The sequence below is a fragment of the Protomyctophum bolini genome, assembly GCF_963924005.1.
Source record: "Protomyctophum bolini genome assembly, chromosome: 15".
Lineage (NCBI taxonomy): Eukaryota > Metazoa > Chordata > Actinopteri > Myctophiformes > Myctophidae > Protomyctophum > Protomyctophum bolini.
In genome coordinates, this window is record NC_137876.1 from 34,594,996 (window position 1) to 34,723,484 (window position 128,489).

The 128,489-nt window shown below is 41.4% G+C and overlaps 7 protein-coding genes across 14 annotated transcripts; 5 read left to right on the top strand and 2 right to left on the bottom strand.

The window, feature by feature from the left end:
* Window positions 1-6,696: 6,696 nt before the first annotated feature.
* On the top strand, window positions 6,697-13,470 carry LOC308329490 (glycogenin-1-like). Its single transcript, XM_080783810.1, has 7 exons — window positions 6,697-6,835; window positions 8,004-8,142; window positions 8,371-8,545; window positions 9,370-9,532; window positions 10,419-10,545; window positions 11,214-11,430; window positions 12,081-13,470. The coding sequence occupies exons 1-7, from the start codon at window positions 6,829-6,831 to the stop codon at window positions 12,246-12,248; spliced, it is 996 nt and encodes a 331-aa protein (XP_080639936.1). The 5' UTR covers window positions 6,697-6,828; the 3' UTR covers window positions 12,249-13,470.
* A 465-nt stretch (window positions 13,471-13,935) lies between these two features.
* Window positions 13,936-40,337, bottom strand: hltf (helicase-like transcription factor). Of its 2 annotated transcripts, XM_080784006.1 has the most exons (26): window positions 40,262-40,337; window positions 38,627-38,829; window positions 38,279-38,445; window positions 38,005-38,147; window positions 37,533-37,615; window positions 36,195-36,266; window positions 35,612-35,803; window positions 35,260-35,334; window positions 35,059-35,101; window positions 34,612-34,678; window positions 33,880-34,019; window positions 32,912-32,953; window positions 32,351-32,461; window positions 32,155-32,246; window positions 30,497-30,640; window positions 29,467-29,487; window positions 26,322-26,454; window positions 25,317-25,452; window positions 22,068-22,247; window positions 21,856-21,971; window positions 21,168-21,349; window positions 20,531-20,653; window positions 20,062-20,174; window positions 19,066-19,246; window positions 16,340-16,420; window positions 13,936-15,608 (listed from the first exon to the last, which is right to left on the bottom strand). In XM_080784006.1, the coding sequence occupies exons 2-26, from the start codon at window positions 38,822-38,824 to the stop codon at window positions 15,465-15,467; spliced, it is 2,979 nt and encodes a 992-aa protein (XP_080640132.1). In that variant the 5' UTR covers window positions 38,825-38,829; window positions 40,262-40,337; the 3' UTR covers window positions 13,936-15,464. The 2 variants fall into 2 exon arrangements, with proteins under 2 accessions (XP_080640132.1, XP_080640133.1); XM_080784007.1 differs by lacking the exon at window positions 29,467-29,487.
* A 2,081-nt stretch (window positions 40,338-42,418) lies between these two features.
* LOC308329577 (serine/threonine-protein kinase PAK 2-like) lies at window positions 42,419-59,781 on the top strand. 3 transcript variants are annotated; one of them, XM_080783952.1, is made up of 16 exons: window positions 42,419-42,679; window positions 47,680-47,927; window positions 50,463-50,638; window positions 50,735-50,841; window positions 51,249-51,396; window positions 51,586-51,602; window positions 51,789-51,902; window positions 52,659-52,782; window positions 53,116-53,179; window positions 53,301-53,349; window positions 53,762-53,874; window positions 54,061-54,178; window positions 55,494-55,593; window positions 56,091-56,287; window positions 58,594-58,731; window positions 58,964-59,781. In XM_080783952.1, exons 3-16 carry the CDS (start codon window positions 50,479-50,481, stop codon window positions 59,048-59,050), a joined length of 1,536 nt encoding a protein of 511 aa, XP_080640078.1. In that variant the 5' UTR covers window positions 42,419-42,679; window positions 47,680-47,927; window positions 50,463-50,478; the 3' UTR covers window positions 59,051-59,781. The 3 variants fall into 3 exon arrangements, with proteins under 3 accessions (XP_080640078.1, XP_080640079.1, XP_080640080.1); XM_080783953.1 differs by lacking the exon at window positions 47,680-47,927; XM_080783954.1 differs by lacking the exons at window positions 42,419-42,679; window positions 47,680-47,927 and adding an exon at window positions 50,044-50,092.
* Window positions 59,782-64,427: 4,646 nt separating this feature from the next.
* slc1a8b (solute carrier family 1 member 8b) lies at window positions 64,428-78,300 on the top strand (the record flags this gene model as incomplete). The annotated part of the gene is made up of 11 exons (XM_080784343.1): window positions 64,428-64,592; window positions 66,868-66,947; window positions 67,290-67,505; window positions 69,959-70,001; window positions 70,279-70,492; window positions 71,459-71,558; window positions 73,381-73,614; window positions 74,883-75,077; window positions 75,221-75,355; window positions 77,920-78,052; window positions 78,193-78,300. 11 exons carry the CDS (start codon window positions 64,428-64,430, stop codon window positions 78,298-78,300), a joined length of 1,623 nt encoding a protein of 540 aa, XP_080640469.1.
* Window positions 78,301-81,048: 2,748 nt separating this feature from the next.
* Window positions 81,049-90,785, bottom strand: elavl1a (ELAV like RNA binding protein 1a). Of its 4 annotated transcripts, none has more exons than XM_080784435.1 (7): window positions 90,687-90,785; window positions 89,277-89,336; window positions 87,037-87,217; window positions 86,281-86,384; window positions 85,490-85,643; window positions 84,878-85,103; window positions 81,049-84,603 (listed from the first exon to the last, which is right to left on the bottom strand). In XM_080784435.1, the coding sequence occupies exons 2-7, from the start codon at window positions 89,310-89,312 to the stop codon at window positions 84,279-84,281; spliced, it is 1,026 nt and encodes a 341-aa protein (XP_080640561.1). In that variant the 5' UTR covers window positions 89,313-89,336; window positions 90,687-90,785; the 3' UTR covers window positions 81,049-84,278. The 4 variants fall into 4 exon arrangements, with proteins under 4 accessions (XP_080640561.1, XP_080640558.1, XP_080640560.1 ...); XM_080784432.1 differs by having other exon boundaries at window positions 85,460-85,643; XM_080784434.1 differs by lacking the exon at window positions 90,687-90,785 and adding an exon at window positions 90,173-90,245 and having other exon boundaries at window positions 85,460-85,643.
* A 4,299-nt stretch (window positions 90,786-95,084) lies between these two features.
* Window positions 95,085-104,905, top strand: LOC308329257 (receptor expression-enhancing protein 6). 2 transcript variants are annotated; one of them, XM_080783470.1, is made up of 6 exons: window positions 95,085-95,197; window positions 95,306-95,441; window positions 100,921-101,014; window positions 102,061-102,199; window positions 103,244-103,412; window positions 104,182-104,905. In XM_080783470.1, exons 2-6 carry the CDS (start codon window positions 95,324-95,326, stop codon window positions 104,217-104,219), a joined length of 558 nt encoding a protein of 185 aa, XP_080639596.1. In that variant the 5' UTR covers window positions 95,085-95,197; window positions 95,306-95,323; the 3' UTR covers window positions 104,220-104,905. The 2 variants fall into 2 exon arrangements, with proteins under 2 accessions (XP_080639596.1, XP_080639595.1); XM_080783469.1 differs by having other exon boundaries at window positions 95,127-95,197; window positions 95,297-95,441.
* A 14,272-nt stretch (window positions 104,906-119,177) lies between these two features.
* diras1b (DIRAS family, GTP-binding RAS-like 1b) lies at window positions 119,178-120,076 on the top strand (the record flags this gene model as incomplete). The annotated part of the gene is made up of 2 exons (XM_080783126.1): window positions 119,178-119,486; window positions 119,789-120,076. 2 exons carry the CDS (start codon window positions 119,178-119,180, stop codon window positions 120,074-120,076), a joined length of 597 nt encoding a protein of 198 aa, XP_080639252.1.
* Between the last annotated feature and the right edge of the window lie 8,413 nt (window positions 120,077-128,489).

The window sequence follows — 128,489 nt, forward strand, 5'->3', positions numbered from 1 at the left end:
TTAATTATTATAGATTTATAGATTATAGATTTCTTCTATAATAATTGGGACTGGATCCCCACATTCCATAGTGTGCTGAAACCCAGCCAGAATTGTAGCTGCATGGGCATTAATGTATTATTGGGAGGGAAAAAAAGCGTCAAACAATTATCTTGGAGCAATCTGGGGTGCAAGCCGCTAGGCACTTCCAACTCCAAGTTCCCCTCTCCTGCTTCTCTGGAAGACATTCACAAAGCGATCCCACCTATGACGCAGCCATGGTTTGCCTTTGTGACCATACCATAGGTCTCCTCCACCATGACTTTCACTCTCAACTGAAGGGGGCAACAGGGGCAACAGTGGCGACTCCTCCTCCTCCTCCTCCTCAGCTTTAAGTTTCTGCTTTGCAGAGAAGACCTTTTCCTCAGCCTCCATCATATGTTTATTATTCATGGTTGCTTTGGGGGCTAAGTGATGTTCCTGAAGTTTGGTGATGGATTCAGCTGTGGGTTCCCGGTGTGAAACACCTAGGCCTACTGGACACTTACTGTTGTCCTCTACTTTGACAACTATGGCACTTTCATTCACAACGGAAGCGGGCATCAGTGCAGACTCCCAATAGAACGAATGTGTTTTTACATGTACATCTCTATGTGGCTCTATCTCGATCTCCAGTAGGTCATTGAGGTCAACAATAGAGCTGTCACGGATCAAGGTGATCAGTGTTCGCAGTGACACAAGTTCTTCTTGCTTCATCTGTTCCAAAGTTTTCCACAGTTCTTCCATTTGTTCACTTTGCTTTTTCCAGGCTTTCTCCTTATCATTCAGCTTCCTGTTGTACCTCTCAGTCTGAGTGCAGAGTCTCTCTTGAAGGCCAGTGATCTCCTCCTCCTTCTTCTCCAACGTCTTTTGAAGTTGTAGGATGGTTTCTACCCTTGTCTGCTCTTCCAGAAGGTCCTCTGTAATAGTATTCATGTTTGCTTTGGGTGTTGGCTGATGTTTCTGAAGCTTGGTGATGAAGACAGCTGTGGTATGGTGTAGAATATCTAGGCCTAAATGACACCTACCTTTGTCCTCTCTTTTTTTCTCCACCACAGCACTGTCATTCTCATCTGAAAGGGGCAACAGTGACAATTCCCCTGATAAAGACTTGTCTCTTCCATGTGCTTGATCTCTATTTAAATCTTCCTCAATCTTGTTCTGGTCATTCAGGTCAACAATAGAGCTGTCACTAAACAAGTTGATCAGTGTTCTTATTGACACAATCTCTTCTTTCTTCATCTGTTCCCAGGTTTTCCACAGCTCTTCCATTTGTTCACTTTGCTTTTTCCAGGCTTTCTCTTTCTCATTCACAATCCTGTTGTACTCCTTTGTCTGAATGCAGAGTTTCTCTTGAAGGTCAGTGATCTCTTCCTCCTTCTTCTCCAAAGTCTGTTGGAGTTTAACAATGGTTTCCTCACTTGGAGCTGGTTGATGCTTGGTGATGATGTAGGTTGTGGTCTCCTGGTGTGAAACACCTAGGCCTAGATGACGCCTACTGTTGACCTTTCCTTTCTCCAGCGCCATGGCACGTTCATGCTTTACTGATGGGGGTAACAGCGCCAACTCAAGAGCAGAGAAAAACTCCTCATCTCTATATAGCTCTACCTCACTCTCTAGCTGGTTCCTCAGGTCGAAAGGGCTGTCACCCATCAAGGCGTTCAGTGTTCTTCGTGACATGTGTTCTAGCCTCATCTGTTCACGGGTTTTCATCAGGCCTTCAATTTGCTGGCGTTGCTCTTTACAGGCCTTCTTTTTCTCATTCAGACTCCTGTCATACTCATTTTTCTGAATGTAGAGTTGCTCTTGGTGGCCAACGATCTCTTCGACATCATCCTTCTCCAGCCTCTTTTGGAGGATGGTTTCATTCCTTCCCTGCAACTGTTTTATTGATTTTTTCAGCTCTTCTGTGGCTTTAAGCTTCTGCTGCTCTGCAGCAGAGATTAATTCCTCAGACTCCAGAACAACCCCTTCTTGTTTAAGATCAACTATTGGGGCTAATTGTTGTTCATGAAGTTTGGTGATGGAGGCTCCTGTTGTCTCTGCTTGCTGTAGATACATGTCCTCATCTGTTGGAGGTTGTACCTGCTCTGAAGTCTGTCTGTTGAATCTGACAGAAAGACTAGACAACGAACGTTTCTTGCCCAACAACCTGTTGAGATACATTGTAAATGAACCTCCTTCAAAATCTAAATTAAACTGGACAAATCACTACTCAAGGCCTAAATAACTTATTTTCTTTTTGAAAATTCGCCTTAAATGGACTGAGGAGAGCTTTGGTCTGACATAACACAAGACAAACTGTTGCCATGCCAGCCAATTTGGCAGTCCCCCTTGCAAGTGTGTCCATGCGTGCCCTGCATTCAAAATGTGGCTCAGTAGGAGGCATACTGTCAGAGAAGTCTGTATGTGTGTTTGAAGTACCTCCATTTTGAAATATTTAAATATTTATTTTGTTGCTCACTAAGTTATCGTACATTACTAGGACGAATCTCAAAAGATTCATTATTTTAATAAATACTGACAACTATAAAGGCTGTTAATTTCAGTCATACTGAATAGTGATGGGGAACTATTTGTATTATGGAATATGATATAGGAAATAGTGAGTGTAAGGGAGTCGATATCAGACACATATAGCCTATGTGTGCCCTAATTAATAAAAAGTAACTTTTAATGTTTTTTACTTTTACTTTTAAAATCCTTAACCTGTGATTAAAATCCATTAAACTGTGATTAAAACTTTAAACTGTGATTAATTCATGGATTAAACTTTGTTGTGTGTCCGCCATCTTGGATTTGTGCTGTAAATAAACAGCAGTCTTGAGCCTAAAATCATTAGCGTTACTATTTCATTCACATTTTGAGAATGTGGCTTAGGTTTAAATATTGTGCCTGCAGCAAAAGATATATAATAATAATAAACCCGGCTCGCTCGCTAAATCTGTATACCGCCTTTTAAATTCATTATAATCATAAAACTCAACTGCGTTTAGACGGTCCCTTATTTTTCTTTGAGGTGCTCTTTTGTTTACTCTTTTGTTTTCATGAAGCCATCTGAATTATACTGCATTTAAACCACCTCTCCTGCTAGTTTAGATATTTAAATCAAAGTTTAAAATAGTGGTGCAACAGGATTGACATTAATCCAGGTAGGCCTACTGTGGAAATTCAAACCAAGACTAAAAAACAAAACCAAGATTGAAAGGATGGTTTAAAAGTAACTAAACTGATCAGTGAAAAGTAGATGCAAGTTTGGTGCAACTGTATTAATAGATAAACCTTGATTTAAACCAGATAAGGTCTCATCCCTCTAGCTTGTTTCTGAGAATTATAGAGTGTTACATTTGCCCCCTGTTGCTTTTGCCCCATGCAGCACGTAATGAAGAGGTGTTGTAATCTTTGATCATAAAGCACAAAAGACAAATAGTGTGGGGGTTGTGATGTTTTGGATGGGTGCCCCTCCAAGGCACACCTGGACAGAGTTTGAAGTCCATCAGTCATAATGGTTGTTTCTAGAGATATGCAAAGGAGAGAAATGTCATCTTAATTAAATGTCAACTTAATAGGAGCTGGCAGATAGATGACAGCTACACTACACAAAAGCATGTTTTTAATTATAATATGAATGATTGGCATTAGCTTTGGATTGTTACCTTACAAGTTCATTGACACATCTATTTTTGTTTTTAAAAGAACATTTTCTAGCAAAAATAATGGAGATACTGGGTTATTTCTCAAGAAGTTGTATAACTCTTCCTCTATGTCAGGCTTTGTCCACTAGAGGGCAGAGGTTTTCTATAATTCAAAGATCTTGCCTGTTGCAATGAATGGCTGGAGCCATTGCTTCAATGATTCTATGTTCAAGCTTCCAGGGTCTTCCTTGGAGAAAGAGCATACACATGACATGAATACTACGGTAATTTCTACTTGTAGACAAAACACTGACTTATAAGGAAGACGCTCCTTCATGGATCTAGGATCAAATATTTGAATTTCCAATCAATAGTCTGATCTTCAACTATGACAGGTAGTAGTACTGAAAACAGATCTGATCCTGTATCAATGATAATGTGAAACCTATGCCCAGTGACTTATGGTCATTATCAAGTTATTCACTCACTTGAACTTCTTATTGTGAAGCTGATGAAATAAATCGCCTATAGCCTGAGTGTGATTAATCCTACTGTGTACAAACATCTACTGATGCCTAGTCTGGAGACTCTGGACACATCTTCAGTGATGTTCCTGGAATCATTGGGGTGTTTCAGGTCACCGGTGATCAGACTGCAGCTTGTGTCTATGATTTTGTATTTTTCATTGTATTTGCTGAATCTGAAATCACTACATTATTCCAGACATAAAGAATATAAACCCTGTGCCAGGGCTTGACATTAAGGCTTGTCCTGTTGTCCGGGACTGTCAGGACAACTAATAAATCTTTCCGGACAAGTGCATAAAATATTTACTTGTCCGTTGGACAAGTGACTTTGGTTTCACTTTTTCTGCGACACTAGTCTGGCTTTCCTAATAATCATCTTTCCAATATTTTTGACTGCCATTGGAAAACAGAACCTTGTGTTATTCTGTGGCTTGTTTCTTTACTTTCAATGGGGGAAATAATACACGGTCACTTATTTATTGAGGGGCACTCAATAAAGGTTTAATGTTTATCTTTAGTTCAATGTTTGTTTTGTAAACGCCATTGACAATGAAGGGAAACTTTACGTCATAATGTGTCATTTATGTCATATTGTCTCTTTATTGTTAATGGCGTTTAATGTTTGTGTTGGCACCGTTTATTTTACATCACCATTACATGACCTAATCAACATGAGTTAGACTTTAATATATTAGCACCCCTCACTTCACACGGGTGTGATTTTTTAGTTCAAATGAAGCATTTAAAACATGATTTAAAATAAAATCAAGAATATGAATTAACGATACGCTATTCAGCAAATAGACGGCCCTGGTCTATTGAGAAAGTATGCATGCCGATCAATGGACTTCTGTTAACTTGTTAGCCCTAGAATGTATGTGATTTTACCTACATTTCATATATTCCAAATATAAATCTGTCCTATCTGTGCACAGTTAGCAGACTGACCTCGTCAGCATTTAAACTTATAGCACTGTGTGTGCACTCACCCAATAATTAATTCCTAAGACTTGGCGTTGTTTTGGAGACTAATTTCATATCCATTTGAAAGTTCTGGCAGAAAACGTGTATTGAGTAAAATATAGCTACTTTTCCATGAGGAAAAGCAGGACTGAACATATCAATACTTCCTTTAGGAAGAATAAATGTATGGGGCACAGTTGGCAGGTGTTGTGATCAATTACCCCACAAAAATTGCAACGCACGTTAGTGCTTCCCAAACATCTACTATTCCCAAAGGAAGTTTTCATATTTTCAGTCCAGCTTTTCCTCGCTGAAAAGTGGCGATATTTTACTCGCCATTCAGGCGGAGGACACACGTTATCTGCCTTTCAAACAGATATGAAACTAGAGGACAATATCTGACTCCAATTAAGTCTTAGGAATTAGTTATTAGTGTTAGTAGCCTACACACGTAGTACTACAAGTTCAGACGAGTTCAGTCTGCTAACCATGTGTGGATAGGACCGATCTATGGCTGTGTATTTGGAATACATGAACTGAAAATATTCATCTAATATTCAAACATGTATTCACCAAAACCAACTTACTTATTTAAAATGTATTTGTGTGTGCTAGTGCTCCGGACATGTGACGTTTGTGCCCAGACAGGTCGATGGGAAATGTAGTCTACTTGTCCAAAGGATTTGTCCAAAGTGCCTCAAAAAGTGAATGTCAAGGCCTGCACTTTGCTCTCAAATGTATTATCACAGTTATCATCGTAAGCTAAATCTACAGACCAACCCAGGTTCAGCCTTCCCTGAAGTGCTATGAAACCTTTCTCCTATCTCGCCCTAGGCCTATATTCTTTGCACCTTGGACACACTCAGGGGAGGACTAGCTCTGGTCCATAGCCTTACTGCTCTTGCTGCCGTTGCATTAAGGCATTAGAGCTATGGACCAGAGCTAGGGGAGGACATGCTAATCCAAGAGTTGCACCTATAGGACAGGACTGGTGATGTGTACTACCTTGTGCAGCAAAATAATGTTGTTTAGACAGATGTTTGATGTTTATACCTGGTTTAGAGAAAGGGTTAAGATGACCCATTGGGTAAGTTGACCCGCCCAGTGAATACATTATTTTACTTTTTTCTTTTACATTTCATTTCAGATCATCCAGAAATGCAATGTGATTTCAAGGATAACTTGGGAACAAACTCAACAAAGTGAAAACCGAGCGCCTATAGCCCTTAAATGTTTTCTTGTCGACTATAGTTTCCAATCCATTCTTATGTTGCACTTGTGAAATCTGGATAAATTAAACTGGTGGTGTGCTGCTGCTGCCAGACAGCCATCCCTCCATCCAGGCAGCCAGCCAGACAGGAGAGAGAGAGAGAGAGATAGAGAGAGAGAGAGAGAGAGAGAGAGAGAGAGAGAGAGAGAGAGAGAGAGAGAGAGAGAGAGAGAGAGAGAGAGAGAGAGAGAGAGAGAGAGAGAGAGAGAGCAGACAGGCAGGAGAAGCGGAACACAGCAAGGGGCGTGTTCGTCGCTGCCAGTGGTCACGTGACCCGGAATATGAGGGACTCGATCATTATTCCTGACTGTTTCCATCTGCTGACGGCTGAACCTCTGGCCGTAGTCCTGCACAGCACCAAACGACCCTTCAGGAGCATCCCAAATCGGGGCCAAACCAGCTCCAAACTAAGACCATGGCGGGTAAGAAACCGTGGCAGCACTCGATGACAGTAGACATGGTGGGAGAGATGATGCTACTACAAACGCGACTAACCGCTTTATCGCACACAACGTTTATTTCATCACCATTTAACACTACCAAAACACCAGGGCTCTTAGATAGGCTAGCTTTCGCGAGTGTTAAAATGGCAAAGTGGTTTAAATGATGTATGATGATGATAGTGGCCTGGCCTGTTTGAACACTGTGTGCTTTTTAATGACAGTTGCTGCAGCAGGACAGTGCGTACGTGCGCTGTAGAGTGCGCTACCGTGTGGCCTTGCGGATGAGATTCCACTCTCTCTCCATCGTTTAGAGGCAGATGCGTTTCTCGCCTTGCAGCTCAACTCAGCTGACACACCTTTGCATGTAGATGTGGTCCGTCGTAATATCCGTTAGCGTTAAGTAATATTAAACCTCAAAGACCACAACGAGGCACGTTTGGAAAGTCTTTGTTGTAATGTGGCTTAAATGCTATTGCTTCACATTTTGTAACAACCCCCTAGCAACCTTACGAGTTACGACACGGCGTGTGTTTGATTAAGTTTCCGGGAGCAACTGCATCACACATCAGCGCGCATTTTACTTTTAGTGGGCCGAGCGCAAGGAAACGCGGTGGAGCCTCGTCTGTTGGCTATATATAGAAAATAATCATTAGACTCACATGGGTTCACACTTCACAATCTGGCTGTACTGCTGTAGCCTACAATTTAAAGTAAAACATTCAAACTCACAATCATTGATGGGTGATTGATTCCAGATATTGTAGGCAGAATTGTAGCCTTGCTTTCCATCTGAGAATATGGAGTTCCTACTTCCTAGACCTAGACAATTGCAGGAAAGCATGTTCAGCTGTGAAAGGAGCGCGCTCGCACACGCGCGCGCACAAACAATCATACAGAGAAAGGTTGCTGATTTAGCCCTGTTTTTGAACTGATAATTAATTTAAGTTACATTCATAAGCTGATACAAATCATTAATTCATAGTATACTAAAGATGACCATATTATACCATAAAAGTACAAAAGCTATAATGAGCAAATTGCCCATACAGAAAAGGGCCAGGCTTTGAAAAGTGAGTGACAACATTCACATGATGACAATCGTGTGTGTGTGTGTGTGTGTGTGTGTGTGTGTGTGTGTGTGTTCAAGCTGACCAAGCATTTGTGACGTTGGCCACTAACGACCGCTATGCCAAGGGAGCGATGGTCCTCGGCCAGTCATTACGCAACCATAAGACAACCAAGAGACTGGTCGTTCTCATTGGACCACATGTCGCAGATCAATGCCGGTAACAACTTTCATTCTCTTCACTAATCTCTCACCTTTTTCCTCTACCTTTCTCTCTGACACACACACACACACACACACACACACACACACACACACACACACACACTTGAGTCACACATGCACAACACTATACTGTACTAATCTTTCCATGTAAAGTAAATCATGCTGTGTGTGTGTGTGTGTGTGTGTGTGTGTGTGCTTTTTCTGGTATGTCTGTGTGTTTCAGGAGTGTGTTGGATTCCATCTTTGACGAGGTGTGTGTGGTAGATGTGAGGGACTCGGGCGACACAGCACACCTTGCGCTGATGAAGCGTCCAGACCTGGGAGTGACCTTCACCAAGCTGCACTGCTGGACGCTCACACAATACAGCAAGTGTGTGTTCATGGATGCTGACACACTGGTGAGGAACCTACGCTGTAGCATTGCCACTGCCTCTTCTGTCTTACAAGCAGCAGTAAAGGATATGCTGTTTCATAGCAGTGTTAACGTAATCAAAGTTAATTATTTTTCTGCCATCTACGAACATATTCGGACCCCCCCACTAGGGTACAGCAGGTGCCAACTGCCACTCCGTACATGTTCATACCCGTATACTCCATATATGCTTTGCATTGCAGTAATGGGAAATCTCCTTCCTTGCTCAAACTCTGGGTTCCTCCTTTGACCTCAGCTTTTATACTGTGCTCAACACACAAGCCACTTCTGTCTATATCCATCTGTATTGACAAGAACACATGGTAGCAGGTTTTGGTGGTCTAGGTCACAGGTCCAGGTCACAGGTCACTAGGTACAAGTTCACATGCGACATGTGACATCAAGTGCCATTCATAAGTGCCATTTTTGTGTAGACTCGCGTCTACCGGGCATTTTCCTGCAGTGCCTGTACAGCACTACTGATTTGACTATAGCTGCCTCTTGAGTTCATCTTCCATCTCAGATTTCTTTCCACATCCCGTACAATGCATTCTAGGCAAGTGTCCTCCTCCGGACCTTCAGTCCTGTTCCATCAAGGCAGTCTAGGCACTGAGATTACCTTGATCACCGTCCTGCCGGCACTGTCTGTAGCAATGGTTCTCTCCTCTGTGTTGAATGCCATTACTTAAGTTTTCTTAAAACCAAGGTTATTTATTTGCAAAGTGATACACGGAACCAGTGAATTATGTCTAAAATAATGGTCAGTATATTTGCATTACATTTAAGGATATCTTTATCAATCTTGAACAGGTTCTATCAAACATAGACGAGCTGTTTGAGAGAGAGGAGCTATCTGCAGCACCGGATCCTGGTTGGCCAGACTGTTTCAACTCTGGTGTGTTCGTCTTCAGGCCATCCAATGAGACGTATCAGAAGTTGCTCACATTCAGCAGCGAGAACGGCAGCTTTGACGGTGAGATAACTAGTTTTGTGTGGGTGTCTCATACTAAAAATATTCTATTCTACAGTACAAGCTCACAACTTTCACACTGCTTTATTGTTTGCTGCTCTGGTAAAAACATGGCAGATCTACAAGCATTGGTGTAGTCTACCTTAAAAAAACGTTTTGTCCCAACACAACCCTTTGGTGTGGTTTGGGCTTAAGGGTATATATACACACTGATGTCAATATGACCCATTTTCATCACATAAGCCCTATGTAAATACTGTTTTCCATTTCTCAGTATTCTAGTAGGCATGATAACAGACAGACATAGGTCAACTGAACTGGAACCCCCCCCCCACACACACACACTTGTGTCCTCTCTCTCACCCTGTTGCTTTTATCGTCTGATATGACCCAACCTTGGCCTGCATCTGTCACCACTGGTTCACCCCTACCCATCATGTTTCTTTCTTTTTCTCCGATCCGATTTGTTTTTGCTCCCTATCCGAATCCTATCACAGACCTGTGTGAAAAAGAAACACTTGGTACTAGCGATGCATTGTGAGTGTGTAAATATGCTATTTTTGATGCACGACACCAGTGGTAAATGACCCTCGACTCTTATTGCATTTCAGTCTGTGTATTATCCAGTTTTTGTGGTTCCTCAAATAAAGGGGAAGAGGGATGTAATATTTGTTTGCCGGTCAGATCGCTATCATTGCCAGTAATAATGAATTAGACACACTTGACATTGTTGACACACCTGACCACGTCAGTAATACTGTAATGTACCACAGCGACGGTTACAGCTCACAATACTTAAGAAATGTGTGCATCTTCCAGTTCAGCCGACTTGACTGTGTGTCTGTCTGTCTGTCTGTCTGTCTGTCTGTCCATCCATCCATATGTGCAGGTGGAGACCAGGGCGTTCTTAACAGTTTCTTCAACACCTGGGCGACGGAAGATATTTCCAAGCACCTCCCCTTCATCTACAACCTCAGCAGTATCGCCATCTACACCTACTTACCAGCCTTCAAACAGTTAGTGCATACACGTGACGCTTGCACGTGCACACAGTTCACAGTTCGCTCGAATAAATTGTAACCAGAAGCATTGTCGCCCCTAAAATTCTCTGCACGTCCAAAATAAACACGCCTCATTGAAAATTCACTTTAGCATTGCTCCGGTTACTATGGAGAGCCTCCGTCCCCACCAGCTATGGGATTTTTAAATCCAGCTCCATTGAGCCTCCATTATAACAGGATTTTCAAAGCGCTGTATCTCTAAAGCTTTGAGCTCTGTCCGTGGTGAGCCGTCACGTATCCCGACGATCGTAAATCATTTGTGAGTTTTTATCGCATCGCTGAGCACATGTAACTGTTTGTAAAGAGGACTAAGGGGTCTGAGCTAAAGCGAACGACCACTGTGCTCACAACAGCCCCCACCTCACTGAATAACCCGGAAATGAAACGAGGAGAGTTGGAGTGGACGGGTGGCATTCGTTAGGTGTGCTTATGCTACCACTTAGCGGCAGTAATAAAGTTAAGATGGGGTGTGCCGGGAGCTGACATCCCTGGCACAGTTCAGGCAGGAGAAAGTTATTGAATGTCCTTAGCCCTCTCTGCCTCAAATATACTATTCCTTCTGTCTCTCTCACAGTCACACTCCTTATCTTCATATTCAACTGCATTTGATATTTTTCCCGCAGGTACGGGCATGAGGCCAAGGTGGTGCACTTCTTGGGCAAAGTGAAGCCATGGGACTACTCCTATGACCCACAGACTGGGGAGGTCCGAGGTCACTCCATGCCCCCTGAGCGGCACAGTGACTTCCTGGTCTTGTGGTGGAAGCTCTACTCCACCTCAGTTCTGCCTTCATTACGTCTGGCATATGGAGACACTCCCTTCGACACTGGCTGCACAGAGGTATGAGTGTGTCATTGGGTGATGTGACAATGAAGAGGGTTTCTCTGAGATGGTCCTTGTGTATGTGAACATGTGACATGCATGTCGTGTGGTAAAGACAGAGACTGCATGGTAGCATTTACTTGTTTTCTTGGCTGATTTTGCACTCTGGATAATAGCATCTGCTAAATTGTACTTTTGTTAATAGTCGTCATGGACCTGCTATGCTATGTTGAATCCTTGGAATGGCAGGTCATTGATCCTGTCAATTGGCTCATGTTAAGGAAACTCTTGATAGTCACAGGGATTACAGCGTGTTGTTCATGACCAATGGATATTGACATCCTGAGAGCCCTTCTGTTAGTTTTGCTAAAAATGGAACTATCCCTTTAATCTTGCCATGGCCTTTTACACTTACCAGCACTGTCCAACCAACACCTTGGAAAAGAGTGCTGCTGATTGCTGACCCCTTCAGGTGAAATGCATGCTTGCATGTATCTCGGGGCAATATACAAACTGCAACTTACTAATTTAACTTGGACCATTCCAGAGGAAGTCGAGGCTCAGTGTGTCTGTAAATGAAGGCACAAAATACTCAATTAAAAAATTAGCACTTTAATACCAGCAGTTACAGTAATGTGCTTATTCTCCCTTTCCTGTGTGTCATACAGAATACAGCTAACGCGGGCATGAAGGATGCGTCAGACCCCACGACTCCCCCTGCCCGGCAGATGTCATCAGAGGAGAGGAAAGAGAGGTGGGAGGCCGGTCAGGCAGACTACATGGGTGACGACTCCTTCACTCACATTGAACGCAAACTTGATTCCTTCCTCAAGTAAGGGGCCAGGCGTGGGAGACAGAGAGAGGAAACAAATTGTAGGCCACGGTCAGCTTTGTGATGGTGGGGGATCAACTGCCAGTTCAACCAATCAGAAAATCTTGCTGTGACCAATGGCCGATCGAATGCCTCTGAGCATCTTGAACCTCGCTCTCTGCTTTGTGTCAGAATGTTCAGTGAATGAGTGTAAGAGTGAAAATGGCAACTCCTGCTCTCCCCTCACCTCCATTTCTCTCTGAAGTGTTTCTTGTCAGTGTCTGAGGGAATCTGATGTCTGTGGTGTACATTCATGGTCCCAAGCAACTAGTCTTCCAATAGACAATCCGAGCTGTGTTAAATAAGAGTTTGAAGCAGCTCACCTCATTCCACATTGCAGTGCCGATTATATTATTCTCCGCAAAACAATCATAGGCCATTTCGCAAAATCACGATCTCCCAACAGTGTTCACCTCCTCAACCAGAATGCAGATTTGGAGCAGTAACTGCGGCTTAGAGACTTTTGACCAGCTCCCTGTGACTCTAGCCTCGTAAACCTGCCTCAATGTTGTAACGGATGTAGTTTTTTTGCATGGCGCACATATAGAAGTGATCACACGGTCAGTGGTCAGTAACTCAAGGATTTCAAATCTTACATGAAAGGTGTTCTTTTCCATCAGTGTCGTGATACTGTAGTTGTGTAAATCCATGGATGTACGAATACATCTAAGAATTCTGTATTTAAAATGTATTCAGGTTGTGCATGTACATTTCAGTTTGTGAATGTCCAAAGGCATTTTTGCAGCGTCCCACACGTTTTTACATTTGTGTGCCATGATCTTTATGTAATCACCTCCTGTCCCAGTCTATAATGCAACCAGCTGCCTTACCGTTCTTCACTGTTTACAAAACCTCACTTCCTGTAACTGCAGTTATAGCACAACTAAAGTATCCCAGCCTGACAGCTCTTCTGTTTTGACATGAACAAAACTCCACAGTACCACTAGCTCTGTACTCCCAACAGTCAGTCCTAATTTGTATCACTCCTAACTGCTCTTAACACACCCCCAGATGCTGGCAACATAGGGGGTCAGGGAAATGTATGTATTTTTTGTAGTGTGGTCAGACTACTGAAAACTGAGTAGGCATGAAGTGTTGAAAAGTGGAACATTGTTGATATTCCTGCACTATTGTTCCCCTTTGCTGTATAGTTCTGTTGAAACGCTAATAAAGAATTGGTGAAGCCATTTCATGACTCGATATCATACTTTATAGTCAAATATCCAATCTACTTTACATACACCGTTGAGCATTTGTACAACGCAAGGCCACTTGTCCTTTGCTGTTGTCTATATTTTGAGGGCAGGAAGTCCCCAGCCAGGGCCACACCAGACCAATCGTCAAAAAATAAGGAAAAACAGGGCCCTCTTTTTTCTTGACTTGATGTGAGTCAGTCTTGAGAGACTACCAGACTCAGAAAAATGGGACCCAATGCCTCCCTGCTTGGATTGGGGGTAAGACCCTGCGACATACTAGTGCAGGGATACTCAAATAGATTTACCTGTGGGCCACATTACAAAAATGGCAAGGGGCCAGGGGCCAGTAGATAAAATTACGACATTAATGATACTTGATAACTTCTCTTTCAATTGCTTTATTTTCGCAAAATGTATCGAAGTACAATGTGCATGCACACAATATGTAAATAAATAAATGTGTTACATTTTCTTGCATAAACACAAAGAGCTGTTTCCATAACTGCACAAATTATTGCACATAACATGAGTAGCTGTTATAACATAATAACATAACATGAGTAGCTCTTTGCCTGCCTGTCTGTCTGTCCATGAGCAGTTGTCTGTCTGTCAATGAGTAGCTGTCTTACTGTCTGCCTGTCTATGAGTAGCTGTCTGTCTGCCTGCCTGTCCAATTGTCCATGAGTAGCTGTCTGTCTGCCTGTCTGAGTAGCTGTCTGCCTGCCTAATTGTCCATGAGTAGCTGTCTGTCTGCCTGTCTGAGTAGCTGTCTGCCTGCCTGCCTAATTGTCCATGAGTAGCTGTCTGTCTGTCTATGAGTAGCTGTCTGCCTGCCTGCCCAATTGTCTATGAGTAGCTGTCTGCCTTCCTGCCTGTCCAATTGTCCATGAGTAGCTCTCTGTCTGTCTATGAGTAGCTGTCTGCCTTCCTGCCTGTCCAATTGTCCATGAGTAGCTGTCTGCCTGCCTGTCTATGAGTAGCTGTCTGACTGCCTGCCTGTCCAATTCTCCATGAGTAGCTGTCTGTCTGTCTGTCTATGAGTAGCTGTCTGCCTGCCTGCCAGCCAGCAAGTTGGTTAACAGAAAATAAATTGTTATGGCTGAGTAAAATAAAATACAATAAACACAATTTGCCCAGCTATGACCTTTTTCATGAAAAAAAATGAGTAGTGATATGGCTGACTGAGTAAAATAAAACAATCTACCTGAAAATAGATAGCTATAAGTGAAGAGCATTTTCCGCAATTTCCGCAATTTCCATTTCCGCAATTTCCATTTCCACAATTACCATTTTCGCAATTTCCATTTCCGCAATTTCCATTTCCACCATTTCCACAATTACCATTTTCGCAATTTCCATTTCCGCAATTTCCATCAATTCCGCAATTTCCGTTTCCGCAATTTCCATTTCCAACTATTAATGGCAGCTGGGTTTCATCATTCAAATAAAATTTGAGTAATAGTACAACTCTAATAGTATTACTTATAATAATGTAATTAAAGATAACTTCATTCAGATTTATTTATTTTTATTTCATTTTCCAGATTTTCTTTTCCTTTTTTTTAGACTTTCATTGGTGGGCCAGTCATAATGGTCCCGCGGGCCTGATGTGGCCTGCGGGCCTGAGGTTGAGTATCACTTAGTGTCATGTCCAGGGGGTGTACTTGTACAATATGCTGCCTCACGGCTCGGCAAGGCTTCCTTATGTATACTTATCTGCAGTGAAATAAATGGTGGTATGGTCAGCCCTGCACCGGGGACTGAGTTGTATTCAGAATCTCAAGACTGACAGTAGAAAGTGGTAGTCAGCTGGGGCAAACACCACTGTGGCAACGATGGCTGTGTCCTCCCTGAAATTCCTGCCATGATTGAAGACTACCTATTTTATTTACATTAGTAATACAAAGACACAACTTCTGTGTCTGTAAATCCTTCAATGTAAAAGTGAATCTGTGTGAATTCAATTAAGTGTGCGCAGCATCCTTTTACAGCTCCATCAAAGCTATGATGTCATCAATGCGTGATGTCTTCTTCTCTGCATTCTTCTTACCGAAGGCCTTCTCCACCAGGTCCTGCTTTTGCCTCTGGATCTGCACCATCTTCTCCTCCACCGAGTCCTTCACAATGAACTGGACACACAAAATCTAATTAGTCTCCAATCTTGATATTGGGCATTACAATTATACAGTTTAACCACCTAGTTAACTCTGGCCCAGACAGAAGGAGCAACAGGCCACATGGATTAAAGCAAAATAAAATATCACGAGTGAAAATGACCTGTCCTAAGTGAGATTTTTGTGAAAGGAGCCCCCTCCCCCCACACGACACTATGTAAAATTATGTTTTACTAATATCGTTCTTGCTGTTCTACATACTGCCAACCAGGTGAAGAAATCACAGATTGGGGCTTTACCCTTTGCTTTTATGAAATATCCCAGACTTAAATAATACCGAAAATATAGCTTGGGTGGCACAGTGGAAAAGCAGCTGCCCACCACCACCATGCAATCGGCTTTGTCGAACATGATTGGCCTGTGTTGGGGGAGGGAAGCCGGGGATAATTGGCACTGCCTGTAATCCTATAGGCTGGGGTGGGAGCGGAGACAACAGAAATGTATATTGTGGGGAGAAATTAATTGGCATAGCGAATAAATTGTGGAGCAAATTGGGTAAAATAATTATAATAAAAAAGATGAAAATAGCCAATCTACAATTGAGAGCTTGTAGATATTTTCGCTGGGCAACATGCTGGCTTCTATGGAATCCAAATGACAAATCAGTCGTGGCAACTGAACAACTTTAATCCATGAGGTCACAGTGCTCAGACAAAAGTTGTAATCTTCATCTACTAGTTTCTGACCTTGGTGACCACCACTTTCCTCTTCTGGCCCAGGCGGTGGCAGCGGTCAATACACTGTTCCTCAGCTGCAGGATTCCATGCCTAGCGCACGCAAGCACACGCACACACATTAAAACAAAAAGGCACAGCAGTGGTATGGCCATTTTATTCCTTTAGTGTTCAAGTCTGAAAACAAAGCGATTACAAGGAGATCAACTTTAATCCTCGGCTACCTGTACAGTATGTGATGCAATGCATTGTTAGCTTGTAAATCAGTTTTCTTTGCAAGCGACACCCTCATTTATCAACCGTGCGTACGACAACATATGGGTGCACGCCGAAATTACCGACATTTACCATTTCCGCCAAAGCTTGAAATTGAACTTAGCTAGGACAAAAAGTCACGTCTGGTCGGGAGCTGTCGTACGCTTTGTCCTCACCTGTATTTCTGTCGTAGAACGGCAGAGCAGCATTGTTTGACCATCTGAGAGGCTGCCACAGGCATCGAAACATATGTATTCACTCCTAAAATGTTAATATAAAACTATGTATGTATGTATATGGGCTACATGTAAAAAAGAAAAAAAGGCCTACATCAACAATGTGTCTTTGTGTCATATGAAATTAGGAGGAGATTTCCAACTTTACAATAAAAATTGCGCTTGATGCTTAAGCCATTTAAACAGTGTTTTGCATGAGCGCATACATGCAAGGATTTGGGCTATCTGTGCTGGAATATTTCCATGACGGGACGTTGGAAAGTAGCCTATAGTGCAGTCAGTGCTGCAGCTGCGGAGACTCCCAACATGCATGGGTAGCCTATACTGTAGCCTAATCTACAGCAGGCCGATGTCTTTCAGGAGTTACGGTAGGCTATGTGCAATCTCATTCTCGTTTAATAAACCCGACGCGTCGCTGGAATGCCAAATGTGCCGTGCCAGCGCAAGTGGGAACCGCATCGGAGATAGGTATAGCGGCTAACCCAGCCAGGCAGTCAGCCCACCACCACAGTACCACATATGACGCTACGGTTTTCGCTGCACAGCCCAGCCACTGCAGCGACTGCGAGTCTGCGAGGCAATCTAAATAGACTGTCGAACGTGCATGGCCAGTTGGTCACGGACGGTGTCACGGACGGACCACAGTGATAGAGAGAGACAGACAGACAGGACAGGAGGAGCACCTATGCAAAACAGCAGCATGTGTGTGCCTGTTTGTTATTTAATTCATGGTTCACAGGTTCAGGTTTTCGTTCACTAATATATCTTGTTGTATATGGGGGGGGGGGGGGGGGGGGGGTGAGGCAGGCAGGAAGGGAAGTGAAGCGAGAGGAGAAACAGACAGCTTTATTTAATTCATGCAGGTTTATTTAAGATACAAGTTGCGTGTGCGTGCAACGTGCGTGCGTGTGTCTGTGTGTGTGTGTATGAGAAAGGGGGCAGCAAGGCAAGCCAGTGAAACTTTTTTTCCTGTAACCATGGTTTCAGGATCGTATTGCAGAACGTTCATGTTGCAAAAACGAGGGCGAGGCTTGATTTCATAGGGCGTGCCAGATAGATTTCAGCCATCACATTTATTAACGTCGGAACGAAATCAAGGAAGGATCAGCTGTTTGCGATCACTTTATAAATGGCGTGGCGACGTGGGTGTACTACGAAACCTACACTCGATTCTGTGGCAGATTTTACACTCAATTGATAAATGAGGGCCATACACTGTACAACAGAGTATAGATTTGGTTTCAGGGAGTACCTATCCTACTGAAGGAGTTGGGATTAGTGCCAGTCAAAGAAGTGTTGCCTGAGAGGTTCCACTTAGGGGAAAAAGTTACTTCTGAAGCCTTGCAATCTTATAAGATTTTGGCCTCACAGCACAACATGTACATGTACATTGTCTGTACAAATTAAATAGGTTATCAATGTAATGGGTCCCGGCCCCCGGGTGGTCTTTTATATGGGTCCCAGCCTCCCAGGAACATTTTATGAGTCCTACATCAATGACGTTAGAGTACAGTATTGCATCCCAGGACCCACGGAGGGTGACATGATTGTGTCCTTTCTCAATTTAAGGTTGCATTCACACCTAATACTTTGGTAGACTGCGGTTTGCCTTCACACGGCGCTGTCATCCGCAGCAATTGGAAACTCAGCAGGGAACTTTATCAATGTGTTCCATTCATAAACTACACAGTGCAATCTAATAATCTATGGTGTTAAAATAATACTTTGAGTAATAGTTAGGACGTAAAATTAGGGTAACGTGTGTCGGGGACTAGACGTCTCTCTCTCTCACTGTGCTAAACAGTGCACGCACTGTTTAGCACAAAATGAATCTCCGTTTACAAGTTTATCGACATGAAGAAAAGTTCCCACTCCCTCCCCACACAGTGACAGCAGTGACAACACTCCATGTTTACGCACAGACGGACTGAATATTCTGTACACTCACTACAGTGTTTTTATTTCCTTAAGCAATTGATTAATGTACTCGTCCTCATATTTCAATGAGGGGTTCAGTTTCCTACTCTCCTTATTTGGCCACGTCTATCCACGGTTAAACGGGACATCTTTGCAGTGCGTAAAATTAATATCCCTTCTCCATCTCCAACTGTGCTTAGCTTCATTTCCTGATCACTGATTATCCATAGCTCAACAAATCATTTTAGAATTCACTTGGAACAATTTAATTTGAAACATAAATGCCATTACCACCCATCCAATTATCCGGCATCTTCTCAAAGAACTCACCGGATCCATGAGAAAGACGTGAGATGCGGCAGTCAAGTTAAGCCCCACCCCTCCGGCTTTGAGAGACAGCAGCATGATGACAGGGCTGTCGGGAGCGGGGTTCTGAAAATCCTGGATGACCTGGGCGCGTTTCTTCTGGGTCATGCTGCCATCCAGACGAACAAAGCTGAAGCCTTGCTCCCTGGGAAAGAGAAAAGAGTCACGTATACAGTCATAGTGTAATAGTGTGTAGGTTAGTGTGCTCGCCTCAAACATGCCTCTGGTCTAAGTTTAAGTCATGCCACAAGAGTCAAGACTTTCCAGTCAGATTCCCTTCTATCGCAGAATCCATTGGCAAATACTTGACTTGTTCAATATTTTTTGCTTCTGGGGGCTAGGGGCACTTCCTCTTCCCATGTCATCATTTACAACTTGAAATACGAGGTGTATGAAATTAATACTAAGCAAGAATGGTGTCACAACAATTTGAGGAAGAGGAAGTGGCAGTAACTATAAACTATCCCACAAAATTGGCCATTACTCCAAGAGACAAATCTAGAAAATTAAATGATTAGCTGATGGGTTCTGAGATTGGCCTCCTTTCAGTCTGTATCAAAGAAAAAGGGACCCTTCTTAAAAATAACGTAATTATCTGAAAATTCAAAAACCGAAAATCTAGAAATGATCATTACTATAGTCAAATATAGTCATTACAGTCAGGGATCACTCGCATTATTAACACAATCCAGGCCAGTACACTACAATAGAAACGCAGACCAGTGGCCAGCGTTTCTATTGTATTTTCTTTTAAGGCGTCCTGGCACAGGGGGACGGGGGTTATAGTGCTTAAAACGTAACCTGTCGTTCCTTGGCTTGGATTGGGTTAATAATTTAAGGGAGAGGAGGCTCCCTTTAATCATTGTTTACTTTTTGGCTCCGGCACATCACCCAAGTCTATGTGTAGATGACACAAATGCTTTCCCAGTTTTAATGAGTTGTTAAATGTGTCTGTGTTACCTGAGTGGGATCTCCAGTATGTTGAGGAAGCGTGTGAACTGAGAGACAACCAGACATTTGATGGTGCAGTCCTCATTCCGCAGACGGAGTAGATTATTCATCAGAGCATCTACCTGTACACACACCCACGGAACAACAAGGAGGAAGGATATATTAACACTTAAACCCTCTAGGCTTAGTAAACTGGACCTGAGTTGGCGCTCAACACATTACAATGCAATGCATTGTGAGCTTGTAGGTCAGCTAAATTATCCACCCAAGTTGTTCAAAAAATATGCAGACCATACTTTTAAGTAGATGGAATGCATTTCTCTGGCTTGGACTTTTCTTATCTCTTCTTTCTTAGACTTTATTAATGACCAAACTATTGATTAGAATTCAAATCGATTACATTTGAGATCATTTTAATAATTTGAATTAAAATAGGATTTTATTACTCTAGCTCTCACAGAGGTGTGTTTGTGTGTACCTTTGAACTGGTCCTCCACTTTTCAGATTGCATCACGTCTTTCTCCTCCAACTCCTCTGGTATCACCTCCACCAGTTGGCTGGTCTTAATGTCACTTCGACAGAGAGGACAACGTGCCCTGTCCTATATCCACATGCACATGGACACGCATGACAATAGAAAACAGTGTTACACTTGTCCTATACCCACATGCACATGGACACGCATGACAATAGAAAACAGTGTTACACTTGTCCTATACCCACATGCACATGGACACGCATGACAATAGAAAACAAAGAGGGAAATATTCAATTAAAGAAGGCCTGACTACAACCACATGTCACATAGACTGACCTACAATACAAAAACAAAATAGTATTTTGTAAAGTGCTTTACATGATTGTGATGCATTGGCTTTTAGGGTATTTTGAAAATACCCTAAAAGCCAATGCATCACAATCATATAAAGCACTTTATCCATATTTTATACGTTTCACTATTCAAAAATAGCAAATCCAAGCTCACAGTGCGACACAAATCTCTTCTGGGGGTCCCTGGCACAAAACATTTTCAAATGGGGGTACGTGGCTAATAATTTATGGGGTGCATAGCATGAAAACGTTTGAGAACGACTGGTTTAAGCGTGCCCATGTACCTGTTCGGCGCTGATGACCCGGGCGATGCAGGCGCGGCAGTAGACGTGGGCGCAGTGTGTGATGACGGGCAGATGCACTGACTCCAGACACACAGAACACTCCTCGTCACAGCCAGTGGCGAGCACCAACCGCAGCTTCTGTATCAGACGCTCTCGTAGCTCAGACGGCGTAGCAGACGAACCTGGAAGGAGGGAGGGAACGTATGGTTCACGTTGAATAACTGAATTATTTACACCACAACTTCCTTTTTAAGTTCCCGCCAGGACAACTATTCATTACAACAATGTTAAAAAAAACCCCACAACAGCCAATCTGGGCACTCAGGGGAACAGCCATTGTTTAATTAAAAGGCAACTGCAAAAATGTTTTTAGACCTTGGGAGGTCTTTATCAGGACGAAATGAATTCATGGACTAATTTCTCCCTGATAAAGACCTCCCAAGGTCGAAACATCTTAATTAAACATCTTAATTAAATAAAGGCTGTTCCGCTTTTTTTTTACTCCTGAGTGCGCCTGTTTTTACTCCTGAATGCGTCTGTTGTTTTTTCAAATGGCTCTGATGTTACAGTTGTTTGTTTTTTAGCAGGGCAGCTCTGTTCGCAAGGCCTACGTGCTTTTTACAGCATTGTTTACAAGAAAGCAGGAAGCTATCCAATGATAAAACAAAAATATATATATAGCCTTTACTCAGTTCTTTGAGTATTTTGGCCACCAGAGCAGGGTGGCAGCAGTGCTGTCGAAGCCTCATCAGGATGGCCAGCACATCAGCATAGTTCCTCGTCATGGTCCCCTCAGCCACGTATCTGCACAAGCACACGCACACCATTAACACACTCTGCAGAAAATAACCATTTTTGCAACGTTGACACACATTCAGCACACCCGTAGGTACAACGTACCTGTTAAGGGTGGTCTTTCCCTCATTGCGCGCCATCTCGTACTCGTTTCTCTCCTGAGGGGTCATTTCAACCTGCTCCACACACACCGTCTTTTCAGGCAGAGACACCAGGGGGTGCCCATTCACCGTGCTGGACTTGGTTCTCCTCAGGGTGATGCACTTCACCAGAGTCTGGAGGTTCCTGCACAGAGCATCCAGGTTAAAGGCATTCATATAATTCAAGATGTCTCTGTATCATCATCTCATTTTCAATATCCTCCAACTTCTCTTCTCTTGTACTTGCACAACAGTGCCTTATTGTCAAAATGTCTGTGACTGTAGTACTGCAGTAGGTAACAAGAACACTCGGCGGATTTACCCTTTTTGCCGACTTCTCAAGACAAGTCGGCAAACCGTGGAGAATATTCGGCAGAATGTGAAGAAGATTCGCCGCGCGACGACTCTTCTTCAGATTCTGCCGAGATTTCTTCCCCTTTCGCCGACTCTTCGTCACTTTCCGGTCCGAGTTCTGTCTGAGAACTCGGACGGAAAGTGACGAAGAGTCGCCGAAACGGGAAGAAATCTCGGCACTGGAGCGCGCATCTAGCTACTGACTAATGATCATGCACGCTGATCAGACAGCAGATCAATAATAGCATGCAAAAGCATTCAGCTTTCACAAGTGTGCCCATATAGAGAAGGAAAATAATTAAGAATTCGGTGGCATTTCTTTCACATTGCAAAAGAGCAATTTTTGCTCTTTGTCCTAGATAGAAATGTGATGATTTTTGTATAGTTGTGGATTAACAAATTATAAAGCACAGGGCCTCGCATTTTTCAATGAATAGCTAGCCCAGTGTTTTGATATGTCCAGGTGTGCCGCCTGATTTGTCAGAAAGTAGCCTAACACTAAGTTAGTGTTACTTTCTGTCAAAATCCTACTGGGCTGCAGGCTTCCTATTGTTGCGTTGTCACATGTCTAACCGTCTAACCATTAGACGTGCGATAACAACAACACGGAACAATAGACTCTAACGACCCTCGGCCATTGAAATGTTAATGCTTAGACGCTAACACTGAGGAGCTAAAGTAAACGTGACGAATGTCACGTTGTTGTGATGAAACATAATGTGCCACGAAAAATAGCTGTCCAAAATAGCTGTCCATAGATGTCCAAACATGATCGCCTCGTTCGGCCAGAAAAGGAAAGCATAAATCACAAGCAATGATCCTGTGGTGATCACAAGGATCGAAACGTCTGCTCTCTGCATTGACAACTTGTAAACTGACAGCGGAGCATATTGGTCCCAACTTTTGACCCAATACACCATCTAGTGGCTGAACGACGGAAGACATAAAGGCATCATCATTGTTAGCGTTGCTATTCAGATGTAATTCAGTCAGGAAGTAGAGTAGTGATGTCTGATTTGATGATGATGGCTACTGCTAATGACATATTTGGCATATTTGGCAACAATGATGATGATCAACAATTGATTATTCTAAATTATATTGATGTAAATAGTAAAAACTATTATTCTCTATGTCTGCATATCTTATCAGAATACTTCACAGTCACATCAGAATATTTCACAAGAATATAACACAAGAGTCACGTTGTATGGACGTCACATGGACGTCTTTTTTGCAACGGACTGAGTCTGCATGTCGTCTCCTGAGTTTGACTGTCAGGTCGTCTCGACGACGTTGTACGGACGTCGTATGGACGTCTGGCTGGGACGTCGACCTGGACGTACGTTTTGGGGTTGGGTTTACACTTTACAGAGAGGTCTGTTTGACGTCGTATGGACGTTGTATGGACGTCCCGTTGGTTATGCGCTTAGAACGTTTTGGGGTTGGCGTTTATAGAGAGGTCTGTCTATTAGAACAAATATGTGTAGCCATCATCATCATCATCGTTGCTATTCAGATGTAATTCAGTCAGGAAGTAGAGTAGGTCTATTAGAACAAATATGTGTAGCCATCATCATCATCATCGTTGCTATTCAGATGTAATTCAGTCAGGAAGTAGAGTAGGTCTATTAGAACAGTGATTGATCATTTGCATTTTCAGAACTACAACAGAACTACAACAACAACATGAACTCTGTGTGGTAGATCACTCGACTTAGCATACCAAGTGATGATCAATTGCATTCGAGGCTGCGGGCTATATAATTTTGCATATTTGCATCTCGTTACTACAACAACAACATGAACTCTGTGTGGTAGATCACTCGACTTAGCATACCAAGTGATGATCAATTGCATTCGAGGCTGCGGGCTATATAATTTTGCATATTTGCATCTCGTTAGTTAGCCTATTCTGTACTGTTGTAGTAGGCTAGACATTTACATTACATTTATCTGCCACTGCACTGTTTTATACAGTATCACAACAACGTCACGTTTACTTTAGCTCCTCAGCAGTGTTAGCGTCTGTTTGTTTACTTTAGCTCCTCAGTGTTAGCGTCTGTTTTGGTTGTGTTGCTTTAGCATCGTTAGCACATTAGCTAACATTCAGAAACTTGCAGCTGCAGAAAACCCCGAATATTCTCCCCGAAACGTGGAGAATATTCGGCAGAATGTGAAGAAGATTCGCCGCGCGACGACTCTTCTTCAGATTCTGCCGAATATTCTCCACGGTTTGCCGACTTGTCTTGAGAAGTCCGTCCGAGTTCTCAGACAGAACTCGGACCGGAAAGTGACGAAGAGTCGGCGAAAGGGGAAGAAATCTCGGCAAAGATGAAGAAGAGTCGGCGACCCGAGTTCTCCAGTATTCCTGCAGTATATACTGCACATTGTGTGTGGTAGGGTTGGGTCGTTAAAAAGTATTTATAATGCTGATGGTATTCATATCCATCCGTATAACTGTCATTATAATGCAAAGCAAATATAGAGACAGCAAATCTAGGCTTCTGTGAAAGTTTTTTTTCTTTTCTGTGAAAGTTGATGAGTTATGTTTTTCCTCTTAGTAAGTTCTTTACTCTACAAACTGTAGTGGGGTGAGATCAATAAAGTTCTGTCTATCTATTCATATATACGTCAACAAGGACAGTTGAAAGTACCAAAGTTGGATTGGTATATTAAGAATCACACCTGTGTGAAGTGAGGGGCGCTAATATATTAAAGTCTAACTCATGTTGATTAGGTGATGTAATGCTACTCTGTGTACAGATGTGCACAGAGTACAGACTCACAGAGTGGGATATCAACAAAGTCATGAAGTAGAATGTAACTGTTATGTAGTGTACTAGGGACATCCACTCACTTGAGGCCATTCCTGTCTCCCTGTGCAACAGGTCTCTGGATGACCCTGTCCCACCACTCCTTCACGTCAAAGGGCTTCAGACATAGGAAGGCCAGCAGCATCCACAGGTCTTTCACACTGTTCTGGATGGGTGTTCCTAGACGGAGGGACACAAACAGCTATGTTTAAAATGCTGTGTGTGTGTATATAAAATCCTCAGTGTTAAAGCTGCAATCTGTACATTTGATATCCAACCTGGGATTTGACCCAGGATCTCCTGCGTGAGACCAAATACCTACAGTACCTCAGTCTAGATGGAATCCCACCTTGGCCAGGGGAGATATTGCGCTTAAGAAGAGCTTGAACAACACCAGTGTCTAATATATCTCAGTGTTAGAGCAGGGAGACCACATTCAAGTCCAACTACTGCAGGTGTGCTAGTTAAATTGTTGTGACCGATTACTATGAAAACCTGAAAAGCCTGTCTGTCCGTCTGTCAGTTAGGTCACGCCACCATATATGGATGTCAGTCCATCACACCTCGTGACACGCTCCATATATGGCTGTCTCCATATAAGAAGATCACGACGCCTCGTGACACGCTCGCTCCATATACAACCCTCTCCATATGTTGATCTGACAAACCCTCTACACTCAAGACATGCTATACATGTATATGGACATGAACCCAAACAAGTGGACACCACAGTAATGGAAGTCCTACCAGTAGGCAAAAAATAGAGTATGGCCTGTTTCTACACATGTTACAACCTGCCAGTGCTCCCAGCCGCTCATGGGAAGCGATCAAGAAGAAATAAGTGTTTGTCCACCCAGAGATTTGTCCTTCAGGTCTTATCTTGCTTGACAACTGACAAACTTGTTTCATTGCAGGAATTCATGAGGGCTGGGTAAGGTTTATTTTCATTTCATGTAGGGCAGTGGTTGGGAATGAATTACCATAACTAACATTGACACTTTCACTCTGACTTATTACGAGACCACTACAGTGTCTGTGTGTGATTGTACCAGAGAGTATCCAGCGGCGATGTGCTTTCAGCGCCAGTACAGCCTTGCTCATCTGTGCATTGGGGTTCCGTATCACATGTCCCTCATCCAACACCACCCTCAGCCAATTGACACCATGGAGGGGACTGTTATTCTAAAAAAGGCAGAAAGACATAATAAAATCATTCAAAAAACATATATAACAAACAAACAAGAAGAGACCTTAATAACCACCTTTCTGAAAAGATCGAGGGAAACCTTAGATTCACTAATCAAAAGTACTATGAGTTTGGAAACAGAGCTAGTAGGCTACTGGCTCTGAGACTCAAAAAACAACAATCTTCTAATATTGTACAGAAATTGAAGTCAGATAGTTTAACACTTACAAGGCCAGACGAGATCTCAGAGTCATTTGCAGAATTTTATAAAACATTATATAAAAATACAGACACATGCACAGACAATGAAGAACTGAAACATTTTTTGGAGAACATAAAACTGACAGAGTTATCAGAAACTGCTTCAAAAGAATTAGACCGTCCAATTACTGCAGAGGAAGTGCTAGAAGTAATCTCCACACTAAAAAACAATAAGAGTCCAGGGCCGGATGGGTACATTAATGAGTTCTATAAAACCTTTAAGGCAATCGTCTCTCCTTTATTATTAAAAGCCTATCATCACGCACTAAAGTGCGGCAATATGGCTCCTTCATGGAGAGAAGCGACGATAATTGTAATACACAAAGAGGGTAAGGACCCTACTAAATGCCAGTCTTACAGACCCATCTCATTATTGAATACGGATATGCGCATATTAACAGCCATTCTGGCCAGAAGAGTAAACAAAATTATCATCAACATCATCCACCCCGACCAGACTGGGTTTATTACAGGAAGATATTATGGAGATAACATACGAGACTACTGAACATAATGACTCACCCTATAGTGAAAGAACAGGAAGTGATGTTGTTATCTCTGGATGCGCAGAAAGCATTTGATAGGGTCTCTTGGCAATACTTACTTCAAACGTTAAAGAAATTCAAATTCGGCCCCAACTTCATAAAGTGGATACAAACTCTATATTCTGGCCCACAGGCGGCGGTCAAGGTCAACGGCTTCCTCTCTGATAGATTCACACTGGAACGTGGTTGCAGACAAGGATGCTCGCTATCACCCCTGCTGTTTGCGATCAGTATTGAACCGCTCGCGCAGTTGATTAGAGATGATAACAATATAAAGGGAGTAACAATCGACGGGGAACAGCACAAACTATCGTTATACGCTGATGATGTGCTACTGTATCTGTTAGAACCGGCAACAACAATCCCATATCTAAAATCGTTAATTTCCGAATATGGGTATTACTCGGGCTACAAAATAAATGTGGACAAAACAATGGCTATGGACATAAGCAGTAAAATACCACAAACAGTTAAAATCCAGAGTGAGTTTAGATGGCCTGAGGAGGGTATTAAATACCTAGGGATTTTTATTCCCCTATCTTTAGACAAATTATATGAGACCAACTACGAAAAATTAATTCTGACTATTAGTGAAGACTTAAACCGATGGTCGGCACTTCCCCTCTCTCTATTGGGTCGAATTGAGAGTATACGTATGAATGTTCTCCCCAGGCTACTCTATTCTTTCCAGATGCTACCTAGATATTCCTAAAATCATATTTGACAAATTGGACAGACTTATTTCTAAATTTATATGGCAGGGGAAACGACCGAGAGTGAGGCTAAAAACGTTACAGTTATCTAAGGAGGTTGGAGGACTAAAACTCCCAAATCTGAGACACTATTTTTGGGCGGCACAGCTGAAACCATTAACAATTTGGCTCCAGGAAACTGAGGATACTAGATGGTTAAATATTGAAAAAAGCCTCTGTTCGCAACCACTCCACGTTGTACCCTTCCTAGATACCTCACTGAAAGAGATCCAAATGAGCGAGTGGACTAGAGTTACTTTAAAAATATGGAGAAAAATAAAAACTTCATTTGGACTACCTAAACAGATCTCCTCGCTAACACATATTGGTTACATAAAGGAGTTCATACCAGCTCAACTGGATGTAGGATTCAGGAATTGGACAGAATTCGGCCTAACCAGCATACACCAATTAGTTAATAAGGATGGTCTTAAATCATTCGAACAGATACGGACTGAATTCGGGCTCCCAAGGACAAATTTTTTCAGATATTTGCAACTGAGAGACTTTCTAACAAAACATAAGGACTGGGAGAGGGCCATGAAACCCACTCCTATTGAGGAGCTGTTGCTCAAATTTGAATTTGGCGATGGCAAGGTAATCAAGGAATTCTACCAAGTCTTCTTGGACCTTTGCCCAAATAATACACTGTATATAAAAGAGAAATGGGAGGCTGAATTAGGTATAGAAGTAACAACGGATACGTGGGAAGAGGTATGTAGTGAAGCGCACCTGGTAACCAACTCGAATACTTGGAGAGAATTTAAATGGAAAGTAATATCTAGAATTTTCAGGACGCCTCATATAGTGGCCAAAATGGGTCCAGATCATTCAAATAGATGCTGGAGGGACTGTGGAGCACATATCGGGAATCACACTCATATATTTTGGACATGCCCCAAATTGAGACCATTCTGGAGAGAGGTGTCTGAAGCACTAGAAGAAGTTTTTGGTCAAAACATCCCAGAGGATCCCACAGTAATGTTGTTGGGAGTGGTACCGGAAGGTCTGGAGAGTAGAGCCAAAATATATTTATTGCATGTGCTGCTTACAGCGGCCATCAAATGTATTACAATTAAATGGCTGAAACCAGCCCCACCAACATACAGTATGTGGGTGGAAAAAATATGGGACATCTACCAGATGGAACAAATTACTTATGCCCTGAGGCTTCAACCAAACATATTTAGTAAAAGATGGAGTCCTGTTCTGCCTCTACTGTCGAGGTAGCAGGCTTTCGGAATCTTGAGTAACCCATACACTTCTCTTCAGACCTTCTGGTGTACCCATACACCTTCCTCCATCTCCAGTATGTCTGTTCCCAGTATTGTTTACCTCCCATTGTTGCCGTCGCTCTGTCGTTTTTGTCTCGCTGTATACCTGTATTTTTTGTTTGTGAGTACTTGTAAATGTATGTGAAGTTGTTTGTGTGTATGAGTGTATCACTTACATATCCTGTGAAAGTAGGCAGCTGAGGTTGTGAAAAAAAAAAAAGATCAGTTGTAAGAAAAATGTATACTTGTAATTCTGTGAAGTTGCCTAAACTGAAATAAAAGGTTCAAAAAAAAAAAACATATATAATAATACTGGACATCGGTTGCCCCTGTCCAGAAGTCAAGTCAATATAATTGTCAGTTGAATGCTCTCCCCAGGTTGGCAGAAAGACAGTAGTGCCCAGGATTACAGTTTAGGCAATTGGCACCGGGTGAAAAGAAATTGGTTACCAAATCGTGGGATAAATAAGATTTGTGTGGTGTATAACCGCTGCAACCGCATACTGATATATAAAAGCTTGTGTAGTCATTATGTACAGGCCACATCCTTGAATGTTGCATTTAGAGGACATTTAGTTAATTAAAAAAAATAACATTTTATCTGGAGACAGAGTTATACTCCCTTTCTGTCAGAGATAAACAAGAGTTAATTTCATAGAACAAGAGCTCAAGGTCTCTTCTTAGATACAGAGAGAGCATGTGAAACAGCTGCCTGTCATTGCCACTCATATAAAAGCATATATGCTGTGTGCAACGAATGCAATGAATAACAGATCTGTAGTTAGTTACACATAGCTTGGGAGACAGTACAGGAGGAGACAGTACAGGAGGAACTGAAAACATCTGCAGAAAACAAAGTCGGCTCTACGGTGCTACAGCGCCGAAACAGTGGTAAAATAAGAGTATGAATCGGCCCTAAGACTAAATACTAAATACTAAAGACCTCATCTTTTCTGGCAAAATTAACATTGCTTTAAGACTAAGACTAAAAGACTAAGATTGTATAGTCGACTATGATTAAACAATTTCAGAAAACTAAGTAGGACCAAGACTAAATGGTGTGTTATTCAAAAGACTAAACCAAAATATGTGGAAAAATTAACACTGCTACAGCGTCATATTTGTCAAAGGATCATGTGACCAAGCCATACATATCCCATAACATAATGTTCCTACGTACATACATGTACCCTGGCTTCCACTCACCCCGAAGTCAGCAGAGAGGACATTGTAGGTGGTCAGCACGATGTCCTGAGAGGACAGAAACGTTTTGTTTCTGTTGCGGTCCGACCCGTAATACATATACACATTGAGCTTCACGTCAGGAGCAACATGCTGCTCAAATTGGTCCTGAACACAAAGAGGGAAGGGGATGAAAAGACCTAGTGTAGTGATTCTCAAGGACCCCCCAAGCATTAGGCCACGGACCCCAATTTGATACAATTTTGTATCTAACAAATGAATACATGAGTACAAATTAATTTGGTACCATATGTACACTCTCCGAGTTAGAGTTAAAGACCCGTAAGGGTACACTTGCTTCCAAACTATTAATTATTTATTTTAAATCATTCAATCATTCTAAGTATATTGCCAAACTGCCAAAAATGATCTTCTTGTGTAGACACTTTTGTTCGGACACATCACTGCCACCATCATTCATCAACAGCTTTTTTTCATGCGACAAAACACACCACAGTACTTGTGCAGTACGTCCAGTGTATTTTGGGCTGCAAAAGGTAATTGCACAACCGCCTAGCCCACTGCCAAATGTCACTGATGTTTCATTTCTTGGCCATTGACCATGATGATGATGTACATATGAACTTATTTACATTGAACGACCCTCCGTGGGACTCAAAACAAGAATGGGCATTTTCTATTGGCATAGATTCATAGAACATCATCATATCGTATTGTACAATATATCAGGACCAAGTTCTGTTTCCGGGAGATCAACTTACTGAATACAGGAAAAAGCTTGCTGGTTTGCTGGCCTATTCAATTCATGTTAATCATGAAGATAACATTTTAAAGCACATCAACATTATATGCCTGATTTAGCTAAATGGGAGGCATGAAACTCTAGGCTGGGACTGAGATAGAAGTGAGTTAGTCAAGCGTGCTTAGCATGAACAATTGTACATTGACCCCCAGGGTCCCCGGACCCCTTGAGGGAGTTCCAGGGGGTCCCCAGCTAAATGATAGTTTGGAACCAAATGGACCCTCATGGGCCTGCAACTCTGAGTGTACAAATCGAACCCAATGGTTCCATTTGTACACTCTCAGAGTTAAATTAACATGGATTTTTACAATATAAATTGGGGGTCATTAATGCCATTAAATGGGGATCTGTAGCCTAATGCATGTCACACTGGCGGTCCTTGAAATACAAATGGTTGAGAATCACTGCTAGAGCCATGCAAATGTTCTCTTATGGGGGTCCTGTCAAATCTTTTCAAATGGGGGTCCGTGGGCTAATAAGTGTAAATTTGGTGGTCCTTGACATGAAAAAGTTTGGGAACCACTGGTCCAAGTGATTTAATCAACATTTATATCATCAATAACACTTACAGTAAAACATTACCAGCCAGTTACTAAGCACAGACAGAGGACAGTAAAACATTAGGGTAAGCATACTTACCAGCCAGTTACTAAGCACAGATCAATAACACTTACAGTAAAACATTAGGGTAAGCATACTTACCAGCCAGTTACTAACAGTAAAACATTAGGGTAAGCATACTTACCAGCCAGTTAATAAGCACCGACAGAGGACAGTAAAACATTAGGGTAAGCATACTTACCAGCCAGTTACTAAGCACCGACAGAGGACAGTAAAACATTAGGGTAAGCATACTTACCAGCCAGTTACTAAGCACCGACAGAGGGCAGATGATAAGAGTGGCTCTGGCCGACAGGTCCTCTTCAGTGTCAGTGGTGGAAGGTTGCACACCTACACACGCACAAAGATTTACATTATTAATATTACTCTTTTTCAATTTGAAACAAAGTGCAAATAAACTGACAGAATGTTACAAAGAGAATGTCAGAACCCACCAGAATTTGGAGCAGGCCTCTTAACAGCCGTCTTAGTCTTTGAGCGTCCATCTGATGTTAATCCACTCAACACTTGCAAAAATTCTACATCCTCGTGCAATGCTGGAGCCTCTGCAAGGCAGACATGCAGTGTTCATCAGTAAGACAATGGAAATCAGGCGGATGGTCATATTTTGGCACACTATTAAAAGCTTAAACATACGTAGATAAGTGCCACTGCAGCAAAACTGTTATCACACTTATTTTTATTAAAAGCTCTGTAGTATGCTAATTTGAATATCTGGCCTGATGTTTGGGCTACAACAATGTCCAAAATCAATAGATGTATTCCTCTATTCTCTAAGCAAGAATGTGCACAGGCAGTCTTCTACTGTCCAAAGCATGCCGACAGTACTTGGAGACGTGTTCAGACAACAATCCGCTCATTAAATAAACAATCTTCAGTCACAGAATAGTTTCTAATGTGCATGTGGCAGGGGCCCTGTGTCATTTCAATGACGGCTGCTGCCACACATTAAAAGCTGGGGTGTCCTCTTCCTTTGAAGAGTCATTTTACTTTACCTTTCCTGGCCTTTGGCTTGGTGGCTTTACCCTTTTTCTTTTCTAGAACAGGAAAGGACAGGTTAAGTATTCAGATGTAAGAAGCATTCATGGAGCATGAACACAAAATGTATCAGTGGCTACGTTTACATGAAGGGTGATCATTCCGAATAAATACTTCCGAATAAAATACATCCGATGTAATGTTTTTTGCCGCGAGTTTACATGGGAAATGGTCATTCCGAATGAGTGTTTATATGGAGAAGTGATAGAAGACATGATACATGTTAATTAACGTGAAACTACGCCATCTGTTGGACACATAAAATATAGGCAGTTCATTCATTGTGACTGTCTCAACAATAAGTTACCTGTCTCAAGGTGATCATCTCGTTTTTATTTGTAGGCCTACTACTATACTTTGTATCTACAGCACGGCCAGGGCACGCAACGCAACACTGATGATTATTATTGTATCGGGTCGCTCGTTATTTTTGAGAGAGAGAGAGAGACCGTTGAACACACACACACACACACACACACACACACACAGATCACACACACACACACACAGATCAGGGGTATCTCATCTGCTGCTGCTCCACGTTTTTTTTTGTGGATTTCGGATCTGAAAAAAGGAACGAAATAACGCGCTCTATGTGCAAACTCCTCGGCGCCGACGGCGCGCCTTGGATATGAGCGCCTTAGCATGCTCAGAAAGACCAGAATGAATTTACATCCGAAGCAGTGTATACATGAGTCAAATTTCTTTCAATCGCATTGAAAATCGGAGTAATCCGGCAAGTGACATCGGAATGGTTTTTAGATCGCATCGAGCGTTTTCATTCGGATGTAAGTTTTTGTAGGTGTTTACATAACAACGTTTAATAGGATTGAACTTCTATTCGGAATGAAAAGGGTATTTAACTGCTCATGTAAACGTAGCCAGTGTCAGACAGTGATAATTCATTGGTTACATGAATCCTTACTTTTCTGTGGCTTGCCGGATTCTTCAACTACCTCTGATGAATCGACGAACACCACATCAGCTACCTCTGATGAATCGACGAACACCACATCAGCTACCTCTGAAGAATCGACGAACACCACATCATCCTGGGAACTGGCACTGACACACACATTGGTTTTCATTTAGTTAAGTATAAATTGTTTGTTTTTTTGCAATGGTCAGAAATAACCAAAATGCATAGATTTCTGTAAAATAAGGTACCACAGACTCATTGCCTTTACTGTTTCACATCATGCATTTACTGTCATACATACAGTAGTCACTCCCAAAGGCCCATCCTGAGCCAGGAAAAACGCTGCCAAGTACTACACATTTGAGTAGCTTAACCAACCCCCACAAGACACACTATTGCTGGTTTCAATTCAACCTCTATAATAATAATAATAATAATAATAATAATAACTAACGCTAAAAAAACGAAAAGTAACGTAGAAACCTGTGGCCTGTAGAATGAATGAATAGAAAAGGGGTCTAAAATGTGCCTGAATAATGCATTTTATTAACTGTACAATATGTGAAGACATTGAGGGCAGGATAATAAGCCTAGACAGAGGCAAGTAAGAATAGTAGACACCATGTCTACCCTATTCTGATTCTTGTAAAGGGATGATAATAATAATAATAATAACAAAATAGGCAACACCCAATGAATAATCTTCCTGCCATATTAGAAATAACATACAGTACTTACTGGTCTGCACAGACAGAGCCTGCTGCTGCCTCTTTCACTTCAGTGTTGTCCTGTTTATCACTGCCTCCTGCAACAGAAAACATCATTAACCACATCTGTTATTGCTTCTATACAATCACAGACAAACTGACACGTGTGACAGATAAACTCTACAATATGTGACTGCTCACTCACACACATGATCATTTTGAATTATTTGTTCATTACAAATCCAATCTTTAAAGCAGTGGATATTTGTATTACTGTACAAAGCATATAAATATCGTAGTGATTTTGGTAAATTTCGATACAATAGGAAAATAAACTTAAACTTGATTTAACTAGGTAATCAATATCATTTTGCAAACAAAAAGTAAAAAAAATAAACAGTAAAATAAATGTATGTATGTAATAGTATGTGAATAGACAATTGCATTGTTGACAGTATGGTCCTTTAATGTTGCCTACCATCTGGTTTGTGCGCCTTCTGTGGGTTGGAAGATTGTGCCTCCTATATTGAAAAAACAAATCCACAGAGTCCAAACACTCAGATTAAAATCAATAATGATTTTACATACTGTAGTTTACCACTAGTCCCATGAATTAATCCTGGTGATATCAACGCAGCCATATACAATACATTCATAAAATCCTACTCAGCATACTTACACACTTCCCTAGAGGCAGGGGCTTTCCCTTGTGGAAGTTAGTGAGGATAAGAGCAATGGTTGTCAGAGTTTTACCCTGAAACACAAAGGTTGTCAGATAGGTTGTCATATATGGAGATCTCTGTATCTAGCCTCCCAAGTACTATGATATGGATACGGCATACTCTGACAAGGGGTACATGTACAACTGGAATTGCTTAACCAGAGCGACATGCATTCCCAATGAGCATCGTTCCCAGCAGGCATTGGCCTGGTTATTCAAACATAAAAAACAATTATTAGAGCATCTTGGTGGAAATTGTACAACATATCTAAAGCTATGCTTTTGTGCATGCATATGTTGTTTGTCATACCAGTCCCATGTCATCAGCCAGTATACCCCCGCGGACCCTCTGTGGCCTTTCTTTGGTATTGAAGCATGTGATGCTGTTGTAGTAGAGTTCTCCCTTCATGGACCAGAAGGGTGGCAGACCAGTGTTGTTCTCACATGCACACATCCAGGACAACGCCTGCTTCTGGTGGTCCATCAAGGGAGTGCACACCGACTACAGATAGATAGCAGGGTAGGAAATGGAAGTGACCGACATGCAGAAAGACAGAGATAAAGGTGGACAGAGACAGATAGTCAGAAAGATGAGACAGAGAGCACGGCAAATTATAAACAGGAATGAATCAAGTGGGTTTTATTCGTCTCTAACTCATACAAGTACAAGCAGCAAGTCTGTTGTCGGGTGGAAACCTCCAAAACTGTCATTCTTCTTCACGCTGTAGTATGATTTATCAATAGAGCATTTATTTATGAAAAACAATATGTTAAAATCTGGAGTGTCTGCTCGACAGCAACGATATACAATACAGATCCTAATTAATTAGGATCATGCTTTTGACTGCTGCTTACCACACAGGTTGTACACCTACTGGCTAATTGACTCTCACCTCTGCAGCATCTTTCTCTCCATCTTTACTCTCCATCAGACCTTCAAATAGATTGTCAAAGGCATTCTTTAACTGTAAAAAGGTAGAGTACATTATGTCAGTGCATTGTCCATGCAATGATAAGGCATGCTAGTCGAGTATCTGAGTTATAAGTCTGTTACAATTGACCCACAAGGACACATTTGTTGCACCAAATAAGTTGCAATTTCAAGCTAAATAAATACTTCAAAGAATAGGCCAAGCTGAGTTAAAGGTCATACTGTTTACACTTGTATACAAAGTCCTGAGATTATTATTATTATTATTAAGTTTTGTACATTTATTCTCATTAATGTTTTCCATTAACTATATATATTCAAAAATGTTCTTGTATTACATCCATTTGAATAAAGTGAAGCAGTTCAATAAAATAAAGCAATTAAAGGATTGATGCAATCTAAAAATAAAAACGTATCTGTATGATCTGTATAAGCAATGAGCTCGGGGGCTTTCATTGAGTTAATTAAAAAGTAAAAAAGAACAGAAAAGAACAAGAGCTCTTTCATTGTTCAAGGTCTCATCTTAGATATGGAGAGAAATATGTAATTGTTTCATGGCAGGTGAAACCTTTCTTCCTTTACACAGGGTGACAGGACATTTTCATTCACAAATCTAAAGAGTCTAAAGAGGAACGAGAACACATACAAATGGAGCAAGAAATAAAGCATTGAGTTCAGACAAGCACAAAAGTCAAGCAGGGCCCACACTCAGACATTCTCCAAACACATACGGCCACAATCATATTATAGTTCAATCTGTCTATACAGATTACACTATTGATTGGGAAAGTATTTTATATCATTAGTTACTCTATCCCAGAACTTTCACATAAAACATATTGGAAATTGGTCACTTTTTTGTTCCTGCATTTACCGGTATTACATAGTCATCGATATTGCACTTACTCACATATTTTTAGAGTAAGTAACTTTATTTTTACACTTCACTGACATGGATAAGAAATTAGATCACAATTGAAATACAAACAAAACCATCACAAGTCTTGAGTAAGACTTTTAGACCTGGTGGAAATTAAAGAAGCATTGAATAAAATGTCTCCGTTTTATCTCTCCGGGACAAACACTTGCCTATAAACTATGGCTCAAGCACATCCAGTAGAAATACCCATCACCTTAAAAGTACAGTACACAACCTCTATTGTGTTTTACAGTACAGTACACAACCTCACTGTGAATGCACAGCACTATAATGTCTAGTCCTAAAATAGCATTTGAATAGTCAGTTGAAACCTGTATTATGAAAGGGTTATTCACCCGTATATTTCTGCTACTGTCTTACCTCCTCTGCAGACAGTGGGATGATTACACGCGGGGGGGCAAGCCCACCCCGAGCATCGCGACTAGTCATCATTAACTTATGTCCTAAAAAAAAAGAAAAAGAAAAGCCATATACAGCCAGTGAGGGATATGTATGTTAAAGCGCAAATAACATGCATTTTAATATTTAATATATTTAATGTCCCTCAAAGTTATTTTTATCCATGACATTTTCAGGTCTTGGAAAGCAGTTTTAGCAGTTTTGTCCTGAGGTGGTGGGGGTGCTGATATGCAGTTTATTTAATATTTGAGTCATTATAATACTGATGCTAGATAAAAAACCAGGCTTGTTTATCTTTTTTTAAATAAAATAATTCATTCACCAAAACGAAAAACAGCGTATGCAATACATATTGAATAGACAGATCTGCTAAGGGAGGCTATGTAAAAGTGTGATTGTGTGTGTGTGTGTGTGTGTGTGCGTGCGTGTGTACCTGTTGGTTTAGTTCCAGGTAGGTTTAGTTTGAATCCATGCCGTGCCATTTTTTCAATCACAGCATCTTTGTGCTCTTCTTTCCCCCAGAAAGTCAACATCAATGGCATATTGAAAGCATTGGTTTTCCCCATGTGCACCAACCTGGAAGAGCAATCACACATACGCTCACAGCTCCTAAATACAGTGTCCTAATATACTTAGGAAAACTAAAAGGTTTGGGTCCAAAAACAAACCCAAATAGAGACTACAAATACAAGACTCAACTGGCTTACCCCTCTATTTTTGCCAAGTTTTTGTCCATGACGTAAGCCATGGGTGCTGCCAACTCTCGTTTGATATGTCCCACCTGGCTGCCGTACATGTTAGCCACCATCACAGCATTACGGTCATATGGGTTCTGGGGTTCCCGTACAAGAGCAACCATTTCCTCTGGGTTTACCTGTCAGAGTGAGACATGAAGAACAAACTATGAATGCAGAGGTTTTAAAAGGGAACCAAAATGAACTAGGTAAGGTTTACTGCAGACTTAGTGGGCTACAGTCAGCTGACTGTTGTCTATCAACTGGCTGACCTGAATTCAATTCTGAGCACAGACAAAATGTCCACTCAGTAGTACTCACCACTCCAGTGTAATATCTGATGCCAACCACGGTGCCCTGCATCTGACCAAACTTCACACTGCCATCTGTATCTGGCTCCTCAGACAGCGCAGCAGTTATAGCCTGGGAGAGCGTCTCTGTAACGGTATGCCGGTCGGTGTAGATGTCCACATTATATAAACTGTCCCTGTCAAACTGCCATCTGCTTTGATAAGGCATTATGTCTGGTACACACACAAAGAGAGAGACAAAGACAGAAAGGAAGGCAAAAACAGCAATCAGAGCTGTGCAGTAAAGTAAACAACTGGTATGAAACCATGTAAACTATTAATTATCAAGGGGGGGGGGGTACTGTAGGCTTTAGCTTTAAAAAAACATGTCACTGAATCACAACTTTCACAAACAGCTTCTTTGTCCATCACAGTGTTTGCTGGGAAAAGGGTAATTGCAGCAGAAGAGCAGTAACCTAACTGACAAAACACAGTCAACTACAGTACTGTACTAGTAATAACTAATAAACTATTAGTATCAATCTCAAACTTTGTTATTAGTCAGATAACCCAAATATAATAGGTCAACTATGTGCTTTTACGTTCCCTTTTCAAATTACTAAGCTATGTTTAATTCTACCCAAGTATTGCATCACTGTATTGTATTATTAATACATACTCTCTGAAATGGAAATAAGCCCTGGATGTTTTGCAGATCGTTTTGATAATGGTGTGATACTCTATGTAAGTTTACATGTTTGTATTATTGTCAAATCAAATCAATTACCATTTTAACATAGTAGTCGGTCTACTCTATACCTGCCTTATGGAAATCTGAAAAGCTTGCCTCTGCTTCCCTGTACAACTGTGTCACTTAATCAAAGCAACTGATCTAGTAATAATAATAAATTATATTTATGAGGCGCCTTTCAGGGCACTCAAGGTCGACGTACAACAGGTTAAAAACAGTTAATACAAAAACACAGTAAAAAGCTAAACTAGGGTACAGCTTGCAGCAGAAGACAACAGAGGTCTACACAGGCAGGTTTTGAGGCGAGTTTGGAATATGGTGATAGATAGTCCATGTTATCAGGGGGGAGGGAGTTCCACTGTTCCAGAGAGGTGATGGGCAAAGCGGCTGAAGGCTCTTTCTTGACCCCATGGTGTGGACAGACTGGCTGGGAGAACTTTCAGAGTGATGGATAGTATTGTAATTTGTTATTTCAGTCAAGCGACATCCTAATGTGATGGAGCAGAGCCTTATATGAAATGGCTTATTACACAGCTGCAGTTAGTTTGAGTTGAACCATAACTACATTTTTAGTCAACCACGACGCCCCCTTGGACGCCTCCACGCTAAAACATAACAAACTTACTTTAGAAAACTCATTTTAATTGCTTGCATTTTATACTTAATTGCTTACCCGATAACAATGTCTGTCTCAGATGCGCCAGGCCAGCAGGTGCTGTTTACTACTACCTTCATTAACCGTTTTATATTAAAATAAATAGTAGGCTATTCATTAGAAAATTCAGTAGAAAACTGTCATAAACGTAAACGTTATGTACCCCTTTATAATTGAGGCAGTACATTTGTTTCTATCACAGTAACGCTATTTCCCTCGGTTTTTTGTAAATATTAGTTAGTTAGTATAGGCTCACTTACGGTATATTAGTAGCCAGCTATGGTTGTTTTGACTCCGCTGCTCTAATCTACTCCCCACCGTAGGTACCTCCGTCGTCCAGAATACTAGTTAGCTGTTTTGCTATTAGCCAAGTTTACCCGCCCTCTCCACCCAGCTGAGTTCTGACCAATGAATGCAAAGGGAAACTCAGTTTCCTTCACGTTCATTGGTCAGAGATCTTACAATGACTTTTCAACGTTGTCTCTCACAACTAATATGTCCAACAAAAGCAGAGAAGAAACGAAGCAAAAAAAGCATATAGAACCACAGAGGAACTCCTTTGATACAAGACAGTTTAGTATCAACTCAAGTGTGGAATTCTGTGGAATGTGTAGTGAATGAATAGTGATGATGGTTGATGGGCAAAACCAGAGCCTTAGATATTACATGGCAAAACGACTCTCTGAATCCTTGAAAATGAGAATGAGTTCATCACTTGCATGGCTTTGACATCTACTGGTGAGATGGAAGTAGTGCAGTCAAATGCTGCAGATGGGAGATTCTCAATGAATGTGTGATGGTGACATAATGTAAAGACAATTAATAATATTACATTTAAGAAACATGCTCTCAGCAGTGTCAAACAGGTGATTTCCCACACTAGACCTCTAGATCTCTTTCATCCACTCCTTCCACTAATTTGATCCACTCCATTATGATTAAAATACAAAACAACCCTTGCGTAATACTAATACATCGTCAGTGATAGCCAAAGAACTCAGAAGGATACTTGAATCAGTCCGTTAGTTAGTCACCCCACGCCTCCATATATGGTGACGCCTGGTGACATCACCTCTCCAAATATGGTGATGCCTGGTGACATCACGTCTGCATATATGGTCACGCCTCGTGACATCACGCCTCCATATGGTCACATTTCGTGACATCACATGTCACACCACCATATATGGCCACCATATATGGTGGTGTGACGAAATGGAAGCCATCGCTCTCACGATAATACAAATCTAAACATTTTTGTAAATAAGTCTTGTTTAAAAATAAATCTGCCTAACAATGATGTCACTGGTGGACAGTTTCTGAACTGCCCACTGCCCTCCTATGAGACACAGACCTAGTAGTAGAAACAAATGGTGCCATTTTATCATGATTTTTAGTGAGGACCTATTATATGAAGATGGGTTGAACTTGAAAAGTGGTGAAAAATGTATCTATTTATGTTGCATTTACTGCAGTGATGGTACACAAAGTTCTCGCACTCCATCCATAAAACGACAGACGGGAGTGATCAGTGATGTGTCTCTCACTCTCTCTCTCTGCATCTGTCTCTGAAAACAAGTGCTTCCAAACGTCACCTGCACAGAATTTCTTGACAGAAAAATACTAGCTCATAACATTTTTATGAAACAAACGCTTTGCAGATTGAAAGTGGATAATTCAAGCTTTCCTTACAGCTGCAATGTTGGCGAGTTTACCCTCGTGTAATACAAGCATATGCTGCATATCAGACTTTTCTGATTTGATGAATGGGCTGTCAATGGCTTGTACGTGTTGCAACCGGTTGCTTGCAACTCTATATTCAAGTTCCATCCATTATTTAAAAAACTTGAGTTTTGTTTGCACCGCACCATAAAATGGTTTGTTGTACTAGTAGTAATTAGTAAACTAGCTTAGCTTGGCTCAAGCTTAGAGTATATATTAACTCTATGGGCTCAAGTCACAAATGCTCACCATGCACGCGCTGCAGCCAGCATCCACGTTTGAGTAGCGACGTCCTCACGTAAAACCACGCCCCCTGGTACATGAAGAATTACAAATTAACTGAGTCTGAGGTCCAAGTTGAAGATTTACAAATTAACTGGGGTCCGAGGAGGTCAAGAGATAACTTTTAAATTAACAGATTATAGAGATAAAAAAGGGGTTCATGTCATTTGATTTGATATATGATATGATTTTTGTTTTAAGCCTATTATTTAAAAATAATTGCCTATAATAACGCATGATCAAACTGGTCATTGGTGTTACAATGATGAGAGAACTGCTTTAAATATGAAATAGTACAGCGCCAAATGTTTAAAGCTCCAACACAGACACAGACACGTGACCAACCGAAGCAGCGTCAAGCAGCGTTGGCTTCAAACGTCATCATTCACCCATGGTTATTTCCGCCATGATTTCCGCAGCGGAGCCAAGGAAGATTAGAGCCAAGCCAAGCTTTAGCACTAGCAGTAGCACTGCAGACTGTTGAGAATTTGGTGATTAGTGATTTTTCGGCGCATGTGTCGCCGCTTCAGTGTTCGACTGCCTAACTGCTACTAGAAATCTGCACCACCAAACCAGAGGGGTGTTTTTCGACAAGAATCGAGCGTGCGTGGCTGGGGCGGGGTTTCAAAAGTTTGCCTTTTTCCCCCCTTCTTTTTTGCATCTGACAGCAACTAGTCTGTCGGCAAGCAGTAGAAAGAAACGTATCACTGGCCTACAAGTATGGACGCTGTAGTTCAGGAAGTCAGCCGCGCAATCACCCAATCACATTTAGTGGGCGGGATTTACATGTGTGTGCAGCGAGGAAATTTTGTCCCACTGGAAGCAAACCTACACGCTTCCATTATTATTGAACATGGCTTCCTCTGGTCAACAAACAACACCAAAGATTAAGAAACCTATTACGAATGTATGTAGAGTTTGTGGAGATTATTTAAAGTATGGAGTAAAAGGACAAGTATTTAATTTATTCACAAATCAGGGATTGGAGACTATAGTCTCCAATCCCTGATTTGTGAACCGAAGAACCTGTTGTTGCAGACGATCCACTGTTGAACAAATAAGTGTAAACTCCGTCAAACTAAATGTAATGTAAACTGTGTACAGTACAAAGTATGAATAAAAGCGTTGGTTATGATTAAGTGTAACTTCAATCAAATGCGTTAATTGTGTTGTGTGCTAATATTTACGTTTCCCAACAAATGACCCCTTTATTTAAGCAACTTCAGAACAGTCCGTGACGTACAAATATAACGGACGTAAAACAAATGTATTTTGCAGTACAAATTAAAGTTATAAAAGCTTTGGTTTAGTGTTCAATCTGAAAGTGAATTGATTTGGAAACCGCGGGGGCTCCTTTTCACACTGTTTCACAAATCACATTAGGATACAAAGCCTTTCAGACGTGGTATTATCTATATTTTTGCTTTAAACTTTGAGAAGGGGTCCATTACGTTTTACAGGTCAACAAGGACCCATTATCTAGTGTAATCAATGAATATAAATCCTCTTACATTAGCTACATTTATTGTCTAAATTTCAAATTGTGTTGCATATTTATAATAAACTTGATTTAATGGATGGTTGGGTCCATATGATCGTTTGACAGTACTAAAAGTACATTCAGTGTATTTTATTTTAGACACTAATCCCTTAAATACTCAGCACTTGATCAAAATGGGTGATCTATAAGGTCACAATACTATAGCACTGAGATGCATTGTGACTCGTGAGTTTAAAGCTGGCTGTTTTTCTGCATGCCATGATGCAACATGCATAAGTAGTAGTACACATGGTTAAATTTTATTTTCTAGCATTATTATGATTAAATGTTAATAAACGGCATGTTTTCAGAGTCTGTAGATGCATTCTGCCCAGCATATGCTGCAGAAATGCCTCGCTCCGTCAACATTTTCACTTGCTCTTCCATTATAGAAATGAGTGGGCATATAACTAAAAGGATAGCGTCCTTTAGCCATCTCTCTGGAAAGGCTTCGGAAAGTAGGGAACACACCGTTGGCCAAGCTTGATATACGAGGCTTTTTCCAAAACCAGTAGGTAAACATAATAAAACATCTCGTCGATCGATTAAATATTTCAAACAAATGTGCTGAAGCGGTTTGATATGTTCAACATTGTGTAGAACAGCAACTCTCCTTAGCACACTAGCAAAATTTTCCTCCTCCGTTACATCCATGTTTTGTTCCGCAAAGGAATGGTTGAAAGTAGGAATGAAAACTGTGCGACACAGCGGTAGTAGTGGAACTCGGCGGAAAAGCAAGGGCCTTTTCCGGTTGATCGAAATTCTAAACAGACGTTGCCCCCAGAGTCTAATTTCGAGGAACAACAGCGGAGGCGCTGTTTTCCCGAATATTTGACGATGGGATTCTCAGATTGGACAGCAACTGGTGAGTTTTGGCTTTGTGAATCAAATTCAATGAAGAAGGGATAGCTCTCAATAGCAGGGGTTACACATAATGGTGAGTGAGTCATGTTCCTCATTCGTTTTCTAAATCAGACTGGCTTAAACTTGATTACTTGATGTGATTGATCTCTTTGTATAATTGATATCAATATAACTGATCACAGACACATTTGACGTTTTGCTCCGACTGTACATTTTAGTAAAAGCGTGGAAAAAAGGGCCCTAACGGTGGGCCCTATTGTAAACAAGTGTAATGCTTTATGGTGTCGTCCACTCACAGTTAACAGTTTTTGTATTGAGTTGTACTTGAAATGTACTGTAATTCTGTAAGCTGTTAATAAATAAATCAATGCAATCAATAAATCAAAGTTATACAGACTAGAGACAGATACTAACGATCTTATCTACTCCTTGGTCTTGCAGTGTTGTGAGTTCAGAGAGGAGGCATGTTTTCAAAGTTAATGACAGGCAGAGGATGGTGGTAGCCTGTAGCCCATAGTAAGCTATTAATATAGTAATAACAACCCTTCTCTTCTGCAGATTGTATGTCATAGTTGCATGACGCTAATGGAGCGACCTGGCTGGTATTCATTGGCATAGAACAAACAAGTACAAGAGCAGGAAAGTGAAATTAGGCCTAGTAATATTTACTACAGAATAACTCTGCTCTGCTGAATGTAGCCTACCTCCTGTAAGAACAAGACCAGTCTGTTACGAAAATGTATACCGGTATACTATGGTCATTGCTATGTGAAAGTTCATGTCATTCAACCAGCATTGGTTTAGGAAATGTGTATAAAATACATAAATAATATTTATGTGTCCCTTTCATGTGTGAGGAAACTACACGCATTGAATTGGTATACTACTCATTACTTTAAAATGAGCCCACCTGCATGGGTCTGAATCTTGCCAGGCTAGTAGGCAGGTCGCTTTGGTCACCCCAGGTTGGTAGTTTTATCAATCAAGATGTTGACATAGGGGAGTGGCAGCTGTTTGAATAACAGGATAAGGTGTTTAGTGTATCTGGCCTGTGCTTTTGTTGCTGCAGGTGTTGCCAGGGCCGTGTGTGTGTGCGTCTTACGTTTCTGTTAGTGAATGAAGGGGGGGGGGGGGGGGGGGGATAGAGGGCAGGCCTACATCACTCTTAACAGGAAGTCCTGTGCAGAATTTCCTTTTATAGAAGCCAAATACAAAAGCCTGCTGTTCAGTTCACTTCCTGTAAACAGCTCGACGTCTGTGTTTGCTCTCGTCTGGTTGGTCAGCATGGCCGTGTGACCCTCTGGTGGTCAGGGAGTTCCAGGATGAGGAAGTGGGCTTCCCTTAGAGATCGCCATGCACAGGGAATAGAAAGTGCAGCAAGACAGAGTGAGCAGAGGACTAGAAATCAGAAAGAATATAATTTTAGTATTGGTCAAGGGAAGAAGGTTAGAATGTTGAGGTGTTTTTCAGCAGCATGTTGGTATTATGGCATCAGTACTATGTACTGATCTCCATATTTGGACAAAGTTTCAGCCCAGTAGTCTAACCCAGAGCCATCTAATAGAAGAGTTGCGATATTGAGGGGGCAGAAAACAGCCCGGTCACATACTCGCGCGAGCCCATAGACTCCAATGCATTCCGTAAACTTCACGTTGTACCCATGTTCAATAGTAGTCTACAGCAGTGGTTCCCAAAGTGGGGTCCGGGGACCCCCAGGGGTACCTGAGGGAGTTCCAGGGGGGACCCATCTATTTTGTTCATGTTCATAAAGTGCTAAAGTGTTTAAAGCAGTGGTTCCCAAACTTTTTCATGTCAAGGACCCCCAAATTGACACTACTTAGCCCGTGGACCCCCATTTGAAAAGATATGCCAGGGACCCCCATAAGAGAAGACGTACACATTTAGACGTACACATTTAGACGTACACATTTAGCGTCTACATTTAGACGTACACATTTAGACGTCTACATTTAGACGTCTGTATACATTTAGACGTCTACATTTAAACGTCTACATTTAGACGTATACATTTATTTGTTATCCGTGTTGCGAGGATGAGGGGGTACCTGGAAAAATATCTACCCCAAAAGGGTTACCTGGTCCAAAAAAGTTTGGGAACCCCTGGTCTACAGTATGTAGGAGAGCTGCCATTGGACTGGCCCCATGAAGTGAACGCAGTTTGCGTAGCTCTGTCTATATCTAAGGCTCTGGTCTAACCCAGCGTTCCCCAAACCTTTTGGCCGTGCACTCCCTTTTTTTCCTGACCTAGCTGACGCACCCTCAACACTATGGTCTATGGTGTTGGGGTGTGTATTTGTATTTGGCAAATAATCGTAGATATCGCTGCACTGAGACATGCAGCTGCTGTATACTCCCGCAGCTACTCTATACATCTCCTTAAAACAGTATTTTACCGGATTTAGCCTTTTGTGTTAAATAACACCATAAAATCGCCATTACCCTTTTCATGTCACGCACCCCCTAGAGGGCGTTTGCGCACCACAAGGGGTGCACGGCTGCACGCACCATAGTTTGGGAATATGGAGTGTGTTGTCGAACTTCAATGTGTCGTCATGGCATCATGTGCAAACAAATCAGTCAGCTCTGTATATGGGCACAAAAGGGGGCATCCCCATATGGTATACGTATGTAGGCATATACTGATGACATCAGCAATCTCCATATATGGGCATTAACCGGACAAGGACTTACGGATACAGAGATCTCCATATTGGGAATTTTGGTCAGCTTGGCGGTGCAACATAGTTGTGACTGAGGGCTGCATAGTGGCCCAAACCTATAGTTATTGAGGCGTGCTAGCCCCTTTTTTAAAGTAAAAACAGACAGACTTCAAAAGGAAACCTGCAAAAGATGTGCAACCACGCTGTTCACCTGCTTGCTCACCTGGAGCATGTGCTTCGGCATTCACTAAGCCAAGCTTAAATCAACAGAATCATGAAACACGATCACACTGAACTAAGCTAGCCCCCCGGTTTCTGAGCCCTTGTAGCAAGTGAATGCGCTTGAGAGCAGGGGCTTGCCTTGACATACGCATTGATGGCCTGGGAGGCTGGGAGGACACACCCACCCTTCCCCTGCAGCTATGGAATTCCTCCCGAGACAACAAGTCTCAGCCTGGCCCACCAGCACCCATTAGTCAGTCTAGCATGCACACACACACACACACAGACGCGCACACACACAGACGCATGCACACGCACACAATTTGAAGATGCACATTAAGGGCTGGGCTTTAATTTTACTCTGCAGGGACAAGACAGTACTTGTTGTCTCCTGGACCACTGAGGAATGAGCCAGCCTGCTATAACCTGCCCTGAGAAGAGGGAGGAAGAGGGAGAGAGACCTAGAAGGAAAAGGCAATAGTAAAAGAGATTGCTAGATAAAGGGGCGAATGAGAAGACCGCATACACTACATTCGACCAGGGAATACGGAATATAACAAGAGCTGTTATTGTTTTTACTGGTCTTCTGTAAGGCACAGAAGAGGGAACAAAGGGGTGAGTATCCATTAGCTCAACTAATGCCCTTCCTCCTTGAAAAGAATGGTGACCAATAAGTACAGAGCGGTACATTAGGAGAGCATGTATGTAAGTTGACTTGAGTGCTTTCTTTACCATGTCATGGCTTGGTATAATTTTGCTGTTCAAGATTTGACAGTGATAATTAATGTAATTTTGCTGTTCAAGATTTGACACTGACAATTAATGTAATTTTGCTGTTCAAGATTTGACAGTGATAATTAATGTAATTTTGCTGTTCAAGATTTGACACTGACAATTAATGTAATTTTGCTGTTCAAGATTTGACACTGACAATTAATGCTACTGTCATGTCATAACGTGTTTCAGATGCAGTCACATACTTTATCCTGATCTGATTCTGAACTGTAGCAAATCACTGTTGGTTGGGTACTAATTCGTCTACCTAGTTTAGGTTTACAGCATCAGTTTATAAGCTTAGCTTACATGAAATAGTGGTTAGTAGACGCATGTCTTTGAGGAACTTTGCATTCTGCTCATAGGCTGAGGAGTATATTATTAAATCAGCCAAAAGTTCCAACATGTCATGAATCAACTCAAGTGACATTTTCATAAGATTAGACCGTTCGTCACTGTTCGTTTTCAAGGTTATCTTATATCTTTCGTTCCCCCAAGGGTCAATTTGTATTTTGTAGTACGTTGTAGTGTAATATACATTGTTGAACAATTACAAACATATTAAGCAAGGCCTGTAGCATGGCGATCACCTCCTCAGTGGAATGTGCCATGATTGGCTTGCTGAATTGATTTGCACTGCTTCAGAATGTGCAGATACAAGGCTGCCTACATGCCAACATGTTTTCTGCATGCAATGCTTGCTGCTGCTTTCCTAGTACCGGGCCAGCCCACCTGACTCAGAAATGAAGCCACATTTGTTAGCCATGTTAACTCTGACTGTCAGCGGGATCAGACACAGGAAGTGAGGAAACCTTTGTTTGCTTCCGTGTGTGTGTGTGTGTGTGTGTGTGTGTGTGTGTGTGTGTGTGTGTATGTGTGTGTCTGTCGTCGCCTGTCTTTTGAACTGGATGCCGGCAGCAACATCCAAATGGACGCATGTACATGCATGTGTATATGAACTATGGAGGTGTGTGTATGTATTATGTGTTTGAAGGAGGTTATAAAGTTGTCATAAGCTCCTTTTGAACTATTAGCACTCAGAGACTCCACCTTGAGTGCAAGACAACCCTGAGTGTTTTCCTTTTGCCCTCACATTGTATGTTTCATGTAAGACATGACGGACTTGTGGCCGTGGGCCACGTGGCCCACAAGGAGCACACGGTCCGTGCACTGCACCAACCAGGCGCCCAATAGTCGAGTTAAATCAACATTTGTCTTATGTAGGTCACATGTAAACACAGTCCTTCTCTTCCCCACACTGCTCTGTATTGCATCCCTGTCCTTCCCTCCTTAATCTTTCTATCTTGTACTCCTCTCATAATGTACTCGGTCTCTCACTCAAGAGTTCAGTGATATTCTTTGCTCTGATTCACTCTCTTCCTTCCTCATTCATTTGCAAAGCCATGAACGAGACCCAGCACGTCATACCACCCTGTCAGCTTTACTTCCTGCTCACTCTTTCTGTTCCCCCCTTTCAAACGCATACGGTAGTGAGACCAGGACAGACACCAATGCGGCTGGCAGACATAGTAGGTGTGTGTCTGAGTGTGTCTTGTCTCTGTACGCAAGTGTGGCTGGCTGGTTCAGTTTGTTTTGATAATGGTATAGTGCTGCTGAATTTGATGCTTCACCGGCGTGCTTCACCGTTTTAGTGCTCCTTCATATTCTTTGCTTAAAAATTTCGGCGCTCTTGCAGCGATGGTTGAGTCTTTTTTCACTTTCTCCCCACTGTTTGGTGCCACCCAATGTTGGTGCCCTGTGCTGCAATACCCTTCCATTAAGCCGGCCCTGCTTTTAGGAGGCTATGGTTCATGTGGTTAACTTACGTATTTGTATTTGATTGACTAGGCCGATACCGCTGGGAACGATGCCCCTCGTGTACAATGTTGTACACGTTGTCAGGCTAGCTGTTGTACCCGTCAGTGTCCCTTTTTATGCCCAGGGAGATCTCTGATGCCTGCCTTGAGACCCGCCGGTACTGCAGCATCCGTGTACTGCTGTGCACGGTAAATAAAGATCATCAAAGAGACCTTGCTGCTCGCCTCCTGATTCCTCGCGCGTTTAGTGTGTGTAAAACTGCCACATCAATATGGAGATACCAAGAGCTGATTCGACCATAGATGCGTATTTGCAGGTTTATCAATATTCTATGGGGAACGACCAAAGACAGACCAACCTCTCGGGGCTGGGCGACCGCAAACCGGTCGGTCGGTTCTTGAGATACCCATAGTGATGTAGAAAGGCAGAGCTTTTGTGCATTTACAGTATCTAGAGATTGACCGTCTCTTTTGCGTGCGTCTATTGACATAATGGGTGGCGTGAGTCTGTGTGATATCATGCATTTACGTCATGTGTCTGAATCTCTTTATCTCACAGGTGTACATGTGTGTAGATGTGTGACAGCGGAGTGTGTGAGGACAAGCCCCCCGCCCCCCCTGTCAGGATGAGCAGCCAAGGAGGAGGAGCCAAGGACAGCTCACGGCCGCTGCCCTCCGTACCAGAAGAAAAGAAGTCCAGAAACAAGATCATCTCAATCTTTGCCTCAGAGAAGGGTGAGAGAGACTGTAAACGCAGAGACAAGACAAGAACGCAGTATGAGAAGCCAAAGAACCTAGAACCAGATCTTAACCCGTGACCTTTGTCCACAGGAGGCAGAAAGAAAGACCGCGACAAGGACAGACCGGAGATCTCTTCCCCCTCAGACTTTGAACACACCATCCATGTTGGCTTTGATGCTGTCACTGGAGAGTTCACTGTAAGTGGGTGTGTCTGCGCTCGCCAATATATCCATGTATGCGTGTTTTCTGTGTGTACCTGTAGGATTCCTGCTCTCTTTTGTTTCTGTATTTCTTTTAGAACTGGTTAAAGTGGGGTCGAGGTCACAGTTATACCGGTATCATTATTCGAAAGTAGCTGATGTAGCTCATAACATGTCCCAATGCGACACGTTGTGAGTTTGTAGATCTGTTATCTGGAACAGTTTAAACACTTGTTTAGGTTTTCTAGTACTGTAGATCCGCTAAAAAAAAGCTGACATCTGTTATGGGGGTCCTCAACCTTTTGAAATGGATCCACAGCAGAATAAATTGACATGAAAATGTTGTTGAGAAACAAGAATTATCCACTTAATTTGATGAGGTGTGTGTGTCTGTCTGTGTCCAGGGCATGCCAGATCAGTGGGCCCGTCTCCTTCAGACTTCCAACATCAGTAAACAAGAACAGAAGCAGAATCCTCAGGCTGTCCTCGACATTCTCAAGTTCTATGACGCAACAAGCAACAAACAGAAATACCTCAGCTTTTCTGCCTCAGGTCCGTGCCCCTGATGTCTGCCCAATACAAACGTTGTGAGCATGTAGATTGCCAATTTATGGTCCATGCCATGGAACTGTCATACTCTAAAGTATAAATTGGGCTTAAGTGTTCGCAAATCTTGGGTCTGAACTAGGCTTTACAGAGAAACCTGACCCTTGATATTTCGCCTCTCTCTCTCCCCTACAGATAAAGATGCACAGTTGGTGAGTAATTTCACATCATCCATTCTTGCAAAAATGTATGAAGTTGACTGTACACGGCCTGTCTTTTTAAGTGATTCTGTCTCTATTTAGCACCAATGTATTCTGAGAGACACTGTCACGAAAATGTGGCATACTATTGCGACCTGCATGTACAGTGTTTCACACTGTCTGTCCTCGCTGTTGCAGCCAGGTATACAGGGTACAGACACCTCGCCGTTGATCGGTAAGGATGGGGTCGATGACGATGACGATGAAGCTCCGCCTCCGGTGGTGGCACCAAGGCCGGAGCACACAAAATCGGTGAGTCTTCATGCTGACCGACAACTGGAGCACTTAGTTTTCATCTGCGTAGTAGTAAAGAAACGTGTCAAAAAGCATATCTTCCCAAATCTAGTTAAAATGAGGATTCCAGATTAGCTAGCAGGCAATATACATTATTAGGGCAACGTAAAAATAGAACCATCTTATATGGGTTTTTATAATCGGCTCTCTCTTTATACTGTATGTCTTTTTAGTTTTACATAATATCATATGGAAGCATTTTAGGGCCCATACAGTTTCCGTGCCATAGGCGTAAACTTAAGATGAACTTAGTGCTTACCTTTACTCTGTCCAGATGCCATAGCCGTAAAGGCGATTGGTTCACATCAATTTTAGCATGTTGTAGCATTTAGCTAGCCCCAGGCCACGATCACGTAAAAACGGCCATAAATCCATGCGCACAAGCCATCTTTATTATGCATTATGGCTCATAATCTGCAAAAAATGCAATATTCGGCACTTGATTAGAGCTTAGACTGACTTAGTTATGACTTTCACTTCTGGTTCAGCTACCTTTTGGGACATGTTATGCAAATACGGCACAGGCAACAACCCCGTCTGCTGGCCATCTGGCAGAATGGCATCTATCCTGTTAAGCCTAACTTTGTGTGGAAACGGACTGAGACGATGTGTAATGATTTCAGTATTTTAGTACATAGAAGCACTGTTATGGTATTATAATACCAAAATGTTAAAGAGTATGCATGTACCTACCTGTGCTCTCTGGTGTGTCAGGTGTACACGCGGTCAGTGATCGACCCACTCCCAGAGACTGACTCAGCTTCCAAGGCGGCTGACAGGCAGAAGAAGAAGGGAGCTAGCGGCAAGATGACCGATGAGGAGATCATGGACAAACTCAGTATGTTAACCACTTTCAGCCTGGTGTCACTGTTTTTGGCTTGTTCTTATATTTAAAGAATTTGAAGAGAGAAAAGTGTCACATTGCATTTTAACTCGTAGATTGTCTATTTTCACTATTGATGCGATTAAGTAAATACTGTAGGTCTAAAGTGCTTAAACACAGTTTATGTACATACTCAAATGCGCGCGCACACACAGGCGTATTGCCTAACAAACAACATAATACTGTACACAGTGACATACAGTACTGCACTGATATGTACACACTTGTACACACTTCATGTGTTCTGCCAATGCTGTGTTTTCACCTGCTAGTTCTGATGATTCTTAGGAACCATTGTCAGCATTGGAGATCCTAAGAAGAAGTACACGCGGTACGAGAAGATTGGCCAAGGGTGAGTCAGTGTGCAGCCTTATTTAAATAACGGTATACCGTACTTTACTTATGCATTACATGTAACCAATCATGAAAATGTGACTCCTGTCCCATTCATTTTGTTGTCGTTGTCCCAACAGGGCATCTGGAACGGTATACACAGCCATAGATGTGTCCACGGGTCAGGAGGTAAGGTTGAAGCACTTGTTGAACTATGCCATGAACATTACTACTGTAACACGCAAAGAGGAAGTGTCCTTTTTAAATCTGTCATGTGTACTGCTAAAATTTCCAGTTTCACTTTGGCGTGATTCAGTATCTACATACATGGACATGGAGAAACTGGTCTACAAAAACAACATTACGTTGAGCTAGTATTCAGTTTTCCATTCAAACCAGCTATTCTGTTTTATGTACTGTACATATTCCACAATGATTTTCCATGTTGACCTTTATGATCTTTTCATTGCCAGCCAACAACGGACATTATTAACACCTACTGCTAGTGTAGTTGGCACCAACTAAATAATAATAAACTGTTTTCATATCACCTTTCATAAATGTACTATGCTACCAGGTTCACGTGACATGTGTTTTACAGGTTGCCATTAAACAGATAAACCTGCAGAAACAGCCCAAGAAAGAGCTGATTATCAATGAGATTCTGGTGATGAAGGAAATGAAGAACCCCAATATTGTCAACTTTTTAGACAGGTACAGTACTACAGGCACACACATGCATGCACAACACGCACACACACACACACACACACACACACACACACACACACACACCATTGATCGATTTTCAGCGCAAGACATGTGACACAGTATCGGGCTTAAATAGCCACCAACTATTGCGTTGCATCATCTGTGTGTGTGTGTGTGTCGTGTGTTTAGCTTCCTGGTAGGAGATGAGCTGTTTGTGGTGATGGAGTATCTGGCTGGCGGTTCACTAACGGACGTGGTGACAGAGACCTGCATGGACGAGGCTCAGATCGCTGCTGTCTGCAGAGAGGTACACACGACACACACACACACACACACACACATACACACGACACACACATACACACGACACACACACAAACACTCGTGCAGTCTTACCAGCATTGACGATTGATTTGACATCGGCAATTCTGCATTGGCAATATTTAATCCACACCGCGTGGAGTGGGCAGCTGTAGGCTACTTTGGGACTGTCGTGCAAAGTTGCAAACTCTTAATAAAGCGCTATTCAATCAAACAATCAGTGCCAGCGGGAGGCGATTATCGGTAGCCTAATTTGCCATGGTCCATGGGCAGGATCGAGTTATTTACTCATACTCAACTCTTCACTGTTTAACAGCTAATAAATCAAACTATTTATATTAATCCAACCATCGCGGTTTACATGTTATCATGGAGGAATCCACTGTGGATGAGTTCAACCGTCCTCCTCTCTTCAGTGGTTCTTCCAGCTGCGCCCCATATGTAACCTCAGTCCTGCAAGCTTGCAAAAACAAGCGGTGCTGCTGCTTGCAGACAGTGCGTTGTCACGCTGCACAACCTTAATATATAGGCTACTCTAAGTGCACCATGTGTCCTGGTTAACCAGGAAACACACAGAGAGACAGACTAGTCGGATCGTTTTCATTCATATTTACACTTTATTTTCTATATATCAACAGCATGAACCGAAGCCCGACCACCAATTATAGTAATGAGCCCGACCCTAGCCCGCCCTGTCGGGTCCCAATGGGACCCGTTGAGTTTTGGTCGGGTATCCCAGCTCTATCTCTGACACATAAAATTGTACATAAAGTGTCTTAAAACTAAAAGTGCATCCCATGTAGGCACACCAGCCAACACAAACAATTGACTGGCACTATGCCATCTGGGAATGTGGAGCAACAACCTCATAGCATCATTATAGGCCACTCTGAGCCTCTGCATACTACTCCTCACCCTGTACGAATGGCAGAGATGAGCAGTATACAGAGGTGTGACATAATGTAGGTGTAGGCTCTGAACAGTGAACACATTACATCAGCAGAACACATAGAACATTTCCGGAGCAGCGCGTTGGCCTGTGCATACAATTTACGACATTGTCCGTCGACGTCCCTGTCACCCATCCAATCATCAGTGAGATCACATGACCACGGTATTTTATTTCCTTGCCTATTATGAGCGGACTGTCACACAATTGAAAAGCAGGGAAAGATAATGTCCTGTCCTCTCTCCTTCTCACAATCATGATGTTACTTTTTTCTACAGTAGAGGTCAGCATTAGACATAAACATGTTAGTTTATCTCTCTCCCCCTCCGCCCTCCCTGCCTCTCCCCCCCAGTGTATCCAGGCTCTGGAGTTCCTCCATGCAAACCAGGTCATCCACAGAGATATTAAGAGTGACAACGTACTGCTGGGAATGGACGGCTCTGTTAAACTCAGTAAGGGAACACGCACGCCAACACACACACACACACACACACACACAGATGTGAACAAAGTCAAACACACATACAGTCTGTTAGCACAGTTAATTAATTATTCCGCCACTGCCAGTGTTTTTCACTGAAAATACATTTTGCAACCGCGATCATCAGTTCCTTAGTTATGGACCGTTGAATAAAGCTTGTTTTGACCAAAAACGCAATCTGGGAAAATGATCTGGGATAAATGTATTTTGGTAAATCTGATAATGTGGAGGCGAACGACGGGCGACATTTTCACTTGCGGTTAATTTCAGGTTGTATCAGTTGCTTGGCAACCAGGAACCATTCATACATTGGCGAAGAGAGCCATCTATCATAAACCACTGAAAAGACCAAATGACGGAGATCTCCGTCATCAATGGTGAATGAAGCGTTGGATTAGACTTGACGGAGATCTCCGTTGATGGGAGGGAAACTGAACTCCCACTCACCCCCTCTCCCCCCCCCCCCAGCCGACTTTGGCTTCTGTGCCCAGATCACCCCAGAGCAGAGCAAACGCAGCACCATGGTGGGGACTCCATATTGGATGGCCCCTGAGGTGGTGACCAGGAAGGCCTATGGGCCTAAAGTGGACATCTGGTCCCTGGGCATAATGGCCATAGAGATGGTGGAGGGCGAGCCCCCGTATCTCAACGAGAATCCTCTCAGGGTGAGTGTGTTGGCGGACAGTTGGCTATTGTAATTATAATAATCTTACGTTAATTTAATTCTGTAAACAAGGCTGACCGCCTAAAAGCCTACACCCAACTGGCCACAAGGGTGATGCTAGAGGGAAAACCATTGGGTCTCTCAAATAGTTAGAGTTCATCTTCCATGGAGCAATGCATGAATGTACTCCGCAAGTTTCATGGCAATGAATCTGCCCACTTGATTTTAGGAACGTCTGTGCAGAAGCAACATTTGGCCTATAGGTGGTGCTAGATGAAAGGATTTGGGATCACTTAAATCAGTAGGGTATCCTTGCTGAACACAATTCATTTTGTGGCAATCTGCCCATTAGATTATGTGATGATATGTGTGCAACTGGATATGTTGGCCTATGGGTGGCACCATGGCAATCCAAGCAGTATTTTTCAAGATAATGGTGTTTGCAGTGAACAGGCCGACTAAGCATTGGCACCTGTTCTTGTATAAATCCATGCTTGGAGTTTGTCCTAAATAAATCTCATCTTTTCTGAAATGGAAAACTCACAACTGATCAAGTAATTTCCCCAAATTCAAGGTACCAAAAGTTAACTCTGAACGTGATAGATCTGCTTTTAGCTTATGTGGCCCTAATACATGGAATGACCTGCAAAGGAAATTAAAATGGAGCACATTGATACCCTTGTGCGGTTTTAAAACCTTGGTGAGCATACAGACCCCCACGATATGTAACTGTTTTTAGATCGTTTTGAAATTTGTCTTAGCTTTTTATTTGTAAAACTATGTAATTCACATCAAAGCCATTCACATCTTCCTGATCTGATATTGTGATGTTTTTCTATTATATATGATATTGTATTACTCGACGACACTGATATTTTCAAATATTTGTCCAGAATGTTCATAAAAATGTACATGAAAAGTTCCACTTTTTACAGCGGCCTTTACTTCACTGTTGGAACAATGCTGTATAATTAATAAAATCACATTCTTAGCAGACAATAGGACATTTAGCGACATGAAGTGGAGAATAGAGCGCTTCTACTGTGACTGCTGTACAGTATAGTACACTATGTACGGATGCAAATAAAAAGATTGGCAGTGCATATATTGCATACTGTCACTGTCACATGGAAACCTTGGATGTCTAAAACCATTACTTTTCAGGAAATGGAAACAATTACGGTACCTGTGTTCCAATGGACCTAATATAGTTATTATTTTGTTACAATGCAGCTCTTAATACCTTTCATTGGTTACATTTTTCCGGACAAATCCACATTTAACCACTTACAATCTCTATACTATACAAAAAACTGAGTTAACTTGTAACTACTTGGTATGCCCTTTTTTATACACCAAATCTCTTCACCAAAAACAAGCTACAAGCTCACAATGTGTATTTCTGAGGGGTGCCCCTATACACGGGTTTAATGTTTGTCTTTATTTCAATTTTCTTTGTAAACGTATTGACAATGAAGGGAACATTTACGTCATGTGTCATTTATGTCATATTGTCTCTTTATTGTTAATGGCCTTCAATGTTTGTTTGCACTGTTTGTTTTAGATCACCTAATCAACATGAGTTAGACTTTAATATGTTGGCGCCCCTCACTTCACACGGGTGTGATTTGTAGAGAATGTTCCTCTCGGAATAGCAATGCTGGGGTTCAAGTGGTTAACTAGTAACTACTACACATTTTTATTTTAAATAGCTTAGATCTACAAGCCCATGAGGCGTTGTGAGCTTGTAGATCTACTACTACTTTTGCGTGACAAGTAGGGCATTAACACAGAGATGCAATGTTTCCGCACGACAGTGACGATCATGGCATCTCATCTTGCTCCGTTTCTCTTACCACACTGATGTGTGTGTTGTCGTGCAGGCTCTGTATCTGATTGTTTCTCTTACCACACTGATGTGTGTGTTGTCGTGCAGGCTCTGTATCTGATTGTTTCTCTTACCACACTGATGTGTGTGTTGTCGTGCAGGCTCTGTATCTGATTGTTTCTCTTACCACACTGATGTGTGTGTTGTCGTGCAGGCTCTGTATCTGATTGTTTCTCTTACCACACTGATGTGTGTGTTGTCGTGCAGGCTCTGTATCTGATTGTTTCTCTTACCACACTGATGTGTGTGTTGTCGTGCAGGCTCTGTATCTGATTGTTTCTCTTACCACACTGATGTGTGTGTTGTCGTGCAGGCTCTGTATCTGATTGTTTCTCTTACCACACTGATGTGTGTGTTGTCGTGCAGGCTCTGTATCTGATTGTTTCTCTTACCACACTGATGTGTGTGTTGTCGTGCAGGCTCTGTATCTGATTGCCACCAATGGGACTCCTGAGCTACAGAGTCCAGAGAAGCTGTCCCCCGTCTTCAGGTCCTTCCTGTCCCGCTGTCTGGAGATGGACGTGGAGAAACGAGGAAGTGGCAAAGAGCTGCTGCAGGTAAGAAGACCAGTGGTGGGGGGAAAAGTACTCAAATGTACCAAAGTACTCTGTTACAAGTAAAGGTCTGGGCATTCTAGCATGGAATTCTCCTTTAACTATACTGTAAGCCTGAATTATCCTTCATTGTATGTTGGTGTCGCAATGTGAGCTTATGGATCGTCTATTTCCCCCTGTGTCTTTAACTTTGTTGTATCTAATGTGAACTCTCTTTTTCTGCGTGTCCCTGCAGCACCCATTCCTAAAAATGGCCAAGCCTTTGTCCAGCCTCACACCCTTAATCTTGGCAGCTAAGGAGGCAATGAGGAGCAACCGTTAAGCAGCAATGCCAGTGGATACTGTGCTAACTCCCATCCTCTACTGTTATATTTATGATAATGAGGGCAGGAATGTAACTGTATATTTTTCTCTTTTTTTTTCACCAACCACTTTGACTATTTTACCGACCAGGAGAACCTTCAAATAATGATTGGCTCTTGCATGCCAAAGTGGCTGCTGGAGACGACATACTGTAACACCAGCCAAAGACCACGACTACTTGGTATTTTTTAGCTGAAAATGCCCTGCTCCCGTGCTTGCGGTTAGGGTTAGGTTAAGGTTTGAGGTAGGTTGTCGGTTTAATGGCACTCGGATCAGTAGTATGTCGGAACTAAAGCCTGCACCCAATTTTCTACCCGATTTCTGATAATCTTTCTAATCTTCAAATGACTTTGCACAATCTCCAGGGTTTCTCAGCTAATACTAGATTTTGATTTAGATTTGGTGGCCAATATGACCTTTCTGCCAATGTGCCTTTTTTAGCCTGTGTGCCTTTTGTGGCGTGTTCCATAGACTCATGTAGCCACCTCTCGTCTCTACTCCACATTTTATCTACAATACAGAGGCAGGGATTTGGGGATTATTTTTGGTTTCATTTTTTTCCAGTTTCCCATTAATTTGTTCCTTCTTACCTGCATATTTGTGTTCATGATCACTTGTTTGCATTTACCTCTCACACACCCTGCAACAATGCTTCCATGTCTTTGTTTTTTTTTTTACGAAGAGTTGGGGGGGAAAAAAAACTTTAGCTCAAATCAACAGACTTCATTCTTTCCTTCTGTCAAACATGCATGAATAGTGTACGGAAACAAATTTGAACACAGCGGTTGTTTTGTGGAAGTTTTGCTCAGCTGTAACTGACTGCCATTGTTGGAGAATCTGCATTTTCATCCATGTTTGTAAAAGATGTAATTTGTTGTTTCCTCTACATGCCATGCCTTGATGTTAGTTTAAATGCAACACATATATTTTGTTGTATATCAGTGTCCCTTTGAATGCAAATATTGTAGTTTTTTATACAGAACTGGATGACTATTTTGCATTGTTTTGTATATTATGTACTTTCATTGGCTGATGTCCAGTCTTCATCTGAAAAGGTTTTTTAAAAGTGTGTCTATCAATGTGTTATATTTACAACTAATATGATAAATGGCCATTATTATGAACCACATTCTTTTTTTTTCACATTTGTTTTTCACATCAATTCCATCTCACTGTGCATTCATTAACTTACAATGAACTGGATTGAGGCACGGGTAGAGCAAATACTTTGTGTTTGTATTTGAACCTGCTTAGAGTAACTTTTTATTTTTATGTTGACCAACTATCCCAACTGCCCTGGTGCAGCAAACCCCAGTTACTGTGTCTAGTACCCTACACAGGTCAAGGCCATAGAATCCCTCCAGAAATACCATTTGATTAAGTTTTCACAGCACTCCTCTTAGCCACAACAGTTTTGAAGAACCCACCCGAGGTCATGGAGAGGAATATTACACTATTAAGTAAAGTGACATAGGATTGCAGCTCAGAGCAGAGAGCACACATTCCAGTTACAAAGTTAGCAATACTGTATGTTTTAAATTATAAAGTCAATGACTCCTTGTGAATCAAAGCCTTGTGAATTTCCAGCATGCAAGTTATTATTAAAGATGAACTTGGAATGGACTATTGTCTTTTTTGTTTTTTCAAGGAAAATTCAAAGATCATTATTGCTGGGAGTTACATTTCTGGACAGTGGACACCATATGGCACTATTGAACTGATACACTAAAAAGACTAATTCAGCTGGATACAGTCAGGATGCAGTGAGTCAATCAGACACTGTCTGAAGACTTTCCTCTCATTTGTCATCTAATCTCTGTTCTGGTGCTGAACTGGAAGTTATTCCTTTGCTAAATTAAATAAATTACATCTCAACATGAATTTACTTGCCAACTATGAACTAATGAAGAACCTACTGAGTGATTGTTGCATTGTGTTTCAATATTAATGCCTAGTAAAAGTGCTAAATGCCTAAATTGCAAGTGTTCCTCATTTTGCTGGGGACCCCCTTAGATCATTAAGGACTCCTGAAAACCACTGCTCTGACAATTACTAAAATCTGTACAATTTAAGAAAATGGTTGGTGAACGAGTGCAGAGGTCATGTTTTTGGGGGTGTCCATAGCTCTCCAGACCAAGAAGAAGAAATGGTACCATTTAATGTTTTCTTAAAGCGAAAATTAAAAGTCCATAGCCAGACAAATCATATCTCCTCTCCTTCTATTGAGTATTGAGTTGCGCAAACTCTGCAAACTGTTAATACCATGTTGCTGGATATAACATGTTGACTGTCTCTCTTTTCGTCTCTTTCCACTACTGAAAGAGCTTATAAACCTCTGGTCTGATGTTGTACACAGGTCATACCTTTGATACTAACAAGGCCAATTTGCGCATGTGTAAGTTGTAAGTCATTCATGAGTTTCCTGACATTCTTTGCACATGGCTCTATTTTTTATTTAAAATATTTTGATTTATTCTCAATGTGTTTTTAAATAACAGATGTACAAACTCACGGGCTGCTGTGAGCTTGTAGATCAGCTATTTTCATTTGTACTCTATACTCTATTGCAGTGATACTCAACCTCAGGCCCGCGGGCCACATCAGGCCCGCGGGACCATTATGACTGGCCCACCAATGAAAATCTAAAAAAAAATCTGGAAAATGAAATAAAAATAAATAAATCTGAATGAAGTTATCTTTAATTACATTATTATAAGTAATACTATTAGAGTTGTACTATTACTCGAACGAAAATAAAAGCTTGGGGGGGGGGGGGGGGGGGGGATGCAATGCAAATGAAAGACATATACTGTGTATCCCTATTCCCTGACATAATTTTATAGCTAAACGGACAGAATTCTATTTTATTTGAATGATGAAACCCAGCTGCCATTAATAGTTGGAAATGGAAATGGAAATGGAAATTGCGGAAATTGCGGAAATTGTAATTGCGGAAATGGTGGAAATGGTAGAAATGGAAATTGCGGAAATTGCGGCAATGGTGGAAATGGAAATTGCGGAAATTGACAGACAGACAGACAGCTACTCATGGAGAATTGGACAGGCAGGCAGTCAGACAGCTACTCATAGACAGGCAGACAGACAGCTACTCATGGAGAATTGGACAGGCAGGCAGACAGCTACTCATGGACAATTGGACAGGCAGGAAGGCAGACAGCTACTCATAGACAGACAGACAGCTACTCATGGACAATTGGACAGGCAGGAAGGCAGACAGCTACTCATAGACAGACAGACAGCTACTCATGGACAATTGGACAGGCAGGAAGGCAGACAGCTACTCATAGACAGACAGACAGCTACTCATAGACAATTGGGCAGGCAGGCAGACAGCTACTCATAGACAGACAGCTACTCATGGACAATTGGACAGGCAGGAAGGCAGACAGCTACTCATAGACAGGCAGACAGACAGCTACTCATGGACAATTAGGCAGGCAGGCAGACAGCTACTCATAGACAGGCAGACAGACAGCTACTCATGGACAATTAGGCAGGCAGGCAGACAGCTACTCAGACAGGCAGACAGACAGCTACTCATGGACAATTGGACAGGCAGGCAGGCAGACAGACAGCTACTCATAGACAGGCAGGCAGACAGCTACTCATAGACAGGCAGACAGTAAGACAGCTACTCATTGACAGACAGACAAATAACTACTCATGGACAGACAGACAGACAGACAGACAGGCAGGCAGGCAGGCAGGCAGGCAAAGAGCTACTCATGTTATGTTATTATGTTATTATAACAGCTACTCATGTTATGTGCAATAATTTGTGCAGTTATGGAAACAGCTCTTTGTGTTTATGCAAGAAAATGTAACACATTTATTTATTTACATATTGTGTGCATGCACAACATGTACTTTGATACATTTTGCGAAAATAAAGCAATTGAAAGAGAGAAGTTATCAAGTATCATTAATGTCGTAATTTTATCTACTGGCCCCTGGCCCCTTGCCATTTTTGTAATGTGGCCCACAGGTAAATCTATTTGAGTATCCCTGCTCTATTGGTATCAACAGAAATCTGGAGAGCCCCTTAAGCTTCTAATAAAATTAACAAATCAGCGTGAATCACAAACACCAGCTCTGTTTAGTGTCAGTGGAAGCAGCACTGACATAATTTTGACCATCAGTGCGAGTTCAGACTGAAGACCTTGCAGCAGTTTATTACTGTCAGAGTTTTCATTAAATAAACTGTGTCCATATGTTCTGCATAGACACTGAGCTTTCAGCAAGAACCTACTGCAGCTGTTGAAGGGGAAGAGACCACTGAAAACAGTTTCTAAAAGTGTCATTTTGATTCAGTGCTACGGACATGAGTGGTAATATAACACATTTTTGCATGGTTACAGTGATTACACTCTTCTCAGAAGAAACAATCTGTCCTTGTGCTGATAAATTACTCCTCTGGCATACAGTACGTATCTGTACAAGTGCAGTTCTTAGCATGCAGCAGATTAACTGACTAGTTAACACTAGTGCACGCACAAGTGTGTAGTACATGCATGTACTGTAGCTGCATTGATTGACATTGAGTGTCCCAGAAGCACTCTCTCTACCCATTGTCCATGATAGGGATTAAAGGTTATTGGATTGGCTATGGGTGACGTACACAGCCATTGTCTGGCAGGACAGTGAAGCTTTGACCTTTTCCCTGCCTGACATAGATGCTTTGATGTCAGCAAACACACATAAACTACAGAATTAACTTGGATGATAGCAACACTGGTAAATGGTTCTACACATTCTGCAGCTAAGCCCTGCATGATAATACCATGATTCCTGCATGAGTAAGCTTCAAAGTCCAATTCACGTCCAGTGTTATAATTTAACTCAAGTGTACAAGTACACCCCCAGAACATGACACTAGTATGTTGCAGGGATTTACCACAATCCAACCCCTTGCTGCTAGAGCGCGAGTAGAGCGCAAAGCAGGGAGGCTGGGTCCCATTACCCAGGCCAGCCGGGGATTGAACCCGACCTCCCAGTCTCTCAGGGCGGACACTCTAACCACAAGGCCACTGAGCTGGTTATGTACCTTGAGAACCAGCTTGCGTGGCTGTCACTGGCTGAAGCTCTGAATATGCCCAGAGTATCTAATCCTGTTATAGGGACTGATGTACAGGGGAACGTTTAGTCAACACTTCCTCTCCATCAGACTAGATGAGCTGTTCATTGTGAGAACTTTTGCCTGTTCAGACAATAAAAACCTGTCCACCACTGGGAATACGCACACCTCATTTCACAGATAGACCACTGTCACTGGTCACCTAGATTGTCGCTGGAGTACTGACTGGACCAAGATCACAATGGAAATGTTAAAGACTGCATTTAATAGTGTTGTTCCAGTAAAAGTTCAGGAGTATGTGAAGGACTATTGCAAGAAGAACGGCCTGCTGACGCTCTCAGTCTTTGCAGTGGTTACGGGCTGTGTGCTTGGATTTCTCCTCAGGACATTGAACCTGTCCAACCAGGTACGGATGGATGGAATATGATGCATGGAATGATGGAATAATGGTCAACAATATCAACATATGGGCTGTGGATCTTTATGAGGCTATGAAGATAAATTGTGCAAAGAGAAAGGTTTTAGAGTCCCATGTGACAAAACAGTATTTTGTGCTCTGGAGTGTTTAATGGTAAAGTGGCATGTATTCAAAATAGAAACTGAGGTTCTTCCCAGCTGGGCTATTTGCTTTTGAGTTTAGGCTTACTACAGGGAAACACTTTGTGTTTGGAGGGGGGAGACAATGCCGTTTTCCCCAGTGGTGTTATGTAATGTCCTGCTTACCAGCCTCTTACTAAGTGCAAGAGGTCTTTTGTCCTTGCTGTCTGACTCTGACATCAACTTACATGGTGTTTGGAACTGGTTATAATGTTCAGCTGATTGATTAGTGGATGGGTAGCTTCAGAGACCACAGGCTTTTCATTTTCACAAGAAAAAGAAAAGCCTGGGAAAACATTTTCTGATCTGGTCTAGGAGTGGAAGTGAACTACAGTGCAGAGGGGCGTCGCACCAAATTTGGTGACGTCAGTGTTCTCCATTGTTTTCTACAGGGGAGGGGCGCTCAGATTGGTGATCCCAGCGGCACCCACGCTGGGAAAGACCTAGAATGCGGAAGTAGCGTGATTTTGGCGGACATATACCGCTCAAGGAAATGATGTTGATACAAATCTATTTACATTTTCCATGTATGAAACAAGTGTTGTGATTGGTCGAAAAATATCGTATCTGGGGGAAATACATCTGAATGAGGCTAAACAGCACCCGCCCCTCTAGATTAGAAATCACACTGGCTGGGGGGCCAGGCTAGTGGATGGGCTTCAGCAGCTGGCAGTGATTTTGGGTGGGGGGGGCTATAAGACATCCATTATACTACTGTATATGCTACTAGTTCAACCTGCAGCAATAGCATCATATTCCAGATATCAAAGTACAGCAATGACACGTCACACTACTACAGGCCTACAGTATGTACAGATAGCTGCTCTTACTGCCATTAATAATGACAGTACGCATGCACACACAGTGTGTGTGCATGCGTACTGTCACCGACCAAAATGGAATAAAGATGCAAGCAACTTGCAAGGCGCGCGCACACACGCGGCACCGAAACAACACTAGCACACACACACAAACACAGCCCCTCTCTCTCTCTCTCTTCCCAACTCAATGAGAGCTCGAGCCACTTTCATTGTGATTAAACCAGCGATTATGTTTCTTAACTTTGTGAGATGAATGAAGCATTCCACAATACCTTTCTGTGGGTCCAGTGTGCGGTCAGCTGTCTGCCCCAAGCAAGAATTTCAAACTCACAAAACAAATGTACCTTCCTCTATCACCTCTCCAAGTCTGAGCTTGACTGACAGCTAGTTTCCCCTCATTTGCCACAATATACAGTTATAGCTGCCTAACCCCTTATCCAGGCCTATTCAACTCAAGATTTTTTTTGTTTTGTTGTTATTTTATGGTCAGTGAAGAGAGACAGGAAACAGGGAGAGAGCAGGGGAAACAGCCTACTATATAAAATGAGGAAACCTCTATTTATTTTTCATCCATTTTTCTCCTCGTGGGTTGACCAAACGATCTGAGCTTGCACACAGGCATTGATCATTGGCATATGAAGAGAGTGACTAATATAATATAATATAATATAATATAATATAATATAATATAATATAATATAATATAATATAATATAATATAATATAATATAATATAATATAATATAATATAAGCAAATATTTAACTTTTCCCAAATTTAAGCTGTTTATTTGTGTTTTTGTGAATTGTCCTCGCAGGCTATAGCATCTGTAGTCTTGGTTGTGGTCCCGCGAGGAGGGAACCCCAGCCACTGCAGTTTTACTGAGGTTAGGTTTAGGTATAGTTTTACTGAGGTTAAGGTTAGGGTTAGGTTTAGGCATGTTTTACTGAGGTTAAGGTTAGGGTTAGGTTTAGGTGTAGGCTGTCAATCACAGCGACTGGCCAGTCACAGCGCACCCTCTACGTCACTCTGTACTCAACTCGAGGACGGAACCATGCTCACTGTGGTCCCATTATAACCCGGATGAATGGTGGGTGCAAATGCCGAGCATGGACTAGTGTAGCAATTTGTCCGCCTGGCGAGGGAATTGAACAGGGGACTCTTGTCACTCTTCGTCGGTTTTTATTTATTATCTAACTGCATGTAAAATGAGTTTAAGAAGACTTTCCTATGACCTATGCTCAATCATACACTTCTCCAATAGGCCAAGATCTACTTCTCTTTCCCTGGAGAGCTGCTGATGAGGATGCTTAAGATGTTGATTCTACCTCTCATCACCTCTAGGTAAAACACTGACAGACTATAGAGGGTATATATGAGCATGACATCAGCATCATACCGGGAAGTTATATGCGGGAACGCCTACTGAGTGGCATTTTTTTTAAACTTTTTGGCCTTGATAGCATACATCCAAACAAAAATCTGCAAATCTGATTGCATAAAAAAATGCTAAACTCAGTTTGCCACTTTATGCATGCGCATACCCTCTATGTTTTTTTAAACAATTATTTGGAGGCCGGTTGAGATGCACTGATGTGTGGTCCAGGGATAGTCAGGGGTTCCAGAAGGTAGTCCTGTAGATACGTAAGCACCTGTCCTAACTAACCTGTCCTTTTTTCCCTGCAGTCTTATGTCCGGTCTGTCAGCCATGGACACGAAGGCTAGTGGTCGGCTAGGGGTCCTGACCATCACCTACTACCTGTGGACCACGTTCATAGCTGTCATTGTGGGTATCGTGCTGGTGCTAGTCATTCACCCAGGCACGGGACACGAGAAGGATGGTCACCATGCCGGATCAGAGCCTGTCATGACCTCTGCTGATGCACTTTTAGATCTAATCAGGTACAAATTGTCTCACACGCACGCACACACATAAGCATGCACACACATGGATGCATGTTTGTGTATAGTGATTTGCACAGAGCTGGGACCGAACCCCAGTCTCCCACCGATGCACAACCTGCCAATAGAGCTGCATGAGTCCGATTCCCAAAGTTGTTGTTTTCCTGCATGCAAATACGCATAAAATCCTCAGTTTCTCAAATACTCATGTTTCATACAGACATGTGACATGTGTCAAGATAACTTTTCAATCTTTCAAAATGTAATTGTAAGACTTTATTTTTAACATTGATGCACAGATCACCATTGACATACGTCATAGTCATAGGGCTCTATTTTTGTTCGAGCATTCTAAATACACTATTTGGGGATTTAGCAGTGGGGAAGGGGCATTCCCGCACTAAAGTGGCTATTTTCACCAATCACCGTGCCACATGCCATTGCCTTTAAGAGATCCCTTATCCGTTGCCCGTTATGCCCAGTTCTATATTGCTTCATAGCCATACGGTCTATAGCCCATGGAAGAGTGATGCGTTGCTGCCTTGAAGTCTCACTTGTGCTGCCCATAGTCTTGCGAAGAAGACGACACCCGGAAAAAACGTGAAAACAAATCCAAGACGGTTTAGTATAATGTTATAGAATTTATAAAAATAATATATTCTTTGCATTCTGTTCCCAGACAGTGTTTTTGGTTAAAAAAATAAATAAATAAAAAATAGCTATATTCATCTTCCTATAAACTAAAGAACGGAACATACAGAATGTAGGAAACACAATTCCCCTGGTGAAAGACTCTCTTCTTTCTTTTTAGATATTTGGTGTTCATATAGAACACATAGAACACAACTCTCAAAAACTGATTACCTATTTGAATACTCAGGACCCCAATGGAAACAAGACATGGTGCTTTCTTGGGTTAAATCCTTTTAGCATTGCATTTGTATTAAACTGTACTCTTCTGTGCTTTTTTGGCAAACTGTTAATTATTCAATCAATCAATCAATCACACAAACTGTCACAAACATTGTCTTGACATCATGTAGATGTCATTTTGAAAAACAGTGGAAAACATTATTATATCCACCTCTCAGACACCGCTTGTGAGTTGTGAGTGACAAAAATAATACTTAGCCAAATAAGGGCCTGCCCTCAAGATTACTGATCTTAATGAATATTGTAAACAATTTGTATAGAAGAGTATGTTAATGCAATATAAAAATAGATGTCAAACTTAGGCATTGCAGCTTAAATACATTAACTACTTTTACTTATGGGGTCTCATGGTCTCATCTATTTTTTTGAAAAGAATGGAACCATGTATTTCATTTATGATAAATCTGGTAGATCACAAGATCATTCAGCAGTCTTCATTGATTCTTGGTTTTGCAGCTTATCTTTTTTTTAAGGCATGAGGATTTGCCCAGTAATTCCTTGTAAAACCATTCCAGACCCATTAAAGCCAGTACAGTTCCAACAAACCCCCAGTGTCCTCTCTAGATTACTCCTTTGAGGAAGATGAGCTCCTACTTTAACCACAAACTCTTAAGTGACTTAGATTGTGAGTGCTGAGCCAACCACAGGAATAAATGTATAGAACCGACATTTTCATTCATTAGAATAGGCCTACTGGCTTATTGTTTTTGGATCTATGTTAATATCTTTTTATATAAAAAGGAACATTGGGGCCCTTGCATTAATCTGCCTGTGCACAGGGCCATATGGAATGCCCTCTGTAGGCCGTAGCTTCACACAACTAAGCGTTGGCCAGTGGTCTAAGCATTTCATGTTGAAGGAGGAAAAGGTGATGTTCAATAGTTGCAGCAGCACTCCTGCATCGGCGACTGGCCTAAGAATAGACAGCCATTATATAACTCCTGCTTTCACAGATTAAGAGAAGGACCCTGTGTGCTTTTCACGTCACTGCACAGGGCCTGCGACGTGGTAGATGTAAACAGGCTTACAACACCGTACATCCATGTCAGAGATCCAATAAAGCCTATTAGATTATATTTAGAGCTGTGTGGTCAGAGCTTGGTGGTCAAAAGCCAGGTATGTGTTTCAGTGTTTGTGACCTCTCATACGTTTGATGAGCTTAATGTCAGAGTTCAGTGCTTCATAAATCTGCCTTACTATCCTTATGAACCTTAACGACCTTATTCTGGGGTGAATATTCTGTGGTGGGCGTGTTGTGACTTGTGAGCTTGTAAGTGAAAGAGGGGGGACCAAGTGAACCATGGGGGAGCCTGGTAAACTATTTATATAGGGTTTAGTTGTTAAGATTTATTTATTTAACAAAAAACTAAACATAAAATAGGTGAAATATAGTACAAAATCACCCACGCATTAACTCTCCTGTGACTTCACACCGTTGAAGCTGGCTTTTTGATAAATGAGATGTTATACAATACAAATATTAATTATATATATCAGATGAATATCTCTATCTTTTACAGGAACATGATCCCTTCCAATCTGGTTGAAGCCACTTTCCAACAGGTGAGTGGATAAGGACACAAACATTTAAGTTCTCCTTGCAACCTACATGCATGTATGATGTCGATGCTGTTGGGTGGAAACATTGTAAAACTGTTTCTTTTACACAATTTTCCTATTGTTTTTAAACATTTAAAAATAGATCAAGCTTGTAGATCTATTCTATTTGGAAACGGCTGATCTACAAGCTCGTAATGTGAGATATCGTGATGTGTTGTGAGCCAAGTTTGCTCGGCCATTCTCAAGCAACCCGCTTGCCTTTCTCTCTTCTACACCACAGTACAAAACAGAACTGGTGCCCATCGTACAGAATTCAAATATGAAAGAGTCTCAGGCCAACTATGTGTACGTGATGCCCGACTACAACAACCCTGTGCTAGGGCACCCAGTGTTTCTGGAGATCACTCCTGCTCCTGATATCAAGTACAGGGTCATCCCAGGTAGCAGCAAGGGCATGAACGTGCTGGGCATTGTCATCTTCTCCACCACCATGGGTAAGGTGCACAGATGTATATTGTTGTATAATGGTTGTCCAAAACAGGAAATGGAAGGAAAAAAAACTGTGTTCCAATAGGATACAATTTAATTATTATTCTATTACTCACAAACTCCTGTTGTACTTTTGAACATTCAAAATGTTTCCAAAATGGCAAAAATAGCAGATTTACATGCTCCCAATGAGCATATAGATCGGTCATTTTTAAGTACCTGCCCACCATCATGGAGTCTAAGGGTTCAAATCCACCCACTGTCCGAGTATACGAACACAATTGGCTGCGTTTTAGGGAGGGAAGCCTGACAGCAGGAAATGTTTAATGGGAGGAGTAGGATGGAGACACTACCTGTACATCCTCCTAGTGGGGGCTCCTCTGTCAGCGGAGGCACACTGTCGCGCACGTTTTCGGCTGCGCACAGCAGCTGCGCACAGTTTTTAGACAGCTGGTGGATGGAAAAGAAGCTCCACCTCCGCGCCCGACTGACGCGACGGACAGCTTCCCGGACGCGCTCTCCTCCGCGTCAGTCGGGCGTGGAGGTGGACATTCTTTTCCATCCACCAGCCGTCTAAAAACTGTGCGCAGCCGAAAACGTGCGCGACAGTCTGCCTATGCCCACTGGCAGTGAGGCGAGCCTGTAGGGTACAACAGCAGTGGCAACAACTAACGACTAAATTGTGGAGAAAGGAGAAATAGATGTGCGTGTGTTATTCACCATTTACACACGGCCGTCATTTAGTTAAGTTTAATGCCACCCCAGGTCTTTCCAACCCGAAAATGATGTGCGAGCAAAATGGCTGCGGTGTGAATAAAGTGTGTTTATTAAATTAAATTAAATAGCGCCATGTGTTAAATTCAGAGCTAAATTTACGCTCTGGATTTCAATACAAACACATGCGCTTACAGCCACCCACACAAGCACAAAAACTAACTAACTGAATATTTCACATTGTACTGTGTGTGCAGGCCTGCTGCTGGGGAAGATGGGAGAGCGTGGTGCACCACTGGTCAATGTGTGCCAATGCATCAATGAGTGCGTCATGCAGATTATCAACGCAGCCATGTGGTACGACCCTAGATCTGTGTTTCTTAACTAAGTACATCCCTCGGTCTTGTGTACAAACAGAAACACTTGTGCCCGACAGTCCGATTAAAGAGTAGGTGTCTCAAAATAAGCACTATTAACAGAAATCTGCCTGGCAGAGACACAGCTTAGGTCTTCTGAACAGTCCTTTATATTCTGTGGCAGCAGATGATAGTGACCAGTGGCTTGCTTCACAATTAATCCCCTGAATTGAATCAGAAGAACAAAGGTATACAATGGTCTAAACTAAAGAAAAACAAGACATCTTGACCTTGCAGGCGAGAGAAGGGAAAAAAACACCTTAAAGAAACGAGAGACTAAGAACAAAGATGAGAGGTAAACGATAAATGGTAGTGTGAAGTCGTACAACAATATAGAATGCATTAAATGGCTAGTGAGTACATTTCCTACATTATAAATGCATTAATTCATGGGGATTATGGGAGAGAATGAGATAAAAACAGAAAGAGAAAAGAAAGGGAGTGGGTCTTTTCTTCCTGTGAGAAAGTAAAAATCTCATCATTTAATCACAGTTGAAGATGTGACATTCAAGCGAATGAAGGGTGAGTACTTCCTAAAGCAGCTTTAGGTCTTACGGTCAAGTGAACATGTGAATACGGAGCAATGAGCCAGGCGTAAGACAACTGTGTCGTGTGGGTCACTCTTACACGGCAGCGGGTATGCACATTGATGAAAACATGACAACTTAATGTCATGCCATGTGTAGGATAATTTAGCCCCCTGTGAAAGTTCCTTTCACTTTGAACTGCATTGATTGTGCTATAATGTATTTAATTTAATTCTAAATCTAGTTAATTGAATTAGCTAGTAGACGTGTTAAGTCATACTCTGTTCCACTCCAAAGGACATTAAGGAAACAACTCCAAGATTTCCAACTCAAGTCAATTTTTATTTTCCAACTTATTTTATCCACAGTTGGCTTCATTTGTTGAATGGTTGATTTCTTGAATTAGGTTGAAAACCTTCGAAAACAAAGAAACAAGGTTTAACAACATTGCCAAACGATAAATTTATAATCTTTTCAAACAATAGGTTCTTGATTTTAAACAATATTTTCAACTAATCAAATGGCTTTTAAATAATTAGTGTTTTAACAATAGTGTTAATTACCTAAATTAAGTTATTTTATACACAATTTTATTAAGGTCAACACTTCAAATATTCTTAAATTAAGTAACAATCTTGGAATAAAAGAAAGAATAATAGCTGATGTTCAAACTTGTAGATCATCTTTTTCAACTAGCGTTTTAAACAGAGTAAATCAATTTAGAAGTATTTTAAATTCTTAAAGAAATGTAAATCATTTTAACATTTCTAACTTTGTATTATTCTTTTAGTATACTTTCAAACACAAATGAAGGCAATTCTGCAATGTGACTTCCTTCACAATCCAAACTAGCAGTATACTAAACACATTAGATCAGATTTTAACACATAAGCAGTATTGCAAACATAATGACTGAAAACAAACATCACCGACCATTGGCCTCCTTGGACTTGGAACCCATGAGTAGGACTTGCTTCTTGTCTCTGGTCATTTGTTTGTGAGAATGCTCCCACCAGCCTTTTCAGGTGTTCCAGCTCAGGTAAATGAGCAGCCATCTTGCTGGTGCACTCTGGGAGATGTAGTTTTACCTGAGCCATCATGCTCAGTCATAAAGAATATTCAGAGTTTCTGAGTTTTGACTCAACAAGTGTTATATTTCCGATGGATACTTTGTCAAATAACAACCTTCGTCTTTCTCTCTCTCTCTCTTTCTCCTCCTCCCAAATTTCTGTGCAGGTATTTTCCATTTGGCATTGTGTTCCTGGTGGCAGGGAGGATTCTGGACATGCATGACCCAGCCCACCTCGGAGAGAAACTGGGCATGTACTTCATCACAGTGCTTGCAGGCCTGTTTGTCCACGGCCTCATTCTCCTCCCTCTCTTCTTCTACCTGCTGACACATAAGAATCCATTCACCTACATCAGAGGCCTGCTGCAGGCCCTGGTCATCGCACTTGCCACCTCCTCCAGGTAACAGGAGACAGGTCTTGTGCAGGGGTCATCAATATGTGAGTACACGGACAGAGGTGTCCGTGGCATATTGTTTCATTTTGATTTTACACACCATTTTAATGTTCTCATTTTGATCACAAGATCCAATTACTGAATGTCAGTCTGAATGTATGGCACATCAGTGGTTCTCAAACTTTTATTTTCAAGAGCCCCCATAAAATTAGTTCTATTTGTACACTCAGATTTTATGTTTGTCTATACTCATTTTGTATGTCTGTGGCAAAAATATAATTTTGACAAAAAAGTCCACCACAAGCCAGCATGACGATGACCCCTGGTGTTGTTACCTTTTATAATACTATTATTTTATGTGTATTTTCTCCACCTCTCAGACTTTTTTGTTACAGATTAGTCCTATTTTACAGTAGATTTGGCAATCAACCCTTGCCGACACAATGATATTGTAGAAGAAGAAAAAAGCTAAACAAAGCATATTTATTAAACGTAGTATCATATAATTAAATATTCAATTTTTATTTTCACAGAATCAAAGGTTTTATGGTCCTGATCGAATTACCAGGATCCTGAATGGCTTGATTCTATGCTTCAAATAATTTACATAAATAATGTTTGTAAATCTCTATGGGAAAAATGAATGGCCGATTTTTCAGTGGTGCCAGTAAACCACGCTCAGTGCTATGCCCTATAGAGAACGGACAGCCTCGCCCAGTGGCGTAATAAGACGACTGTGGACACACCACGCGGGGTGATCACCGTGGTCCCTCGTTTAGTGGCGTAATAAGACGACTGTGGACACACCACGCGGGATGATCACCGTGGTCCCTCGTTTAGTAACATGCATGAGTCATGACAGTACTTTTCAAGGGTTTTAGCTTGACATGCAAGCTGGTATAATATAATGTACCGGTATATATTCTTGTTTTTTAGGGATTCAATTATTCCTTTTTTGCCACCCTCTAAATCTTTCTGTAATAACACCTCCAGTTAACATTAAGGGCTGTATTTTGCGTGTCTTAAGTACCAGGTCTTATTCCCTAACTTGAGTAAACTAAAGACCTGGAGGCGTGATCAATGCCATTTGGCTATTCTGAGTGGCCAAAGAGCATTGACCACGCCTCCAGGTCTTTAGTTTACTCAAGTTAGGGAATAAGACCTGGTACTTAAGACACGCAAAATACAGCCCTCTGAATCATGGGAAAGGCAAGTTCCTTTTCAGGATAACTTGTATCACCTATAGCTTATTCCCATTCTTACTGTCTCTGCAGTTCAGCCACTCTGCCTATCACCATGAAGTGTCTTTTGGAGAACTGTGGGGTTGACAGGCAGATTGCTCGCTTTGTTCTGCCAGTGGGAGCTACTATCAACATGGATGGCACAGCCCTGTATGAAGCTGTGGCGGCCATCTTTATTGCTCAGGTCAACGATTATGAGCTGGACTTTGGCCAGTTGGTCACTATCAGGTGAGGATGGACATAACTCTGCTAACTTTTGTTACTTTTACTCCCTGTCTTTTCAGTCTGTCTCTCTCCCCTGAACATGACTAGTTTGTTGTGTGATATATCATAGACATCACATCCCTAATATCCTGATTCTTTCTCATCAGTATCACGGCAACCGCAGCCAGCATAGGGGCAGCTGGAATTCCTCAGGCCGGCCTGGTTACCATGGTGATTGTCCTGACCTCAGTAGGGTTACCCCCTGCCGACATCTCACTGATTGTGGCTATCGATTGGGTCCTGTGAGTATCACTAATGATGTCATGCACCAAAGGTGCCCAGCCCACATGGACTTACAATTACGAGACACAACATAATAAATCAATAAAATAAAAACTCAGTTTTTCAAACTCCATTTCAAACATACAGAACATTCTATCTTCTTTCCCCAAGCCTTACATATGAAATTCACTAAAAAGAAAATACATTTCCTAAAACAACAACAATCTTTCATAATCATTCAACAAAAAAGATAACAAAAATAGATGACATTTTACCTAATAGCAAATGTCTTAATTCATTATAATGGACAAATAAAATATATTTCATTTTCTATTTCTTCCTAATCACATAAAAAACGAATTCTATCCTCCTTAGGAGTACCAATGAATATAACCGCTTCCCACCTTCTGATAATTAATGAAACAGTGTTGATTTGTTTTCTTGAAGTGTTGGTCGAACAATAGTAGTTACTGAGTAAATATGGTCAATACAAGATCTTGTTTTATGGAAACTGTTCTGTTTGTCAACAAGTAAGCCTGACCTTTCAAAATGATCTGTAAGTCTATTATTTAAAAATGAGGAATATAATTGATACATTACTAATAAGACTTATGCCTTCATAACTAAGTGCCAGTACGGTAGTTTTGGGTAATGTTTTCAAGACTTTGTACCACTGAGAAGGAACAATACCACTATCGAAACAGGATTTAAACAAAATTTGTAACAACTTCGGTGATTTCAATACCTCATAATTGAAATGTCATCAGTTCCAGTAGCCTTTCTTAATTTATTTTTTCAACCAACCTCTTTACTTCCTCAATAATAAAATGTTAAATATAAGTACTTTGCAGCTGGCAGTGATTTTGGGTGGGGGGGGGGCTATAAGACATCCATTATACTATTATGCTACTAGTTCAACCTGCAGCAATAGCATCATATTCCAGATATCAAAGTACAGCAATGACACTACTACAGGCCTATGTACAGATAGCTGCTGTTGACAGTATGACAGTACGCATGCACACACACGCACGCGCGCGCAACTGGCGCAAACGGCACCGACCAAAATGGAATAAAGATGCAAGCAACTTGCAAGCCACACACACATGCATGCACGCGCGCACACACGCGGCACCGAAACAACACTAACACACGCACACAGCCCCTCTCTCTCTCTCTCTCTCTCTCTCTCTCTTCCCGAATCCCAACTCAATGAGAGCTCGAGCCACTTTCAATGTGATTAAACCAGCGATTATGTTTCTTAACTTTGTTAGATGAATAAAGCATTCCATTCCACAAAACAATACCTTTCTGTGGGTCCGGTGCGGGTGTGCGGTCAGCTGTCTGCCCCAAGCAAGAATTTCAAACTCACAAAACAAACGTATTTTGTCTCCTTTCCTTTTGTTATATCCAAAATGGACGATATGCTCCCAGTCTCTTAACATTTTGCCCTCCACGGACACGGGACAAAACGGATTATAAAGTAAATAATAAACTTATTTCATTTAAAATACTTCCACCCGCCAGTCTTTCACATCATAAACACCCACACACGAGCAGGTGCTGTGATTGGCCAATGACCTCACGGTCTGAGGCGGGCATTAGGGCTGAGCACAGCCCTCTATTGGCTCTGGGGATTTTAGCCCCAATGGCAAGTAAACCAAGCAGGCGTATCTTGGCAGCTGTCAATCATTCAAAGCAATGAAAGCCAATGGAAGCCTTTTGGGCTGTAGAAAATCAGCCCATTTTGACCTATTTTGTGTTTTTCTTGTAACTATTTGATGCTGTTGCTGCTTTAGATTATACCAGAATATAAAAGTATCTATTCTAAAACATTTTAATCCTTTCTCATCTTTACTCCATAGGATAGGGGGGCTCAGCCCCCCTTGCCCATTTATACCAGCCATACCTGCACACATTACTTCCATTATTTTCTTTAGACTGCTCACTTCTTTCAAGAAAGCCTCATCAAATAAAGAATGATTACACCGGGAAACAATTTCTGGGGGTTATGAGTTTGTAGTTGCTCAATTATGTAAGCATGTTCCTTGTTTAAACGTACACTTCACTGCACATAACCTCTTATCAAATACAGTCCCATATAGCCCCATAGCCTTTGTAAGTGTTGATTCCAATAATTGGGTTAACGTATTCTTCTTGACCATTTGGAGTATTGTTTTTAACACATTTATCCAAGTCTGTATATAAACACTCACAAAATGTGTCATGTACCAAGCATCCATATGAACTTGATTATTCTTACATACATACGATACATACGAGATTACATACATTTGTTTACAAAAATAGGGAGTCTACTTGCACCTCTTTAAAAGTAGATCTAGTCTGGAACGATAACGTCAATCAGGCATTTTACATCTGTCTCCCAATAAAGAGATTCTAACCCTAAACTCTCCAATAACTCATTTGGGGTCCAAACAATACAACAATACAACAAATAATTAACAATAACATGCTATAATAGCCATTCATCAGGGGAATATATTTAATATCATCTTTTACAAGGCAGCTGGGGCGGGTAGTACTGCATAGAGAACATGATTTTCTTCTGACTGGTTCACAGGGATCGCTTCCGTACGATGATCAATGTCCTTGGGGATGGCTTTGCTGCTGGGATAATGGCACATGTATGCAAGGAAGACTTTGAGAGGGCAGCTGCTGCTGCCACTCCCATCAATGGCATACGAACTGAACGGGTAAGGAGAAATTACGGTCTCTGACAGTGGGAATGAGAAAGAGAGCCCAATAGCTAACCTGACATGATCCAGCAACAGCATCAACTAATTGCTTCAAGTGTCCCAGCTAAGCATATTGTATATGGCCTCTTTCCCCACAGAGCGACACAGTAATCTCCTTTGGCAATCAGTCTGAGTCTGATTCCCTGATGGCACATCGCTGTGATTATGTGTTCGAGGTGGATGGGGACAATGTCTGCCAGATCTGAGGCAACACAAAATGGACTGGAAATGTTTCACGACCACCTCCCAGGACAACAAAGAAACCACCAGAGTCCAAGAAGTTAAACTTTAAACTTCAGCTGGAGAGCATGGTTCACATACATGTAAAGGTTATGACCTGAATTCAGGTCAAATGTAAGGAGGGGGGGGGGGGGGGGGGGCTTGGTTGGCAATGTTTGCCTTGGCAATGATGCCTAAATGTGTGTTATATGATTGAAATTCTATTAATCACATATGTGCCACAAAGGAAGAAAAACTTTCTTCTAATTTATTTTATTTTATATAACTTTATAGTGAGGCTGCTTTAAAAAAAATCAATTAATATAAGGTTATTTTTCTGGCTTTTGGCTGTGCAGTGTGGAGACAGGAAACAGGGAGACATGCACCAAATGTTCACTCTGCCCAGGAATTGATCAGGGGACTCGCAATCAGGCATTAGAGCCCATGATGTTGCACCCAACCCAACCACCTGGTCACCAGGTACCAGGTGAAGTGTGAATGTCATACACATACTCTATTTACTGTACATCGTTTGTATGAAATAATCTGTGGACAATAATGGTGCACTGGTGATTGTTTGATATTTTTACAACATGTAGTACTGTCTGATATTATTAGACATTAATTAATTGTACTGTCTGATATTATTAGACATTAATTAATTGTTAACCAGTCACTGGTAACAAAGTAGACACTGAAGGTAGAGTTGCATACCATAATATGCAATTCTATATACATTTATATTTTTACCTTTGAATGAGGTTTTTGAGTTGCCTGAGGCTGTGGCACAGCACTGGACCGTAGCTACCTTAACATATTCCACTTGACACACTCAGAATCTTAGAATACATCTTTCTGTTGACAAAGAAAGAAAAGGATTTCTGTGATGTTTTTTTACATTATGTGAATGACTTTGATGTCAATGTCTTAGACATTATGACGTTTTTATAAAAAGGTTTTAATTGGTGTACAATGTTGCTCTTTTCTATTAAATGAATTCATTGTTTTAATTGTTTTGTGTGCGTTTTCAAACTAAAACATTTGCATACATACATTATATTATGTCAAAGCTCAGTGAAAATATATGGCTATGTCTCCCCCATCTGGCCGAGACAGTTACTGGAACCAGCCTACACATCCATAGTACCTAATTATACAGCTACATCTCAATGAATTTGAATATTTTGTAAAAGTTCATTTTCTTCTGTAATATAATTCAAAGGGTGAAACTTTCACATATTCTCAATTCATTGTGCATAAAGTGAAGTATTTAAAACCTTTTTGTTTTGTTTTATTCTTGATGATTATGGCGTACAGCTCATGCAAATAAAAAAAATCCTATCAATGAATTAGAATATTTTACGAGACCACAAAAGAAAAAGTTTTAAACGAGAAATGTTGACCATCTGAAAAGTATATGAATGTATGCAGTCAATACTTGGTCAGGGCTACTTTTCAAACTAATCATTTCATCAATGGGGCGTGGCATGGAGGTGATCAGCCTGTGTCACTGTTGAGGTGTTATGGAAGTCCAGCTTTGTTTGATAACAGCCGTAAATTAATTTGAATTGTTCAGTCTTATGTCTCAAACCTTCCTCTTGACAATACAACATAGATTCTCTGTGGGGTTCAGGTCAGGCCAGTTGGCTGGTCAGTTAAGCACAGTAATACCATGGTCAGTGCACCAATTACTAGTAGTTTTGGCTCTGTGGGCAGGTGCCAAATCGAGCTGAAGCACAATGTACTCTAAAAAGATGGCTGTGTTGAAACCATTGTTACGTTTTCACTGTCAGTGGACCAACACCATGCCGATAACATGGCCTAAATCATCACCGTGTAGTTTTGGCTCTGTGAGCAGGTGCCAAGTGCTGCTGGAAAAGGAAAATCAGCATCAACATAAAGCTTGTCAATGTACTTAGGCATACAGTGCTGTAAAATATCATAATAGACGGTTGTGTTGAGACTGGTGTTGATCCACTGACAGTGAAAACTTAATGGTTTGAACACAACCAACTTTTTAAAGTACATTGTGCTTCAGTATGTTGACGTGCTTCATGGAGATGCTAATTTTCAGCTCGATTTGGCACCTGTCCAGAGCCAAAACTACTAGTAACTGGTGTACTGACCATGGTATTACTGTGCTTAACTGACCATCCAACTGGCCTGACCTGAACCCCAGAGAATCTACATTGTATTGTCAAGAGGAAGGTGTGAGACATGAGACTGAACAATACAAATGAATTTACGGCTGTTATCAAAGCAAACCTGGGCTTCCATAACACTACAACAGTGCCACAGGCTGATCACCTCCATGCCACAACCCATTGATGAAATAATTTGTTCAAAAGTAGCCCAGACCAAGTATTAACTGCATACATTATTACTTTTCAGATGGTGGACATATCGTAAAATATTATAATTCATTGATAGGATTTTTTTATTTTCATGAGCTGTATGCCATAATCAAGAAAAACAAGGTTCTAAACACTATATTACGGAAGAAAATGAACTTTGACTAATATTCTAATTCATTGAGATGGAGCTGTATATGGAGACAGTACTGCTCAATATCACCATCAAGGGGAATTCTATACTGTACAGGAGAATGCATAAACCCAACAGGAAACAAGGCACATGGTATAAAATCCTATATAGCAGGTTCAAGGCAAGGCAGTTCCAAAACAATATCCTTCCATTTTCTCTTATTTAGAGAAGAGTACTACAATCCACTCCAATTATTGCTTCCAGTTTTTTATTGTTTGTTTGTTTGTTTGTCAGGTTACAGGGGACAATAATGTTTACCATTGTCATTAAAAAAATGTTTCTCTCCAGTCCACAATTTTGGAACTCATCAGCCGCCAGTAAACTGAAATGAACAGGTATTAATAAATACAAAATGAAATTAGTACATTTAAATGAGTATGAATTAAAGGATAGCACAATAACGGCACACATCAAATACAATTAGGTGACTAGTGAATAGTCACATGAACATATTTCGGTATATATATAATTAAATAGTCCCATTTTTGGCATGTAGAAAATTTGTAAGCATTATGAAAACCAATAAATAAACCCAGTTTAAATCTCAAAGACCTCATAGAATATAGAAGTGCTTGTGTGCACCTTTGGGCTGTCCATCTTGTTTTATAGTGATCCTTCAAAGTTCAAACAAAACTACACTGAATAAAACATTGTTTTTCTCAAATCAGAAACAATTTTAAACTCAATTTTTCAAATGTTAAAAACTGTTGCCTTGAGGTGTCAAAAGTTAAAATCAATAACCCATGTTGTAAAAACTTTCAGAGGAACAAACACTCAAATATAATGCGTACGTGTATATATAAGTATCACAGTAAAAATAAATTATGCTATGCTTGCTGCCGTCAAGTACTCAGAGCCTTTCCAACACTAAGGCAAAATAAAAAAAATAACTGAAATGTACCTTGGATACCAAGACCCCAACCGGCCTTAAAACAAATGTTGCCTTCTTTTATGATACTAATCTGAGAAAATTCTAACACGCCATATTAAGAACTGATCTCAGAATAACAAATAAAACAGGTAATGGCCAAGACAAATCGATTTGAACAGATCTTTACCTGCTCTGAGCAAGCTCACATAGTATTGCACAAAGATATGTGGTGTGAAAATGATCCATTATATTCATTTCAAACTAATAGTAATTTGAAATCCTCTGCTTTAAGGTTACCGGTACATTACATGAATACTAAACTTCAGGAGCTACAGAATGACCACAGCAGAGGGGTCAGAACATGAATTACTATAAGACAGATATTTAAATACCATTAATCTTAAATTGCTTAGGGTTGTCCATTAATGACCACATAGCTCCTCAGTATTTTACCGATAACATGCTTAAAACAAGGGCATACATAAAAGTGCCGATAGTATTCATAGAAATACTGTTGAACTGTGGGTCTAAAGGAAACAAGAGTGAAAATACCTTCAAGCATTTTAACACGGCGCTTCTGAGAAATAACATGAAAGAAACTACTACTACTGTGGCTTATATTTAGCATCGATCTGACCTTAGGCTTACCTCAACTCTCCAAAGCCGTTTCCTCCCCCTCTAGTTAAGTATTTCAACATACACTTTTATTCAGATGTCAGGACAGCTAAAAGTCACTTTGCAGGCTTGGCTGTTGGTTGGAATGGTTAACAGCAGCAACTATTATCCATACTGAAACATAAATTCTCCCGCCTGCTCATTTATGTACCAATTACTACTCACTGGCCTGACCACAAAGGGATGACACTCTCCCCATCTTAACTACAGGGGAGGACACCATCTTTCCCCCACTTACATCATAAAGTTCTCTAGCCATTCAGTGCCGACAGCATAAAGCCTTTCCTTGACTTAGGCTGGGTGTTTTGAAGAAAACAAAGGCGCAACCAATTAGGATACTGATCACCCACTGAATCCAAATCATTGACTCAGAGACCCACTTCGGCAACGACAGTATGATGGGTAGTGTCCATAAAAATGCATAGTGCATCAGTCACTACAGTTAAACAAAAATGCTAATGAACTCTATGTAAATTTTAAAAAAAACAAAAAAAACAAACCAAACAAAACTTTCAGCAAAACAAAATAAAATTTAATGGTTGTATTTTCAAAGTGAAACAATCAAAACAGAAGAAAATAAAGCAAACCTAAGAGAAAAAAAAATAATGTTAAAGGCCATTAATTCTCCTTGAACTTCAGATGAGCACTCACGTCTTAAATGATTAGATTCTACACCTGCAGAAAAAGGTTGAGAAAAAAAAAAGTTTCAAACTAAAATAAGTTTTCAAAAAGAAAGTAAGAAAAAGAGCCAGTCGTCATGTTCTTAGCGGTAAATTTTAGTAACTGTTAAAGGGGGGGGGGGGGAGAATCTCAAAAAGGGGTGAAAATTTAGCTTCTCAAAATGTTCACGGTCTGACACATCCAGGCAGAAAATATTTTTTCCCCATGTCTTTGGTCCATCTTCCGTAATATTTAACTTGGGGTATGCTTTGTCACAGGACTCATTTTTGAGATACGGTTCATTTATACTGTATTTAAAAAAAGACCCCTCCACATTGATTACGAAACAACAAAAACACATTTCCACTCATAAGCTGGCCATGTTTAAAATCCTGCGCCACCAGGCGAGGGAGGCAACAACATAAGATAACATTGAAAAAGACCGATATTCTTAATAGCCTAAAACAGATTGGTTAAAAGTGCTTTTGCTAGTTGGATTGACATGAGCCATTGTGAGCAGGGTGGTGGGTTTTTCTGATAAATTAAGGCATCTATTTCTACATAGGGTCCAGAGTCCAGGACACAGCACTGTAATCTCAAATTAAAAGAACAAAAGGAAATATTGACCAATGCCTCCAAGCAAAACACTCGTCTCTTGTGATATTTTTTTTCAGTAAACAGACACATCACAAAGAAACTATGAAATGTCTGGCAAATGGGAAGAGGTGTGCAACGCTTTCCCATCTAGTAACTTATTGTCCACTTCCAGCACACTGGCGAAAGCCTATCTCAGGGCACGTACAGGCCTTCATCCCACATCTGGTCCCTATAATGACTATTTCAAATGCAGCACATAAGGACAATATTCTACAGCTTTACAGGAAAATTCGTTCTTAAAGTATGAAATTGGTCACCCCGCCCCATAATTACAACTATATTCAGAGCATTCCCAAGTATGAGTAGTAAGAAAAAGAAAAGACAAGAAAATAAATGAAAATGAGAAGGAAAAAAAAACTGCACCTACAAACGCACTTTTTAGACAAGTACAAAGATGCAAAGAGTTAATTCCACTTTGAGTGAGAATACACTAAAAACCAATTTGCTATGCCAAACTTTGCCAACTTATACCTCTATTGTCTGCAATGAAAGTCGGCGCATGGTTGTCATTGTGTCCATCTCTCTCCTGCTCATCCAAAGTTGTCCAACTCTATCTCTCTATTTGTGACCCTTGGTGGTCTTGAAGGACACTTGCAGGATCTTGTCTCCAAGTCGGTAGCCGTTGAGGCTGGCGATGGCCATGGCCGCCTCTTCGTAGTTCGTCATGGTAACGAAGCCAAAGCCCTTGCACTTGTTGGTGTTGAAGTCTCGGATCACCTTGACATTGGTGACTGCACCAAAGGGCCCAAACATCTGCCAGAGTATGCCCTCGTCAGCATCCTGGCCCAGGTTGTAGATGAAGATGCACCAGCCTGAGGTGGAGTTTCCTGGCACACTCACCCCACCCATGCCACCCATGTGATCAACACTCATGGGGGAAAATCTGGAAATAAGGAGACATGGGCAAGATTGCAGATATTATAGCATCTGAATATTACAAACTTAACTTAAACTTTGTCTATGTAAATCGGCTAGTTGAACAATTTTAAAATGTTTTTCAAAATGATAAATAAAAAAGGGGGCAAAGCAGTTTAGGGATAAGGCACTGACAAAAATAGGGCTCTTAGGCTCTAGTGCAGAAAGGCTGTCTGATCCAAGATGATGTCATCTTATAATGCTCTATGCAGTCTTTGAACACGTGTCGTAATTTTCCTTACCGGAACCTCTGTTGCTGGTGGTGCAAAGGTCCTCCAAAGCGGCGAGACTGGTTGTGGTACAGTTGGGAGATGATTTGAGTGCTCTTTGCCTGGTTTGGGTTAGCTGCAAATTTAACTGTGATAGGCTCAGAGGCTCCAGGAGGCTTCTGACCATTCAGGTCTTTGATGGCATCTTCTGCTTCAGCTCGCTTGTCGAAGCGGATAAATGCCACCCCACGGGACAGACCTGAGTGAGAGGAGGCAATATGTGATGGAAGGGATGTTGACTATTCAACTACAAGCTCTTTAATGTTTTATCCTTCAAAAGGTTTGGATATGCATAATGATGACAAAATAAATCTAGCGGTGCACAGTAACAGTAGCACACAAAGTTTGACTCAAAAATTGCACACGGGAAATATATTTTCTAAATCATGTGAAATCAAATATAAGTTCCTAAACATTCCACAAATAGTCAAACCAGGCAGGCAGACAAAAGTAAGACAGAAGAGACATTTCATAGACGAGCTGGTATCCTAGTGGAACCCTTGTTTCTACATTGAGAAATGATCTGACAGTACGGTGCATATAAGACAGCAATACCTTCTTCATTCTCCGGCCCTGCTGTCTTACCCGAAGCCTGGTCGACAAGCACGCGGGAGTTTATTATACGTCCGTAGCGGGCAAACATGTCTTCAACATCTTTCTGGGTCATGGATTTAGGCAGGCCACTGATATACAGGTTGGCGTCCTTTATTGTGTCCGAGCTGGGCCGTGCATAGGACACCTGGCAACAGGAAGCAACACAAGCCTCAGTACACCACTTAATTACACGCACAATAAGGAAAACAGCTTATTGTTATGACTTACATTTATCACAAGCCCCGAAATCACTTTATTATTATTTTATTTTTTAATAAAGGGGCAACTGGTCTAAGTTTGTTGTTGCTTTTAGCATTTATGTTACTATCATGTTACTATCATCCAGTGGATAGTTTTTGTTTACAGCAAGCATTTTTTTAAATACTTTTAAGCCTACATAAATGTGATGATAAAAAGGAGAAAACAACAAAAGGCAGATCCGTCTGTGAATCCCTGATCGAGCTGGTCTAGATGCCAGGGCATGGTCTGTGCAAAATGAGTATGCTCAAAAGTACATAGGAAAATCATAGCAAACAAATTCATAATGAATAAAATGAATTCTGAAAGAATGAAACAAAGAATCAAAACAAAATTGAAATAAAATGTTAAGTAAAATTCTGTAGACTTTGTTATTGTTAAATAAGGCAGTAGGCGAGCTATCAAAGCAGTACCATTTCCTTGGGTTGACATGTACTAGCTAGGTAGCGCACGGCACAGGAGCCACAGGAGTTACATGACATGACATCGTTGGGTTGACAATAGAACACCTTATTGCACGTTACCTTGATAGTTTTGGACTGTAGCCTTAGTCCATTCAGTGTATTGATAGCTCTGTCTGCATCACTAGGGTTAAGATAGTTAACAAATCCGTACCCTAAACTGTGGCCTAGAGAAAAAAAAGGAAAACAATAAAATAACAAAAAAAAGTTGTATAGTTAAAACAAAAAACAAAATAAAAACAAAAAACTGCATACTGAATAAATAAATAATTCAAACAAAGCAAATCTACACATTTCATGCTAGTCGGTACAAACAAAACAAAGGAGGACTTCAATTAAAGAAGATCGTATTTGTTGGAATAAATACAACAGCAGCCTGTGGGGGTGGTGAATGCAATAAGAGTTTTGACAAAACAAATAACCCAAAAATGAAAATAAATGTGGCATTTCCAATGAAGACACTATGGCTGCAGGAGCCAGAAAGAGAGCTGGCCTGTATATATCATGACAATTTAAGCCAACATTGAACATGTGTAGCCAAAACAATTAAGAAAATTACAACTGATGATGCCAAACGCAACGTGTCAATATTATTAGGTAACAGTGGACCAGATACAAAGTCCACAAGTAACCGAACGAAGGTTTTCAGAGGTTGGGCACAGTGTTGGACCCCCAACTGTGTTGTAGCCATGGTGTCTGATCTTAAGTCCCCTGACATTCAAAACCTACTGTGATAATGAACACCTGTCTGAGTATGTCTGAGTTCTAAGCTTTGAACTGTGCAGCAAAGCATACCATGGGATGTTGAGTAAGCAATACCTGCGACTTTGTCCCGAATGAGCTTGGCCGATTCCACCTCACCAATGCTACTGAAGAGACTCCGCAGCTCATCCTGTGTCATGCTCTGAGGCAAGTAGTTCACTATCAAGTTGGTCTTGGCATCTTTCCCCTCGTCCCCTCCCATGTGGTCTTCGTAACCGTTAGACATGTCATACACCTCCTGCACATGGACGAGTGGGAGCACAGTTAGTGGTAGTCATAGCAACTGTTCACTAGTTGGGTGCAGAATTTGCTCAGTGTTCATGAGAACATTAGAATAATCATAAATGATTATAAGAACATTAGAATAATCAAATTATTATAATCATCCCAGAAAGTGGCCTCCTAGATTACACACATTTACTACTAGCACCAATGATACAAAAACACTGCAAACTTAACTCAGTCGAAAGGTGGCTGGACTCAAAATCCACTCAGTTTAATACATTACTTGCCAACACTCAACTCAGCCAAATTCGAATTGCAGCTGTCTACAGTACACTATGATCAACTTGACCAAGTCAAGAAGAACACATTGCTGCACTTCATAGCCCGTCTGTCAATTACACACGTTGCTGACCTCGTTGTCCCAGTCAGTCACCTCAGCTAACCCTTTAACACTACTTTAAAGGACAGCGCTGAATATGGAAACCAAAGCATAAGTGCATTAACATAGCAGGCATGTCCCTATGGGCAAACATGAACTACATTCAAAATGTTTTCTTCATTCCACCAATAGTACAAAGTAACATACTTTGCTATTCTCAGAGCAGTGAGAAAGCACATCAGTACAAAAACGACAATCCCCAAGTTATACTATGCATACCATGGGAGTACAAGTGAGAACCTAATTTGCAGATTGGAACATACAGTAGTTGACTATTTTAGGCTGGATTTCTTTTAGTGATTTGCATAAAGCCAATCTGATACTCAAAGATATTTGTCATTAGTGTAACACTAACAGTGATGACAAACAATTATGTCCCATAAATGTCAATAGAGCACAGCCGTTTTAGTCTTAATAAAAACACTGAAATAAATATAATCTAGGTCATATTTCAATGTGCTTATGTACACTATCTGAAAGGGCCTCGGATGTATCACTCAGTCTTATGATAGCTTTTTCTTGATTGTTTCCTCTGTTTGTGTGTTCTAGTGGACATAGTTGCCAGTGGCTGAAATGGGATCAGGACTGAATGGGGAACTAGTCGTGTGGTGAACCTGACAGAACTCCATTCATGCAATGGAATGGCTGTGATTGGGTATTCCGGTGGGGTAAGACAGATGGGCCTAAGAGGATGAATGAGTCCTGTATTAAAAACAAGTAAACATGGGCCATGTTGGTGGGAAAAAAGTCTGTGGGAGGGGATCTCTGATCACCCTCGATGCCTTCCTTTGAAGAAAATGTATATGAAATCAATTCAAAAAATTCATTACAGAGAATCAGTCTGTACCCTGAAAAGCTATGATCTGAATAGTCAGTCGATGGAGATTGTTTTATCCGTTGTTCGGTACTCCATGTGAGAACTGAAGTGGGTCAACATTAAAATACCAAGTGATACACTGCTGACTGACATGTGCAACATGTCTTGAAAACATAAAAAGGTATTGCATTGTGGATCTGAGCTGACAGGCCCAGGCTGAAAAAAAATTATTATACTTTTTTACGGGCATGTCATGTCGTCTACCTTTTGGGCACCCTTGCTCTACCCACTTAGTTATGGTCACCCTCTTCCTGGAAATAAAAACACCTGAGGCTTTCCGAGGCAATGGTCACCCTGCCTTGATAAACAAGAATTAAATATTTAGATCTTGTATATTAAAGCTTCCTGTAGGTAGTCAAGTAATTCTGTCTCGTCTCTACTCACAACTGCAATTCCTGATTTGCTTTATATATATATATATATATATATATATATATATATATATATATATATATATATATATATAGCTTTTTTTAAATAATAAAAATAATAGTTCTGTCCTTATTGCTGACTGGAGTTTCACTTTTACTCTGTGTAGAGTTTTCAAATTCTGCCCAAACCAGAACCAAAGCTTTAGGGCCGGGCCGAGCCTAAAATCTATGCTAATTAGTAGGGCCGGCCGGGCCTGATCAGTTAGGGCCCAGTTAGTGCCGGGTGTTAATTTTCAGGCCCGTTGAGAACTCAAATACAAGACACCATATCTTAAAAATAATATGTAACGTTGTTTATTGTAAGTAACAGGGATCTGATACTCACTTTCAAGTACCTAATGTGTCCTCTCCGAACTGCCATGAAGACACTTCACTGCTCCTGAGGCTGAAGGGCGATAAGCATAATTAAATAAATAAAAATGTAGGGCACTTGTGAACAAATGAGCAAGGTTGCTTCTTCAAGGATTAATAACAATGGACCATTTCACAAGCATTTGACAGAACACTCATGCCATGAACTTTGATTCATAATGTAATGTGAAAAATAAAAACAGCAATCAAAATGGGGCCATTCAATCTAATGGGTTGAAAAAGAGACTCAAGATGATTGTTCTTCCGAGTGTAACAGGAGAAATATCCAATTCATGTACAGAAATGTAATAGAAAATGATAAGGACCTATATTCAGTGTTCAGACTTTTTCACTTTTTGGACATGTTTTTTGTCCTGCTGCAGCTACCCAACATCTATTGATTGCAATGTTCCATTCACGTTCTCTATAGGCGTGAAGCAAATGTCTCCTGGGGGCGTTGACTTCCCTAGACTGTGGTAATTGTATCATTTGTAATTCAGTATGTACATAATAGAATGTAACCAAATGGACGCTTATTTGGTTGCATAAACCAATTAACCCAATCAATGAACACTGTAATGTACACTGCAGTGTGATAGCTGGTCAGACATCACTAACTTGTAGAGATCTGGGGCCTGCACAACGAGCATTGGCCTATATTACCTGGCAAGTCAATTGCACGATTATTCAACATTCCAACTGCAAACGTCATACACACACAACGACGTAGAACAACAAACTTACGGTAAACAATAATTCCCGAAATCTCTCAATCTTAAGTTTAAACAGACTGTCTCTGCGGTGTCTAGTGTCCCAGTCATTCACTGAACGCAAGTAATGCTTCTTTTCGTCATTTGAAAGTGAACGCACCCCATTTTAGAGAACGGCGCTCTCCGTGCAGTTCCTCCCACGCACGCACCACCGTCCACCTACGTTACATTCAAACTGGTGACCTTATCAACTCAAGACAAGAATGCTCCTCTGAACCACTATCGAAATGTCCAAATCGCCGAGAGCGTGACAGTAATTTTCATAACTTTCAATAACCATTAACCACCAGGAGGAAAAAAAACCAATTGCATTTGTTTGATCTGTCGTCTTTTTAAATCTACAAGGCGCCAAAGCGGCATACACCCGTGGAACGAACAGCTGTCCGTTTTGGTAGTCACAGGATTCGACGTGCCACACATTACTTTGTAACGCGACGACGGTAATGGCTGTGCTGTTAAGGCCTTATCGGCTAACATTAGCCAGTTAGCCTGCCTATCCTACCAAGGCCTCAAAAAACAGCATGGCATGAATGTGGCTCATTCGAACGCAGGTGATAAAAAAACGACTCATGATGACGCTAATATATGACGTTTGTTTACGTTCCAATGCTTACCAGCTTTAAATGTTGGCGTTTCTTCTCGTCTTGTATTTTCTTCTTCTTGGCGGCGGCTACGACATTCACTACTCTCGTGATAAAAAAAAAAAAAAAAAAACGTAGGGCTGATGAAAGACGCCACGCCTACTTCTATTCTGCACTGCAGCGCCTCTGCAGGGTTCATAATACACGCACGCGCGCGCACACACACACACACACACACAGACATAGTTACAAGTGACAAGGTAACTACACTAACACAACCCAGACTTATATACGCAAGTTATACCAAAGTGTCCGTGTCACTGTGCTATCCTGCTTTGTTGCTTAAAACAGCACTGCCTAAACATTAAAACAGTATGTAGCCCTAGGGGACAGAAAATATCTGCGATAACATTTTATTCATATTCATTTCATTCATATATATATTATATATCATGCTTAACATGACTATCTCATAAATGACTACACTCAAATGTAAACACATGTGTATAGGCCTACAGCAAAACAGCAAAACGTGGACTAAAAGGATAAGGATAAAATGTCCTGGGGACTTGTTTTGTTTCCATTGTGGTCCACAATGGAAACAGAGCATAGATTAACATAGATTAACATAGATTAACATAGATTAATAAATGTCATGTAATATTACAGTAGTGCAGGCCAGGGGCCAGGGGCATAGGAGTATAGGGGTCCTCTGAGTTACTATAAATCTTTGTGTGATAGGAATGTTTGTTTGTTTTTGTCATGTCTGAAAATACCAGTGGTGGAAGTACATTTACTTGAAGTACTGTACTTAAGTACACATATTTCCAATTTCCAATAGACTATACTCCTTTACATCTCGGAGCCAAACATTTTACATTTACTCGACTACAATTATTTGAAAACTTTAGTTACTAGTTACTTTGGAGATTTTAAACCCACCTGTTCAGAATCGCATTTCCAAAGCTGATGTGTTTTTAAACTTGTTATGCACTATTTTATTGGTTTTACTCCTTTAATAGTTTTTTCTAATAAAGTTGTCCTTTTTTCTTGTCCCACTTTTTGTTGCAGATAGTAGTACATTTTGAATGCACTGCAGTACTGGTACTGCTACTTTTACTTAAAGACACAAAGAAGAATGTGAGTACTTTTTCCACCACTGGAAAATACAACATGAATACATGAATAAATGGTGGATTTATATAGCGTCTTTATCCAAGGCGCTTTACATAGATTGTGCATTACATTGAATAATAACATATTAATAGAGATTATGTGTAACAAATACAATTAAAGAACACTAAAATGGCACCACATACAAAATAAACTAAAGAAAAACACCAAACCTGTGTGGCAAGATGTGTGATATAGTTATTTTATATCAAGTTACCTTGTGCATGCATGAAACATTTGAGATAAAAGGCTGATCTCTGAAGAAGAGGTTGTCTTAGCGATGTAACTAGGCTTACACAAGAAACATAAGGGAGTCTTTAGGCTATATTTAATTTTAAAGAAAGAAAACATCAGACCCGTCTGAAGTGAGTGGTACTGTACTGTACTGTACTGTACTGTACTGTACTGTACTGTACTGTACTGTACTGTACTGTACTGTACTGTACTGTACTGTACTGTACTGTACTGTACAAGCCCTCCTCCCTGGCATGTGTGTGTCTGTGTCTGTGTTAGGCTGTGCAACAGTGACACTTGGTGTCAAACACAATTTCCGTGCTCGGACACAGGGACAGACCCAGCCCAGCCACACACATAGCTGACTATAGGAGTGGTTGTACCCCTCAAAAACAGTGGCTATGTGCTCAATAATTGGTTCTGGTTCCCTTGTGGCGAAATTGACAAAATAGTGTTTAGAAGTGGAATTGTAAGTGATGACACAAAGATATGAGCAGACAAAATGGAACTGGAACACTATAAAGATTATGCTCATAAATAGCTGATTGGCTGAAATGTTGTCACCTGAAAATGTATTTTTTGTTTATTAAAGAGCTGGAGAGACATGGAGACTTCTGTTATTGAACAAACACTCTCTAGCAACGATTATATCAGAATATAGTGATTTAACCTTCTAACAAAAATCTTTTTGTTTTAGCCAAAAAATATCTCTCTACCTTGAATGTTCTTTAACCCCCCCAAACAACACATGCAACAACGAGGTCAAAATTACAATAAGGGTCAGACTTTATTTGCCAAAATAGTACCGGTATGTAAGACCAATAATATTTGTATTAGGCTACAAAACTGACAAGATATGCTTTAAAGGACCACTTTTCAACCTATCTTCATATACTAGGTCTTCACTAGTAATAATCATGAAGAAATGGCGCAATTTTTTTCTACTCGTCTGTGTCTCATAGGAGGGATGTGGGCAGTTCAGAAACGGTCTTCCAGTGACATCATTGATGGGGAATACAAGCTAATAGAAACTGCAGGCTTTCTAGTCCCGAAAATGGAAGCCATCGTTCTCACGATAATGAAAATCTAAACATTTTTGTAAAAAAATCTGCCTAATGATGTCACTGGAAGACGCTTTCTAAACTGCCCACAACCCTCCTATGAGACACAGACGGAGTAGAAAAAAATCGTGCCATTTTATCATGATTATTAGTGAGGACCTATTATATGAAGATAGGTTGAAAAGTGGTGAAGTGGTCCTTTAACATTCCAAAACGGAAAGTCACTTCCAGAACATTTTCAAAATAAAAATCATTAGTATTAGTAGTATAGTATAGTCACTATAAACAAAATAACATTGTGGATTGTGATGTAGTGGGTTGAGCTTCACTGGTCGCCCCTAGCAACGTAACGCCCTCATCACCACGCTAACAAGAATGCACTCTGTCAAGCTGCCAACTTGCGTTTTGCACACATAAGTAGGCCATGTATGGCCTTTTGCGCAAGCAGAGCGCGCAGACCACTGCTGGTAGTCCTGTCTGGGTACGACAGCAGCAGAGAGCTATTGACCCTCTACCAATTCTGAAACGTACTTTAGTTACGTCATCGAGAACAGTGTTACCTCATTGGCCGGTGGAATATACGACATACATACCCAGCCGATCGCTGTTCTTGGTCCCTGATTGGCCGATGTAATACACCGACATACATACGCAGCCGATCGCAGTACTTGCACACTCTGCTTGCACAAGTAATTAATAGGGAGCCGTCTATGTTTTAATTTTCTAACATGGCCTTCTTGTAGTGAAGTCTTCATATATTATTTGACTCTGCCTTGAATTAAATGAAACAATTATTTTTAAACTAGAAACGCACATCCCTGCTCTCTTTATTCAAACCTTTGGCTGGGTATTGTTGTGGGAAATATGAAGACTCAGTCAAATCTATATAGTATATGGTTCCATGCTAGTCTGTCTGGTCGTGTCTGTGAGCAACGACACCTAGCTTGGCCTGAAAGCCTGTCTTATCCAATCAACCCTTTGATCAAGCTGTATGTAAAAGACCATGTCACACCTATTGTTTGTTATGAGACCCTGCTGGGCCTGAATAGGTATAGGTAGTTCCAGCCCTTCTGGGGTGCCACTGCCACCCTGCTGGGCCTGAATAGGTATCACTAGGTAGTTCCAGCCATTCTGGGGTGGTGCCACTGCCACCCTGCTGGGCCTGAATAGGTATCACTAGGTAGTTCCTGTCTCAAGATAAGAGTTGACCTATACAGAGAAGCTCAGGAGAGCTGGGGGGATGGAGACCACGAGAGAGAGTTGTACTGAGAGAGAATGTTGAGTGATACAGGCTAAGCCTGCTATTGCATGAGAGATGTTGCTGTTCTTCTTGCTGTGCTTCTGAATAAACTTCTAGGACATGCATTCACCTTCCGGATGGACATATATTATTTCCTTAACAGTATTCAAGTGTATTGTGCATTATATGATATATTCATGGGTGAAACTCCCAGGGTGGCATGTAGTCTGGTTACTGGTAGCAAAGTAAGAGATAGACCGTAGCCTAATTCAGGTCCAAATGTGGGTCCTTGAAATGAAAATGATTGAAAATCACTGCTAGAACTGTGAAAATCTTCTCTTATGGTTATGGGGGTCCTCTTTTCAAATGGGGGTCCGTGGGCTAGTGAGTGTCAATTTGGGGGTCCTTGACAAGAAAAAGTTTGGGAACCACTGCCCTAAAAAGCATCCCCCTGCTATAACAAGATTCAGTTTTTGTCATTAAATGTTAATATACGAGCTGTTGTTGGACTCCATTTTTGCCATGAAGTGGCGGGTATAAGAAGCGGGTATGAATATTATCATATTTAAGAAATGATATGTTCAATTATATGTTACTGTACTTAAATTAATATTACTATTCATCCTCCTAAAACAGGATACTATCGTTGTAGGCTTAATAGCCAATCACGGCACGACTGGCTGTTCCGACGAGCTATGGGAATCAGAGCCATTTGGCCCGAATAGGAATCAAGCACGGCCAGCTGATTGGTCCCTTAAAGTAGCCTATTCTCAACTCCTCCCAAACCAGAAGGCGACTCCGCGGCCAGCATCGCTTTCGGGCAACTTTATCTAAAGGTTTTAATCTGTTATATGCAAAGCTACAGTTTATGCAAAGCTACACACACATTGCATGTTGTGGGACTTTTATCTTCATAAAACATTTGTTTTTTTAAGTACACGCAGGTTCGACGAGACCCGAAGATGTTGAATCAAGTGAAAGACCGTTACGAAGCCTTTCTGAATGAGAAAAACTTCGCGACAGATCTGTTAAACACGCTGGAACAGAAAACTGGAGTTCAGAAACAATACATTGCATCGGGTGAGTTAATTCTAAGATAGCAAAGCGCGGATACAATATGTTTCATTTACTTTTACATATAGGACTTTTTACTTGTCTCTGACATGAGTTGTCATAGCCTTGGATAGACGACACTGTCACGACAGTCTTGTAACAAGGCTATAGAGTTGTCATAGTCCAGCCAGCCACGTTATGCAATATTCTGGATAGCCAGTTGAGTTCAGCACATTCCCCCCCCACCCCCAAAGCTACAGTGGGTTATCTTGATTCTTGTTTACCATGTACAGTATTATATGATAAGTTGCACACTAATGCACACTAATTGTGGCAAATAAGTATAGTTGCAAGTTGCAACAGAAGTAGGCTATACTTTAGCAGACTCGCAGACTCCCGTTCTCTGTTGGTTTTATAACTGCCACTTTGCTCAGTTTGCTGGCTCATTTTTATGACCCCATTGCTACTTAATGTCAAAGTTCATAAGGATAGGCTATTCAGAAGACTGCAGTCACCTGCTGCTATATGCTTTGACTATGCAGTGCACATCAGAATATTATGGATGATATAACTAGTTTGAGTTCCCTGTGCCAACAGCTGGTCTGTCTGCAGTGCATGGGTATATTTTTAACATGTCCTGAAATATATAGTGCAAAGCTCAAATGGAGGAAGATTCTAGAATGACTGGTGTGTGTGTCCCTTTCAGTGTAGTGCTTTTCATTGCTCTGTTAATATACATGACATGTGTATTACCGTCACAGGCAAGCTTCTTTTCTCAATGCCTTCTCATTATTTTCTTCAAGACTTTCTGGACATTTCAACAAGCATTGGTGGCCTTCAAAGCCATTGTTCTGGGATCATAATTTACCCACACAGTTGCCCCTTTGCATGTATCAGTTGCAATGTTTCCCACACCAGCACTGTTACCAATCTGTTTTCTTTTTCTTTTTTTTATTCAAACTTATGTGGAAGTTAAACACCAACCGTGATATTCTGTGGAATACCAGACGACTCGCCCCTTTAGCAACTCGCCCCCGCGAAATGTGTTAATGTAGTTAATTTAGTATTTCCCTCCCTCTCTGAATGGCGGGGTATGATTGCGGCCCTATGTTCCACCTAGGAGCCTACAGGAATAAGTCAAGTAAGACAAGAAAGAAATAAGGGTAACCGTGTGTTACAGTCTACAGCAGGGGTTTTCAACTGATTGTGAACCAGGGACCACCACCTTGACTAAGAATCAACCTGGGGACCACTGTTGTGTTGCAATGGGATATGGGCTTTCGTAATACTTGCTATGGAATACTGTTTCTAAAACCATGGTCCACGGACTTAACTGATATACAGTATACTGTATAATAATGTGTGTGTGTGTGTGTGTGTGTGTGTGTGTGTGTGTGTGTGTGTGTGTGTGTGTGTGTGTGTGTGTGTGTGTGTGTGTGTATATATATATATATATATACCGAAATTGAAATTCTTGGCCGAAACCGAATATAGGAAACAGTTGGCCGAATACCGAATATGATTAATATTATACATATTTTTTCCTACCATTGCTGTCATGGCCGTACTTTAAAGCTACCTGATTTATGGCAAAATAAATGGTTATGGCCGAAAATGAATTTTTTGCCATTTAGCCAACATTTTCTGCGGCTGAATATTTGGGGCATCACTAGTTAAAATAGTATGTTTATACAGAGTAAGTAAAGAATAAATAATCTCTCAATCACTGGGTAATGACTGTGACACAGTCCTGTATCTGAAAGGTCAGAAATGCAGTCCTTGCAACCACAATGTTTCCAGCCAGACAGGTCTAGTCCAGAATGCCACTTAAGCACTATATACTTTGTTGTACAACAAATAGATGTTTGGAAAATTTGAAAGATTTAGAAAGCTTTTGCCTATAATGCCATGTTGAAAGTGGTTACACTTAACATACCTACACCCGCACAGTATCATTGGTATGAAGTGTAACTGAATATCGCTGTTTTAGTATCCTCACTTAACCCATTAACCTGAGTTTGATTCTACAAATGTTATGTTATGGTTATGGCAAAACTTAACATAAATAATAATCACTATTATGGATCCATAAAACATTTATTCAGCTCTTTGAATGCATTAATTGCATACACTATTCGGTGATGTATTTTCTGCCTATTTGGGCCGAAACCGAATAGGCAGAAAATGCATATTTAGCCATTTTCTGCCGAAATTTTTCTGCGGCCGAATATTCGGTGCATCACTAATATATATATATATATATATATATATAGTAAAAATGGCAAATACGTGCAAGATATAGCACATGATGACATGATTATATGGGCACATTGAGTAATATGTAATAAGTAACATATTACACTCGGGACAAAGATGTTTAAATTTGGGGGATGGTACTACAACACCATCAGAGTGTTTGTTTGACATAAAGACCAAACCCTTGGCTGAACACACCTTCTACACAGCTTCTTCTAGAACGACGCTCATTTCATTCAGCCTTTACCTACAATGGCTGTAGCCTGTACATAATTGGTTGCTGGAAACCTATTCAGGGCTTCAATGTGGAGATTCAGTCCAGAGACCACCTCCTGGAAGAAGGTTGAGTACAAGAATGTCTAAGATGTGCTGTTGCATGGTGGGAGATCATATAGGCTACTCCTCTTTGGAGGAGACGACACATCGATCACCTGTATTTCTTAGACTTCAGTCCTATAGACTCAAGACATTATACAATCTAGCAGTTATTCAGTACGGTCTGGACTCTGGAGCAGTCAGAACTCCCACACAACATCAGGTTGGAACTGGCAGCCGTGACTAGCAACAGGCAAATGAAGGGGAAAAAACAGTAGGTTATTTATCAAGACCATGATGCAATGGAGAAAGTAGGCTCTACTACAATGGCTGACAACATCTCTGCTCCAGTAGAGCCTACTGGCTCCATTAAATGGGCTTGATGAGTAACCTACTGGTTGATATGGGTTGATAACACTCGAATCCACTAGCTGTCCTGAGTGTCCTCAGCCCATCACTAGGCCTAATACATTTTTGCACTGGTAGCCAGTATGACAGTTACTGTATGAAAGGTGTAAGGTCAACAACAATGGAAACTTGTATTGTTGATTGATTTGACCATGCAATTAAATATATTGAATAGTGGCAAACATGTCAATATTGTGCATCCCATTCCCTAGTGTAAGTGTAAATTTCAGTGACCTGATTTTCAATGTTCATATATTCTCAGTTGGTCTTGCTGCAAAAAGTGAATCTTTTATCAGTTTTCTCCTGTCCTAGGTTAAATGTATGCTGATATCATGTGATAGTAGTCATGGTGACTCACATTTTATGAAGCCAAGGCCTGCTTTACATAAAGTACCTAGGGTATACTACTATACTTGCAACTGTACTCAAAAGTAACCCATTGATAACCCCATGATAATTGTTCCACTACTACCATACTCTGGCTTATGTCCTGGTAACTGTTGTTTTGAAGTCCAATTGCGTCATAGCTGGAGAATGTTTTGAGAGGGTATAGCCAGAATGGCTAGTACATGTTGAGATGTGTGCTTTTCATTTGATAGGTTGCTAAAAAGGGTTGTATTTAAAAAGCCTCAGATGATGATTTCCCTATGCAAACAGCTTCCCTTCAGTGTCAGGTTCTGTCGACAGCTGTGTATGCCCACATCCTGTCCTACCAGTTCCTCTGTCACCATTGGTGAACGATTTCACATAATAATTTGAATATGAAAGCAGATGAGATTGAAAGGGCCATGTTAGATACTGCATGAGGGCTGTGCAGCTGTATTTTACTTTTGTGCTTTTGTGTGTAAATAGTGTTAAATAGCTGGACTTTGGTCATGCAGACTTTTTCAAAATCTCTGCATATTACCATTGTTTTAATGTTACCCCCTCTCCCCGTTTCACCTATATCTCCCGTTCATAACAGAAGTGGATTTTTAATGAAAATGACATGAATAAGACATCTGGTTAGGCTGTTTTCAAGGAACTGGCTACAGCGCTAATATTGTTAGACTCTATACCTGACCTGTAGGTGTATTATCAAGGTTTGGAATGGATGGATCTGTGGCCGTAGCCATAGGTTGTGGGATGGTAACCTTAGGTTCTGTTGGAGTAACCACAGGTTCTGTTGCGGTAACCACAGGGTCTTATAGCCATACTGTAGCTTCTGTGGTGGGGTAGCCATATAGGCTGAACCTTTACTCTCTTGCCTCCCTCAAGGTTTATGCTGAATAGCCAATATGTGGAATGTTTCACTTACTTGATGTCTACGCAAGAATATTTCACATGACCACACTATGTAGCTATAGGAATTTCCATGCAGCATATACACAGGGAATTATTTTAACAATTTAAGTTAAATTACCGCAATGATGTTAAATAAGGCTATCTCGGAAGAATGTATGCAGTTAATCACCTCCAGCCAATGAATTTGAATATCAGTGTATGAGTTTGTCTTGTAGTTCACCTCCTTAAGCTCCTAACTTACTCTGTAACCTGACATCCTGTTCTCTGACATGCTCTAATGCAGTAGATCTCAACTGATTGATTGATTGATTGATAGTTGTTCTTTATTGACAATATCAAATTATTACATACATAAAATATGTCTGTGTGCAGCCTCACTAAATAGTCAAAAGGATAAATGCAATTGTGGTACTTTGAGATTGTGTGTGTACATTGTGCGTATTAGTGAATACATGAGCACATGCCTAAATTCATATCCGTGTGTGCATGTGCATTATGTGTGGTTGGGGGTGTGATAGTAGCTGGAGAAAGCAGAAGTAACATACTTAAGCTTACCCTGTTGATCAAGATCAACCAAGTTATTAATTAACAACTAAAGCAAACACGATGGGATTTTAGAGCTCCTGTGTCAGGGAGTACTGTTTTTATTTTAACCTTGTAGTCAGAGACTACAGCTGGGAATTTGTGGGAAACCAATAGTGTTAACTGCCAAGTAGTCTGACACAAACTATGTTTCAGTCAGAACAACTCATGAATGGATGAAATATATATTTATTGAATATAAAATGAGCAATATATTTATTATGGTTTGGCGATGAATTGGATCTGCTTTTTAGGTACTCTGATCAAGTGCATCAGTCCCAACCATAGGGATTCCGAATCCCCGTACCTAAACAGCAGATCCAAAACGACAGGTGGTAGCTGGGGTGGAGGAGGGTGAGCAGCAAAGCTTTAAGCAGTATGTATCAGTGTGCAGCAGCAAGCAAGCAAGCAGGATGAGCAGTGCAAACTTCCAGTTTAAATAGCTGGTATGAAGATGGAATCACTGTGTGATTGGATGAAGTGACTCATGTGAATGAGAATGTGATGCTGAGGTGGCCCAATAAAGGGCCTGCAGCAACTGCACATGTCTGTGACAGGCACGACACTCATATGTCAAATATGGAGAATGACTGCCATTGTTCCTCCCTCTCTTTTGACACTGACATGGTTCCTCTTTTTGATTTTTCCTTTCTGTTTCTAGCTATTGTGACTCTCATTGGGCTGTATCTTCTCTTTGGGTATGGAGCGTCACTCCTCTGCAACCTAATTGGCTTCGTCTATCCAGCCTACTTCTCGTATGTATGAATTATTTTTGGTTTGATAAAAGCATATTTTCTTTTGATTTAGCAGAAATTTGCAGAAATTGCACTTGCAAATATGACAAATTCACAGATTGTCGATTGTTTGAACACAATCACAACAGCCAGTGATGGGACTACACAGCTGTGGCTAAAATAAAACTTTTCATCGTGTTTGTGTGAACACAAACACGATGATTTGATTGGCTGATCACCCCATAGCAATGATTTGATTGGCTGAGCAAAGTACATAAGCAAAGTACAGTGATGCCAAAAGTGATTGGCTGAGCACGGAATGTGATGTAGCTGCCCCTCACTTCACACAAGTGTGATTTATTTCATATCACAATTTCTGTTGTATAACACCCTATGTTGAGTCTTTTCATTAAACATTTAGTGCTACTATTTAAAAATGTATATTGTTGCTTTCTCTCTAGAATAGATGGATGGTTGACTCACACCATCCACTGTCTTACACCTTCCGTCATTGCAGTCGCGGAAATAATTGTCTACTGTAAATCAAATTTGTCAAAGCATATAAAGCTTACTGCCTAGCGGGAATTTAAATGTCAAAATAGCGATTTTAAGGATATTTTAAAACATATCTTGGAGAATAGAAATGACAAACGATGACAGCTTCCTTTGTACCACTTGTCTGGCTTGAGAAACTAATTATTGCTAGTCTCTGCTGCTGTAGAGCTGCTGCAACACTAGATGGCAGTGTTGTGCATCTATTTAAAATGTTTATATTCTCTCACATTCACTTTGTGAGACAGAAGTAACATTGATGATGAGTCATGACTAAAGTAAGTGAAGGTTTACATTGAAAATTGCTTTGCAAATGAAGCGCTAAACAATCTATTAACAATTGGCACCGGAAACACAAAGGAGGACATGAAGTGATACTAGTAGAAAAACACAATCATCCACCACAAGTTACATTTTTGAAGAGGCACACAGCCTTCTGTGTACAGTGACCTACAGCGTTGCTACGGCGACAGCTTGACAGAAGTATAATTGAGGCTGATCTCTTGTACACTCAGCATCAAGGCCATTGAGAGCATCAAGAAGGAGGACGACACTCAGTGGTTGACATACTGGGTGGTGTATGGCGTCTTCAGCATCGTGGAACACTTTTCTGACATCTTCCTCTCCTGGTGCCCCTTCTACTATGCTGGCAAGGTACAGTACATCTTCCTCTCCTGGTGCCCCTTCTACTCAAGCCCCCAGAAGGGCTGACCAATGTTGAAGCTGCCACGACCTACTGGCCAAAAGTGGAACTGCAGCACATTCATGGAGGTGGGCGGATGTTCAGTGACGTCATGTGCGTAACGTGCATCAATCCTGACCTCAAATTTGAGACCGCTCTCAACTTGAATGGTACTTCCGGCAGTCTTCCGGGTGCTTCAAAACGCCACTGAGCAACTTCCATTGTAAATGAATAGCAGGGGGCGGGGCTGTCGCTCCCGGTTCTCAGTCTAGACTTTAGGGCTGTATTTTGCGTGTCTTAAGTACCAGGTCTTATTCCCTAACTTGAGTAAACTAAAGACCTGGAGGCGTGATCAATGCCATTTGGCTATTCTGAGTGGCCAAAGAGCATTGACCACACCTCCAGGTCTTTAGTTTACTCAAGTTAGGGAATAAGACCTGGTACTTAAGACACGCAAAATACAGACTCTATGCTTCTACTATATGCTGGCAAGGTACAGTTCACTTTATAACTCTATGCTTCTACTATATGCTGGCAAGGTACAGTTCACGGAGGAAAGAACCAGGTTTGTTGTTGTTCAGTTCCAGTGGTGGAAAAAATTACTCAATTGTTTTACTTAAGTAAAAGTATCAATACTGCAACGTAGAACTACTCCATTACAAGTAAAAGTCCGGAATTCAATATGTACTTGAGTAAAAGTACAAAAGTATTGTCATCAAAATGTACCTAAAGTATCAACATTTTCAAGTTTCAACCATTTCAAGTTTTCAAACGTATACAAATATTGTGAAAAAATAGCAGATCTACAAGCTCACAATGCGTCGCACCGCAACGCATTGTGAGCTTGTAGATCGTGGCAGCTAGATCTGCATTTTTTGAGGGAGGGGGTCAGGGCATTCCACGCTTGGGTGTAAAAAATTGTACTTAAGTAAATGTTACTTTACACCACTGTTCAGTAGTGTTCAGTTCCCTTTCCAACTTTATTGAATTTCGTTTCTCGTTACTCGTCTTCTCAGTGTATGTTCCTGCTGTGGTGCATGGCTCCAGTGTCATGGAATGGCTCGGCCATTATATACGCACGTGTGGTGAGACCTTTCTTCCTGAAGCACCAGGCCACCATGGATAGCGTGGTGCATGATTTGACTGGGAAGGCCAAGGGCCTCGCAGAGAATGTCACCAAAGAGGGTGAGACACTGGGACACACACTCACACACACACACACACAAAACCAAACATATTTATATACCGGATAATGGATATATATCTCTTTTACCCAGTGCTTAATTTGTAAATTATTAGGTGCCAGAGTGCATGTGCTTCAGTTCACACGCATGTGCACGCACAAAATTTGTTTTTTTGAGGGCCGCTAGCCCCTCCTATATTCAGCTATTAGTGTAGATTTTCGTCTTATACAAACATTAAATTCTCGTTGACAATGAATGGAGAATTTACGTAATATATGAACGAGCAAATCGGCTATTTTCATCCTACACAAAGACAGTGAATGGAGAATTTACATCAGATGTGTCTGAGCAAATCGGCATAGCGCCCCTCACTTCACACAGGTGTGATTTCTTTGTATTATTATTATCTTTTTGACCCATAGCACCCTATTTCCTCTCAAAGTGGGCGCGCATTTCAAAATAAGGGTGTTTTTTTGTTTGTAACCGTTTATATTTTGGAATCATACTGGAAATAGAAGTAGCTATGACCAGGAAGAAGCCTAGTTGACTTGAAAATGAAACTAAAAATAATAATACCAACGTATTGTATATTGTATGTGCATTTGGGGTGGCGGTACGCCCCCTAGAGGTACCGGAGTCCATCTATAGGTAGCAGAGCTCAGGCGGGAGACAAGCTCCGGCACAAATTAAGCACTGCTATTTGTATTATGACCTTCATACTGCTTTCTGATAATAACGGTCTTCCGTCCTTGTTTTTGTTCCCTGTCAAGCTGCCAATCTGGCTTTCAACCACGACAAGAACCAGTGATGGACAGATGGAGGTTATGTGTGAGTGTTTGTCACCTGTGTGTCTGAAATTTTGCATACTGTTGTACGTATGAGTGTTTACTGTTTACGTAGTGTTTGTATGTTGCATAATGTATGTGTATGTGTCAACGATGATCAGCCCTGTTATGTTATTAAACTAACTAAACATGATAAATATAAGCTGTTATCTCTACGTCAGACACTGGCAGGGTCACTGTCACTGCAACAGTGTAATATGATCTCATCTCATTGAATGTGTTCACTTTAATCTGAGCCATGTTGTCTACCATCCCCCCTACACTCCCATTCTCACCATCATTTGCACTAACTGACAAAAACAGCTTAAAAGCATGTTGGGAGAAACGCTGATTGTGCACCTTTTTTATTTAAAATGTCCAGCAAGACAAGATAGTGGAATAGAGTGGTCAGGCAAGCATTCAAATGAACAAAACGTATTTCTGAACCATTTTGACCAGTTCTAGCGTAACTGTTGAATTGATAGAAACATGAAATTAATTACAGGTTGTCTTAACACTCAAACCCAAGAGTCATTAACCATGCCTTTTGTTTAGTGGGTGAGCTCATGTGCCTCAGGTTTCTTTGCCCCACTGTGCTCGTTTTTGTTTTTGTACAGTCTTAATTGTCATCTCATATATAGTTGTGAAGGAATAAAACTTGCAATCTGGATTAATATAAGGACTGATGCCTTTTTTTCTTTACCTATATGTTGTCTATATATTTTGCTTCCTACAGTAAACAGTACAATCCTCATTGTTCATTTGTCAATTGAGTTTGTAAATTGAATGAACTGAATGGACCTGTAATGTGTAATCGTCCATAATGTTATGGTGCTGCACTGCCACAAGTGTCAATCTTCAAAATGAGGGAAATGTGATTTAACTTACTGTATATGTACCAGTGGTCCCCCAATTCTTTCCATAGCTGTTGCAGGAAGGGACATGATTAATGCAGATGGACAACCGATAACCCCATTGTTGTCACATAGGCCAAATTAACTTTTGATGAAATTTCTTTATTTTTGCAGCAATATTAATGTATGCCTAAATCAAATCACCGTTGTAAAATTAATAAATTATCACTCACCCTAGCCCATATACAGAAGTTGCACATGCAATCATTAAGAAATGTGCTTTGCATATACCCTTCTATAATTTGCTTTAGATATATTTTGTAGGCCTAGCTAGCCTACTATAACTTTCTTTTTAAGTGTCACTTTTTCATAGGATGGGTAGTTCATACATTAATTCATGTATTTTTCATATCACAAAAATCAATCAGCGGCTGTGCATCACAAATTCTAAATGAATGTCGTCCACCTCGACCAACGTACTCGACCTGTGTTCTATAGCCTACGTTGACTGGTATTCAGAGAGCTTAACCACCCATGCTAGTATCAGCATTTAGCTCTGCGTTCACGCTTCAGGGGCTCTCAACTGGAGCCCTTTTATATCCGTGCACTGGATAATGTACGATAAAATGGTGGATGGAGACAGGCGACGGTCACATACCGCCACGAGGGGAGGTAGGCACCCATCTGGAAATGGTTGGTGTGATGATCTGTCTGTCGAGCGTTTGTTTTGTCCCCTTCAGCTGCCGATGGAAGTCGAGAATTATTGATTCAACAGAAATGGGCCAGAGAAACCAATTATTGCTGTGTGTGTGTGTGTGTGTGTGTGTGTGTGTGTGTGTGTGTGTGTGTGTGTGTGTGTGTGTGTGTGTGTGTGTGTGTGTGTGTGTGTGTGTGTGTCTGTGCATGCCAAGGCCTTATAGGACAGTCTGAAATGGCTGCAGATGGCAAGGTAACAAAGAGCTGCAGAGTGTGGGTCCCTGCAGAGGAACATCGAGGACGAGAACGGAGCAAAATTAAGACACACACTGGGTCATATTATAGGCAATAGAAAACCTTCATCCACCCCAGCCTTATGCAGTTGGACGCACCACACCAAATAAGTAGGCTATGCACATGCAGGCTATATACCCAATATCAGTGATGCCTCCAGTCTGCCTGGTTTTATTTGCATAATTGCAAGATTGCAAACTCTTCTCTGGATTAATAGCCCTTAACTCATGCACATGGGTCATCATGAACTCGAACATAATAGTGACCTTTAACCATGATGGTCAATATTTTTGTCCACTTTCTCAGACTGAGAATTAATTATGATTTATGCAGGCGTATATTTTCTGCAAACCCAAAGGGCATTATTCAGTGTCAATGATGTCCCCGATTTCTTATTTCCACTAGACAGGAGAGGGGGGGGGGGGGAATCAATACTACTTCTAATCATGCTGTCAGGTTGCCTAACCATCAGCACTGTTTGCAATTCTGCAGTTCTCCATCTCACAGACAGGGGAAGGCAACGCCAACGAGGATGGCTGGTGAGTCCATAGACAGTGTTATATGTATACGGGTGAGTCATACCATGAATCCGTCATATATAGGCCTACAAACAAATAGGATATAGGCTACGCCATTTTCAAGCTTGAAAACTTCGTTGTAGGTCGTATTACTAATATAATGTTTGTGCGTGCGTGCGGCCGGTGCGGGCCAGGGGGGTGGGTGCATGGGCGGATTTAGGGGCCACCCTTCAAATCATTGATTTTTCCTCTCTCTCGCTGTTTCTCTCTGAATTGTAGATTCATTGATTTGACCCTGGAAATGGAATGCTGTATAGCCGGGTAGCCCAATGGCTTCTAGACGCTCTCCATGGTGCTGAATGTTAGCCTGCACTGCTGTCCGTGGACGGTGCTGATTTGGAGACCCAAAAGTTTTGCGTCATAACACTAAAAAACAACATTGACAACAAGTGATTATTTGTAAGACCTGTTATTAAACGAATAATTGATATAGTCTTTAGTATTTTTTACATTTAAGTGTAGGCTATAGGCTAAATGTTGCCCTTCCTTGACGTGTTCATCAGGCAAATCCACAGGCGGGGTTGTGGTTAAAAGACCGACGAAATCCATGGAAATGAAAAGTGCTTAGGTTACATTTTTATTTCATTTGACCAGCCTTGTAGAATACTGTATAAATACTTTGTGTGATTTCATTTGACCAGCCTTGTAGAATACTGTGTGATTTCTTCCTGAGATCATTTTGCTTCCACTGTTCTTTCACATATGGCGTCTCAAATCCAATTTCTGTTCGAGGCCTAAAGCAGGCTACCTGTGATGTAACATTACACCATAGTCCTATGATAACATAATTATATAAACAAAACATATAATATTGTTGTAGGCTATAGGCTATAACCTATAGGCCTACATTACGTCTGTTGATATAGGCTATAGGACTACGAGATTGGTTTTAATTATGTCCTGTTATTCTCAAAATAGATTACAGCCTAGCCTTGATGTAAAATTCGGTATCCATTTTGGTAGACGTAGATTCGAGAGACGAATTCGCCTCTATAGCCTATAGTATAAACAATCCTACAGCTGCATTGACGCAGAGAAATAGTGAATTAATAATTTAAAAAAGACATGTCGATAGAGCGGAAATAGCCTGCTGCTTACACTGCCATTCGACGCCTAACAGTATGAAGTGATGGAAAATCAAGTGTAGGACAGACTCAGAGGGAGAGGACATAGCACCTCCCACCTCCTATTGGTATCAAGGGGCTTCGACGAGAGAGAGAGAGAGAGAGAGAGAGAGAGAGAGAGAGAGAGAGAGTCTGCTGTGGTGGTGGAAATCGGACGACATGAGCTCTACATGAATCGTGCAAAATGCTCTAAGACGCTTCCGGCGTTTGTCTTTCAACCGTCTCTTCCGAAGACAAGCCTATAAAGCAAACTTATTCTTCACGGTCAGGTATGGAGATGCTTTTCATCCACATCTAGAGATGTCGTTAGATGTTGGCATTCGCTAGCGTAACGGCTCACTGCCTTCTGCCACTGCTGGCTGTTGTGCGCAGGCGAATCCCGGTATGGCCAATATGGGAAAACGATTCGCTCCGATTCTAAATCCGTTGCGTTGGGAATAAGCCTAGTTGTCCTTTTTATTTGTGTTCGATTATCTTCGATATCCTTGTCTTAATCGTGATGAATCATATATGTGTTTTACAGATTGCGCGGTACAGTCATACTGTATATGGGCAGTCAGCGGGAGAGAGAGAAAATATATGAGGGTGTAGCGATTATCATATTGCTTTGTGAGGGGTGTGTGTGTGTGTGTGTGTGTGGGGGGGGGGGGGGGGGGGGGGGTCGCTGCGACTGTGAAATGATGGCACCACAATGAGATGGCGATCCTCTGGTATTTATGAATGAAACAGGCGTTAATGGCGTTGCGCACCTTCTGCAGAGGGACACGTCTGCCACCCCTTGACTTGAGGCAATGCTGTACGTCAACATGAGACTGTACACCATAATGACGCCAGTATGACGCATAGACCCATACTTCTGTGGAAAATCTCATGGTTAATCCCCCCATAGCCTATATCCTCTATAGTCTACACATCCTTCCATCTGGATGTGTCTGCCCTCTTCTATGCTCATTGCGTATTGTTTATTGTGGCTGCAGTTCAGTTAGAATGGCACAAAGCCACGCAATGTGTGAACTGTGTGAGACTTTTGCATGTAAGGTAATGCAATTTGTGTGTGTGTGTGTGTGTGTGTGTGTGTGTGTGTGTGTGTGTGTGTGTGTGCGTGTGTGCGTGTGTGTGTGTGTGTGTGTGTGTGTGTGTGTGTGTGTGTGTGTGTGCGCGGTGTGCATTTGAAATCTGCATGGGTGCGTGTGCTTCCACCAACTGCACAGTAAAATCCTCAGTATTAATTTAACCCTGAGCATATGTACAACTACAGTGTAACCAAATGAACCCTTACATGTCAATTTGGTTACATTTGTACAATCTATGGAGTTACGCTAAATTAAATGGATAAAATAACACTGGGGATTTTACTGAATGTGTGTGGTTTTGGGCTCGAGAAAAGCAGTGGCAGGAGAGCTGAGGAGAGGAGAGATGCATGACAGTAATTCCAGTGATTAAGCTTTGAAGTGCGTTGCCGAGAGTAGTAAAGAGAGATGGACTGATGCCAGCATGTGTGTGGTGGTGGAGGGGGTATGACTGGATCTGTCTGGATCTGTCTGTCTGTCTGTCTGTCTGTCTGTCTGTCTGTCTGTCTGTCTGTCTGTCTGTCTGTCTGTCTGTCTGTCTGTCTGTCTGTCGGTCGGTCGGTCGTCTGTCTGTCTGTCTGTCTGTCTGTCTGTCGGTCGGTCTACACCACTAAGGTGTAGAAGACACAAATGGAGTCTATTTATAGCAGGGCAGATGAATATGTTTATAATGTTGATAGTCGTGATAGTTGCCAAATTGGTGATGTCAGTGATGATAGTGGTGGTGATGAAAACCTTGTGGTAGCAGTAGTGGTGAGGTTGATGATGATGATGATGATGATGATGATGATAAGTCATTCACTGACAATGATATTCAACTGCATTTATAAAGAGGTCCAAACCAGAGGAACTAGTTTCTGCCATAACAAGGTCACAGCAGCCAGGTGCTGAAATAGAAGTGTGAATTTCACGGGGGGGGGGGGGGGGGGGTTGTCTGAATAATCTGAATGTAAGGTTTAGTTATATATAATCTGAATGTAAGGTTTAGTTATATATAATCTGAATGTATAAGGTTTAGTTATATATAATATGAATGTAAGGTTTAGTTATATAATCTGAATGTAAGGTTTAGTTATATATAATCTGAATGTAAGGTTTAGTTATATATAATCTGAATGTAAGGTTTAGTTAATAGTTATCCACTGGAACATCAGCCAAGCCACACAGAACGTAGGGCTCACCGACCCAACTTATATTAGGCACTCTGAGCAATTGTTCGTCTGGCTCTCCACAGGGCTAACAACGCTTTAATGGACTAACACTGTGATGAAATGAGATGACAAGTACCAAGGAGTCATTTCTGCTATAATCTTTATATAAACTATTACCGTTGACCTTCAGCATAACAGTATTCTTTGACCACAAGCATCAAAAACACTGTAATAGAATATGAACCAACCTCCCATTCGTTAAATGGACACATTTAAAAAAAAATACAAATAGAACAGTGTGGCCTCCCTGTCCAATCTTTGGCCATCATTAGCAGGTTATACTAGGTGTGCAGTTCATGAATTAAGCAAATCACAATGAAGGAATCAGTGGCAAAGTCCCATTATAGATCTGGATGGTGTGGTGTGAGGTGTTAACATGGTCAGATGGAAATTGTGATCTTTATAAATACCTTTTTACATGCGTAGATTATCAACTATAATACAACTCAGCACGTGCTGTTTCTGTTTTGTGACGTGCATGTAGTTAAGTGGCGCCGCATGAGTCGATGAGTGCTGTGATTTGCTTGCTTTATATGTGCAAGTGCAAATATGAGTGGATAATTGGACATAAATAGCCTGGAATCCAGACCGATTCATTACGTTCGGTGGATAAGATATATTTTTTCTCACTTTGCTATTCAGTCTGGCCAGGGTCCTATTTGACTCATATTTCAAAACATCACCAATAATTACATAGGCAAGTAGTTTTACATTGGAAAACACTGGTCCCGCCTCCCCCCACAGGCCAATCAGAAGCCCCTTGGAAATAGGAGGCTGGCCAGACTGAGAAGCAATGTAAGGAGAAAAGAAAACAGAACGTGGAATGAGTCTGGACTCCAGGCTAAGGTTACATACTGTACATCCTTTTCCAGATAATTTTCTTCCTATTTGTTTCAGTGCAATATTTAAAAATACCAACACATCTCAAAATGGCTTGACTGCAGATGGATCTTGATAACTCTGAATGATGCCATATGTTGGTTGGGGAATTCCCCTGTTGTCCCTGCTCTAACCATCTGTGTGCTTCTCAGACCTGGATTAAATAGTATTACAAAGAATACATGCCCGGTTTGAAAGCAATGAAACAATGAATGCATTCCAAAAATGCACACTTTGTCACCATCTGTCACTGCAGGTAGGCTTTGATATTTGAGAGGAGTTAAAATAGTGCTTCTGCCAGGTCCGCGCCCATATTTTATAAGATCATTAAAGTATTGATTCAATGTCATTCTGAAAACATAAAAATGTAGAGTGACTATTGAAGCTATTTGAATGTTCTACTGGCAAAAGTAATCCTAATCATATCTCATTCTCAACCTGTTCAAACATTGGAAATCCTGTTTTCATTTTCATCAGAGAGGCGTGGTCTTGGCCTTTCTATGCAAGTGCCTCTCTCTAGCAGGGCCTTATGGAGAGGCCAGACGGAGCAACCTAGGGGTTCTATAGATCAAACTAATACTCCTCTGTTTTTCACTCTCCAAGACTGATTGGAGGGACACTCACTCATCTATCTAAATGACAGCTTCAGTTTCGGTTCCTTGGTGACGCATTGTGTTGGCTTTGATTATGATTAGAGAGGTTGATTTCTCTGTTGGAGGTATACATCATATCATAGACTGCAGACAGTGTTTTTTCACGATCAGGGAGGAACAAGCATGTACACATTACAAACATCTTGAACCTGCCTTTCGCCATGCAGTCTTCTACCTTCGACCTTAGTATAGTCTCACTTCCAAGTAAAGTCCATTTTCCCAAGTTTGAAACTTGAAAAGGAGATCTTTCAGACAGACACAGTCAATGTCCTATAGTCCCACTATACACTGTGCCTGGGTGGATTACTGCATACAGAATCAGAAAGTCATCTTTATTGTCACGTCACAATATTATAGGTGTATAAGAGATCTCGGCATTGCAGAAGAGTTTGAACAGGTAGAGCAATAATTTATAGATTATGTATGCTTTGAGGCATCACTGTTGACTAACTTGGACTTCAGAGGCTTTTGTTTCTAATGAAGTGTACACAGTAGAATCCTCAGAGTTAACTCAAAACTTTTACTCAAAATATTGTACAAATTTAACTAAAGTAACTAAGTTAATTTACTTGAGTACTGTACTTTTGTAAAAACAATTTGTGTGTCTGTACTTTACTTAAGTATTTGTATTTCTGTCACAATGAGTCGCGATGAGACACAGCTTGTAGATCAGCTATCAACACAATGTGTCAATAAAAAGAAAACCTATTGTCATTTGTACTTGAATACAGTACTATAAAAGCATCTAAAGTATTATAAAAGCATCTACTTTTGAATGCTTCTTTGAAAGTGAGTACTCCAGTAGGCTACTTGAGTTCAATTGCAAATTTAACTAATAAAGCAACTTTCACTGCAGTTGAGTAGGCCTAATATTTGACCAGGAATATCCTGGCTCGGCTTAATGTGCAGACTTTAGGGGCTGCAAACCAGGGCACCAAGCTCGGGGGTGCACCAAACGCCTGCCCCAAAAGAATAAAAGACAGGAGTATTACAAGTCAGAGCGCCAAAATACTGTTTGGGGGATGCCGAAATGGCAATAAATCAGTGCCGGACCGCGTCGACAGCATCCATGCACATCTACTACACTTTGACTCAAGTACTGGAGTTGAGTAGGTTGTCCACCACTGGTGACTGTACAGCGATTGTAGTTCAAGGGTTGTACACAAACCATCAAAGTGTTTGTAGGTGCATTAGGGGTTGCATGTAGTGTCTTAGGGAGACTGCTGGTAACTTAAGTCCTGGGAATTGGGTCAATGCAGAGCAGTCCAGAAGCACAGGGGAGGTTAAGCTCAATGATTAGCCACTAAGCCAAGACCACAGTACTGCAATCTCTTGCACATTCTGGAGGACACATGCACACACATTCACAAATGAAGCATAAACACGCATACTTGTAAGTGTTTATGTATACAGTTTTATGTACACGTACACACACACAAACACAAACACACATGAATGCACGCACGCACGCACGCACGCACGCACGCACGCACACACACACACACACACACACACACACACACACACACACACACACACACACACACACACACACACACACACACACACACACAAACTGTGTAGAATGTAGATAATGAAGGAAAGATGACAGATAGTTGTTGTGCATGGAGGTGAGGTAAGAAAACCTAGGAGGGCTTATAAGAGACTGTTTACATTATTATACAAGTTTAATATTAAAAGTATGAGAAAATAAAAAAGTTTGAAATAGTTATCTCCCTTCCTCTCCTCCTCCTCTCTGCTCTCTTTTCCTCTTCTCTGCAAGTCTCAGTTTCTCTCCTCTTCTCTGCAGGGGGATCTGTGGATTATTCCTGCCTATGGTTTTAATAATTTATTATTAATGTTTACTTTTTTAAGGCTTTCATGCCTTTATTGATATAGTTACAGTGAAGACGGGCAGGAAAGAGGGAGGAAGAGAAGGGGAGAGACATGCAGAAAAGGTTGTCATGAACAGGACTCGAACATGCAACCCGCTGTCAGGCCAGAGCCTATATGTGGCATGCGCCTGGACCACTAGGCCAGTGGGCGCCTGCCTTTGGTATTTATTAAGGTGCAAACACAGTAACAATATGTGATTGAGTCAAAACTCAAACTAATATAAACTTATTGCAAATATACTAAAGCCTGGATTTAATATATTCTCTTTATCCCTCAATTTATCTCTAAACTGAGATTAATGTTATGCACACGTGCGTACGCACGCACGCACAATTTTCACCCCCTGTCTGAAATAACATCTGCCAGTCACTGCCAACAAGGACAGAGCTTGACTTATACTTTACTGTGTGTGTGTGTGTGTGTGTGTGTGTGTGTGTGTGTGTGTGTGTGTGTGTGTGTGTGTGTGTGTGTGTGTGTGTGTGTGTGTGTGTGTGTGTGTGTGTGTGTGTGTGCGTGCGTGCGTGCGTGCGTGCATATGCTATAGCTGGAGTGTCTGTCAGTCAGCGAGTGCCTTGGCCTCGGGAGACATGCATGGCCATTGAGCCTTTTATATTTGTGAGTCACAGAAATCTCCAGAATAAACCCTGAACATTCTCCCAGCTGAAAAAAGTCATTATTATTTCATGGAACAGGTTCACAGCACTATGGAACATTCATATATTTCCAGAATCCTGTGCCTGATTAAAAACAGCTCTGCAAGACTCCCAGGGCCTGCTTTGTGGGTGTCTGTTTGAGCATGCTCTTGATCCATTGAATGGCGTTGTATTTGATGTTGGTTAATGCGCCTCCTTTGTGCCACCGCTTAAGTGGCTCTCTTGAGGGAAATGATGTGCATAAATTCGGCAAAAGGTGACATTTCTTTGCTTGCTCTATAGACAAATGAGTGAAGGAAGTGGGTATTTCAGGAGAGGAGAGGAGAGGAGAGGAGAGGATGCTTGATCTATGCCAAAACTATCTCCTAATGGAGTTTGGCTGGCCTGCCACAGATGCGTTTATAGTGTGCCATTAATTCATTAAGGACATGCAGTCCTCCCATTTAAAATTGAGAGGAGAGGAGAGGAGAGGAGAGGAGAGGAGAGGAGAGGAGAGGAGAGGAGACAAAGTCATTAATCTCTGTGACTTGGTGTCAAGGACGAATAGTGTTGGGGTGTTCGCGTGCACGTGTGCGTGCACGTGTGTGTGTGTGTGTGTGTGTGTGTGTGTGTGTGTGTGTGTGTGCGTGCATGTTTGCATGTGTTTAAGTGTGGGCATGCATACTGCCCATGCACTTGCTCACACCTGCATACTGTGTGTGCAGCACCGGGATTTCGGTGATGCATGGTAGAGAGAGACGTAGGAGGAATAGGTCGGGTAGGAGGGAGAGGGGAGCTAATTTTAGTCCAGGTGGGAAGTGGGAGGGGGTATTGGATGGGCAGGACTCACTGTCACTGCATTGAAGTACAAAAAACACAACAGAATCACTGACTGACTGACTGACTGACTGACTGACTGACTGACTGACTGACTGACTCACTCACTCACTGACTGACTGACTGACTGACTGACTGACTGACTGACTGACTGACTGACTGACTGACTGACTGACTGACTGACTGACTATTCCCAGACAGTCTGGGCCATCGATCAAAACCACAGCACTCTTAGTTTATTGATTAAACAGCATGGAGACCTGGGAAGAAACTGGGGAGTAACAGCAAGGGACAAGAGACTGCAGGCTGAGTGAATATAGGTTCAGAGAGAGCCAAAACGATAAGTAGGCCAGCAAAATACACAGATTGAACGCGGGAGAGAGAGATGCAGCAGGGAGGATAGAAAGAGAAAATCGTATTACAAAGTAGTCAGGGACAGACAGAGGACATGGACAGAGTGAATATGCACACATGCATGTACGCATGCGCTCAACGCACGCACGCACGCACGCATGCGCTCAACGCACGCACGCACGCAAGCACGCACGCACACACACACACACACACACACACACACACACACACACACACACACACACACACACACACACACACACACACACACACACACACACACACACACACACACATCCATGACCTGATATTGTGCAGAGCCATGCAGAGGTCATTCTGTCTAGTATATTTAGCCTTTAGTTTGATCTCATACTGTAGCTCAGACTAAAGCCCATGATGCTGGACATTTTCAGCCAGTGTAAAGCAGTGACCAGCAGTATTGTCTCATCTGTACATCTTTGGTGTTCTGGCCTACACTTGTTTTACCCCATCTGATAATGTCAAATATCCATCCTTTACATAGCAATAGCTTATGGCTATTTAAACCAAGGAATCTTGACGAGACAGAACATGATAAGTTTGATATATTTCATATGATGGTGTTACCTTATCTACAAGCTCCCAACAATTCACAGATGCAACGCATTATAGATCAGAGCAAGTCGGAGGTTGTATAGATCTGTTTATTTGGAAGGGGCAGCACATACAGTATTAATGACACCTACATACTGTGTGTGCGTGCAAACATTAAATGCCATTGATGGCCATTGTCATTGTACGAAATCCCCTCACTCTCTAGCTGAGAGTGGGGTGGAGTGGGAGCTGATCACCTCATAACTCCTCTAGTGGTGGGTGGGGCCCTATACTAATTACTAGTTAGGCACACCTGCGGCTGGCCTATATAGGCCCAGGTGGTAACCTCACAAACATTTTGCCCTCTATCAGAGAAGTACTGTGGGAACCCTGACAATTGTGCCACAAGTTGATGCATTATGTACATTTAAAAGCATCATTCCATGTCATCCTCAATAAATATATACCATGTGAAACCACAAGCCAGTCTGGTCCTGGTGCTCTAATAGGCACACTGGTGTAAGGGTGATATACAACCAGCAAATACCCTTCTTACAACCATACAATTCTTTCAGTCATAGTGTAAACACAAACATTAAAAGCCATTGATGGCCATTACGTCATAGTGTAAACACAAACATTAAAAGCTGGACATGGAATGAGCTGATGTATGATGATGTACAATGATAAGAGTGCCCCTCATTTCACACGGGTGTGATTTTTAGGTCAACATGCAGGTCAGTTACTTTTCAGATTCAGATTATTACAAAACATAATTGTATATTCAAAATTTAGAAGTGTTTTATGCATTGGCTGTTTATTACAAGCACGTCACATTAATTTGTGACGCTTTGTGAGCTTGTATCTGTTCTTTTTGAAAGATTGCCTGTAGGCTATAGCACAGGATTCTTTACACCCAGATCCTTTGGCTTCTGCTACTAGTTACTTTGGACCACTCTCAAACTACACAGGTTAGATCTCTCAGTTTTAATCGAACACCACTACAGCCTTGAGTATTGGTTACAGACAGATAACCAGTCAATCCTTACTTGGGTTGCATATTTCATGGTGATTCGTTGTGAATCTTGTTGTAGATCCAAAGTGTTGAAAAATAATAATTACTTTTACTTTGGTGCATTCATTGTACTAGCCCTTACCCGTTGTACTGCGCCCTGGGTGTGTTTTCGCTTTTTTAATTCACTAATAAATTCACTATTAATTTATAGTTAGTTAAATTGGAAATTACGCCCTCCATATTATTATGGTCAATGCCTGTGTGAAAAGTGGGAGTGATTGGTGCAGGCAGTGAGGAGCTACGGCAGTCACAGTGACACACAGACACACATTCAGACAGACAGACAGACATTGATTGAATTATAGTATGATTTTAATGCCAATATGTTTGTACTTTTACTCATTGAATTCAGGCCTTTTACTTGTAACAGGGTATTTAATGTGGTACTTGCTAAGCAAAACATCTTAGTACTTCTTCCACCACTGCACACAACAGCAGCCTCCATCAAACTATGGCCAGAAAGGACTGAGACATGCACATTCATTTAGTTTCATGACAGATATTAAATCTCCCTTAGATGTGACCCAGAATCGTTGCTGAACATAGGCAATAAAACTCACTGAAATCACATTAATTTTGAACTTCTTGACTGACATTATCTAGAATCTGGCAATGCAATTACAGGGCACTGTGCCAACGATAGTGGGCGCGAGTGTGACAGAAATCCACTTATTCCATCTAGTGCTGCTGTTGATTTACCTTTTCATTACAGTTTGTACTTAGAGAGTGCCACATGATCACAGTTGAAGTATAGTATCTTATTATGGACTGTAAAGGACCATGTAATGGGGTTAGAGGACACTTGGAAATTGCACATGCAAACACAAACACATAATCAGTGTTATATTATATGAGTGACAGTGTTACATACAGTACATGTATTATGTTATGTACTGTATGTGTGTAGGACATATTGAGTTCCACAGTCTTGCCCTTTTGCTTACTCAGCCTTATCTCTGATTGAGCTACACTGTTGTTTAATGGTCTGATACTTGGTTACATTAGAATGTTGTTTTAAATAATATGCTTATTTTTCTCCACTAGATTCACGTGCGTGCGTGCGTGCGACAAAACTATTGTCAGCACTCAGCAGTACTGATGAAAAATGGTGCAGAATGAATGAGGACTAATGCAATAGCTATTAGCTACCACTGTATGCCTGGGGGAAGCATCATCAACGCTCCACACGTCCCAAACTCTTCTCCCTTCTGGCTCCAAAACTGTGGAATGCACTTCCCATTGCAGTCAGAACTGCAGCATCACTCCCAATCGTCCGGCGTAGTCTGGAAACCCACCTTTTCATACTCCATCATGGCCCATAGCACTTACCCTACCCCCTTAGATAGCATTTCTGTAGACTTAGATAGCATTTGATACAGACTTATAGCATGTTATGTAGACAGCATAAGTGCATTGTATGTAGTCATAGCACGTCATAGTACATATGTATAGCATAGTAGTATAGATGTATAGTTTCATTATATAGATATTCCACTGTTACTTTCTTAGCTTACGCATGTTTCATGATAAATGTTTTTATGTGATGTATTCCCATGCCTTTTTGTTCTTGCTTAATGTAAGTCGCTCTGGATTAAGAGCGTCTGCTAAATGCCTAAATTGTAAATTGTAATGCTATGAGCTGCTAGTTCTTATACAGTCCATATTTATTTGAAATGCTGCAACCTGTGAGAAGACTAAAGTCTAATTAATATGTTTTGCGGGAGCTTTGTCGCTTTGTTGCTTGCCAAATATATTTTTTCTTTAACACGGCTGTTTTTATGATACACGGACGCACGCACGCACGCACGCACGCACGCACGCAGCGAACACACACACACACACACACACACACACACACACACACACACACACACACACACACACACACACACACACACTACTATACGATGATGTATATAGATAGGTCTGTGCCGCATAGTTAATATATAATTAAACGTGGAGACGTTTTCGGGGTTGAAACTGAGACACTGTGGTTGTACTGTTGCTCTATAATTGATAATTGATTGGGGGCAGATGCCCTATCAGGTCATTTGTGCCCTGTCTCATAAGGCTGATTAAAACCAATAGTATTACTGTGAATGTGCAGTATGCCCCCCCCCCCCCCCCTCCCACGGTTAGCTCATTCTCCCGTTCCTCTGCTATCTCTCTCCCCTCCATAGGTGCAGTAATTCTGTCTTCAGCCTGAAGGGGGCAGAATGCCGGAGCAGAGTAACGACTATCGCGTTGTGGTGTTTGGAGCGGGCGGGGTGGGGAAGAGTTCCCTGGTGCTGCGCTTCGTGAAGGGCACGTTCAGGGACACCTACATCCCCACCGTGGAGGACACCTACCGCCAGGTGATCAGCTGTGACAAGAGCGTGTGCACGCTGCAGATCACGGACACCACAGGGAGCCACCAGTTCCCGGCCATGCAGCGCCTGTCCATCTCCAAAGGCCACGCCTTCATCCTGGTCTACTCCATCACTAGCAAACAGTCCCTGGAGGAGCTCAAACCCATCTACCAACAGGTGAGACATTGATGGAACTCAGGTTTTTCACTATAGGGCCTTGTTTAGCCCCACGACTTAAAGGGACAGTTCATCCCCCAAATTACCTTTTTTCTATAGTCACCGTCCCCATGGAGACTTGAATTCATGGAATTCCTTTTTTGTTTTTGTCACATTCCTAAGCCAATAAAGTCTCCTTTGTGTCTCCACACAATCTTATAGAGGGAGGGCTAATTTACACGTGTTAGACAATGTTAGACACTGCTCCAGTGAGTGTCTTAACATTGTTACTTTCTGCCCTATTGTCCTTCCCCTCTGTGTAGGTCCTAGCCATAAAGGGCAACGTGGAGGCCATTCCCATCATGCTGGTGGGCAACAAGAGCGATGAGACCCAGCGGGAGGTGGAGACCAAGGACGGCGAGGCCCAGGCCAACCAGTGGAAGTGTGCTTTCATGGAGACATCCGCCAAGACCAACCACAACGTGACAGAGCTCTTCCAGGAGCTCCTCAACCTGGACAAGAAGAGGAACATGAGCCTCAACATTGACGGCAAGCGCTCAGGGAAGCAGTCCCGTGCAGAGAGACTGAAGGGTAAATGCAGTGTGATGTAGAGTGGGACTGAGGAGGAGGAGGAGGAGGAGGAGGAGGAGGAGATGATGGAGGAGGAGGAGGAGGAGGAGAGACCGGAGGTGGCACGAGGAAGGGAGGAGTGGATTCGAGGAATTGTGGAAGAGAATGACGGGAGTTGAAGGGGTTTTATTTGCTTTGATTGGCTGTAAACGCATGGCTCCCATAATAAAATCTCCAGAGCTGTTTGGCACCACCATGAAGAATATATATACAAATCACAATGAACCTACAGGAGCAGTCTCTGTCACTGAAACATATGAGTCAGTGTGTAATCCTGTGGGATCTGGGTGTTTAACTTCGAACTCTACATCTTTGTGAATACTACTGAATGAGAAAGAGAGAAGGAGGAATGCATTGCAGAAGAAGAACATTGACAGTCGACATTGACAAGGACTGCATGGAGATAAGGAGTGTGTGTATGCACTGTATGTCACATGCTGTATGTACATACTGTACTGCAATGGTCCTCAACCCAAATTGTGTGTGTATGTATGTGTGTGTGTGTGTGTGTGTGTGTGTGTGTGTGTGTGTGTGTGTGTGTGTGTGTGTGTGTGCGCGCGCGCAACTTTTCCATCAGCCAAGCAACTAACTGTAACTAACTGTATAATTCAGCTCATCTGATTCAAGAGCACGCGTTTGGGTTCATTCAGATCTGGAGTCAATGGTTTGAGAATGGGAGAGGGCCTCACCATGCTATAGATCCACACCTGCATGACTGGCTCCTGTAACTTGCATTACAGTACGGTATATGGCAGCCTTTTGTTGTCAGCCCCGACACTCCTCAGCACGCACGCATGCACGCACACGCACACACACACACACACACACACACACACACACACACACACACACACACACACACACACACACACACACACACACACACACACACACACACACACACACTTTCTACCCCGGCAGACTCTGCATCAACCTGTAAATATATATGACCCATGTAGATCAGATGCACCCTGCCCTTACTCACATTTACTGTAATGGGGATGAAGCTGACTCGGAACTTGGGATCTGTCATAAGGGGACACTTCACCCCAGCTTTCCACTTTCCACTCATCCCTGTGTTGCCCGTAGGGGTCATCAATATGTCTGTAGGTACACAGACAAATTTGTACATGTCTTGGTCTTGTCCGTGGCAAATTACTTATTTACTATGGCACTATGGCATTAGGTGTCCAACTAGTACTAGTGGTTCTCAAATGTTTTATTTGCAAGGACCCGCTTAACTCTGAGAGTGTACAAATGGAACCAAATACCTGTAAGGGTCTATTTTGTTCCATTTGTACACTCTCAGAGACCAGACCTGTATGGCCATTCAGGGCTAGTCTTTATGTTTCTGGTAATATTGTACATTTTGTATGTCCATGGCAAAAATTGAATTTTGATAAAAATGTCAACCACAAGCCAGCATGGTGATGACTCCTGGTTGCTCGTCGTTTCAAAATTCAACCGAATTATGGGGCATACTTTTCACTTTAAAATCCTTTATTTTCAGCAAGCATCTTGGTCGTACAACAAAGTATGATTTGGCTTCAGACTCTCATCTAGTATAACATACTGTAAGTGTGGTGAGGGTGGAATCAAACTGTGGTTTCTGCCATCTGTGGGATCCCACAAAATATGAATCGGATCGTATCATTATCAATATGGGATGTTGATATGACTCACAACTTGGATAATCATTTTGACAGTTAAAACTAATTTAACTGGGGCGACGATGATGGTAAACTTCTTAAAAAGTAAAATCTTGCTATGACACTTTCATGTAAAGGTTTCTTTTTTGCCTGTATTTTATTATTAGTACACACTACAGGGCCCAGGCCAGGGGTGCAAATGAATCCATGTAATTCCATCATTGCGACCTGAACTGAACTGAATTGCCATCTGTGGGTTGTTCTTCACTGTTTGGTTTGCCAAATGAAATTAATTATATTGATTTTAATTTATACAAGAGAACACACACACACACACACACACACACACACACACACACACACACAGGAACACGGAATTGTAGATGATATGAATGACACACATGGCTTAACCTCAGTGACTGTTGACCTATTATCACCTGAAGGAGAAATAGGGTACACACATTGTAAATGCCCTCACATTGCACTTTACTTTTATCACCAACACACCCACCCACACACGCACGCACACACACACACACACACACACACACACACACACACACACACACACACACACGCACACACACACACACACACACACACACACACACACACACACACACACACACACACGCACACGCACACGCACGCACACGCACACATATGCCTGGCTTGCACACATACTGTACATACACACATAATACACACGCACGCACGCATGCACAACAACACAGACAATCTAGAATTTGCCATGTTTATTGCCTACACCTACATTGTATATTTTCAGCAAGACAAATAATATTCATATATATCCATTGAATATCCACAGTATGTAATTTATCCAAAGTACACAGGAGCTCAAAATATTGTACGCAATGTACACAGGACAGCCGAAAAGCACAAAACTTTTTTACTGACATATCTCTTTGTACATCTCTACTCTTTGTTTTCTTGTTTGTTTTTCATGTAATTTATTTGTCATGTTGTTGTTCACTGTGTGCACATGATTAATTCTTTAGCCAATCCTGGATGAGGAAGAACAATCGTGCTCATAACTGTCACTCTGGGTGTAGGTGTACAGTATAGTGTCAAATCTTACGTGTCTGTCAGTCCAAATAAGGCACAATAAGGTTGTGATTCTGCTGAGCAACAGGGTATCGTGTTGTGGCCAACAGTTGAACTTGTGATACGTCTAGATGTAGTGTAATCGTCACGTAGACCCACTGAGACCCCATGGAACAGTAGAGGCTTTCTTTTTCCTCTTTCGTTTTTTCGCACAGAAGGGGCATCGGGGTTATGTATCTCATATCCCTTTTCTCCATCTCTCAGATGACTATTTGGGTAAGGATAATCTGTTCGTGTACTGTTGAACCCAAAGAATACAAAGGGTATCCCCTTTCACCATGTGTCTGTCTTCTCACAAAATGAAAAGCACAGCAACTGTAATATCTCTCTGTCTGTATGTGTGCAGCAGATTCAACAACTGGGCACTTTAAGGGTAACATTTTACTTGAAGATTTGCCTATGAAACGGCATTGCCTCATTTATAACCTACCAATTTCAATACTGGTAATCACCATGTAAAATGTCCCTTTTGCAGATTATTGCCAATCATAGTCAAGTCCACATAATATTGTCTTTAAAATATGTACAGTTCTTGTAAATAAGTATATGTTAGTTCAATGAAAATACTGGTTGATTAGAGCTTCAGGTAAGATGTTACCCAGTTTTCCATGTAAAGAACATAGACTGTACTCACCATCTTTATGGGACTAAGCTGTTTATAACCTGCAGGAAGTGTTGCTACAGTAGGAGATACTATGTTGCTATGTATTGTATTATACTGCTAACTATCGATCTATGATATCGTGTTTGACACATCAGATTTATCAGATCAGCAAGGTAATATAAGTATAATGTGAATATGTATGTAAAAGTTCCATTCCATAACTCCTTTGCTTTTTGTTTTTTAATGAATGAATTGGTTGTTATCAGTGTGTGTTGTATTTTGCACAAATCTGAGGACCTGCTCAATCAAACTTGCAATTGAAGTATTTATTGCCGACATTTTGTTTCCAGGGCACTGATTCTTGCACTTGGGTGTTCTCTTATCAAAAGGAGATATCGTGCAGGCGTGCACATAGAGAGAGAGAGAGAGAGAGAGAGAGAGAGAGAGAGAGAGAGAGTGTGTGTGTGTGTGTGTGTGTGTGTGTGTGTGTGTGTGTGTGTGTGTGTGTGTGTGTGTGTGTGTGTGTGTGTGTGTGCGCGTGCGTGCGTGTTTGCCTGCGTGTGTGTGTGTTATATATAGTCTAATTTAAAACCTAATTCATCCTTTATCATACTACTGTGATACACACCAACAAAAGTTGATTCTCACCTGCAACTTGGTCGTATGGCGAGGTATGACTTAGAGTTAAATTGGTCTTTATTGAGGGTGTTGCTTGGGAGATATCACAGAGAATGAGGAAACAATAGGAGAGAGCTAGGCTTCAGTAAATAGACACTATAGCCTAAACCTTGATTTATAGCTAGGCTTTATACTTTGTCGTATGATGGATTGGCGCACCAAAAATAGCCAATCTCTTAATTAGCTCACAAGCTTGTGATCTTGAAGATCGGATATTTCTGGTTGTATAAAGGAGTGTAAATTCAAGTGAACTGAATGAATAATAGGCATCTGCGTTGCTTTTAAAGTAAATACTGTATTTACAGGATGATAAAACAAGTGCACCGGATTGTGTGTATGGTATTAAAATGTGCTTGTGCGCGTGGGAGCGTGTGAAAGTGTACATTTATAGAAAGAATCTGTGATTATGGAGTGTGTGAGTTTGTGTTGCCATGAATACAGGCGCATCTGCCCTTATTCTCCCACAGCCTGTCTCATCTCATTTCTCAGTTAAATATTGACTGCTACTTTTGTGTGTGTGTGTGTGTGTGTGTGTGTGTGTGTGTGTGTGTGTGTGTGTGTGTGTGTGTGTGTGTGTGTGTGCGCGCGTGCGTGTGTGCGTTTACGCAGACACGTCTGTTGATGAGAGTGTGCTCATCTGTGTCTCCGTGTGTGCATCTTGTGTGCACATAAGCACGTTTTTGCATTCCTTCCATCTTGCATGCACGTGAGTGTGCACGTGTGCTGCTGTTGTTCTGTTTATTGATGCGTTCGTCAGACATTTGAGGCTTGCCTGTGGAGGAAACCCACACAATGTGCATGAGTCATCCTGCACCTGTCACTCACTATTCCTACTGTACAGTGTACACCCATACACACATACACACACCCACACATGTACTTGAGCGCATGAGTGGGAGCAAACACACACCAACATGTGCACGCACGCAGGCACGCACAGACAGACACACACAAACACACACACAGACACGCGCGCGCACACACACACACACACACACACACACACACACACACACACACACACACACACACACACACACACACACACACACACACAGGCATGCATGGTACAGAGAGGCTGTGCATGCCCCCAATTGCATACATACACAATAATGCATGTTACATTCTCACAGGCCTGGCCAGACTTCTGTGGTCACTGAAATACACTCACTGTCTGTTCAACTGCTCTCTAATACAACCACTTGAACCCCATAGGCTATATGGTTGAGTGGAGTCCCCCAGGGCCCTATACTAGTATATTTTCTGTTTTCGGCTATTGTGGGGAAAACTCTCGCTGAAAATAGACGATTGAAACGCAAGGCTTGTCGATATGCTATTTTCAGCCAAAGCTTTCCCCACAATACGGATGCTGGGGATTAAGTGAATATACAATGGCATCTCTAATAGGCTATCAGTGTATAGGTCTGATGACAGCATACTCTCTACAGTATCTATATCCCCATACACTGGAGCTTGGCTTCAGTCCCTTTCCATTCAAGAGAATCATTCAGAGAGCATTTTATAGCAATTACGATTTGTTTATTAGTTGAATGAATTGGAATGGATTAAAGCCCACCTCTGTTCTTATATGACTGTAAATAGCTGTAAATATATATATTTTTTCTTTTCAGAGGACTTGATTTTTGGGAGATAAGAGAACGCAGTGAGTTTGTGTAGAATAAAGGATGCTTTAGGAATTATAGCCTGTAACTCCCTCTTATGCAGTCAGAAGTTAAACCCTTTGCTATAGGTGATTCACACCAATGAGAAGGCTACCTACTTTAAAGCTATTCCCCAATCTAAAAAGTAAGTGTGTGCTCTAATTCCGTACGCCTATACACGAGTGGACAGCGTTTTTCCTGGATGATGAGGAACAGACGTCACTTGTTTGCAATTAGTGTCAAACGGGAGGTAACATAATGCTGGTCATATTGATAGTAAGAGGATCCTGTACAGCATAGAGTAATGTGATTCACAGTTGTTCTCCCATAGCAGGGTGGGACGTGCACCCATAGAGTAATGTGATTCACAGTTGTTCTCCCATAGCAGGGTGGGACCTGCACCCATAGAGTAATGTGATTCACAGTTGTTCTCCCATAGCAGGGGGGGACGTGCACCCATAGAGTAATGTGATTCACAGTTGTTCTCCCATAGCAGGGTGGGACGTGCCCCCATAGAGTAATGTGATTCACAGTTGTTCTCCCATAGCAGGGTGGGACGTGCACCCATAGAGTAATGTGATTCACAGTTGTTCTCCCATAGCAGGGTGGGACGTGCCCCCATAGAGTAATGTGATTCACAGTTGTTCTCCCATAGCAGGGTGGGACGTGCCCCCATAGAGTAATGTGATTCACAGTTGTTCTCCCATAGCAGGGTGGGACGTGCACCCTTGCAAGTAAATGAAAAAGGGCAGCTTGTAGAAACTGAACATACATGAAAGGTTGCGGTTCTGTAGTCCATCGCAGGTACATGTTCATGAATGTTCACTGTGAGGGCAGGTTAGGTTATGTCTAGTTCTGCCATAATATAAAAAACTGACCCAGTCCGTAAATGATGATGACCTCTTCACCTTGCTCCCACTAACCAAACGAGGCCCTCTGTTGTCATCTTATTTACCCTGCATTGTGTCAGATTCTTTCAGATCTTCATGAACTGATTGTGGACTGGGTCTCCGCTATAGAATTGTGGGTGACGTAGTTCAGTGCTATCGTACATCTCGCCCCTCCTTCCTGCATGGTCCCTATTGGTGTTCCAGCCAGCATGAGAACAAGGACACAAACTGTGAATCATCTTTGTATTTTTTAAATAAACTCCTCAGCGGCATTTACAGCTTTGGTTTTGCAATGGATACTTTTGTTTTAATCAGTTGTTGTTTTTTTGTAAATTATTCAGTTTTTGCTTTTGTTGGGGACATTTTATTTATTTATTTATCTAATTCTGATGTATAGATATTTATTCTAGCAATAGTCTTCCTATTAAGATATACTGTGCTGATGCATCCTCTGGTTAACTGAAAATAACATATATCGAGATGATACTAATAATCAAATCTGCAAAAAGATTTTCCTAATAAAAATGTGAACTTAAGTTTCCTCTCATTTATTTTGTTTACCTCTGAATGAAGCTACTCATAATCTCGGTACAATAACTAACAATTTCTAACACATAATTGATAATATTATTATGTAAATATAACATCACTCATTTGAACACTATATTAGTGACAGTATAACAGTGTCCCAGTGGTTACTACTGTACATCAGTGGGAGTAAAAATCTAACTATTGTAGATTATTCATAGACAGTTTTAGTGATTTTCAAAAATGTGACTTTCATTTCAAATGACACTGTGAGACCCTGATATGAAAATAAGTTTTGGTTTTAATTTAATTAAAAAAAATATCTATGCCATAATTAGATAGATCGATACTGGTGATATTGAAATAACAATCAAAAATGTTTTGCATTGCAATTTCAGTTTCAAGTTCTTTGAAATATAGGCTAGTTCAATTAATAATAATAATAATAATAATAATAATAAAACTTTATTTGTATAGCACCTTTCATGACATGAAATGCAGCTCAAAGTGCTTTACAGAGCAATGGAGAAAAAAAGAAAAGAAAAGCAAGGCATAAACATTAAAAAACAAGAGCAGCAATGCAATACAGTGAGGACATTAAATTGAATAACAAAAAATTTAAAGATCAATTAAAAGCAAGGGTGTAGAAGTGGGTCTTGAGCTGCTGTGCTTTAAAAATGTCTACAGAGGCTGCCTGTCGAAGGTACACGCCGTCAGCCCGTGGAAGCAAAAAGCTGCTTCCCCGTATTTTTTTGTTGCCATTTTTTTTGTCAAAGCGAGCAAGCCAGCAGTGTAATAATAAAGGTTTCATGAACCTTCTGTAGAATTCTTCTGAATTCTATGTGATGAGCATATTGTCAAGTCAGATTCATTGTTTAAACAAACGAACCCCCCAGCATTGTACTCTCTATCTGTGTGTGTGTCTCTCTCTCTCTCTCTCTCTCTCTCTCTCTCTCTCTCTCTCTCTCTCTCTCTCTCTCTCTCTCTCTCTCTCTCTCTCTTAGTCTTAACCCTCCCCTATTTCTCCAACATCTGCTGGGGATTCTGTGCCCAGCACCGTTGCCATGGAGACGCTGTGACGTTGATGATGGTTGCCGCATCAGAGCGTGGTGTGACCCTGGTGGGGACAATGACGCGTTACGACAGGCCGAGGTCTCCCAGGCTGTGTGTGTGTGTGTGTGTGTGTGTGTGTGTGTGTGTGTGTGTGTGTGTGTGTGTGTGTGTGTGTGTGTGTGTGTGTGTGTGTGTGTGTGCGTGCG

Coding starts and splice junctions, on each gene's coding strand:
- LOC308329577 (XM_080783952.1), top strand. CDS start 50,479: ATGTGTGACAGCGGAGTGTGTGAGGACAAGCCCCCCGCCCCCCCTGTC. Junction 52,783..53,115: donor GGAGATCATGGACAAACTCA/GTATGTTAACCA, acceptor GATGATTCTTAG/GAACCATTGTCAGCATTGGA. Junction 53,875..54,060: donor ATTGTCAACTTTTTAGACAG/GTACAGTACTAC, acceptor TCGTGTGTTTAG/CTTCCTGGTAGGAGATGAGC.
- elavl1a (XM_080784432.1), bottom strand. CDS start 89,312: ATGGCAGTTCGGAGAGGACACATTAGGTACTTGAAA. Junction 85,104..85,459: donor AGGGCCGGAGAATGAAGAAG/GTATTGCTGTCT, acceptor CCTCTCACTCAG/GTCTGTCCCGTGGGGTGGCA. Junction 84,604..84,877: donor CACCAGCAACAGAGGTTCCG/GTAAGGAAAATT, acceptor CCTTATTTCCAG/ATTTTCCCCCATGAGTGTTG.
- LOC308329490 (XM_080783810.1), top strand. Junction 8,143..8,370: donor CATGTCGCAGATCAATGCCG/GTAACAACTTTC, acceptor TGTGTGTTTCAG/GAGTGTGTTGGATTCCATCT. Junction 11,431..12,080: donor TCGACACTGGCTGCACAGAG/GTATGAGTGTGT, acceptor TGTGTCATACAG/AATACAGCTAACGCGGGCAT.
- LOC308329257 (XM_080783470.1), top strand. CDS start 95,324: ATGTTGAATCAAGTGAAAGACCGTTACGAAGCCTTTCTGAATGAGAAA. Junction 95,442..100,920: donor GAAACAATACATTGCATCGG/GTGAGTTAATTC, acceptor TTCTGTTTCTAG/CTATTGTGACTCTCATTGGG. Junction 103,413..104,181: donor AGAGAATGTCACCAAAGAGG/GTGAGACACTGG, acceptor TTCCCTGTCAAG/CTGCCAATCTGGCTTTCAAC.
- hltf (XM_080784006.1), bottom strand. CDS start 38,824: ATGCCTTATCAAAGCAGATGGCAGTTTGACAGGGACAGTTTATATAAT. Junction 32,462..32,911: donor CAAGCCAAAGGCCAGGAAAG/GTAAAGTAAAAT, acceptor TCTGCCTTGCAG/AGGCTCCAGCATTGCACGAG. Junction 21,350..21,855: donor CAAAATACTCAAAGAACTGA/GTAAAGGCTATA, acceptor CCCTCCTTCCAG/GTTCGTCTGCTACGCCGTCT.